General features: G+C 40.1%; 5 protein-coding genes across 10 annotated transcripts; 1 reads left to right on the forward strand and 4 right to left on the reverse strand.

The window, feature by feature from the left end:
- Positions 1-8,926: 8,926 nt before the first annotated feature.
- Positions 8,927-13,547, forward strand: nme2a (NME/NM23 nucleoside diphosphate kinase 2a). Of its 2 annotated transcripts, XM_029527292.1 has the most exons (5): positions 8,927-9,024; positions 10,441-10,573; positions 12,592-12,693; positions 12,832-12,944; positions 13,082-13,547. In XM_029527292.1, the coding sequence occupies exons 2-5, from the start codon at positions 10,445-10,447 to the stop codon at positions 13,194-13,196; spliced, it is 459 nt and encodes a 152-aa protein (XP_029383152.1). In that variant the 5' UTR covers positions 8,927-9,024; positions 10,441-10,444; the 3' UTR covers positions 13,197-13,547. The 2 variants fall into 2 exon arrangements, with proteins under 2 accessions (XP_029383152.1, XP_029383153.1); XM_029527293.1 differs by lacking the exon at positions 10,441-10,573 and having other exon boundaries at positions 8,978-9,024.
- A 4,930-nt stretch (positions 13,548-18,477) lies between these two features.
- On the reverse strand, positions 18,478-33,734 carry mbtd1 (mbt domain containing 1). 2 transcript variants are annotated; one of them, XM_029527706.1, is made up of 17 exons: positions 33,588-33,734; positions 32,355-32,559; positions 32,073-32,206; positions 31,806-31,920; positions 31,632-31,714; positions 31,433-31,550; positions 30,627-30,761; positions 30,447-30,535; positions 30,092-30,326; positions 28,613-28,668; positions 27,232-27,336; positions 26,948-27,095; positions 26,777-26,859; positions 26,428-26,662; positions 25,557-25,628; positions 23,731-23,886; positions 18,478-23,257 (listed from the first exon to the last, which is right to left on the reverse strand). In XM_029527706.1, the coding sequence occupies exons 1-17, from the start codon at positions 33,606-33,608 to the stop codon at positions 23,139-23,141; spliced, it is 2,109 nt and encodes a 702-aa protein (XP_029383566.1). In that variant the 5' UTR covers positions 33,609-33,734; the 3' UTR covers positions 18,478-23,138. The 2 variants fall into 2 exon arrangements, with proteins under 2 accessions (XP_029383566.1, XP_029383567.1); XM_029527707.1 differs by lacking the exon at positions 23,731-23,886.
- Positions 33,735-34,490: 756 nt separating this feature from the next.
- tdrkh (tudor and KH domain containing) lies at positions 34,491-45,116 on the reverse strand. 3 transcript variants are annotated; one of them, XM_029527732.1, is made up of 15 exons: positions 45,081-45,116; positions 43,937-44,081; positions 41,774-41,931; positions 41,590-41,681; positions 40,950-41,148; positions 39,623-39,762; positions 39,207-39,543; positions 38,949-39,115; positions 38,686-38,861; positions 37,144-37,208; positions 36,837-36,988; positions 36,635-36,745; positions 35,547-35,601; positions 35,085-35,166; positions 34,491-34,989 (listed from the first exon to the last, which is right to left on the reverse strand). In XM_029527732.1, the coding sequence occupies exons 2-14, from the start codon at positions 43,999-44,001 to the stop codon at positions 35,111-35,113; spliced, it is 1,773 nt and encodes a 590-aa protein (XP_029383592.1). In that variant the 5' UTR covers positions 44,002-44,081; positions 45,081-45,116; the 3' UTR covers positions 34,491-34,989; positions 35,085-35,110. The 3 variants fall into 3 exon arrangements, with proteins under 3 accessions (XP_029383592.1, XP_029383591.1, XP_029383593.1); XM_029527731.1 differs by having other exon boundaries at positions 41,771-41,931; positions 45,081-45,113; XM_029527733.1 differs by lacking the exon at positions 35,547-35,601 and having other exon boundaries at positions 41,771-41,931.
- Positions 45,117-49,847: 4,731 nt separating this feature from the next.
- tmem94 (transmembrane protein 94) lies at positions 49,848-76,356 on the reverse strand. 2 transcript variants are annotated; one of them, XM_029527571.1, is made up of 32 exons: positions 76,258-76,356; positions 74,851-75,121; positions 69,900-70,016; positions 69,204-69,331; positions 68,360-68,496; positions 67,475-67,680; positions 66,599-66,750; positions 65,792-65,894; positions 65,597-65,683; positions 65,395-65,511; positions 63,655-63,711; positions 62,054-62,158; positions 61,057-61,230; positions 60,746-60,967; positions 60,325-60,637; positions 59,953-60,126; positions 59,709-59,811; positions 57,174-57,382; positions 56,896-57,077; positions 56,160-56,292; positions 53,733-53,848; positions 53,422-53,521; positions 52,823-52,931; positions 52,021-52,210; positions 51,849-51,926; positions 51,631-51,716; positions 51,457-51,538; positions 51,129-51,292; positions 50,863-50,957; positions 50,672-50,765; positions 50,364-50,534; positions 49,848-50,096 (listed from the first exon to the last, which is right to left on the reverse strand). In XM_029527571.1, exons 2-32 carry the CDS (start codon positions 74,872-74,874, stop codon positions 50,024-50,026), a joined length of 4,101 nt encoding a protein of 1,366 aa, XP_029383431.1. In that variant the 5' UTR covers positions 74,875-75,121; positions 76,258-76,356; the 3' UTR covers positions 49,848-50,023. The 2 variants fall into 2 exon arrangements, with proteins under 2 accessions (XP_029383431.1, XP_029383432.1); XM_029527572.1 differs by lacking the exon at positions 63,655-63,711.
- Positions 76,357-82,883: 6,527 nt separating this feature from the next.
- myo15b (myosin XVB) lies at positions 82,884-121,682 on the reverse strand. The gene is made up of 66 exons (XM_029528153.1): positions 119,732-121,682; positions 119,440-119,616; positions 117,105-117,169; positions 116,956-117,019; positions 116,709-116,818; positions 116,472-116,546; positions 114,978-115,071; positions 114,769-114,872; positions 114,570-114,633; positions 112,893-113,006; positions 112,620-112,781; positions 112,388-112,501; positions 112,250-112,308; positions 111,704-111,827; positions 111,524-111,619; positions 110,753-110,884; positions 110,114-110,239; positions 109,958-110,035; positions 109,367-109,515; positions 108,938-108,983; positions 108,720-108,844; positions 108,062-108,176; positions 107,778-107,953; positions 104,258-104,351; positions 101,258-101,320; positions 101,086-101,143; positions 100,868-100,989; positions 100,074-100,169; positions 99,733-99,968; positions 99,141-99,310; positions 98,981-99,053; positions 98,698-98,880; positions 98,476-98,585; positions 97,789-97,856; positions 97,449-97,533; positions 96,769-96,801; positions 96,576-96,656; positions 96,328-96,431; positions 95,933-96,238; positions 94,509-94,587; positions 94,217-94,339; positions 93,913-94,060; positions 92,609-92,690; positions 92,146-92,407; positions 91,929-92,044; positions 91,399-91,458; positions 91,220-91,295; positions 91,009-91,127; positions 90,113-90,228; positions 89,308-89,449; positions 89,062-89,173; positions 88,462-88,774; positions 88,281-88,344; positions 87,748-87,820; positions 87,584-87,660; positions 87,413-87,489; positions 87,038-87,168; positions 86,845-86,939; positions 86,664-86,741; positions 86,471-86,567; positions 86,038-86,186; positions 85,827-85,957; positions 85,183-85,316; positions 84,945-85,078; positions 84,182-84,322; positions 82,884-83,830 (listed from the first exon to the last, which is right to left on the reverse strand). Exons 1-66 carry the CDS (start codon positions 121,307-121,309, stop codon positions 83,744-83,746), a joined length of 9,045 nt encoding a protein of 3,014 aa, XP_029384013.1. The 5' UTR covers positions 121,310-121,682; the 3' UTR covers positions 82,884-83,743.
- Between the last annotated feature and the right edge of the window lie 3,658 nt (positions 121,683-125,340).

Consider the following 125,340-nt stretch of genomic DNA (forward strand, 5'->3'; position numbering starts at 1 on the left):
GGTGTAGGGTGGTGGAGCAGTGGGTTAGAGCATTGTTGAATGTCTCGCAACAACGTTTCAAAGATGTTGCCAGGAAATTTGACACCCCAAACTAAGACACTGGAATCATTTATCCTGAACTTCCCCCACCCAACACCACCAGAGCTAATATCCCCCCACTGTTACTGTAACGGCATTTCAGCTGTAGCCAAAAACCCAACTGAACCACCTGAAGCCATCATAATTAGGTTGATCATGAGGGAATAGGCCCCCTGGGGGCAGCGCTGCAAAAGCCCCTCAACCTCCTACAGAGTCCTCCTACTGAAGACAAAATTACACCCTTTGTCATAATTTTTGTGTGTCTCTGTAGCCATATTACATCTCCCCTTCATCCTTTTATATCTTAGTTATTGTAAATTGTTTTGATGCTGTTTTGCTTCTCTCTTAAGTCATTTTCTTTTTTCTGTGAGGCCATTTTGTGTCTCTTTGCAGTCATCTTGAATCTCTTTATATTTCTTTTGTGTCTCGCTGGGGTTGTTGTTTGTTTTTTGGTTTTGTTTTTTTGTCTCTTTGTAATCATTTTATTGCCTTTCTTATCCTTTAGTACCTCTTTATGGTTATTTTTTGTGCCTTTATGGTAATTTTCCATGTTTTTCCTACTGTTTTTAATCACTTTATGGTTATTTTATTTCTCTTTCCAGCTTTAGACTTTCACATCATTTTGATCAGACAATCTTTGTCCTGAGGGACACCTGAATTCTTAGCCCAGAGAGCTCTGTCCAGTCCCTCATTCAGATGTCCTCCAATATCCAGAACACATACATATGCTCCTACATCGTCAATAATCTTTGCCTGAAAAAATTTGTCAAGGACAAAGCTGCAACAATAAATACATCTGTGAAGCTAAAACAGTGAGGCTGAGCTCTCAATTTGTGCCTCCTTATGGAGCTCATCTGTCATTTTCTTCTTCCTCCCAACACATGGCTATGTTTGGTACATCGCTGAAAATTACCCAAGGTAAGCATGTGAGATGTGAATGGGAGGAGGAAAAGGATATTTTTTTATTCATGCTATCTGGAACTGTTGCCAGAAATCCACCTGCAACAGCAGATCAGAAGCAGGCAGAGGAAAGCTATCATCCCGGCCCCACAACGCTTGGGCTGCAGCCTCTCTGAATGCCAATTCACTTTCAAAGGAAGTGCGACAAAAAATCATTTCAGGGTGGATCTGTCGCTGCAACAATTCATTAGCATAACACAAGCCAGTGAATGTGCTGAAAGATACTCACTGGTAGGGCTTTTTTTCCCTGACAAGGAGGTGAAGGAGTCTGGCTTAGGGGCTGTGTGTTGTACTGCCACACTGCCCCCCTGTGGCGGATGATTTGAAATAAAGCACAGTCTGATTTCTTTGAGTTGATATACCTCAGTACTGGTCATTGCAGTGTGAATCACTCACTCACTCATCTTCTATGGTGATTATATTGAATATTGAAATCACCCACTGTAATGATTTTTATCTGTGCTAATACTAGTACAAATACTGATAAAAACTCTGAACTCTGTAGAGACTCTGAGCAATGACCAGGCGGACGATATACTGTAACTAGCAGAACTGGTATTTCAGTTCTCCAGTTTGATTGAGGGAGACCGAGCGTTCTATAACCAGAGTTTAGTCCAGGCCAGTCCTGATTAATACACTGGATTTGATTATCATATCATACCATACATATCATATGTATGGTACAATAATTCAGAGAGATCAAGCAACCTGTCATGCATGTTTCTGGATGGTGGGAAGAACATGAAAACAAGGAACCCACACACAGATTTCAACCCAGAAACCTCTCTTGTAATGCCACAGTGCCGGCACCGCATTATCCATATTAAGCCTAAACTCTATCTTATCACACACACACACACACACACACATACATATATATATATATATATATATATATGTATGTGTATGTATGTATGCATATATATATATATATATATATATATATATATATATATGTGCAGCCCTGCATGAACGAGCAATATAGATACTAGATGGACCACTTGACACTGGGTAACCACATAGTGGTTAATGCTGTTGCCCCACAATAACAAGGCTGTGGGTTTGGTTGCCAGCCTGAGTGTGAATGCCTGTCGGTCTCCATGTGTTGGCCCTGCGATGGATGGATGAATGAATATACACATAAAAACTCCCCTCATGTGTTTTGGCTCCAAAGGGCACGTGAAGTGGCCTTTACTGGAGATAGTGAGGAGTGGTTACAAATTTTTTAATTTGTTCAGTAAAATGTAATGGCATAGGATACTCATTTATTTCCCCAACCTGTGGAATCTAGTGACTAACTTTATCTATGGTATTATGTCTCCATGTAGCTTAATTAAAGACAGATTTCATTGAAAAACATTTTAGTGTGTTAGACTGACAATAGGCATAACTGAAGGCCATTCCTGCAGTCACAACCCAATGAGTCATATTTACTATGTGAAATCTGTAAATGAGATCTGATTTAAGAAATTCACCACAATTGTGATGCAAAGATATTAATTACGGATCAATTAAACATCAATTAACCCTAATGGTTCCCAAAGTGGAGCCAGGGACCCTCAAAGGTCCTTGAGGATGTTCTTCAAGCGTCCAGACAAAAGAGGGGAATAATGATCTTTTTCTTTAATTCTACTATCATCTGGGATCCTGGGATATAATCTCTCAAAGAGGGCTCTGTGTTCAGGCCCTTGGTGTGAAAGAGTGAAACAGCGCCTCATATAACATGAACGAAATTTTTCAAATACAGAAACCATTTAGTGAAATGACAAACACAAGTTTGTGAGGGGATTTCAGAAGAAATCCTCTCATTTATAGTTTTGATGATGGAGACGGAGGGTGGGTGGGGCTATTGTCCTGACTGATAGTACAATCTGCACTTAGATGCTATTATATATGATTAAACTGTTTATATACAGCCCCTCCTTTTCACTGACCATCTCCATATGTATGAATCACATCTGCCTGATGCAGTTTGATAAAAAAAAAAAAAAAGATTCACAACTACTGACGCACAAATGATATTTCTTTCCGTCTGGAGTTAATTCTAGGATTATATGAAAATGGTCCCATAATCCTTGAGAGACATCATCCTGATCGTATAGGCAGTCAAAGTGCAAGTGGCGGTTGTGTGTTATCACCGACTCCCAATGATATGGTAACTGCTTCATTATGCAATAATATTGAACAGGTTTCATTAGAGCAGGGGTCAATTAGTCCTTTGTTAAATATGAATAAGTCTTTGGTGTCTACAGCCATGTTGAGTAGGCTAAATGCAAACATCTGAGGCTGATGGGAATGTCATTAATTTAGCTGGTTATTTGATAATAAAGGAAAGTATTAAAAAAAAAATAATAATAGTGACGCTAAAGATTTTTCAAGCCAACTTTGTTAATCCCACCAGGGGCAATTAGTTAAGAACAGCTTGCACAGACTATACAAATACAAACAGTACACAAGCACACACTATGGAGCCAAAATGTTAATGTTGTATATGAGGTAGAGAATATGCAAATACGCATATACACAATAAGTGAATACATGTTTAAATAAATATGATTATGCATTTAAAAGTCTTATTACGGAGGGGATAAAAGAATTGGAGTCGCACTTGTTCTAGAAGCAGGTACAACATAACAATGTCCCAATGTGCCCCAGAATGCCCCCAAGAGAGCATGTCTAGGTAATACAAAATGCTAAAAGATGGTGTATTTCACTCTCTCTGGACCATCAGTGCAACTCATTTCATAGTTTTTATCCCTATCTTTAAGTGACCTGAACAGCGTCTTATTGGACATAGAAGAAGCTTTTGTGAAAAAAGGAAATGGTACCCCAGTCTAACCTCAGTCTCCAAAACTCCCACTACAGCAGAGGTCTCCAATTCCGGAGGAGAGCTACTCTTCCTGCATGTTTTAGATGTTCCTGCTCCAACACACACCTGATTCAAATGATAAACTCATCATCAAGCTCTGCTGAGGGCTGATAAGGAGCCACTCATTTTAATGAGTGACTCCTTGCAGGACAGTAGCTCTCAAGGACCGGAGTTGGAGACCTCTACACTACAGTGTTTTACAGCAGCCTACACTGTTGCATTACTACCGTGATCTGGAGTTAGTTAACTACCACTACTACATTGTCCATTGCATCATATTCCTCCTATAACAGTCTAGTATGCCCTTTAATCCTGCCCTTCTTAGTGCTGCTCTTGTTATTCCCCCACAATGCCTTTCTGTTTCCATTATTAATTCCTAGTTATTAATTGGCACTTGGCCAAAACAAGTAACTGGAAGCCAATTGGACCCCACATGGTGAAACCAAGATGGGGGGTGGTGTATAGCACCAGCCAAAGGCAGTGGCTCATGTCCTGGACAAAAAAATCTAATCTGCTCACACATGCAAGCAGCAATTTCTCCAGGGGGATGAATAAAGCATTCGTCGATATATCCATCTTTTTAGTGTGGCCTTAAAGCAAGAGCTACACTGTGCAGTTTTGGACGTGCGTGATTGCATCTACTGTGTAGATACTGAAATACTTTAAAATTCAGAGCTTCTCGTTCTGAAAATGCACTCTGAAAATCAGATGTTCTACTCGAGGGCGACATCAAACACACATACACACACACACACACACACACACACACACACACACACACACACAGAATAAATTATTTATCTAGTATTTATAGCTTTGCATCTCCAGGAGCACCAGGTTGAAGCTTTGACTCATGAGTGCAGGTGTACGAAAAGTAATATAGTTCGTAAGCGTTCCAATAGCTCAACAGCTTCCTGTTTTTTGCTTAGGAGTTAACTAGGAGCTAGATGTTCATGAGTAATGAGTGTGTGATGGAGATGAGAAATAGTGTGCAACAAAAACTCTAACGCCTTTTTTTTTTTTCAGAGAGCATCCACAGAAAGAGATGATTCAGCTTTCTTTAAACAACTCATTTAATATGATATTATGATGTTTATGCCTTTTCTGATCATAAATCAGGTCGAGGTTCTATATTGTTCTATAGTTCTCAGTCCACAGAGAAATGCTCACAGTCTGTATTTAGAAACTGGGCCTTGAAACCAGCTGCCAGGACTGCAACTTTGTGATGTCATAGCAAGACAGTCACCGACTTGATCCACGCCTGAAGCTTTTCCTGCCCAGACCCACCATCCATCCTCAGAGGATTTGATTTCTCTAAATTGTTACCTGAAATCTTTCTATTCATTCTCTTAGAAAACAGACCACTATTTTGAAAAGTTTCAGAGGCTGTCCTCTGATATGCTAATGACCAATTTTCTGCTGGAGCGAGGATAAGTAATACCACACTGAGATAGTTTTTGGTTCTTAAAACCGCAAATGTATCCCCTAATGGATATCAACACTTCGCAAAAGCGTAAATGGTTGGCCCATTTAATGTGAGAAATCATAAAGCTGTTTTTCATGGGGGGGGTCTTTCCCTTTTAAATCAATGAGATCTGTACATGTACTAACAGGCAGAACCAATTGAGTGTGGCCACATGGGTTCACTGCAAGCATGAAATAGAGACCCAGCGCTTGTTTTATTGATGTGATGATTCTTGGCTGTGTCATCATTCTCTCTTGACTTTCAAGATCTACACCCTTCAAAAAAGTTAATCCAGCAGAATTCCAACAAAGAGAATTTTGGGGTAACTCTGCACCTCAAGTTGTGGGGTGGCTGATAAGGATGGCAGGTGTGTGACAATGTGTGTTTTGGTACTGCAGTCAAGTACACTCATGGATGTGTGCAACCTCATCCACGCACTCATTTTCAGGAAGAACATTGGCTTTTTGCCACAAAAAATAACCTTACCATATGAGACATGAAAACTCATTTGGCTGCTCATAGAGGCAATTTGAAGCCTGTGAGAAGTTTTTCTGGAGATAAATCTCCATTCTGTGCAATATGCCTCAACAGGCTGGGAAAGCTGCAACTAAAAGCAAAATAATGACCTTGTATTACAGTCCATTAGAGCGCAAACCACGTTGTGCTCCATATATTCTGTGGACAATCATGTGTCCCGCAGTCTGTGCAAAGATCGCATTACAAAAACATTGACACAATGCCAGTTGTGCGACATTCTTAGTGTGCCATGCTCATTCACTGCAGGGTGCCTACTGGTAAGACAGCAACAACAGTACAACACTGCTAAAACACACATGCACCTGGATAAAGAGCTTGTGGGCTGCTGCAGACAGTAGATAGTTGCATCCTGCCAAAGAGCACATTTAAAGGAAGGGAGTGAGTGAGAGAGAGTGAGAGAGAGCAAGAGAGAGCGAGATGGGCTAATCCTAGTTTTAAACCCTGGTAAAAATAGGACTGGGAGTAGAACATAGGGGATTAGTCCAAAAGGATTAACTCTATTTTTTTCCTGGGAGCATCCACTGCTGAGGGAGCAGGAAGGCAGACGTGGATGACTGGAGAGGAGAGAGAACAAGTGGAAACAGGAAGGAAAACACAGTAGTAGAAGCAAAAGATGATGGAAAGAAGAGAACAGGAGAGGAAATAGTGGAGGAGAAAGAGGAACAGCAAAGGACAAGAAGGAAGATATGGAAAGAAAATGAAAGGAAAAGAAACAGGAAAAGCAAAAGGCCAGCAGATGAGAGCAAAAGTACCAGTCTACTTGTACATAATAATTTTGAGTATTATATACTCTCTGTCACACACATCTTTGTGTGACAGAGATTCTCTTTCCCTTTAAATCCTGAATAAGAATATATTCAGGCATCTGTGAAACAGCTATAAACTACACGTTTTGATGGAATTTCACCTTTGAGTTTTTGTGTGTGTCAGAACAATGAAATTCACAATGAAATTTTTCATTCATCGTATTCCCAGATGTGCACCATATGGTAAATATTCTGCAGGTCTAACTTAGTAAACACTTTAGCCCCTTTGAGGATGTCAAAAACTGGTGAGATTAGAGGGAGGGGGTAACGGTTCTTTATGGTGATGTTATTAAGTGGGGATAGTCAATACATGGTTTCAGGGACTTGTCTTTCTTTTCAACAAAAAAGAATCCTGCCCCGACTGGGGAGGACTATAGTCAGATGTGGCCTCCCATCAGAGAGTCATTTATGTAGTCCTCCATCGCCTTTTTTTCGGTTGCAGACAGTGAGTACAACTGATCCTTAGGGATGGGTGCACCTGGAAGGAGATCAATAGCACTGTCATAGTCGCAATGGGGAGGTAGTGAACCTGCTCTGCTCTTGCTAAACACTTCTGAGATCGTTGTAGCATTCAGGGATACCGGTCAGGTCAGTCTCTTGCTTCTGTTTTCCTGGAGGGTTCAGTGCTTCTACTTCTTTCTTTTCATTCCTGTTTTTCTAAACAGGTTTGATGGAAGTCTTTCTTCCAGTCCAGTATCTGACGGGCGGTCCAGTTGAGATGTGGATTATGTCATGTGAGCCAAGGGAGCGCCAGGATCATAGTGAGCCTGTCTGAGTCGTATAAGTGGAACTGGAGCAAATCTGCATGGCTGTCGGGGAAACTGAGCCCGATGAGGGAGGTCTGGTTACGGTAGCCGTGAGCCTGCCATTAAGTGCAGTAGCGTGGTCAATGGTTCTTTTGTGGCACCTAGACTCTGGGCTAGGTGGAATTCCATGAGATTAGCGTCTGCTCCCATATCTATTATTGCTGATTCGTGCAGAAAGGAAGAGACAGAGGTCAGTTGTCTCAGGTTCTTAGGCAAAGGCACAAAACCAACAGGCAGAGACTCATAATCAAATAACAAACTGGGCAGACACAGGAATACTTAATGGCAATAACACTGGCCGCTGCTCTAAGAGAGAAAACAGCCTGGGAATGACACACAGGGGAGCACGGGCTATATACACACAGGAGGGAAAGGTTAATGGGATGCAGGTGAAACACATCATTAATGTCATTAATCTACACCGGGTCCAGTGAGTGAGGAAGTGAACCTGCTGCTTTAAATAAGAAATATTCTTCTCTATGGCCTCAATATCTGTATTGAGGCCATAGAGAAGCATTAGGAGTATTATCTGTATTAGGATTATTTCCATTAATGTTATGCAATGCCCAGTGACTTTATCACTAGTATCTAAAGTATAGCTCATGCCATAAAAGCCATAATCTGCAGATTTTCAGCTCTAATTCCTCTTGTCACTAGCCTGAAGATGTGGGATTCTGTAAAATGTTCACGTGTGCATGCATTAGTCGATGTAAACCATTCTTCTTTTAGTCTAGCCATGGTTTGAAGCTGAGAAAGCCCCTCAGAGCTTTTCAGATTTCTGGCCCTTTCATTTATGCTGATGCCCTTTCTTTTTTTTCTTTTTTTTATACTACAATGCTTCTTGAGGCAAAGCCTTATTTGTAACAGGTAAACACAACCTGCAGGTTAAGTTTCTTGAGGGTGAAAGGATACAATTTATGGATATCTGAGCTTATCTACAAAGAAATTGAGTTGGTGAGCCCAGATTTATGCCCCATGTGTGCAGTGATAATGTAGGAATCAAAGTGATACACATTCTGTAAGAATATTCATCTAAGTTAATATATATATATATATATATATATATATATATATATGCACTGTGCATACATCTGTAAATAACTTATTTCATTACAGCAATTCGTTGTAATAAAAAGAGAGAGAGAGAGAGAGAGAGAGAGAGAGAGAGAGAGACCCAAATTACACCAATCGAGTTTGACTCTATATAACCAGACCCGTTGAATATCAAACGATTTTTTTAAAGCACAAATGAAATAAGATGGAAAATAATGATAAAGAAAACGGTCTATAATAAATACGTAAGTGTTGGTTTGAGTCTCTCCGTCCGCATCTGAGCATCGGCTGTAGCAATATCACTTGTCCAAAACGCTCTCATTTATGTCCCTGCTGACTCGCCGTCGGCCAGTCCCCGCCCTCACGTATAAAACTCAACTACGGACGCTCCATAACTCTTCTTCCACGTTTGCTGGAGCAGTAGTGGTTCGACATCGCGGCCGGAGAAAGGTAAAGGAGCCGGGCCCTGCTTTATCTCCTCCTCTTCTGTCCGCTGGTGTTCAGAGGGAATTGGTTTGAAGTTAAATCGTCACTGCCGTTTCATCGTACGCGTTATTCGGTTTTGCCACGAGTTTCAAAGTGACTCGGGTGTTGCCGCCGGTATGCTTGAGCTTGTCGGTGTGGATTCCCGCCAGTGTTCGGACCCAGCGGGCGTTTTTGTCTCACGGAGCTGATGTGCGTGTGGTTTTCCGGGCCGCCGTCGCCGTCCTGACGCCTTCTATTGGAAGGAGCTTTTTTTTTCCGCCCTCCGCAGCGCCAGGAACAAAAGACCATGTGGCTGCCGGTGAAGGCCCGGGCCTGGCCCGATACTTCCCAGGATGCCCTGGCCTCTCCTGCGCTCAGCCGACGACTTTCTAACTATGAAGCGTTTTCTGTCAATGACGATCGCCAAGTAGACAGTCTGTGTGTATGTCCAACCTGGACTCCGGCCATTGGCTACAGCCGCCCCAAGCCCGAACGCCATTACCGTCAGTGAGCTGACAGCACTCCGTCTGGGTTTCCTTTCAGGAGGCTGCGGTTTTCCATGTGCACGTTTATTTTAATTGCGGAGTGCGGTTAAGAGAAACTGAGCAGACGCAGTGAGAGGTAAATGTTGGATTACTGCAGGCAGTGGTGATGTGAGCAGGAACACATCAATTTGTGGCTGATGCTGGTTTTGTTTGAAATGCATTTTCTTATGCATGACGTGTCTTCCTTTGAGGCCCACTGGATGGTTCAGGGCAATGACATTGTTGGTTTGCAGCAAAAGCCCCCTGCACTTGCTGCCACTTTGCTGCAGAAGCAGTAGGAAGGTGGCTAATTGGGTTTTTAATTGGAACTATTAAAGCCACAGGTGTGTAAAACTTAACTCTTATGTTTGTGGCTTTTTAGTCTGTTTCCCTTACACACAATCTTCATTTTCAGTGGCACCTGTCGGCAGGTTTGTCAGGTTGAAAAACAGGCAGTTATTTCAACTGTTGACTTTCTAAGTTATTTATAGACTATTCAGTCTGGACTGTGAAATCCTCAGACTGCTTCACGAATGCTGTGATTGACAGGAAAAGTGAACTAAAATGGTGTCAGCTGAGTGTTGGTGGCACGCTCTGCCAAGTCTGTGCTGGGATAAAGTTATCTACTGCGTGGGAGGGGCCAGTTAATGCACCAGCGGTATAGTGCATGTTACACTCTCAGCTCCACACTAACCTGGGACTGTGTAGTCTATGCATTTCTCTGTGCAATGGGGTCGGGGCCCTCGGCAGCCGGCCCCACCGCTGACTGTGCCAAATGCCAATCATTGGTGTGAGTGACTCAGGTTTTCTCTTCCAACAGATTTCTTTTTGGTTATTTTGTTTTTGGCCTTTAAGTAAATTTTTTTTTTATTTCCAGAGTCATGGCTGAGTTGAAGGAACGCACCTTTATTGCCATCAAGCCCGATGGTGTGCAGAGGGGCATCATTGGAGAGATCATCAAGAGGTTTGAGATGAAAGGCTTCAAGCTCGTCGGCATGAAGATGCTCCATGTTAGTAAACTGATTGTTTTGAAAGGAGATGCTTTCGTAATGGTCGTTTTATCTGGTGCAGTTGGTGTGGATCCTGTGAGTGTACAAAGTGACAGTTAAGACCTCCGGTGAGCTGATTAACATGCTTTTTCTATTCCTGACTGGACAAATCAGCACAGAGGATCCAGGTCTCTTGATCCGCTAACACCTGATCTTTGACAGCGAGACTGAGACCATGTGGTTCATTTGAGCCTATATTGTGTAAGAATTTCTGTACAACACATGTGCACGGTAACCCATTTCATGTAAAGCTTCACCCTAAAGTGAACAGCTGGTGTCACTGTAGCAAGAAGTGTCTGACTCAGTGTTCAGAGGAAGTGATTTACTGAGAGTCTCAAGCTATATTTTAACCCTTAGTGTTCTGAGCCCATTTGGCCATTTTTGAATACTTTTGACTCTGCACTTATATACCACAAAAATGTTTAACTTACCCGTGCTTGGTGTGTCTCCCTCCCCAGCACAACTTCATCTATTTGAGCGGATAATTATTTTTTTCACTGTAACACATTGCCGCTAGGTTGCACAGAAATCATCAGATCCTATTTGGAAAAGGGGTGATTTTTTTATTTTAATTATTACTATATTATTATTATTATTATCAGCAGGTTCAACCACTTCCCATTTTGTAAAATGAGGAATATACAAGGAAAAAATGCTGAACCCACTCATCGCACTGTTACTCTCAGATTAATATTTTCGTGCTATGAAATTAAAACAATGTGTCTCCGGTCATACATGGTCTATCAATGTGGAGAGATTTTCAAATCAGCACTTTCGGGTGAAGCTGGTCGTAGCGCTCTAGGGGACCTAGTTTTTTCGTGGCAGTGCTTTGAAGTAGGGCTGCGAGATATAACAATAATTATCGTGAAATTTCCTTTTAATAGAAATTATATAGTCTGTGGAATTTTTTTCCATCCATGTTTTGACAGACAACACGAACAGCCAATGACAATGAGAATAGCGCCGTGCCGAGCCAATCACACAACAGTAATAGTTACAGCCACGTCACGCTAGGATGACACGCACAGAGTAGGTGATGCAGCCGGCTTAAACGTAAACACGTGTGTTTTGGCCACCAGTACGTTAGGAGTGGGAGCGAAATACATAAAATGGCAGAAAATGTTAACCTGAACGACGGCGTCCCCGGAGAAGACACCCCAACAGACACAGCCCAAGGCTCAAAAGACGAGGGCATTGTTGAGAAGAAAGGTCCAAGGAATTCGGTAGTGTAGGATTTCCTATTTTATTTTTTTGCAATTGACCAAAGAATTTAGTTGTTGATTTGTTTGTTCTTCTGTAACACTTGAAGCTTCCAACTAATGAGAATTAAGGTTTTAGTGTATTATATTTTATTTATTTGAAATTGAACCGAAATTGACAGAAATAGTTGTTTTATATCGTGATATATTTAGCGACTGATGTGAAATATTGTGATTAGAATTTTGTTCCGTATCGCCCAGCCCTACTTTGAAGACTGCATTTGATCTGAGACCAGTGTGATCATAGATTCCAGATGGTTAACTTGATTCTGCTGAAACCTTTAAAAGGTAAACGACAGTTGTGGGTCACAATTAGTTCAGCATGAGACTCATTTCAGCTTCTCTCCCATCAGACCGGTCTGATGGGATGTATTCACTGCACATGGGTCTGCAGCTCAGTCAGTATAGATTTCCATTCATGAATACTGCTGAGGATTTTTCTGATTCAGTTTTTGTTCATCTGGTTGAAGGCTAAGCTGTGTAATGAGATCAGTATCTGCTCCAGACATGTGATTAGTGCATCATCAGGTAGCAGGTCAGAGATTGCTCTCGGTTCACTGATCCAGAAGATGCCTTCCATGATGCATGCTCTACAGCTGCTCTGTAAACATGTGGGCTGTTGGGACTTGATGCTTTTCTTTTCAATGAAAACACTGGCTGACATGTTGCTGTTGGGAGCTGGCTTTGATTTGATGTGATTTGATGTGTCTCCACACACAGGCCTCTGAGGACCTCCTCATGAAGCACTACATCGACCTGAAGGACAGGCCGTTCTTTCCTACCCTCATCAAATACATGAGCTCTGGTCCAGTGGTTGCCATGGTAAGAACAGACATTACATTGTCCAAAATTATAAAGTGCCTCTTAAGTCGCAATCTGGAACATGCTGCTTCCTTTCATACACCTGAAGCTTACAAAGGCTTGTTGGTTTTACCTCATGGTCATGTCTTGTGTCCACAGGTGTGGGAAGGCAAGGGTGTGGTGAAGACAGGCAGGGTGATGCTGGGTGAGACCAACCCTGCCGAGTCTAAGCCTGGAACCATTAGAGGAGACTTCTGCATTGACGTTAGCAAGTGAGTCCTGTAGTTGTTTGAGCCCTTCACTGTCTGGAAACATCAGTGACTCTGAACTTGTTTGTTCTGACTGGATTTTCTGATGTGTTGTGTTTTTTTTTTTTTTTTTTTTTTTTTTTTTTTTTCCCCCACCTCAGGAACATCATCCATGGCAGTGACTCAGTGGAGAGTGCCAACAAGGAGATCTCCCTGTGGTTCAATCAAGAAGAGCTGGTCAGCTACACTAGCTGTGCCTTCAGCTGGCTCTACTGAGCTGCCCCAGATTCTGCAGCAGTCCCCTCTCACTGGTTGGAGACCACTCAAACATTTGCCTCAGACTTCTTGTCTTCACCTGTAGCCTAGAGGGGAGAAGAACTGACATTGAGTTTTTTTTTATTCCCCATGGTTGTCACATTCCCTTACCCCCTTGCCCTCATGCTCATACTGTGCTGGGGTGTAGATCTCTTCAGAGGTCCACATTTAGGCTGTATTCATTCCTGGGCTGTTACCATTAGAAACATTCCCCTTAGTCCTTTCTGTACAGTTAATGACTAGAAACCTGTCTTTGACTGTCTTTGTTTAATGGTAATCTGCTTTCCAATAAAATGCACACAATACAGCTCATGCTTGAAGCCTCACTTCATTTATCAGTAAACAGTTGTTTAAATCACATTGCGTCTGGTGCTGCAGGGGAGGAACACTAAACATTGAAACCCCACAGATCTGTTGTATCTTAAAGCACACTGACTTCAAGAGAAATTAAGTTTCCTGTTTAGGCTGCTTTGTAGCAGTAGAAGGAAGACCTTGGGCAGCAACAATGCAGAGCAGATCCCAGGAGGGCATTAAGGTCCAAGGTCATGGCCTGCTTCCTTTTGACTGATATTTAAGCCTCAGTTGGACAAAGCTGTTGAACATATTTGTGTTCATGCCTTATGTCTCCATTGTTGCATCACGTCAGCATGAATGCTCAGCAACAGTCTGATTTAGCTCTTCTGTCAGGACTATGTATTAAACTGCAGCTTATTCTGTGGATTGGAAATTAATTTATGGATATGATGGAGACAAGACTTGTCATCACTCGATTTAGTTTTATGAACCACATTTGGACAAAGGCAGAGGCCAGGAAAACCATTTTGGAATATAATTACACAAGGTTTTAACACGAAAAGACATTATCAGTCATAGTCTGCCAGACCCTCAAGTCATGATTGTCCATTGAAACAGCAGAGTAAGGTGTCCTCAGAAATGACACCATCCTACATGAAGAGAAACAATATCCACAATAATACTGACATATCACACATGCAGTCTGTTCTGTGAACATGTTCTATGAAAATGAGAAATAAATCAGTTGTACATAGACATCACCATAAAACCATTTCTTAAAAACATTACCGAATGTTTCAGATCACATTGTCCGATCAACCTGGGGGATCAGTTTCTGTCGTTTTAATATTGCCATATATATCATTGTGTGGTTAAATATGGCAGACAATATTCATTAATATATTTAAATTCTCTGAAATACAAAATAAAACAGACAGCTGTAACATTACTATCAGTGTGATGTGGAGTGGGTGACACTGATTATCAGTTACCATGGATACTTGTCAGTGGGTGGGATACAGACAGAGCGCAACTCGCCATACTCCGAAAGCCACGCCAACCAGTACCGAAATAAATGGGTGGCACAGTTTAAAAAAACAATGTCCAGTCGTTTACAACTACTACTGAGCTTCTTAGGGGTCAAATTGAGAACATTTTTAAACGACCAGGACAGCTGCCTGGGCACAGGTGGATGTATGCCAAATGGAGAATCTGGTCGGCGGGTAAGAAAAACACGGATGTCCTTATAACAATTAAAAAAAAATCTTGCATAAGTTAGGCTACATCCACACTACTACAGCATCATTTTAAAATAGCTTTTTATAGCCCAAAATCTGCCACACTTTATGGGGTTAAAACGTAGTTGGGTGTATGTACATTACGTTAGCCTTGGTTAGCTTATGCTCCTACAGTTAGCCTTGCCAATTAAGCAACCTTAAGAGTTAAAAATAATTAATGTGCATAGCTATACTATCTTTTTAATAATTTTTATAAAATTTAACATTACATCCCTTCTATTACAAAATATTCAAATCAAAACTTGGCATGAGGGCTAATTGCAATAAACATTGTATTTTGGTATAAATTATATGTTACACTGATCAGGAAAAAGGCATTTGCCTCCACCTTTTAGAAAAAGTGCCTCCACGTTGTAGGAAAAAAAAAGACTTTATTTCATAGAAATAGTTCATAGGGCAACATGGGCGCAGAGAGAAGGACTGGCCGAACAGATCCCCTCAAACAAATCCGCTCCCCAGGCAAGCAGCTATCCCTGTCACTGCACACCGAACCATGACAGACAAACACACCACTGAAACTCCCAAGAGCATATAAACCAATCACACTCAGCTCAGTGCAACAAGAGGTGCACCAGATTTTACACCACTACAGGACCACTTGATAAACCCAAATTCACAGGTGTGTCATTTTCCCATACCTATCAGCTATAACTTCCTCCCAGCCTCCCAGAAGTCCCGCCCATATAGATAGCCTACTGCTGATGTCTAAAAACTATTAAAATGTCACACCTCAATAACCAAAATGCACAAGGACTACACAGAGCACAAATACTCTGTTGATTTAAAACAAAGGCTTAGTTCTCCGGTTTATTAAGACCCTCCCAGAGGTTCGAGGCTTGAGGCGCTGGTCAACAGTGAGAGCCCGAGGGGTAATGCCAGTCCAGCGCTGGAAACAGCTGGACACAACACAAACAAAGCTGGTAAGCAGTCGGCACTCCTAGGCTGATCAGTCAGTAATGACACACACACTCACACACACACACACACACCAAACCCCAAGTCCACTACATTATTGATCTTGTTAGGAATATACATATAAATATACAATATACATAAAAATGAGAAATTAGAGATCTTTGGATGCCCATAACTTTTTTTTTAAATGGATGGGTACAAGTTGTGTTCCACCATAAACCAGCCAACTCTGATGCGCCCTGTCTATCTGCTTACCCTAGACACCTGTCAGTGGGTGGGATCTTTCAGACAGCAGGTGAAAATTTAGTTCTGAAGTTGTTGTAGCAGGAAAATTTGTAGTGTGAGAGACTCTGACAAGAACCAAAGTGAGAGCATCTCCACCACTGCAGCTCTGTGGGATGATCCTGGTCTGCAGAGATCAGGGCCGACCAGTGGTGCTCCATGGAAGGAAAGCCACTGAACCAACTGCCTCTAATTGCTGTGATTGTAATCTGATTACTTCCCCAGTAATGCAGCGGTTTAATGTGTTATATTTTCCTAAAAGTAGTTAATAGTCCAGGTAACGACAAAATTTGTTAAAAAGTCAAGAGTTCTAATGCTCTCTGATGGAATATGTATTTCCCAGTAAAATGTCTTTAGTAGCTAAACAGGTTGTCAATTTTTTTAGCAGGAGCAGATGTCAGGAAAATGAATTAGCAGTTACTAATACTACAACTAATAATTTTTTTAACTCGAGTAATCAGTAATTTGATTAGTTTGTAATAAGTATGTAGCTGGATAAGAAACTCCTCAGATTGATCTAATGCTGTAACCCTAATAATCCTGCATAATTCTACAGTTATTCAGTCAGAGGGAACAGTTCACTGCAGTTCACTCTTTTTACTCCTACCACTGTCATTTTGCTTTAATGCAGCCCTGTAATACACTGTGCATGACTGAAAATTAGGGCATAAAAATCTGTTTTAAATTTGGTTGTGAAGACCAGACCAGGGCAGGACAGTTTGAGTACCAGCAGTGAGAAAATGTCAGACCAGAAAACAGGGCGTTTCCATTGTCAAGGCTTGATGAAACAAAGACATGGATGAGAATTTTAATGTAATGTTTAATGTAACGTAATGTAATGTTAAAGTGATGTTATGTTGATGAGAAGCAGATCTTGGCAAGATCTTTAATGTGCTGATGGAAGAGGGGTGGAGTCAAATGTGGCAGCCATATTAGTGGCTGTGACAGAGTTACTGTAATATGATCAAACTGGTCATAAAGTTAGTTGGGCCAATAAACATCAATTCAGAATACACTGTAGTTCACACTGTGATGAACTAATTCACTGGGTCGCCCAGTGTTTCAGTGTGTTCTTGCAAGAATCCGGAGCGAAAAGTGACGAAGCGATTCCACAGTGTGTTCCACAGAGTCGTAAGCCTTTTTATTCAGTGTAAAAGTGAAATCTTACAAAAATCACCAGATAAACTTTCACAGCCATGCGAAAACAGTTTGCAATGCTTGTAAACAAAGAAGCCATCCATTACAACCAGTATTATGATCCAAACATTTGGCTTTATTTACAAAGTCTATCAAAGCTTGATCACAGCACAAATTTACCATATGAAAGGAAACTAGTATACACTATCAAAAAGATGTACAAACTTTAAACTGCAATCTAATAATGTACCTCAAGGGTCAGTGTTAATATCAATAGATTTATAATTATTAACATAGATTTTTTTTTTTTTTTATTTGTATCCAAAATAAATTTTGCACCATAACCCTCTCAATTCACAAGTATTTTCAGACAATAGTAATTCCAATACATTAAGTCATTTTTATCAAATATATATATAGCACCACAATATAATGGTTTAATATAATTAGGGGGGGACTATCACATACAAAAGACCCGTGTTAGTATTTAAGGGAAAAATAAAAAATAAAAAAATAATAATATCTGACTCCAGCCATCACTGCTCACCTCCAGAATTGGATCAGGTTCAGGAAAAACTGTCCGGTATGAAAGCTCATCCCCACCAAAAAACACATGCACACAAGTAGTTAAAAGGTAATGCCAGAAAAATCAAATGACTCCTGAAAAATCAAAATTATGATAGTAAGAAAAAATTATCAGAAAACTGCAATCACTTGGGATTATTTAAATTATATACATGTTACATATATGATTAAACAACTTATTTTAAAATGGTAACATAAAAAATTTGCTTAATCAAAATGATTATCTTAAGTTGTGATGCAATCACATACTAAATGATAGAATTTTTTTTTATGAACTTTGTATCACATTGTATTATTTAAATTATCATTCATTGTCTTTTATTCTCTTGGTGGAGATGGACTTCCATTCCTTCCTGTTTACAGTGGAGGAGGAAAAAAAAAAAAAACACAAGACAGACTGAAGACCAACCAATGACATTACAGAGCAGGGGGGCGGGGGTAAAAGATTTTAAATTAGCACAGTCAGTACAATGGGTTATGTTGTACATGCATTCAGCTGATCAGTGCATCCCATCCCAACTCAAACAGATGCAAAAATCACTTCCATCTCCAGCTGCTGACAAGCAAACACTTCAAATACACAGGTACCCATTGAAAGAGGTCAAACGTGTTCCATTTAGAGATTTGGGGATCAATGTGACACAAAAAAGTTTTATATCTACAAGGAAAAGTGAGAAACAGAAGATCCAAAACAGTACTGATTGTGCATTTGATTATTTAAGGAGAATCTGGGGAAGGGTAGCAGCAGTTAGTCCTTAGAACAGTCTTTTTTTTTTTTTTTTTTTTTTTGTACTAAGCTATGAATGTAGTTTTGTACTTTTAAGAAGTACTTTTTTTTATGCTTCATTCTGTCCTCCAACCTTGATGGAAAATAACTCCTATGACAGATCCAAACTTGAAACTTGTCTGCTTCAAATGATTGTGAGACAATGTCTTTTATTGCTCATTTGGTCTTAGGAGCGCAGCTTTTCGGCCAAACTTTGTTTTCCATCTGATCAGGAGACAAATTAAAATGGAAACCGGTAGCGATAAATTTCACACCCCAGAAAGAAATCAAAAAGCAAACCGAACCAAAAAAATTCAACAAACATCCAATTAACTTTTGTATGTAAAGCGAAGAGTGAACCAAAACATGAAGAATAGCACAGGAAATAATTGAGAAAAATTGAGATAAGACCTTGGTTGTTAAATAATATAGAAGCAAAAGAGTACCATAATAATTACAAGTTTATAAACTAAAAATTATATTTTTAAACCACCCATCTGAACATGTATAATGGAAGCTTAAATGCCACTCGATTTATAGAACTAAAAATAACTTCTGCTGATAGGATGAAAAATGTATTCTGCCTTAAATATATAAAACAAGTATCCCTGATGATCAGATGAGAAATGTAACCCTTTGCATTTTGGAGTCTGAATTTCAACAAGCAAATTTCATAAACCTGACATTTAGATTATATTTGACTGGTTTATAAAGATCCCTCACACTGCTTTTTTTTTCTGGAGTAAAAGATATTAACTTGTGTGCACAAATAAAAATAAAAAAAGTGTCATTATAGCACATCTCACTTTTTTTATCTGACTACTAAAATATGTACAATAGAGAAATGTATTGATTAGGAAAATTTAATCATAAAAGAAATAGGACTTGTAAAGACAAATTCAGTGGTTTGCAAAATTCAACTTCAGTTGAATTTCACAAATGAATGAGCTCAGTTATTAAGGTACATTTTTGCTTCCATAGGACAGGCGCGCATAATGAAGACACTTTTTGAGCTTTTCAAATCCAGCTGAGTCAGACCTGTAGTTAAAACCCTTTACAACCAAAAAAGAAAAACAAACTTCCTGAGAATTGAACCATGAACCTTACTGGTAGGAAGAGAAATTATGGATCTTTGACCGTCACTGAGAAGTTTAAATCATTTCAATATCGCCTTTGGCCATACAGTGAGTTTTCTGTATATGAACCCTTTGCTCTGAAAAACCAGTTATACAATAGCTTTTTGTTAAATTATCATCTAAGTTCATTATATTAATGTACCGATCATAACATTTGCGGGTGCTATAAATTTTATTTAACATAGCAAAATAATATTGGATCTATTACTATTGCATATCATTCAAATTAGAAGACTACCTCATGTGCTGTGATAAAATTCTTCCATGTTTGGTGTCTAGTCTTCAAGTGGATTTTTTTTTTGTGTTAAGGTAATCATGTTCATTTGCATATGCTAACACACTGCCACAGTTTATTTCACACACTTATAGCTAAATGTGGCTAGCATCAGGAGGTAGTAGATAAACAGCTGCAAAGATCTAGCTCTTAGAAGAATGAACGAGAAGTCTTGTCATCTCCACGGCTGAGCGTGGACATCTGACTAGTCAGGATTTGTTGCCCCATACCATCATAGTCATGAATATATATTTATATATATGTACAGAATCTATGTATTTATGCCACTTTTAGATCCTGTCATCTTAAGTGAATGCTGCCCTTAGAGACTATTGAAAAAGCAGTGCATTGTTTATGTATCATTATTAATGACAAACCTGTTATTCTGTGGCTCAGGTGAATCATACACTAGCTTGCATACATATGGCTCTGACATGAGAACAACTAAAGCAATAATTAAAAAGAAAAAACAATCAAAAAACCTTGAAGTTTTGCATATTACCCTACTGAAATATTCAACATATTCTTCCTGCACATGTGGATAACAGAAATGTTTGATGCAGATGTTCCAGCTGTTCTCTCAACATGACGCCCATATCCATGTTTCAATTATACAAACCGAGTTTTGATGCTACAAATGCTGTATATGGAGTCTGATTGTGCCACATTTTCAGTGCTTTATCACACTGAATCCACTCATATTTTTATTAAATTGTTGAAATGTAAACTGAACCAAAAAACCCCAAAACATATAATTTTGAGTATTATTAATCTTGTTCTAACATTACAGTAATTAAATTGAAGTAACAAAGCGGTTGCCACACCCCTATTACATCAATGGGGGTTGGTCCAACAAAAACTAATCATTAATAATAATTTTAAATCCAGTTATTCAGAGTAAGTTCATTTTAACTGGCAAATTTATTTATTTAATTTTTTTTTAATCAAAGTATAAATCATGTAGTTTTTGTAAAATGAATGAATTGATTACGACTCTAAATAAATGTGTAATTCTGGTGGCACAACCAGACTCCATATGAAAGGAGTTCCAGGTAGAACTCTCTGCAGACCTGGTCGAAAACTCCAGAAGCACCTGAATCTGCATTATGAATCACTGCTGTAGTGCGACCTTCGACAAAGAGATGCATCTTCCAGCCCCCTGTCTATAAGCTGTACAGCGTGGCAGACACCAGGTCATTGTCAGCCAGTTGTGTTATCCGCCATATATAAGACTGCCAGCAGCTACATCCAAACTATAAAGGTCAAAGTACATAATGTAGGGTTGGACAGTGGGAATAGCCCCATCATACCAGTAAGGTTTCTCTTTTATGTTTTATACCCTGCTGCTCACATACAGTCAAACTGTAGAAAGTTGTTGGTATTCTTTAAAACAAGGTGTTTTTCTTTAAGTGGAATCATCTCCACAGCTCCATCATTTTTGTTGAACATCACAGCACAAAGATCTTAAAATGTCCAAAATGAAATTTTCTTTAAACTGCAGGAGACAACGGGGCTGCATTTACCAACGGGCATTTGGTGCTCTTGAGGGATTTTTGTTCCCCTTTCTGTTACTGTGACTGGTCCCTAAAACTCCAAAGCTGCCCAACATTAGATGGTTTGATTAAGCGTTCACTGGCTTGTGCACTCTATTGTAACCAACAGGAAAGGCAGCTGGACAAAGGTCACAGTTTTGAGGAGGGTGTTTTTAAACTCATAATTAAAAAAAAAAAAGAAGGTATAACCAGTTTCAACATAACTCCTGCTTCATGTAGCTCAAAGTCTGCAGACAGCACTTTTTAATGAAAGCCCAATGGAATGTGCAAGATTATTTATAAGGATGAGCATTTCTGCAACATCTGTGTAAAATGTTATTCTCTAAAGCCGTACCAACAAAATAAGAGTTAAAAACCTAGTTATCTTCCTTAATGTTCTAGGTGAATTTTTAAACACAGATTGATACCTGCAAAACACCAAGAGGGTCACCTCATCTAATAACTCAAATGTAAGCAGAAGACTGTGCTAAAGAGTTTGGTCTCGGGCTCTTGGGTATTTTTCATTGGTTTCTTTAGGATTCAAGATCAACAATCAATCACAAATAGCTGCACCAATATTGTAAAGTAATTTTAGTGACTTTGATGGGGTTCAACAATTTTTAACTTGAATTAAATCCTGGACCTTGAATTGGACCTTTGCTGTGCAATGTTTGAATGAGAAACAAATGTAGCTGTGGAAACCATATTGCCAATATTGGGAGTAGCACATTATCTGTAATGCTGAGCAGCACAGTACTAGGATCTCTCCTCATATCACAATCCTTGATCTATACTCTTAATTCTATTTGAATAGGTCTTCACATACTATATAAATATAATCACCTCTGTAAAACGATGCACATTATGTTTCCCACACAGCCACCGAAAATGTAAATGCAAAAATAAGCACATAAAAGACAAAAAAAAAGAGTCATTATTACAAAAAAAAAAAAAAGAAAGAAAAAACAAGAGAAAAATCTTCAAGTACTTTTGACAAAGTAAAAGTCCACCTGGCAATATGAAAATAAACAAAATATACAGAACTCTGCTCCTCTTCCTGCCAGCCTTTCTTATCTCCTCAGGCCATTCAGTGGGTGACTCTTGACAATTGAGTGTGAATGTGTAAGAATGTGTTTGTGTGTGCGTGTGTGTAAAAGACCTGGCTCAATAAATGGTTCTCACAGTTTCTACAGGTCTCTGTGCGTGGCCCAGATTGTGGCAAAGGCAGGACGGGCTTAGGTTAACCCCCAATTTCTGTGGAAAAAGGTTGTCTTCTCAAATCCATCTAAATTGATCTGGTCCAGCTTGATGCTTCAGACAGAGGAGGGAAAGCCGATGTTGCGTCCCCAAATTGGGTACGATAGAAAATGCCCAAATATTTTTGACCCAGGGGGTTTTCCAGCCTCTCACTTAGTTTGCATGGGTGATAACATGCCCACACAGCTACAAGGTTAGAACACTGTCCAGAGGAATGTTCCGTTCAGCATTTTCAGAAGCAAGAACCCAACCCCTGTTTCCTCTTCATCACCATCTCCTGTGCTGATTCCATCAAAGGCCCGTGGTGTTGGTCTGAGTGTGATTCAAGGCTAGTTTTGACTCCCCACCTTCCTAATCCTTGATGAGGTTTTCCAGAGGTTTGTCCAGTCCCGATTTTTTCCTGCTCTTTCTCCTCGACCCCGTGATCTCAGGGCTCCTGTTTGATGTAGTAGCTGCCCGAGCCATTGCTTTCCTGGTCAGAGGTGCCCTGTGAGAAGGTGAACTCGTCCACCTCTGCTGTCTCCTCCTTCATTCGCAGGAGAGACTCTACAGATGGGACAGAGACAGATAAGAGAGAGAACAGCAGCACAGATGAGCCACTTGTGTTCATGCACTGAGTGAAATAAAGAACCCTTTATCTTTGTTCCAGGCGTTAATTTCAACTCCACATGCATGACAGGCATCAGGAGGGGGGAAAACAAAAAAAAAACAAAAACACATCAAATGAAACAAACATGCCTTATGATTGTTCCAGGTGGATACTAGTAAGTGGAAAAATTTACTCCTGCAAATTAAATGAGCAGTATCGATCGAGCCCTTTACTAACAGGAGGAAATATTCATGTGAGAACAATGACGATGGGCATATACAAACAAAGGTGGTACTGACAGTAGAACATGCAGCATCAGCAGCATCCAGGTCCACAGTGAAGCTCTTCAGAGAACTGTCTCCTGTTAAAAACGCCCCGAGCCTCAGATGGCTTTGTGCTGTGCTGGTTTTGATCTTTAGTGCAATGTTACCTGATTTGTGAATTTGGTGGAGATGGGTTCGGGGCCGGGGCCGAGCGGGCCCCTGGGCAGGGTAAGGGGGCGGACTCTGCTCTTCGTCCCCAGAGAAGCTGCTCCTCCTCCTGCCTGCCTGACTGAAGGGTCGTCGACCAACCGGAATCTTCCTCTCTAAACACCAAGCCAGACTCAGGTAAGCTACCAGGGGCTTATCATACACAGGGGTTCAATTCATCTGAAGTGTGGTCTCAATGTTCAAATTGTGTATTAGAAAGGAAAGTCAAAAAGGTTAGAGCTTTAGTTGAAATGTTTTAATTTCACCTCAAACTGTAGACACTTGATATGCCCATCTGAATAAGCCCCTGGTAAGCTGTTCTCAAACTGCTAGACCCAAGTAAGCAGATGCACCATTAGCTACCCAAAGCAGAGTTCCACAAACTGCCTAGTGAGACTGGCTGTCAATATTTCAAATACATACATTTTCATCTGAGTAGACTTCATTACAAATTAAGAAACATCAATTTTATGAGGACAGATTTATAAACACTAGCGTGTGGCCTCAACTATTACAAATGCTAACAATGAATTTTCATATCTATATATGAAATAATATTGCAGTTAATGTTTTTTTTTACATTAAAGCAAAAGAAGGTGTCAATATACCTTGCTATTTCCTTCACTATATATATATATATATATATATTCCTGTTATTACTGTTGTTATAAAGTTGACTGTAGACTGTTGTACTGAAATAAAAAAAACTAAAGTCAATACACGTACAAAACCCAACTTTCTTCTAATTCTAATTCGTTCTAATGTTTTTCTAATTCGAATAGATAATCACAAATTATTGTTTTTAAGAATTTTCAGTCTACACTGCTGACAATATTACACTGCCATCACAATAATAATTAAAAACAAAACAAACAATGAATGGACTTTTCATTTTCAAACTTTCATTCATTCATCTTCTATCACTAGAGGGGGAGGGCTGGGAGCCAATCCCAGCTTACATTGGGTGAGGGCAGGGTACACCCTAGACAGGCCACCAGTCCATCACAGCGTCAACACACAGAGACTGAGACCAACAACCACTCACACCTACAGACAATTGAGAGTCACCAATTAACCTAAACACAATGTCTTTGGACAGTGGGAGGAAACCCATACAGGCACAGAGAGAAATTGCTAATCAGTGTATATCCTGGATATATTTCATAGCTTTTCTGTGTGCCATTGGCCCATGAACCGAACCCGCGACTTTATTGCTGTGAGGCAACAGCGCTAACCACTATGCCGCTGTGCTGCCTATTTCCAAACTTGTTAATTTGAATTTATGAAACTCCTGATTCGTGTAGATGGAATAAAACATGATTTGAACCTAGATTTTGTCCTACATGATATGCACATAAGGAAAATGAATGTGACTTTTTTTTTCTTTGTACATTGACATCAACTGACTTCCAGATAAAACTGCTTCAAAGGCATTCTGAAATAAACCATTACGATTTAGCATTTGCATCTTGTAATGATCTGAAACTCTGGCCCTGAACAGAAGTCCAACACCAGGCCTTTTGCTCTCAAAAACCTGAAGCATCTGAAACACTAAAACAACTTCCCAAGCACTTAGTCCCAGTGTGTAAATAGCCATTCCACTGAAAAGTAAGGCACTGTTTTCGTCAACCATCCAGCAACATGGCACAAGAGGTCCAATGAAAATACTTTTAAGCATCAACAGAGCAGCAGAATTACCACAAGTGTACCCAGAATCAGCAAGAAGAACAGGTGGAGGAGAAGGAGTGGAATGAAAGCAACCAACAGAGAAAGAAGGGTTACTCACTTTTCTTTTGGCCTTTGTACTGCTGGGCCTTCTTTTTCTGCTTCGGTAGAGATTGTGGCATGTCTCTGTTACCTGAAACAAAGACGTTTCAGATGAGGCACAAACAAACACAAAAAAAAAATGTCTGCTCTGGTATCATCATTAGAAGATTCAACAACGGCAAATGAAATTTAAAAAAATGGCGATGATGAAATACAGTACCATTGAAGTATTCTTAAAATATGCAACTTAACTTAAAAATAAATAAATAAATAAATAAGATACAGTATGTAATACACATCTACTACAATCAATTGTATCACAGCAGTGTTGCATGCATCTTCACACCACTGACAGCTGCCGTGGTAACCTGATCATCAATTATTTTAGTAGTCAATGGTCAGACTGCAGCCTACATCAACAAGGACAAATATCTGATCTGTTTGACTTTAGATGAGACCAATCCATTAAAATATGTCTTGATTGGCTCAAATACAGGCCCTCAGGGTACACAGGACTAATAAATATCGAAATTTGTTAGCAGCCAATGGATATGACAGTTTAGCGAATAATTTCATGCTAAAAAACCCAAATCTACCATAACATAATATTTATTGTCCATGGTGTCTTTGCTTTCACAACATATTTAAACCACACTAGAGTCTGATTGGCAGCAGACAAGAGAGACGTTTTTAGTGGCCTCAGTCAGGTTGTTTCACCTGAGATCCATTTAGCTTAGCCAAACAGGTTCAGTGTTAAAGCAACCGTTACTCAACCACAGACGCTTTCTGTCATTTAGAGGATGAAAGATCTTGTCTGTAAAGTAGAAATCTAACCTTCCTCAATCTAGATCACACAGCCAAGTGATTGTTGAGTTGAAATGGATTCTTACTCTGTGCAGCAGGAGGCTGAAGCTGGTAGCCTGTCAGCTGACACCAGCCCACAGGGTAGAGGTCAGGCGACTCACAGTCCACCCACTGGTCGTACTCATCCTCCCAGCCGTCAAAGTGGATCCTCAGTAGCCGGTGCACAATCCTAGTCACCGTGGCAACACACACCAGCCGCGGCTCCATCAGGTCAACAGCCTCTAGCTTCATGCCTTGTCGGAAACCATGATTGGGAACCTCCTAAAGATGTGAAGCGGAAGAGACGGCAATAAAAAGCATAAGAAACACCAAGAAATCCTGCATTCCACTGTACTTACATCACAGATATGTTGGATAAAACATTATAAAACCAACCTTGTTAAATAGCTTGACAGGAGCAGCTATTGATCCCATTTCTCTGAGGTAGTCAAACCATTTAAATGGTAGTTTTGTGTACCCTGAAGAACAAAGTCAGTCTTGAGTTTAGCATTGACTATAAAAGATAAATTATTTTCAACCGATAACATGTCCTAAAAATTGTCATACCCCTAGGGGGCGTGAGTTCAATGTTGTTGATTTCACAGAATCCGACAGGAAAGATGGAGGGGGAGGTGCCGTGGTAGCAGAACCAGTCTGATCCGTCCACTGCCTCTGAACCGTCAATTCCAATCATGAGGTACCCATCTGCCAACACCTGAGCAGCAGGGAAAAGCTGAGGTTAGTCTGGAGCAGCTGAGGAAATGCCTGTTTCAAATTAAAGATTGCAACTAATCCTTTCATTCATCACAAGCAGCCACTGACATTAATGTGAAGTGAAGACGCACACCAACCTTTCTTACAGTGGCTACACATATAGCTGAGAGGTTGAGGGGGTCAATGGCTTCTAACTTCATCCCATCCCTGAACCAGTCCCCACTCTGGTCCACGTCTTTCACCTGACAGACACATAGAGGCAAAAACTGAGGATCTTTTTCCTTTGCAATAAAAGCTCCATCAAGCAAAACCTTAAGGTCCACATCCCAGCAATAATATGTTCTTAGAAAACTGTTGTGTATGAGGCCACTGTGTACTTGTATAGCCCAAATTGCAATATTTGGTGGCCCTCGTTGGGGAATAGAACCCCAGTCTCTCGCATACCAAGTGAGAGCCTGCTTTCATGTCTGAATGCATTACTTAAATTATTACCATCAGATTGGACACATTCTCTACAGCAGCGGTCCCCAACCCCCGGGCCGCGGACCAGTACCGGTCCGTGGGTCTTTTGAACCGGGCCGCGCAGAAAGAATAAATAACATACATTATTTATGTTTTATTTATTATCTGAATCTGAGCTATGTTTTATTTTGAAAAATGACCGGATTCTCTCCATTACATCCGTCTATGACTCACTCTTGTGCTTGTCTCGGTCACGTGATACGTTACCGCTAAAATTAAACCCACAAGCTAGCGAAATGATTAAAAAAGGATAGTTTCTTTGTGAAGGGGAAAAGGCCCAGTGACAAGACAGAAGAAGAGCCTGTGACTTCCATGAAAAAGAAAGCTGCATTTAGGTTCGGGGTTAGGGGGCAGAGAGGATGTTACGATGACGCTGCAAATAAAGTTGCATACGAGTGCACAGTGGATTCATGTTTATTATGACATTTAGAAAATAGCACAGTTTTTATGCCGATCGTATCATTTTATTTTGTTGCATTTATACGCCACACCTTAAAGGCTGGTCCGCGGAAATATTGTCTGACATTAAACCGGTCCGTGGCACAAAAAAGGTTGGGGACCGCTGCTCTACAGGACTGCATTTTCACCCTAACACTCTTTGATGACCAAATGAAATGTTCTCATTATGTTTTCATGTGAACTCAAACCAGAGTAAAACATTTTGATTGAGATGAGAAAAAGAGAAAAAAGTTTTCACTTTTCAAGCTAACAAAAGGGTGAATATGGCAGAAACTAACATTTGATCTCAGGACTGCATAATTAATTTTAGAATAAATTCAACTGCATTTAAATTTCAACATCAATAATTCGAGTAATGATAAAAATTGGACCAATTTTTTTATCCGCTTTAATGATTATATGTCCTTTGTTTCCCTTGAATCATAACATGAACCTGAGGATGACAGAACAAGCAGTAGATCTACAATAAATGTAACTGTCCAAGTAAGGTCAAACCACAGCAGTAGGAAACAGACTGAGTACACAATCATGTATTACCTTCTGGAAGAGTTGAGCAGGAGCATCAACTTGCCCATCCATTTTCTTTGTTATATCTGAAAAATATATTGCAGATCAAATGAGTCGTTTCAGTAATTTACACAGCAAAAGGTTTCAGAGCAAGTACAGAACAAAGTAACATATCCTCGTGGCGCATATAGTTACTTTAATTCATAGATGCAGCAACATCTCATCTTGTTGCATGTAAGCTAATGTGATTTCAGTGTGTTTTAGAGCTGTTTTGGAGTTTAAAGCAGATTCTCTTGATTATCACTAATATCATGAGTTGCAATTATTTTGCCTCAGGATAATCTAGACATCACAATGTCATAAATTCTAATGTCCAATTTGTTACTTTTGAAGCCTTAACCACTACATTCATAACAAAATGACTGCACTGAACTTGTGTTGATAAAGATATATTTCTATACAAATGCAAATCTACTCAAGTGAAAACGGAGAATTGACATTTTAATTAGGGATGCAACGGTACTCGGTAAAATACTGAACCGTTCGGTTCGCCCTGCACGGAACAATATGCTCTTAGGATTTAAAAGCACTCAGCCAAAGTACTTTTAAATCAGGATTTTTCGGTACAACTCAGGTTGCATTAGCACTTACTGCTTTACACGTTACTGTGTGTGTGGGTGGGTGTGCCTGACTGTCCAGGCGAAAGCACTCCCCCGCAAGTTAATGTCCAATGTGCCTCCGCCCACTCACGGTGACAAACCTAACACACTCATCACTTCAGCGGTTGCCCCCCACCACCCCACCCAAAAAAAAAAACAAAACAAAAAACAAATAAACAAACAAACAAAAAAAAAACAACACCTTTGTGGCTCGAGGCTGGCTCTCTAAGAGCCAAGTTGGATGGCAGCTTCAACGAGTGGCTTCATTTCACACTTCATAACGCGCCACATTTATATGTCAGTAACAGTAACGACGTAACGATGAAAATAGTAGTTAGTTATAAAACCCGTTACTGAAAAAATAACAACATTATTTCCATCACTGCTACTATTGATATATACACAAGTAGTCATTGCTAAAGGGGCACTTTAACATTTGAAAGTGTTTTTGTTTACATTTTTGGGTGTTTACATTTTTTATACATGCTATGGTTTAAGTAGTAGTCAAGTCTACTACTGAGTGCTGTGTTTGTTAACCCACTGTTAACTTAAAGTGTTATTCAGTACCAGAATTGTTTGGCACTTGTTCTGACAAGCAAAATAAATAAATCATTTTGGGAGAAAAAAGTACAAAACGCATAACGAAACTGTGAACCAAAAACCGAGGTACGTACCGTACCATGAGCTACCTGCACTGTTGCACCCCCAATTTTAATGTAGGATCCATTAGATTTCAAAAGAGATGTGTTGATGCTCAGAACCTGAACCACAGAACATGTATTACTGTCCAAACACACATCGTCTGGACTTGAACATTCAAAACCTCAAATCTTTTTTGTGAGGTGCTTACCGGATCGTTTGAAGCGGTGTCCGATGCTTCGTGACCAGCCTATATTATGTATGAGAGGGCTGTACATATGGCACCAGAAGTCATCTGACCCATCCTGGCTCTCCTCATAGACCAGCCTGAGGCGACCTCCAATCACCTGCTCCACCAGTGCCACCCGTGTCCGGCACAGGTAGTTCTTATCCACCACCTCTACCCGCATGAGCTTCTTAAAGGGGAACTGCATGTTCTCATGTACCTACAGTGAAAAATTACACATAGATTATTGCTGTTGAATGGAGATCCGCAAAATAAAGCTAGATCTAATCAAGTCAAGCTTATCTATATTGCACCAATTTTTGGCAATGGAGTACTTCACCTTGGCATTAAAGTCAGGTGGCAGTGTTTTCGCTCCAGTGAGACGTTTTACAAGAAAGGCTTTCCAGTTAGAATATTTATGCTGTATGCCTGTAAGACAGCAGAAAAATAAACAAAAATTACCATAGAACTATCCACAAAAAGGGAAAAGAAAAGCCAAAGAATATGACATGAGGCTCACTTTTTGGAGGTACAAGGGGTTTGCCACTGGAAGCGCACCATCCCACTGGATGCACTTCAGGGATACAGAGATTACACCAAAAGTCCTTACTGGTGTCATTGTCAAAACCCTCATACCGCAGGAGAGCCTTGAACCCTGAAGGGACAATATGAGAAACAGCTAACTTTCACTTCCTGAAACTGGAAACACTGACCAGCCTTATCTAGACTTTCACAACACATCAAGTCCTGGAATTGTGAGCATCGTGTGAATGAACCTTTAGACTGACATGATCATAAAGCTTGCAACTCTAAACTATCTGGCAATATAATGGAGGGGTCAGTCCTCCAACAATGAGTCAGTCTTCTTTGCATTGTGCTTCTTATTTGATAGTGCAAAACAAAGCACCCACACATTGATACGCCCTAATATACACAGACCACTTAGTCATAGAAACAACAAAATAAGAGGAACTGAGAAAATGCCATCATGCATTTCATGAGTTTGAACTAAGGAAGCTCAAAAAGTTGAAAATCAAAAGATAAAGAGTTTCAGAGATTCTAATTTGGTATTAAAAACAAAATAAATAATGAAATGCAGAAAGAACAGAGATGGTTAAAAGAGTAATCCAGTAACATAAAGTTGGAGCAAATATGAATCATCAGTATTGTGATTTATATAGAATAAATAAACGTAATTCAAAAAAATGACAGACCAAAGGTTTTAAAAATCTAATTAATTTAAATCCATCATTCTGCTCATGGACTTTTAGAGTGATTATTAAGAAAACCTTTCACTGTTTTATTTTAAGAAGTGGAAAGTCTCACCCGCTAGCTTAATGATTTCTGCAATCCAGTACACCTTAGTGGAGAGGTTGGTATCAGAGTTGAGCACTTCAATCCTAACACCTTCTTCTATGTCTCCCCAACATGTCCCCATGGGGGCCTGAAAGTACAGAGTAGGCAGTGAAGTTACGAAAGCAACAATTTATTCATGCATCTCTGATATGCTTTAGCTTTTACTTACATGCTTGAAACAGCTGACAGGTGCTCCTACTGTGTTATTGCTACAGATATACCGACCCCAGTCGAAGCTCTCTGCAGGGACCACTGTCAGAAATAAGAGTGGAAAGCTAAAATGTGTATATCCTTGCAACATTGTTAGCCCATCAACTAGTCTGACTGCTCTTTTATACCATACCAGCTTTCGATTTTGCCTGGTTCTGTTGGCTTGCTTGGTACTGGGCGTAAGCTGCCAATTTTGCCATGAGAGGTTGTTTCTGTAAGACTTTAGCCTTTTTCGTTGGGGGCTTGCCCTTTCAAAATTAAAGCACAAATCAATATTGGCGAAATTATATATTTTTGTTTTTATTTAATTTTATATTTAAATGTATTATTGTATTTCAAATATATGTTACAATAACAATAACAATAATGATAATAACAACAACAACAATAATACATTTACCTGGAGTCTTGCCAAGATACTTGCTTTTTTGGAATTTGAAGAATAACTCCTAGAGCAGGACACACTGCAGAAGCGCTTGGTTTTTGAGTAAAAAGCATCTCGTACTCCAACCATCCCACACATTTCACAGGTGGCTATGAAGGAGAATCCACAAAACACACACAAGATCCACTAAAAACACTGGACTACACCCATCTGGTAAATTCCTTCACCTTTCACATACTATTACATTTATCAGAGCCACACAATCAATAAATTCTGAAGACATTTCCATGTACTGACCCATTCCAGCCTTGCCATCTGGGTAGGTGTAGACCTGACCATTGTTCTTGATGATGGGCAGGCTGGCAGGAATGGAGGGCACCACTTCATCCTCACTATCCTCTGAACTGGAGCTGCTGGTGGACTCCTCGCTGCAGCTGTCGTAGCCATCAAACATCCCGAACGAGTCTCTCCGCTTCCGCTCTGAACGTGGGGTGCGTTCAGCCTTCATTGATTACATGTTGGCAAAGGCAAAATTAATTAATTGGTTTTAATGGTGGAACTAACTAGTCATCTTCCTTGTTATCTGCTGTAATTATAATTTGCTGGTATCTTCCGAACAGGAGGAAATAGTGAAAATGCCCATTTCCTGAGATGCAAGATGACATCTTTAAATGTGGGGAAAAGAAAAAACGTTGGGAGTTCATGTATTTTTTTTTTTTTTTTGCTTGTTTGTTTATTTTAAATTGATGGGATTATCATCACTAGTTTTTGCTGCAGATTACCATACTGTACAACACCGTTTTGTTTTATCCAAGTGTACAACTCTATTAGCATTCCCTCTTACGGGGCATTATATTACTGGCTTTGTATATTGTCATGTGGTGATCTTTAAAATTTGACCTGGACATCTGCTGGTGGAAGCTAAACAAAATCGGAAATACTGCAGGAGAGGGATGAGGATTAAAGATGTGTGAACGATCGGATGGACAGCAGCACGAACAGTGCAGCAACACTGTGTGTTTTCACAGCCTGTTTACTTCCTCCTTTCAGCATCACAGGTGACATCCTACTGGCTGCGTTAACATTTATTATTTAGCAAGCACAAAAGCTACAAGGAAAAAAAACTACGTAGCAGCCAGCAAAAACAGACTTAAAGAACTTTTACATCTGCGAAATAGAAAAGCTAACTAATATACAGGCAAATATACGGGGCGGCCTTATTAGAAATAGCTCCCAATGCTAGTTAGCGTTAGCATGGCTAGCTAGCGGAAACCTGTTTTTCCAGTTCGTACTCACAAACGCGCTCCCCATTTCATATTTGCATTGCACGCTAATACGTGGCAACGTGTAGATAAAAATAAGACTGGAGAATTTTATTTGCAGCGATTTTTATAGATTCCTAATATTTAACGCTGGCTGCAACACTAGCCAGCTACGATAAACTGATAACAACAAAGGAGGAGCACTAGCCTCAGCAAATCCTCCGGATTCGTGAGGCTTGCGGCCCTAAAATTATCCAAATTAACTCACCAAATCCCTTGTGTCTTCCATCAGCCCCTCATATAGATGAGCGTCTAGTTCACTGTGCTACCAACGCGAATAAAGACCCATACGCTGAGGATAAATTTGGCTTTTGAAATACCAACGACTAAATGAATACTACCAAAGCTGGGTATCAACAAATTACTCTGCTGCTTGTGCGCATGTGCGATCGTAACCTACATTCATATGATTGGTCAATCTGGAATGGAGGTCACCCACCGATACAGAAACAAAACAGTGGACTCCGCTGTGGGGATGAATGAATGGCCTCTTGTTTCAAGTGTAAATGAGAAAATCGTTAAACTTTTATACATAACTTCCTGTGTCAAACTAATACTGAACTTAATATAAGTACAGACGTAGGGAATTTGCATCTTTTAAGTGGTTGCATGACACTGAAAGGAGGGTGAAATATGTCTTACTAAAATGCATGGATTTAGAGCAATTCAAATTCATGCAAAGGATTGATAATGTGGATTGAGGTGGTTGATTTTCACAAACACACACATTATCTTATTTTTAGTTTGAATCATACAGGTTTGGCAAACTAAAGGATAACCCACACAAACTGTCTCTAAATTGTGGGTAGAAAACACCTGAGCAGCTTCAATACACCTTGACATTAATGAGCAGTTTTAATCCAAAACCTACTTGCAGTGTTCATTTGTGTTGAGATCAAGGGGCTGCAGAGGTCATAGCTGTGATTCACATAGATTTTGTCATCTCATCACACCATCAGTGACCCTCTTGCCCCTGTTGTCATCCAGGTTCTCCACTCATTCTTATGGTTTCTCCATTAATATGTCCCATCTGGACATTTATATCACAAAACAGCTTCAAAGTAAGACACAGACAATTGTTGACATAAAATAAATCCTTTATCCTTCTGTCTTTACCTTTAAGTACAGTAGATGCCACATTTTTATTTTGAACACAATCTGAGAACCAATACTGTACAGTCTCATTTCCAAATATATTAACTCAAACTCTTCTCGGTCACGAAATCTTAATATGCATAAAAGTACAGAAAAAAAGTTGACAACACTGGCTGCAAATCAGCTACTCCCTGGTTCCCGTGACTCATATCACAGTGCTCTCCACTAATAATACTGTTATTATGTTAGTCCCTTTCTCCTTTACCTGAACACAACATATAGTAATGACACATTCAAAAGCAAAGTTGAACTCAATGCAGAACAGCAGAAAGGCAAAACAAGAATTCAATGTTTAGTAAAGTAACAACGATAAAGTGAATATGGCTAGAAAAACTGTTGCACAGTTGTCAGGTAGGTAAGGCTTCACAATGAGGAGTTATGTAGCCAAATTGGGTCAGGCAAGAAAACTTCCCTCTCCTCTCATTCTGTTGATGCTGAGGAATGGACGGTCAGGGCTGGAGGATTAAATAGGTTATAATTTTTAAAAACACACAGGGTCATAAAACCAGAATGTAAAAATGGATTCAATCATGACAATAATAAACAATACCTTGATATTTATGTACGTCTTTGGTCTTACAGCAGCTCGTCCTCTATTACATCATCAACGCTTCCTGAGATTGACGCAACTTCTACGGGACAAAAATTAAACTGGTTAAATTGCTGTTCCATCTTTTTTTAATTAACCACAGCGTAGAATCCTAATGTAATAACATAATAAACAGTAATATTACCAGTAAGAGTTATGAAATGGAACAAAAGTGAAAATTTAAAACCAAACAATAAGCTGGGGCCAGATGCAGAAATCTCTGTATAGATTACTGACTAAAACAAAAGAAAAACAAAGAAATATAAAACCTAATAACCCTGAATGTTATGTCTCATTGGTCTCTTCCAACACAATTTCTACTACCTTCCTGCATTGCTCCTCTTTGCTGCTGCAAGCACATATGACGGCAGTGATATGTTGCTGATTTCCAAATTATCTTGCAGTGACAGCTTCCTAACTCACCTGACAAGCTGATACAGGAGAGGCTGAGTTCTGATGATGCTCCAATCACATCATCCTATAAAATGAAAAGAGACAAAGCTTTCCAGATGTTTGTTTCAGCAACTCATAAACAACTCCTCTTCTCGCTTTTAGGACTGGCTCCCCTGAGGTCTGTGTGCTGAGCCTACTCTTGTTTACCCTGCTGACATTTGATTGCCCAGAACTCGAGCTGCCACATAGTGAATTTTGTAGCAGAATGCAACATCATCAACATAAAAACTTGAATTCTTGGAGACTGCAGAGAGCTTCTCAAACTGTTCGGTCAGTTATTGATCTGATGCCTGTGTCCTCTTCCTTCTGATTTATTTGATATGATGTTGTCAGCCACATAACTTTTTTCCAGTGCTTTCAATGTCCTCACCAGCAAAAAGAGGTTGTTCACATATTTCACTTATTGAGCTTGACTCAACGTCACAAGCATCAAATATGGCATCTGGTGTCTGTGTTGGAACCCAGAGAATTTGATCCGCCTTGGATCTGAGCTGCCCCATTTCTCCTCAGAGTGGTGAATTTTTTGTTGAATGGCGTTTTCCTGGCGTAAGCGTATTATTCTGTTAAGTCTGTTCCCACATAAACATGCCTTTTGAAATTAAATCTTGTTGCATTTCGGGTAAAGGGTTGTAGTGTAATTCTGATCTATTCAATATAAACCACCACCTTCACTCTGTTATAGCTGCCCAATGCCGCATCTGCAAGACGACCACCAGCTGTACCCAGGTTCAGAAAACCTGCATACCTCCACTAATGTCGGTGGAAAATTTTAGCTTTGGGTTCTCTCATAACACATCAATTCAATCTATAATGCTTAATTTTACTCACGGCATTTCTTAAAATTTTCTTCCCATTTTCCTTTTATGAATCAAGTCTCTAATTTTACTTTGTGTTGACTAACATTTCTGCAACCTTTGTACTGTTATATATACTAAAAATACTGTAACATTATAATATGTACTACAAAAAAAACTTTGTCCACACTCGTGTCATTCTACAAAACTGTTCAGTTAACCCTTTCATACACTTATAAGAGTTGAGCATGCTAGTTGACTCACCAACATCCTCTGCAGACAGCCAAGATTGTCACCCTCCACTTTTCCATTCACCGCTTCTTGGAAGCTGATGGCATGGCCCAGACGTATGAGCTCCTCACCAATGTCTACAGTCTGGGATGGGCCATGTTTGTTTTATATTTATGATGCAAGAAAACTTAACACTGGAGAAAAAAAAAAAAATTGTAATAAAAAGTTACCTGACCTTGGCCTCGTTGTTGACATAGAGCTTTACATTGGGCCAGGATGAAGCCTCAGAGTGGGAATAGCTACACAGTTTGGCCTGCAGGGGTCGCCAGGAAGCACAGAAAGTCAGCTGCTCGAACTCATCCAGGGCCGCCTCAGTCCATGCCTCCCCTGCAGAGCAGGAGCCAAAGTGTTCAAAAGATATTAAAAGATTAAAAAATGTAATTAAAAAAAAAAAACTAATATCAATTTAGAAATCAGATATAATTCAGCATTTTACTTGTCAGCTGCCTGTGTAATGAAGGCGTTTTAGATGTCATCTTTACCTTTTGGTCTCACTCCTGCTAAGCTGCATTCAATAGCTTGGAATGGTAAGCTGAGGAAGTCACTCCTGAAATGTTAATGCAGCAAAAGCAAAAGCCATTAGTAATTTAGCTCTGTAATATTTCAGTGATGCCATTATTGACCATATGCACTCTCTAGCTGCACCAGAGCCCTTTATTAAATACAAATAAACATGTAAAAAAAATTTCATCTCAGTATAGATGCACAGCTCACAACACAAAACATTGATATGATGTCATGCCATTGCACAAACTATACAGCTGGTCCCAGAAGCAATACTCTATTTTACTTGAAAAATCCCAAATTCTGTGAAAAAAACATGAAAGTAAACTATGTAATTTTTCACATTCAGACAGAAGAGCAGCAAAAAAGTGGATTAACTTTTATTCCACATAACTCAGACACAGTTTCCTAAAATAAAGCTCCTGCCGCATTCATGATATGATCAGTGGCTGTGAACCATTTCATGCTTCCTGCTTCGTGACAGCATATTCCATGTATGTGGTGAGCTCTCACTTGACAGTGCACCTCACTCATCGTCTAGTTTTTGTTAATAAGAAAACTTTGAGACAGCAAAGAATGACTCTGAGCTACCTGATGCAGAAGGCCATTCTGTCGGACTAATTCTTGATATATTTTGTATGGCACATGAAAGCTTTGGCAATAGATTTTCAGTCTAGAAGTACAGTGAGGTGGTTGTAGGAATTGAGTGTAAACGAAGACTTATCATACAAGGGTGAAAACAATGCATCCATCCAAGTTGCTCAAACTAAGCCAAACATTGAGTTCCATTTAAAAAAGAATCTAATTTTGTGTTGTGGGCACAACCACAGACTGTGTGTCAAATAAGACGCAGACTCATTGTCAAATAAGTGAAACCAGCGCTTAAGTTCTTTAAACCTGCATTTGTGACCATCAGGGACAACTGCACTGGTCACAAAAAGAAGTCACATTTTATTGAAGCCTATGAAGAGTCGTCCCTAGTTTTAATTTGATTCTTTCTGAGTTTATATCTCAGTGTCAGTCCCTAATTTCAAGTTTTCTACAAAATATAAGTGTTTGTACAATTTAGGGAAAATAGTGTTGCTACTGTGTGATTGACTGATTGTGCCACACAATAAGGATAGAGCACAGAGTACTGATCCGCCCTTCACTCCTCAGCTCCAACTTCTCCAAATATAGTTTCTTCTGCTTGAAAAGAAAAACAAGATGGTGACAGCAAAATTACCAAATGGTGGTTTTAAATGCCAGTTTATCACCCAATGGGTGACGGCACTGAGTTGACATGTGGGCCCAACCAAGGGAAATGGTGAGCTCAAAAATGGAAAATACTCTCAAAAGAAACAAATTGATTTAAATGAATTGATTTATTCATCTAATCCATCTTTTTGTATTTTGTATCCTTGCACAAAACAAGGATTCTGTCTTTGTCCTCCTTGCTCACATTGTAACCCTAACACTAACAAAGAATCACGAAAACATGTAATTTACTGCACTGACTCTATGATGATTTTTTCTCTTACCTCATTCTGCGAAGACTGTCTTTGGACAGTTCCCCATTGTCCCCAAAGTCAACATAATAAAGGTCAGCAAGTCCAGAGGCCAGAATTCCCAGCACCCTGGCTCTGTTCCATGTAGCATGGTCTCGGTACGGAGCAGCAACAATGTCCCCCACCACAATAGACTCTACCCTCTGTTCCTGGAGAGCAAAAAAAACAGACAGTTTCATTCTGGAGTCCAGGTGTTAGTTCTTAACACCTCTGGACATAGCAGGACATGTACTGACTGTGTGATCGCCACTGTTGTAGAAACGGTTCATCTCCTCTGTCAGTTTGTCCAGCTGGAGGGAGCGGACACCCAGGATCTGGATCCAGAAATGGTTTGGGTTCTCTGATGCAGAAACATAGACCTCTAGATGTTCATCAGGCTGGAAACTCAAATCTGGGCTGGGAACTGGACAGCACACAGACACAGTTGTGTTCAGGGACTAATCATACTGAGAATTTTTGATTTTGATTCAATTCAGTGAAGAGACTGAACTAACTTTCAAACTTGGAAACTTCAGAGAGTGAGTCTGTGGAGATACTCTCTTCCTCATCATCTTCTTCCTCTTCCTTGCTGTCTGTGTTGCTGACTTTTAGCTTCTCTATCTTGTCAAAAATAAGTTCTGGGTCTTTTGTGGACACAGATGAGTGAAGGAGTTTGTTCTTTAGTGTCTGAGCGTGGGGACCATTGTTATTTAAACCTACTGGTGACACAGTTCCTCCGTTCTCTGGCCTCTCATTTACAACTGCGTTGCCTCGTTTCTGGCGTAGAGCAGATGACTGTGATATCTTCATCCTCACCGTTGTGTCCTCTTTCACTTTTTCTAGAATCAGTTCCTGCAAAAAGAGCACAGCTTGTCTATTTACAATCACTCACCACATGGATGCGCATTCCAAATGATAAGATCCCACTGACCTTGGCCCGTTTCACCTCCTCTCTTGTCCCTGTGATTGTGACATTGCCCTTTGCCCCAGGACCCTGCGCCTTCTCTTTGGAACAAGCCACTTTGGCCCCCGTGGTCCTGGTGATTAGCTTCAAACTCCCTCCACCACGACCTGCAGCACGGGCACACACAATTGAGGTAGGCATAGAGCATATTAGGCAAAAACAGACCTGTATGAAAAAAATATGAAGACGAAACAATTTTATTCACTCTTCTATCTCTTATCCTTTTCTGGGTCACAGGCGAAGGCAGGGTACACCCTGGACAGGTCGCCAGTGGTAGGGTCAACATACATTGGTGAACAACAACTCACACTCAGACCTACAGGCAATGATGTCTTTGGACGGTGGGAGGAAATCTGAGTACCCGGAGGAAACCCAAGCAAGCACGGTGAGAATGTGAAAACTCGGCACAGAAAGGCCCCAGCCCCGAGAACCCATGGCCTTCTTGTTTCTGAGCAACAGCATTAACTACTATTTAATTAAATAATGAAAATCAGTTGACTTTGCTTTGTGAAAAAAAAAAAATAAAAAATTGGGTGTTGTGTGTGTACATATATATATATATATATATATATATATGTGTGTGTGTGTGTGTGTAACCAATTAGCAGAGCTATATTTTGTGTATTTTTTGTTTGCTGGTTATAGTGTTTATACATCTTGGGCTCCTTTTATTTTACGTGTGTTACTTGACTTATCCTCTAAATCCACAACCAGGATCCGACTTGCATCAAAAAAGTCAACTAAAATGTCCGTACCCTAAATTTTTCCATTTAAACAATGCAAGGATAGCAGGTCTGTGAGATTTGTAGGAGCTGGTAAATTTGATTAATCTAAACAGGGTGAAATGTCCTTCAGCCACTGAGCTATTAACTGCTGGAACCAGCTCCCATTAGATCAAATCAGCCAAAACTGTAAATAATCTTAAGAAAAACTGCCTTCATTTAATCTTTTAACCTTACACTCTAATTACATAATATCTGTTTTTAAGTTATATGTAGATTCCGAGTTGAGAACTGAACAACACACAGAGGCAGTTGTGTTTACATTCCTGCATTGCCATGAACACGCACACTGAGGTTTACTTTCACTTCCACGTATGCATTATCCTGTTGCCTGCAGTATTCAACAGAATTATTCTGCCACTAAAAACAGGCCCTAATGCACTATTTCTGTCTTTACTCTATACTGTTAATGGGATTTGTTGACAATAAGAAAAATGTGGAATAATCCTCTAAGGTTTTTAGGCCAAAGACATTTTAGTTTATTTGTTGAGTCAAAGTTTTTTCAGTGGTTACCTATTATCCTTCCGAAAGCCGTCTGAGGAACCTCCAAGGTTGCTGTGACTGGTTCACAGTCTGTGACCAGGTTCTCCAGAAAACAACGGGCCAGCAAGATCTGCTGCCTAGAGCCCTGCAGCAGGAAGCACACAGCCTTAGATCCAGGTTCCCCTGAATCTGACAAGACCCGCACATGGGCTCCAGACTTCTGGGTCGCCTGAAACACAGAGAGAGCTGAGTGAAAAAACAAAAAAAAAAAACAATTGAGATAAATTAATATGTAGAAATTCTCAAAAAATTAAGAATGAAACAATTATTTGTGTACAGAGTTCTCAACAATATTAGCTTCATTTGGTAACCTTGGATGAACTTTGATAAGTAATAAATCTATCTCACTATCTAGCATAACAAAAGGGTTAGTTTCTATAACTGGTGCCAACTGGCTAGTTTGAGGAGCAGTAGCTGGTCTTTCCAGCATGTAATGAGCTAAATATCTAATAAAATGTTCTTAGTGCCAGAAAACATTTTTGGTACATTTTTTCTTATCTTTATTTATAATTATATATTTATTATATATTAAATTATAAACACTTTGAGCCTCCGCAATTCTTCAGATAAAGTGACGATTAATTATATAAGGCAGCACTTAAAAACTCACAACATCCAAGAACTTGGCCTGGTATCTGGACATGTTCCTGTAAACCTCGATAGGCAGCATCATCTTTGACACCTCAATGTCAGGCCCCTGACCTGTTAACACATTCAGGAATAAAGTCATCAGAGAATTACCACAAAAGGTGAACTAATTTAATGTACTTCAACAAAATAAGCAGTCTTACTGCTGCTGGTGCTGCTGATGTGACGATAGACAATGTAGCCCACCGTGGCCCCAACAGAGAGTCCTGCAGCCAGAGCCACCATTTTACCCGAGCTTAGGGTGCTCTTGTGACTCTCCTTCACCGCATCCATGACACGCTGTGCACCCAGTGGGATGCTCCACCTAAACACAGAATTGACATGAGTCTTCTTCCATTGGTGGTATTGGGGCTGTGATTGTGCCAAACATTTTATTTCGGTGTCTAGTTGCATTTATTTACTCCTGTCTACAAAGAAGGCAGCTATCTGTTATCATTTTAGAAAGAAAGGACATGACATGATCGACATGATCGATCTAGTGGTGTTTCTTTTGTGTATTTTGTTGGTTTGCTCTGCAGCTGTACAATCATGCAGCACAGATGTTTGAAGCGTTAGCAAGCCTGAATGAAAAACTGTGGATCAGGCGTTCTCATAGAGTTTCATGTTACAGGCTACTCATCAATCAGGTTCCTTTACAGAGCCTCTGTCTCACTGATTTAAAGTAGTATGGGAAAGTTTGGGCACCATTTTTTTAAATGTTGTAATATATTTCTTCAAATGTTAGTACAAAGTATTTTTTTTCATTTTATGCACTTAAAAATAGTAGAAAATAGTCAATTCCTTGCGCAGTATGCAGGAATAAAGCCATCTGGCTGAGTCTGCATGAATCCCATCTTCATTCATTTTTTAGAGCTAAAATTCAATTTATCCTTGAATTTGAAATTTGTTGCTCGGTTTGCAAAGCAGTGACATGACAAAACCAACTGTAACATCTGAAACATAAAGCAAAATAATTATATAATCTTTAAAACACCTGTGAACAGAGGTCCCAAAGTGAAGTAACATTTTTTGAAAGATGTATTTGTAATTCTAATTTTGGCCACAAGAGGCCACAAGAGGGTGAGACATCACTCCCCAAATTAAATGTTTCTTTTACATAGTTTGTTTTTTTTTTCTCCACGTATTTGAATGGAGTTTGGAATTACTGAAAATATCATATATCTAATATAGTTTCCAGTTGGAGTGCCTGGTGAGATTAGCCTTTGAGCTGCCTTTTTGCTTTACAGCGTTTCAGGTCTTGTCTCGCCCACAGGAGCCTGTGGCTGGTTAGCGTCACCACAAGATTTCAACATTTGAATTTCCTTCATACAATTTTTACCAGATGCAAGGAGTCAGTTCAATCCCAACAAGTAGTAAGAATTTAGAGTATTCCCCCATGAGTGTCTCATTTTCAAAAATATAATCAAGTGAACAAAATGAAAGAAAGCACTGCATTAACATAAGACATTCTTTGAATATACATTTATTTTACATCTCCTGAAGTTGTTGTGTTTACTTCTTTTCATTTGAAAAATCAATAGATTAATTTCTTCTGAGGAGCCCAAACTTTAGCATGAATTGCATATGAAAGTAGATTGTTACTTATTTGCCGAAATCATGCAACCGCTTAAGGTTAAAAAAAAAAGAAAAAGAAAATCACATAAGTGATACAGAACTTCATTATTGAGTTTGGTAATTTTTGGGGGGTTGGTTTTTGTTTTGTTTTTCTAAGTATTTGACTCATTGGTCCACTTAAGAGCTGGCCAGATGCATTGGACCATTACACTAATAAACTTTAGAGTAGATAGTAAATGGACCTAGTAGCGAATTCTAAGTGCTCCTCATATTTGTTTGTGACCGATGGAGGTCAATGGAGGACCCCATACTGAGAACGACTGTGGCGGATTCTTACCATGTAGTAGTTGTACCATCTTAGCAGTTGCTAAACTGTTGAGCGTGAACTCCAAAAACGTGCAGAAGCAGTCACATACATACAACAGAGCCCCTAAATGCTTGAACATTTAGTGAATACGGTACATACACAGCACTGTGGCAAACTGCAGCTGCCTTGACCCTGACAGCAGGACACAATGCACGGAAAGCAGCTGCTGATCATAATGAATACTATGTACTGTATTTGGGTGACCTCCAGCCATTCGATTGACCACTGAATAGTTGCATCAAATTCTTTCTTGGGCTTTTGACAGCACACTGCTAAAACTGGGACTCACAAAGAACAGAATGAACTGGAGGTAAGCCAACAGCAAAAGGTATTGGGAGCACGCAGCACCGGAGAACACACAGCACCACCATGCAGATGTGTGTCTCACTGGGAGAAGAGGGCTCTGGGACTGTAGTTGAGAAACACATGGGACTTGGACACTCCAACGTCCATCTTAGAAGAATCGTGACAGTAAGACACAAGTCTTCTCCAATCCTGGCTCTGTTTTTTGTGTACATCCAAGTTCAAGACTACTGTCAGACAGGTAGAAGGGGGAGAAAGTTCAGCAGTTCAAGTCACAACATGACATCAGCTGGTCAGTCAAATTGCACTCTGACGCACATTTCATTAGAAATCATCACAGACTCACTCACAGTCCTTCACTGTGTTGGCCTCCCGTAAAAAAGACAAAACAAAACACAGTGACAGATCACTTTCTTTGATTCTTCAGAACTGCATCTTCAGCATACTGCATGTTGGGAGGACTTGATTTACTTTTTTTTTTAAGCTGGCATCTACTTTTTCCCTCTGATTAAAAAAATCCCAAAACATATCTATGGACTCGACGTGTGTTTGCTAAAAGGTAAAGGAAATTTCGGGATTCATTTGATCCGCCAAGCACCACGTTGTTTGCAGAAAATAGTGCAAATGTCATCAGTGGTATCGTTGTTTGTCATCATCATTCACCACGCTGTATGGCTAACTGGATGGAGTGGGGGATCAGCTGGTGGAGTTTTGAACAAAAGCTGAACCGAATGGCCGAGTTCACCTACGGATTCATAAAAGGACATACATGTTTTCAGCCACTTTATATGTGGCAGCTTTAGTTTATCAGAAGCAAAGCAGCTATAATCATTAAGATTTTTCCATGAGGCGTGGCGTGACGTCTCCAGACACCAAACACACATCACCGACGCGATAACCTTGGCTTTTTCTACACCCCGAAGGACGTAATTGTGAAGCAGTTATTTTGTCAAGACAAATCCATGAGTCTGTACACGCTCCACCTCAAACCTCCATAATTCTTCCGATGGGCTGTCAAGACGACCGCAAAAACACTTTCTCCTCTAAGCAAGCCAGGCTAACGTTAGCTAGCTGCTAACTGATGCATGCAAGCAAGTCAAAACATTCAGGAGAGGGGACCAAACCGAACTAGTATGGGCTTTTACTCATACAATACACCCGTCGTATGTTTTCACAATCTACTGTAGTTGAAAACGAACAACAAACACGTTTTTGTGAATGGCACTTACAGAGAAATCTTCGCTCCCTTTCCAGTTCGACTCTGTCTGTGAGAGCTGTCACGCTCGCCGGCGGAAACACCTAGCACACCGGAAACAGTATTTACATGAAAAACTATTGTAACCAGTAGTAGCAGTAGTAGTAGTGGTGGTAATAATAATTTTTTTAAGACAGCTCGGAGGTCCATATAAAATGGAAATAAAAAAAAGGAAAAACAGACAGAACAGACATGTCTACATAAATATATTAATCAATCGATCATTAAACATATATAAGCTGACTCGCCAATAGTTCCATAGTCTGGATGTGTATCTTATCATACTCAGTGCAGGGTTGGATAGGCCAGAAACTGATATTTTCAGATTCATGCAACCTAAACATACAACTGACGACCAGTGACGATGGGAAACCGCAATGCAGCTCCTGCTGCTGGACAGACACAATCTTTAATATCCATACTTTACATTTAAGAAAACTGAACTAAGACTCATAAATGGCATTTATTTTGAAGTAGTTTTCACAATTGCGTGTCTTTGATAGTCGCAATGATTCTGCTATGGAAAAACCACTGCTTTGATGGGCTTCCCATTAAATCAAGTATTTATTTTTTTTTTTTAATCTCTATTATTATTTTAATTTGAAATCATTTCAATAATAGACAGTATCCTATTCTTTCCTTCCCTAAAACTGAATTTGACAAAAAAAAAAAAAAAGCAGTTCACCCTAGAGATGGTGTAATGCATGTTGTCCTTCTAGGACTTAGATTAAATATCAAATATTAAATGCAAAAAGGTCTACTCAAACATGTTTGTTTGCTCATTAGTATGTGAGCCTTTTTTCAATTATGTAGTTTTGAGAACATGCAAGTCAGTTGTTTTACTGGGGATGTGTACTTGAATATTGGCCTTATAAGAAATATATTTAATGCATCCATCTTTTTGTTACTGCATTCATTCATCCAACTTCTACCACTTATCAGTTTCCGGGTTACAGGGATGCTGGAGCCAATCCCAGCTCACATTGGGTTTGGGCAGGTTACACCCTGGACAGTTCACCAGTCCATCACAGGGCCAACATACAGAGACTGACAGAGACAAACAGAGGCAATTTAGAGTCACCAGTTAAGCCAAACATATATGTCTTTGGACTGTGGGAGTAAATTGGAGAACAAGCACAGAGAGATCATGCAAACGCCACACGGAAAGGCCCCAGGCACAGAAATTGAACACAGGACCTTCTTGCTGTGAGGCAACAGCGCTAAACACAATGCCTTCGTGCTGTCCTTCTACTGCATTATGGTGGGGAAAAAAATACTTGAGCACAGCAATCTTATAAATAAAAGAACATATTTATTAACATGACATAATCAATACACAAACAAATTTGTCAAAAGTCCTGAACATAGACGCTTTAAAAAAATACAAAATATACATTTATGTATCTTGTGAACAACTATGCCATAGTCCATTTGCCAATACCCAACCCTACAAAGCATCTGATTGAAGGATCAGTTCCTAGCCTACGTGTGGTTATGTTATCAAATGTAAGCATCAATTCCGTAAATTGTACCAGAGGCCAAGTAACATACAATGTGAAGTCCATGCGGTGGTGTTAACAAAACAATAGAACAGATAACATGTACACTTGTTTAGACAGAGCATTCATGAGGATCTTATTCATGCAGCATAGTCCATATGTATGTCATGATATAAACTGATGTACTATAAAAAGAGGGAAAAATAATCAGAAATGTTTTCTTACATTGAAATGTCTTGCCTTTAAGCCATCATCAGTGGTTTCATGCCAGATCATGAGTATGTCACTGTTGTAAAACCAGAAAATCAGCTTGTGCTTTTGCATATCTTCACTTGTACCTATTCCAATTATTTTGCTATTGCTAATGTTGGAATTAACACCTGCCAATGTAGAAGATATGATTCAACTTAATTTCCTTACACATCAAGAGCTATGGTGGAAAGCAAAAACAGTGCTAATTCATGTTTTGCTTTTATTTTATATCACTTCTTTCACTGAAGTAAACATGCTAACTAGCTGACCTGAGCCCAGCCAGTCACAGCCTGCCCTGAAGAAGTACCTCAAAGGACTTATTATAACCTCTTGAATTTTACACCAGTTAACAGAAACCAGTTGTTTCAATTTAGTCAGAAAACGTCCACACTAGCAGAAATGCAATTCACCTGGGGATATGTTAAATTTATTTCAATCTATTCCTTGCTTGCTTGAAAATATATTATATAGATATTATAACAGGTAGTTTTTAATTGTGAAGTCATTCAAGTCTTGTTACACCCTTCTGATTTGCAACAACAATGATACACCAGGTGCTAAGTTATCTCAATGGTAAATACATCCCTAATGCTTAACCCGTTTTTATGAGTGATGTCATTATGAGATAAAGCTGCACTTGAAATTGTCAGCAATCCAATCTGCACAGGCCTCAAAATTCAACTAAAGACCCAGGTTCACTGTGTTGATCAGTTAAGTATTGATTGATTAGAAAAAGAGGAGAAAGATATGCAGAAATTATGCTGTGAATTATTCCTTTTAGGGGAAAATATCTTAAAAACTGAGGTAAACCTGTGACATGTAATATATGTAAATGTCACTTGATTCCAGCATATTTTTTTAAGAAATAATACATAACTTCATACCACTATATTGCTCTTCTATGTCAGCATATAATCAAATTAGTTTGAAATAAATTAAGAAACCTCGATAAACTTGATAAGGCTGATTTCTGAGCCAAGGTTAATCTGGCATTGAGAAAAATTACTTTCATTGTTCCATATGTGTAAAAATGGCTGGTATTTAGCGATGAATTACCAATAAATACCACCAACCCACTTGTGTACAGTAGCAATATTAAAATCACGTCCATCTGACATCACAAAATCATCTGAAATCACAACAGCACCACACAGACGGCCGGTCTGATTGAAAAATACAGACAGTGATACAGACGTCTGCTTCTGAGAGTTAACTGTTAATCAATCAGTGGGGGAAGAAACAAGCACACTGCTTCACGTTCATGGTGAAACTTGAAACAACCATGAAAGATAAATGAATCTCTGGAGTTCGCTGGTTGGCAAATGAAATATTAAATCTGGGGAAATAAATCTGTTTGGGTGAGAGACAGGTAGACGGGCTGAGAAGGAAGGCAATCAAATAATATGAAGCACCTTTCAGAAAAATCTGGTCAAGACACCAGAATAAACATTGCTAAATATGGAGTAAACTCATCACTTGGGAAAGGACTTGCTAAGATCAGTGCACAGCCAGCTGTGTGCATTCTAAGTAGCATGCCGGCAGAGTTTACAGTTAGACAGTCTAAAGAAACAGATGTGTGTATTTGTGTGTGTATGTAAAACATGACTGATCCAATTCAGCCCATCCTTATTGTATCACAGCAGGCCTGACATCATGTTAACTCAGAAACTCGGCAACAACAAAATTTAAAAGACAATTATACCTTAAGGAACATTGTACTGCATTTAACCGGAGTGAAGATTAAAATGTGGCTCAAGGGCTGAAATGCAATCCAGAAAATAATAAATCTTTAATATCCAAATTATATCCTCAATACTTAATTCCTAAAACATACTAAAAAGTAAATAATCACATGAATCAACAATTGGTGAAATCATTTGACAAATTGTTAAAACTCATTTAATTACTGTTATTTTATTGTTATTGTGGCAATAATAAATTTTATTGGATTTGATTTTTTTACAAAATTTTTCCTGTGACACTATAATTTCAAATAAAGCTGTTGTTGTTCTGTTTTTGTTTATTGTTTTTTAAAACATTTAGCCAATGTGTGTAATTGTACTCAAGTGAAGCAACCTAGCAGCTTTCCACAGACATAGGAACCAAACCTAAATACCTTACAAAGTGTTCTCCTACTAGAATATGTTTTTTCGAGCTTGGATCATTACTCTGTGTGAAAGAATTCTGTCTCTGTTGTAGCCAAAAGGAGCCAAGAGTGCTAACAGAATCTCCCATTTTCCCTTTGACTAGTTAGCCAGCTAGGTGTGTGCATCCACTGTTTATTAATAGCAGCATTTACAATGTTAGCATCGTCAGTCCTCGAGCTAACAGGCTCCATCTGACAGCAGTTGCATTTGCAACACCAATGTCATGAAATAAATAGCACTGAGGTGAATAACATGAAGAAATTTTAGAGCTGAAAGTGATGATATAGAACAAAAGCCTGTAATAAAACTATATCTATTATTACCAGGTCTTTGATAACAATGAGTTTTAATAATTTCTTAAAATGTTGTTTCTTGTATATAAATTTCACAAATTACTGGTGATTATTTATTTCATAATAATTAAAATAATAAAATTTAAACTCTTTCATTGTGGCCAGCTTTTCTCTTCAACCCTATGTGTTTGACTCTTAAACAAAGACACAAATTTTAAATTACAGTGAACTAAGACTGGACTAGTCTGATGATATGACAGTTCAAATTGTATGAGGCTAAAATAAACTTCACAAGAAAATCATTTCAAAGTGAAGAAGTTTTCAGTGGGTTGTGAGGAACCTGGGAACATGAGAGCAATAATAGACAGCTCTGTCAGTGACAGAAGTGAAAGTGAGAATGTAAGAACTTCATCAGAAAACATTCCGCGTGCCTTTAAAATGAACTAAAACCAGACAACAAATCTATTTTGAATGCTTTGGAATTTTCTTGTCCCTGCCCTTCAGTTAACTGACAGGAGCTTGTATTGTGAAGCTCCCTCTGTATAATTTGGTTGATATCTACATCTGCAGTGCTGTTGGGCTCAAGTTGTTTGTTTGTTTGTTTGTTTTTTTTTTAAATAATGGAGGGCACTGCAGTGTTCACAACCTGGCCATCCTTGGTCTCCAGAACGGACCAACTGGGTTTCAGTAATGCACACTGGATTCCTCAGAGTGGGGAGGGGGGCATCAAAATGGAGAGTTCATTCCCAGCTTGGTTTCAAACTGCAGCTTCTGTCTCTTCTGGTAACGAACTCGCACCCTGGCATGGACAGAGGGGACAAAACAGAGCTCAAGGACAAAATCTGCTTAATGTTTCGAGCTTCACACAATACTTTCCTGTTCTGAATAAGATCAGGCTGATCCTGATCACAAGATAATCCACAATAATCCCACACATCTTTAAAGTTTTTGTGCAATGCTGTGATATGAGCTCTCCTTCTCTCCTCACGTGCCACCTCATAACAGTTATGCCACCATGTGCTATGCTGTTTGTGCCTCAGCTCCTCCTCTGCACTTTGCTTTGTACCTGATTTCATGCAGCTTCAACACTTCGTTGACCACCACCACAAGCAGTGGGGACAGAGAGACAAGCACCCAAGAATGAAGTGGTATGTTGCTCAGGTTGAAGGTCAGGACACTGCCCTGGTCGCGCCACAGCTGGTAATCCACCAAGGCCTGGACAATCTGGCTGAACAGACTACGGGAACGAGGGGAGTAAGAGGATTAAAAGTTTGGTGTCTGAATTACACAGATCAGGCTCTACCACAACCTGCAGGAGGTACAACAGTTGTATTATTATAAATTAAAGCAAATACAAATGATATGATGACTTACACCACAGGTACAGTGAGACACCACCACGTGTTGCTGAACGGACTCTTTCTCCACAAAGGCTGAGAGCGATGGACGTAGCTGAGGGAGATCACCACTGGGAAAGAAGGGACAAGCAATGACAGAGAAGGAAAAAAGGATGAGTGAGATTCGAAATAGCTTATGCAGCACACAGTGTGATGCAGAGCCCAAACCTGTGTGTAAGACGAGAAACCCAGCCATGACCTTCTGAGTCAGCAACAGTCCATTCGACAGATCAGTGAACCAATGTGGAGCTTCATCAGAAGAGCTTCGGGGGGGGGGGGGATTATCAAAAAAGTTGACTTTTCTTCTCCATTTTTTTTTCACTTTTCAGCGAACAATTAGGCCATCATGCACAACAGTTAAATTATCTGAAAATTGGATGCTATATACTTTCAGCCAGTGAGCTTCCAACATGTAATGATGATGCTTCCCTTACCTGGCTGTGAGTATGTTAAGGCAGGTAATGCTGGTGTTGTCAGCAAAGGTCATGTTGACACTACTCTGGCATACTTCTTGCAAGGTAAAGCCAAAGGCCAACAGATAGGCACACACTGTCAGACCAAACTTCAACAGGAAACAGCCAAGGAAGTAGTTCTGGGTCTGTTCAAAGAGGTTAATTTTTATTTTGAAACATAATGTAGAAAAGCTTCTCTCAGTAGTGGAGCAACTGGTTGTTTTACAGTGTTAATAGTACAAGTATATGCTCATCAGTAATAATTTGGGATTTTTAGATCTAGTAGATTTGAAAAAAGGTGGCATCAAACCTTTCTTGGAATGGCATCTAGGTTCTTCCCTGTGGCAACTGCCATGACTGAATTTTCTGGAGGCTTCCCCAGCAATGACACACTATTAACAAAAAGCAGGACAGTAGGGTTATTAGAAGACATTCTACAGCTAAACAAGACAGGGTAAATAGTTAATATTGTGTGTGTGTGTACCTTAGAAGAGGGCAGCTGAAGCAGGACAGCCAAAGGATATCAGTTGTGTTAATTGGAGGAGGAAGCTGAGCCAGACATGCTAAGAACTGCAAACGTCAAAGGCCCAAAATTTATTCATCATTATATATCATCGTATATATATACATATATATAAGAGTAGTTGTCGAACCACAAACATTAGTGGCTGACTGATGCAGGAAGTATATGATGTCCCTCACCTGGATGATGACCAGACTGAGCTGGCACTGTAGCAGGAACAGGAAGCATTTGCGGATGCCGTGGGTCGTATGACGTGCCTGGAACACATTCACACACAGACACATGAATGCAACATATTTATCTTACTAATCTGGTGTGTGTGTGTGTGTGTGTGTGTATGGGTCTACTGACCTGCTCTATGAGTTTGACTATGCTGACGCTCTCTCCCTGGTGGAAGGTGACAGAGCAGCCCAGACTGTTGAGCTGTCCAGAGAGTCTCAGAGGAGACAGGCCCTCTGTGCCTCCAGTGAACCCACCTCCGGTGGCATAACCGAATGTCTCCCATGAACACTGAGATGGGTATAGAGGGTCCAGAGCAATGCTGTGGACACAGGAAAATAATAAGTAACAGGACTATAGTGAAAATGTGTAAATTGCATAATTACAGTGCAATCAATCAAAATTATGAGTTGTCCAGCACCTATTCAAGGGCCAAAAATATTTCTACATTTAGCTTTAGCTCTTTCATTTTCATGCCATGCAAATGGAGGTGAAGGAAATTTAATTTGTACAGAAAATTCAAAGTTTGAGATGATATAATATGTATGAAATTATATAAACCAGTGCTGGTAATGTAATAGGTGAGATGAGCTTGAATAAGACCGGGGAACTGAATGAACTTGTTCTTTTTCACCTCATAAACAGCTAGATCACAACAAATAAGACAATGATTAAATCATTGCGATAGTAGAAATTTTTTCTAAAAGTTTAGGTGACTGTAATATAAGTTAGTTTTAAACCTATTATAATTTTTTTATAGCATAAACAATATAATAACAATAAAAATAGCAAACATTTAGTGGCCCTTATTTTTGGAAAAAAAAAAAAGGGGGCATTAAAAACCAAAATACATAAATCTCCTCATAATATCACTGATCTTTATTATCTATAATTTAGAAGACACAAAGGTTGTGCAGTGTTAACATGTGCATACCTAAGGTTGCTCTGTAGGAACAGGCGGGTGTTGCGAAAATTGGCAGAACTTCCAAGGCAGCATGTCACCTCCCTGTTCTCCTGCATTATCTTCATCATCTCACACATGGCTGTGAAGAAAACTCCATAGTGAAGAGCTATCCACACAGTGAACTACAGGTGGTCTTTTAATATATTTTGTGTCTCCTACTCTGTTCAGGGTTTCTCTACTTTGACATATATGCTTCCTGCACTCTGTTAAGCCACTTCTCTTATCCAAAATGTGGACATCATTGTCCTTAAAAGAGTGTCCCTTGTCTTTTAGATGTAGGAAAACTGCTGATTGTATTCCTGATGAGTTGGCTCTCGTGTTGATCCATGCCTTTGTTTAGTGGCCGTTTGGCTTCAATAATGTAAAGGAAAGTAAAAGGTGTGAGGAGTGTGGTCTTTGGGGTGTAACATGTTCCCACTAAGGCTTGATGTACATCACCTAACCCAGACTGTGACACAGATAATTTATTCTGTCATTGAAATAAACTTAACTCGTTATTAATAATCCCTTTTTCTGAAGAGAGGCTAGGAGAGAAAGTTGAGACAAGAAGATAAGTAAAGAACACTCACTGTCAGGGGTGCAGTCAGTGAAGAGTGGCACCAAGAGAGGCACATTATCAATGTTCTTCAGATGAGGACGGACCTGGTGGATACCACGAGGTAGCTTGGCCTGACAGGAAAAACAGAAATGGGAAAAAAAAAAAAACCCACATAAAAAAAATGCTAACTATTAAGTTTGAACCATGCATGCAACTGATTCAAAGACCAAGTAACTGAGCAACCAGACAAAAAAAAACCACTTGAAATTAAGAGGTATCACAGTGCTGTGGAAGCATTATGCAACAAGTAGCTCCACTGGTTTTAATAAAAGGTTCAATTACCCTGTTGCAGTCCTCCAAGAAGCTGGGTACATCACTATCTGTGGGCTGGAAGCTGGCTAAGTCAGAGTGGGCCTCCTCCTCTGGCAACAATGGACCTTCAGCTTCATCCCGAGAGTCTGTGTGGCATACAGAGTCTACCTAGTAATCTTCGATTTTCTGTGGGCTCAGTTTCCCTTGATTTGATGACCAGTCAAAGGTTTAACTCAGATTCCTTATTGATGTAAGAGAAGTAAAACATAAGTAGAAAAATATTTCCATCATGTTGAAGTCCGGCCTTGAAAGCCATAAAAAGTACTCACTTTCACAGTATGAATCATTATGATCATATATTATTAATAATATGTACTTGATCAATTAAAAATATTAGAACCAATCATTTATCTTGTGTGTTTCTATTGTTTTATACTGAGACTTTGAGTCTTTGAGTGTTGCCGCCCCTCTCAAAAAGAAAGTATACAAACTGAGGAGGCTGGCTCCCTGGTATAATTCCCAAATCCGTGCCTTAAAGCAGACATAAAGGACATCAACTTCCACTGCTATGCAGACAATACTCAGCTCAGTACCTATCAATGAAGCCAAATGAAGTCAGTCAGATAGTCAGACTGCAGGCATGTCTTGAAGACATAAAAGTCTGGATGACTGAAAATTTTTTACTTCTCAACTCTGACAAAACAGAAGTTATTGTACTCGGCCCTAAGAACCTCAGAAAAATACTATCTAATCATCTCATCAGTCTGGACGGCATCACTTTGGCTTCCAGCTCCACTGTAAGAAACCTTGGAGTAATTTTTGACCAGGACATGTCCTTTGTCCCTCACATAAAACAAGTTAGTCGGGCAGCTTTTTATTTCCACCTGAGAAACATTAGGAAAATCAGAAACATCCTTTCTCAGGATGATGTAGAAAAACTGCTCCATGCATTTGTATAGAGTAGAATTCAAAATCCTTCTTTTAACATATAAAGCACTTAATGGCAAAGCTCCATCATATCTCAGAGAGCTCATAGTTCCTTACTGTCCTAGAAGGCCACTCCGCTCTCTAGATGGAGGTTTACTTATGGTTCCTAGAGTCTCCAAGAGTAAATCTGGAGGCAGATCTTTCAGTTATCAGACTCCTCTTCTATGGAACCAATTTCCAGTATTAGTCCGGGGGCCGGACTCTAGCAATTTTCAAGACCAGGCTTAAAACTTTCCTGTATGACAGAGCTTATAGTTGAAAAATTAAACTCCTCTCCTCTTCAGCTATGCTGCTGTACGCCTAAGCTACTGGGGGAAGGACTGAGTTTCTCTCTTGCTCTTTCTCTCTCTCTCTCTGTCTGTCTGTCTCCCCGTCTCCCCCTGTCACCCTCTCTCCCCCTCTCCCTCCCTCTCGCTCGCTCTCCCTTCCTCCCCTCCTTGCATGCGTTGATAAGTACCATCCTTCTTAAAAAACACAGTTTCACAGAGTTCTATGCATTTATACTGCATTTACTAACCTTGTTCTGCCAAAGTCTCTGTCTCTCCCAGTTCCTCTCCTCTCTCTCCCTGTCCTCATCCTGCAAGTGGTGACTCATCGCCATGCCATGTTCCTGCAACACCTGCTGGTCCCATATCTTCATGAATTCTGCACTACAGCTCAACTCCATGAACTCCCCTCCCCCATGCCTATCTCACTCACTCTCAACCCAACCGGTCAAGGCAGATGGCCGCCCCTCCGAGCCTGGTTCTGCTCGAGGCTTAAAGGAAGTTTTTCCTTGCCACTGTCGCCAAGTGCTTGCTCATAGGGGGATCTGTTGGGTCTCTAAACTATTTTATAAAGAGTTTGGTCTAGACCTGCTCTATATGTAAAGTGCCTTGATGTAACTTTGTTATGATTTGGCGCTATACAAATAAATCTGATTTGATTTGATTTGATTTTGATTTGTTAAAAGCACTCTATAAATAAAATGCATTATTATAATCATTATCAATATTCATCACACATTTATTTCTGTAACTTAACCAGCACAAAAATTTGTGTATATTCATGAAATCTGATTCTGAATGTGTAGGTCATATGAACTGTTCCCTGGGATAAGAAAAAGGTCACTGGTGGGTGATGGTCTGCCAGCTAGGCAGACCTGACCAGTTCGGCAGGTGCGTAAAATCTTGCAGATATCCAAGAGCATTCACTCTGCTGGACATTGCAGGACTGTGCTGGCTTTGCAATGTTTGCATTAAGCTCCTTGTTTTGTTTGTTTCATTCATTCTTGATTTGCACCGGTCATGGTTGTTTGTAAATGTAATGTAATGTAAATGTAATTTATATTAAGAATCATATTCTTTGCACCATAAAGGAACCATATTTAAATATTTATGCCTTGAGGTGGCACTTAATGAGGGTCAAAGCCAACCTTCAGACATTCTGACAGTTAATGTGGTAATGTTAATATAACCCTGAGTTTGCTACCTTGGTTCAAGTCTTCATGAAGGGAACCATGACCTGGGCTGGATGGAGCTCCATCGCAGGGACTGTCTCCATTTGGAGTCAGAGATATATGGCAGTTCCAGCCTGTTTCCAGGCCCATCTTCTCTGCAAACACCTGCACAGACACAAAAGCGATTACATAAACCCACGCTGCCAATTACATTAGACGCTGCTGTTAATATCATACATTCATATGCATCATAATGCATCTATATTCATTTAAATTGTCTTTACACATTATGCTTTTATGTTAATGGCCCTGATACACACATCACTGACCATTAATTTAGTATTAGGTGATTTTTTTTTGTTCTTGTTGTAGAACTGGAGCCTGTTATGAGACATCAGTTTTTAGACTGCATCTGGGGAGTTGCATTAGTTTTATCAAAGCAGTGGCATGTCATTGTTCAGGCATGGAAACATTTTGACTTGAATACATATTTCTTAAGTTATTGTAGGTTTAGTTTTTAATCAATATGTCTCTGCTGTGTTATCTAAGATGTATCTCAGTATCTCATCTTTCATTTGAAGACTGACACAGTGGGTGAGACCAGGACATCCCAAATTAATGGCTCTTCCATACATGGCCAACAAATGTCTGCCTTACCCTGGATAACAATGCAATGGGTGGATCCTTCATGGCTTAATCTATCCCACACCTGGCTTATTTTAGACTACCTTAAAATGTTTAGGTGTGTGTGTATGCACATATGTTGACCTTGCTGCGGAGCTCATCCTCCATAGAAAAGTAAACAAAGCGGATGCAAGCTGTGACCAAGGCATCAATGAGTCGGACTGTGTCAAGCCTCGCCTGGAACTGAGACGACACCATCCCCATGAAGATCTGCCCACTCAGGGCCTGAACACAGTCCTCACGTTCCACTCCCTCACCTATCCCCTCTGAAAGACATGATCGGGGAAAAAAAAAAAAAAAAATCAAAAAGAAAATGATGAAACAGTACACCAGCATTCACACATTCTGTGACTAATTCATACCATCTGAGCTCCAGCTGTTCCTACAGGAGTTATATTTGATGGGCATGGTGGAGGGCAGCTCTACTCCAGAGAAGAGGCAGGGGCCAGGGGCCAGTTCCACACACTTTCCATTCAGTTGATCTGACAGTGACACCTGCATGGGTTTGTAGGCGAAGGCTGAGCAATAACCTGACAGACAGGCCCGCTGGTAGAAGTCCAGAACCTTCTTTCTGTAACACAGGTGGGGAAATTAAAAATAACTTAAATGGAAAAAAAAAAAAATGATTAGATTATTTTCAGCAGTATTAATAAAAATCAGCTCCAACATCTCTAAACTTTAAAGACTTGTAATAAACTTAGATCACCATCAACTTATTCTGAGATATATATACATACAGTTGTGGTCAGAAGTTTACATACAGTACATATTCCTACACAAAATCTCATGCTAAGTTCAATTTACACACTTGAATCATGAATAAACTAGCATCCAGGAAGCCCTAGGATTAATGTTTTAGGAAATACAAAGAAAAGGCAAAAATTCCTCATAATTTGAGATTTATTGATATTTCTTTGCAACACTGCTTTTTTACTGGGTCTGGTAGCATTTCCATTAACTTTTATAACTTCAGAAAGTCGCTTCGGATAGCCATCAATGAGCTTCTCACACTAAACCTTTGGAATTTTTGGCCACTCTTCCTGGCACATTTGGTACAACTTGGTCAGATTTGTCTGTCTTCTCGTACGGACTCGTTTCTTCAGTTCGCTCCCTCCTTCTCACTTGCTCTCCTTTCCTCCCCCCTTGCATGCGTTGATAAGAACCATCCTTCTTAAAAAACACAGTTTCACCCAGTTCTAAGCATTTATACTGCATTTACTAACCATGTTCTGCCAAAGTATCTGTCTCCCCCAGTTCCTCTGGGGCAGGTGGTGACTCATCGCCATCCCATGTTCCTGCAACACCTGCTGGTCCCATATTTCATGAATTCTGTATTACAGCTCAACTCCATGAACTTTATGCAGAAACATGTTCCTGCCTACACCCCTCCCTCTCTCTTTAAATAAGTTAAATGAGTTAATGAGTTTGGTCTAGACCTGGTCTATATGTAAAGTGCCTTGATGTAACTTTGTTATGATTTGGCGCTATACAAATAAATCTTATTTGATATTTATTTGATTTGACTCCATCTATTCTCAATAGGATAGAGGTCAGGTCTTTGTGAAGGCCATGCCAGTACTTTCACCTTATTATGCTGAAACCATTTTGAAACTGGTTCACCGTTTCGCCGGAAAATGTATTTGCTGGTCATTAACAGTTAAATTTTCTTCTCGTCCAACCACATGACATTCTTCAAGAAGCATTCTATCCTAGCATATCCTTATCCTGGTGCTCTTTCGTAAACTTCAGCCAAACTTTTCTGTGTCTCTCTTTAAGTAAAGGCTTCTTTCTGGCCTGGTACCCTCTTACCCCATGTGGAAAGATGGAAAACTCTCTTGACCATTGACACAGACATTTGTTCCTGAGGCAGCCAATTCATTATAGATGGCTTTCTTGGTGGCCTTGGGGTTAATTTTTACCTTTCTGACCAAAAGCTTTTCATCTCTGGATGTTTCCATTTCCTTCCAAGGTGCTTATATTTGTGGACAATTGTTTGAACAGATGCCCTTGGTACATCAAGCTGCCTTGAAATGGTCCCAAGAGACATGCCTGACTTATGCAAGGCAAGAATTCGCTCCCTGATGTCATGGCTGTATTCTTTTGACTTTCCCATTGCAAGTCTCAAGTCGAAATGCAGTGTATGTAAAGTCAAGCTGATTTTATACATAATTTTATACATAATTCTAAATTTAATTTATACATAATTTCTACACCTTGGCCTTTACACAACATGAATGAACACCAGACTAATGAGATGATTCCATGAATGTTTGCACAACCTGATTTGAACTAATTTACTGTTAAATAGGCCCGACAAGTGGGTGTATGTAAACTTATGAACCACATAAATCTGAGGTCATTTGGGGAAATCAACTAAATGTCTATCTGAGGTCAAAAATTCTGATCTGCCCCATTGGCAGAATAATGAAGACACTATTATTGAATAACCACATATTCATTCAATGGGTTAAAGCTGTCTTGAATAGTTTTTACTTCAGTGTATGTGAACTTCTGACCACGGCTGTATTATATGATTGTTCCCAGAGACTTTGGCGATACAAGCAGCTGACAGCTGGGCCTCTGAATAAGACACACTTACTGGCTGTGACATCACCCATTGGACCCAAAAGGAATGACTGATGTAGAACATCATTAGTAAAGACAATGTATTCTTGATAAATTCAAAGAAGCAGTGAAAAGGTCAGAGTGATCAAAATTTGTTCATGAGTTTTCTTGATTGCATTGTTTAAGGAGAAAAAAATGACATCTTAAAAATCAAATCATCAGAGCAATAACACTCACAGTCTTTGGAAGTGTATACTCTTTTGTGGATTTAAAGGGATTAAGTCCTACTTATGATTTACAGCCATAAGCGTGTGTGATGAGCGACACTGCACCTGTCTGAGCCTGACAAAGGGTAAATATCAGTCCCATCCCAAAAGTCAGTGCAGGCCTCCAGGATGAGGTCAGCCGAGCCATGTGACAGCATCTGGATGTTGTCTAGGTCAGAGGTTATTAGAGACAGTGTGAACGATAATTACTCAGGAAAATGCACATCCTTTATACAGTGGTGGGAATCACTTTTCCATTCAGTTAGATACAGTAGACAGACACTTGGCAGAATGAGCAGCTCGGACTCACTAGAGGAAGAGTCTCGTACAAACAGTGAGATCAGGTGCGACATGGGAGGCTGGCGTTTGGTGAAGTAATGAAGGTGGTGGGAGGTGAACTCCTTGGTCTTCTCTCCAGATGGCAGCTGGTACAGAGCCAAGTGGTTCTCCTGTTTAAATAGCTCTCTTGCACCAGGAGTGAACCCTAACACGTAAACACAGACAGTAGAGTAAGGTAATTTAAAGGCATTATTCAATCTGATGCTGGAAAATGTCTTACTTTCATAAAAACAATTCAATTCAACAATTGACAATTTCAATTGATGCTGATAATGATTTTAAATGTTTCACAACAACCAGGAGCCTTGCTTGATTTAAGTTCATCAGTTCATCATAAACTCACCTATGAGCCTAGAGAGCTCACAGAGCCCCCAGGGGACATAGACAGGCAGCACAGTGCCATGGCTCTCCTGCAGGGCCAAGTTGGAGAGGTGGTCAGAGAAGCGGCAGAGCTGCTGGGTGATGCTAGCATTGCAGAGGTTCAACATGATGTTGAGGCCCAGCGGCTTGAGGGATGGCAGGTGGCACTGCCAGGAGAGGTCATCAAACTGAATACTGGCTGGGTTCTGTTGGTCCTGCGACAAGCTTAGCATCTCCAGGTGATAGTCACACACAAAGTCCTCTGCCTCTGCCTCCGGACAGCCCATTGCAAAGTCCTGTAGATGAAAACAAGTGACATCAGAACTAAGACCATCACTTCACAGCTACTAACAGAGATTAAAGTGGAGGTTGTTTGTTTTTTTTTTTTGTTTTTTTTTTTTTACCTGGGCATGGTCTTCCTCTCCTCCCTCTGTGTCATGGCTAAAGCTCACATTGGATCCTGAGGGATGTTTGGTGCGGCTGTGCGTTGGTTGACAGGGGCGTCGAAGTCCCAGAGTGTCAGACGAACGAACAGTGTCATGTGAGGTTTCACTGAGCTCGGGCCCCTCCACTAGTTCTGTGGAGGACTCTGTTGGTAGACAGAGCAGAGCCTTCCCTTCCTGGGCCTGCACAGCAGTCAAAACCAGTCATGAGTGGCTACAACTCTGAGCATTATTACTCAGTAAGTTTCATTTTAACAATATAGCAACACTACCTCATCTCTGTCATCATCAGTCTCCATGCGGCAGTATGAGTTGACCGACAAGTCGTCTCTGAGATCATCTTGGCTGTTGTGAGGTGGTTCGACCCGTCCACTGAAGAAGAGCACAGTCTCTGGACTAGGGTTAGGCCATGACAGGATACCCTGTTTGTCTACACAACACAGCACCTACACATACACAAGAAAGATTTGCAACCTAGATAGACACTGAACCCTCACTCATGAATACAGTTAGAGTACGTGTACAGTACATGAGCAAAATGGGGGTTTGTTGCCTAGAGCACTATAAAGAGTATCTGGAAACGCATATGACAACAAAAAAAGTCAAAACCATCAAATCATACATACTGGCATGTTCCACATATCTGTATTGTAGATATTTGTGTCCAAAACCCAACTCACTAAAACCCTTTTCAGCCCTGGTACTAGCATCAGTCTCCCTACCTAAGACACATTGGTGTCTGGTGGGTTTTACATCTGACCACCCAGACTCACATCTGGAGGTGGGCTGTACATTTACCACATACTCCTTCATCCTGTCTCACTTACATACACTTATTCACAAGCACAAGACAACACACCCCTCTGTTAGATAAAAAGCAAGTCCACATACCTGTGTGTCTACATACAGACCGGAGAGACGAGATCCAATGACATGTGGTGACTCATATCAAAGTCAGATGTGAACTGACTGCTTAAAGCTGACTACTTGTGATCAGATCACTGAACACCCATGTTAAGGTCCAAATGGACCCTCAGTTATCTTAAACTCACTGACACACCCTTAGGGGGGCTTTAGTCTACATCCTCGGAATAACCTCATCTTTTTCAAAATGTATTGAGTAATGTGGTTAAAATGTCCCAAGTTAAGATGGCAAGGACACAAAAATATATTCAATTAATCATTGGGATATGTAATATCACAGTGACATTCAAATTGTAATATTGGTCAATAAACTCACTCCACATCATTCAGCTCTATAATACTCACAGTGACGGAGCCCAAATTGTGTAAGAGGCTGGATGTGTAGCAGAGTGTCTGAGACTCTCCCTTCAAGACACCAACCAGGTGTCTCCACACACAGCGCAGCATCTCCTGTAGAAATAAGCATGCACACACAAGAACACACATACACACCGATAAATTAAGATAGAAAACTGCTTTGATGGTACTTGAAATGATCGATTAAAAAAAAAAAAATTCATCTTAATCCAGGAAGATGTGAACTGACTTTACAGCTCAGTCTAAAATAAACCACACCACACCAAGTCTTAATTAGCCTCATTATTTGGTAAAATTATACAGGCAGAAAAATGACAAAACTTCTAAACTACAGTGGAACAAGGTGAGCAGATTAAGCCAAGAGCAAGCTTCAGCAGTCATCCCAAACACACCCATGCAGATTTTGCATCTGACAAATCAATCTGACAATCAATGACAACTGTACAGCTGGGAACAAACAACCACAGCCTGCTCAGGGAAAGTTTCCTGAATAAGGTGAGTCTTCTTCTTTTTCCAAAATAATGGACAATACTGAATGAACTTCTGGTGATTGGTGATAGTTGAGCTATATATAATGCTCTATAGAAAAATCTAATGTTCATATTCATAGGCCTATTTTTGTTTCAATGTGAAATGAAAATATGCTGTGTATCTTTATTATATTGGTAAAGCTAATGCCCTCTTATCCCTGATCTGGGCCATGTACATGAAGTTCATGCAGGACAGTCTTGTGACAGATCTGATTATTAGGTTTGGAAAAGCTACATAATTAATATCACAAAAGGCCAACAGCAATATCCAAATCAAATGATTTACTTTTTCTTTTTTTTTTTTATTTTCAAGACCCAACAAAAATAACATTGCACAAGAGAGATAGCAATAGAAAGGTGGAGCTATAGAGATATAAATATGACAACAGAAGCAATGTTTTAAACCATAAAGACCATGAAAACCCAAAGCACTCGACACACTTAGTGTATATCAAGAGAGGGAAAAAGGGAGGGGAAGCCCTAGAGGATTGCATCAGCAAATATCCAGACTGTGGATGATTTCCAGTCATGCAGAGCGAGCAGACAAGCAGAGGTGGAAGGTCAGGGACAGGTTCATGTAGAGGTTCCTGTCTTTAATAATGGCTATGTATTCATTTGGAGCAATGCCAAAGCCAGAGATGGTTTCAGAGTTGTGGTAATACAGTGCTTACTGCAGATTTTATTTAATTTCTTTTAGAACATCAGCTCAGCCATGATGGAGGGCAGTGTTTGGGTTTGGCCAGGAACTGTGAGAGGTGCTTTGTACCCATAAGCCAAGAATATGATCACAATGAGGCAGTGCTGACTATTGAGGTGAGACAGAAAGTAAAGTGCTCAAATCAAAGCCAAAAAAAATAAATAAATAAATAAAGCATGGAGAATCAAAGCAGTACTCTGAATCAGCAGATGTCCATGAAGATTTCTATGGTGAAGAAATCAAAGATGTAAGGATTAAGGGTAAGAGTTCCGCAGTGCGTGAAGACAGGTGGGTTTATGTGGAGGTGGGAGCCAAGCACGTGGAGGAGGGGAGGGAAGGGATGAGATAGTGAGAGGTTATACCTGGGAGGAAACCACTTCGGTGTAGCTGCTTAGAGTGTCCTCAGAGAACTTAGCAAGCTGGGGCAAGAGAAGAGTCTAGTTAAAACACAGAGGGAGGCCCATGCTGTGTCTCCTCTGTGTCTCCTCCATATGTCCATGTGTCCTTGTGTGTGTGTGTGTGTGTGTGTGTGTGAGAACTAGACTGATGTGGTTCTGACGGTACCAGTAGCCAACATGGAAAAACAGGGGATACATGTTCTCTGAATCTGTGGGTAAAAAGGAATAACACACATGCTGATGCAGTTTGTAAGCATTCAGACAGTGACTTGTATTTTGACTTAACACATATGAAAAGGAGGCAGTGCACTATAAACCAGGACCAGTAGATGGGTCCCACAACCTGTGGCGTTTATGTTTTTGACCTCATGAATACTGCCATTTTTTCCTTGTGATCTTTCAACCTCTAGTTAATGTGGCTGGTTATAATGAAAAATAAGATAAATACCTCTGTCCTGTTAAGTTCGCATAGCACAAAATATTTATGAGGAGGTCAAGTGACCTTCTGACTACATACCTATCACAGATCAGAATATAAAGACCAATGTGAAAACAAAGGCGTGTTTGTTGTTAATTAGTTTGAGTTAGCTGCGGTGTCTTAAGTTTTTTGTGTTACAGCCGTAGCTTAATGTTTGTGTGGTGAACTTATCAGTGCAATTACATGTTATCAGGCTATTGGTCATCTGTGATCCTTAAAAGAGATTCTTTATAAACTTAAATTGTTTAACTTTTCACACAACTGTGTTGAATATATTTTTATAATACATCTTAATAATCTCATTCACAGCAGAGTAGCTTAATAGAACATTCAAAATTCTAAATAATTAGCATTTCAATTTTAATTTGCTTCATCACGCATGTATATCACTTTATATATGTAAGGACCAGTCAGTCAAAGACTGCTATATAATTTTACTATTGTTATTTAGATCCAACACTGAAGCAAAATCTCTTATTTTTTTCTCAGTGAATGCAAAGCAGCTTATATCTACCTACCTACTAACTTTCCAATTCCAATTCCAATTTCTATGTGGATAGGATCACAAACTTCAAAGATGATTCAAATAACTAAATTTTTTAGGTTAACCTATGATGAGCACTGCACCATTTGTGCAAATGGTTGTAATACCTCCTATGGCTCTTCATGTGAAATGGATCTAGGCGATTCGGCTTAGATATAACCCATCATGACATGTTGGCAAGTATGGAGGCATTAAGTGTCTGCATTACGGGAGCTAAAAGATCCAGTACTTGATTTATAGTAAAGACTAAAAGGAGTCTAAGTATCTGCCTCTCTCATTTTTATATTTTATACCTCCAATCCTAAAATCTAAGGGAAATTGAATAGTTGCTAAGAATATGATCATATCATATCATATCACAGCAGCATTAACTCAGAGTGTGCCAATATATATCATATAAGTGTTCTCCTGAATACAACTTGTTTGGTCACTTAAATGGCAGCCATCTGTGATCACTTGAATGGCATTTATAATGCCTTTTGAAACAACACTGGTGTTGGACTAGACCTATGTATGTAGTATCAAACCAAAGTATCAGTCAAGCCCAACAGCCCCAAGCCCCAGGTGTATTAGCTCAGACACAGAACTCAAACCTCTGTGTTGGTAACTGAAGCTCTGCTACCACATTTAAAGCTCTTTCATCACTAACTCTGTGACTCTGAGTTGTTGTTTCATCACTCACCAGACCAGCGGGAGACACACGACTGAACTCAGCAAGGACCCTGGCTGCTCCAAAGGCATTCACCAGCACCCACATGACAGGGAACAGCAGCGGCAAAATGGGCAAAACACCCATCACCTGTATATATGATGTCACACATTTAACATTTCTATCTTCTGTTGCAATGCACGCCAGGGGTAGCAACATTTCTGAATGCTTGTACCTGAAGTTGAAAGAAATTGTAGCAGGGAGGGGTGAGGCTGGGGGCGTCACAAAAATAGCGGATTGTGTTCACAAGCAGGAACGCCACCTAGAGACAAAGGCCATAAGCACACCACTGAGGACATGGTGGCACCTATGACATCAGGTGATCATAAGTGTACTGCAAAAAAGTGGTTCAGAAACAGTAACTGCTCACCAGCACCACGGGACAGACTAGCTTAGTGATGACTGATTGCACTGTAAACCTCTCATTATCTAGCACTGTGATTGGCCGAGAGAGTGCCATCTCCAAGCTGTTTCTGTTTAAAAGATCAAGACAAAGCAAAGGAAGATTAAAAGATTATAACGCTCTAAGTATTTTTTCTCTTCTACTTAAAGAGTTCATAACATTTATGTGTGCAGTATTTTTATTTGTTTGCATACCTAAAGTCCATGTACATGTTATTGTGTTACCTTTATAAACTCTGTTGTACAACAAACTAAAGCTGGTATGAAAAAGGCAAACAATCAAAAAAAAAAAAAAAAAACAGGCTAAATGATTAAAATCATAATTGATTAATAAAATTACAAGACTGGTCTTTTGATGTCTTTGAAGGTTTTCTGTGGATTTGACAGTTAGTCTTATGTGACCTGCTCGAGCAGTGAAATTTGGTCATGTCACATGACATGACAGGTAGACATGGTAGACATGGCACAGGTCTAAATGCAGACATGTGGTTGCATCACAAATGTGCAAGAAGAAGTGTTGAAACTGTTGGTTATGTTAAAAATGCAAAGCACATTATTATAACCATTTCTGGGAGAATTGTTTTATTTAAAAATGTTGCACAATTCGTAATCTAAATATTTCTATTTTTGATAATTCAGCAGGTTAGAGGAATATTTTACAGACAGATGTAATCTCATCTGTGTTCAGTCTGAATTGTGTAAGTATGTGGAAACATCCAGTCCTGCAACTAACCTTCCGATGTTTAGCACCTCCATTGCTGAGGGGCAATATTACCTGACTGTTTCCAGTACTGGAGTCCGGACCACTCTGAAGAGACGGTGTTGCTGAGGGTTTTGAGGTCCTCTCTTCTCATTGGCCCGCGGGGAAGGAGGAGGGGAGAATGGGGGGAATAAATCTCCAGGCTCCAAAACAATGTGTTCATCATCCTGAGTAGGAAAAAAATATTTGAACTTGTCATGCAATTTAGTTTTTCACTTTCTTACCAAGAATTACATAAGAATAACATATGTCATCTTAGTTAAAAGTCTGAGGGATGGGCTATCCTGGTTCTGTCTAAAGGTAAAATCAACCATCAAATAGCTCTTAAATTTATTAATTGAAAACACTATATCTCCTTTGTTAAAAAAAAAAAATAAAAAAAAAACATGCAAAAACCATTAGGGGGCTCCAAAAAGTCATTACTTAATAAATACAGTTACAGCATACACTTACAACAAAAACTAAACAACACAAAAGTGAAGTTTTAATCAATTAAATACAGGCCCTTTTCACAGTTTTCAATACGATCTGACTTTTTACAGCCAGTGGAGTCTCCCCAAAATGATCATTATACAGAATACAGGTTTAAGGCTCCTCAGCAGTGGGTTCATTTTTATTTCCAATTTATGTCTTTGCCTCATTGAGTCTGAGGAACAATTTTATAAATTGTTGCAGTGAATTTGTAATAACAAAACTGAATTAGCTTTTGAACAAATATGTTCAACATAACTGGAATTATATTGGTCTTTTAAATTGTGCCAGAAGAGGGAGTTATGAGTTTGGAAAACTGATTTACCTTACCTACTCGTACCAGCTGTGACTTTTCATCACAGGTAAATCAAAGAAAATGTGCACAGATGTCATGTGCTATGTTACTACATGCAGACTCACTTTAATGCCTCTGAGTGACACAAATGCCTCCTGGCCAGGTCTCAGAGCAATGACATCTCCTTCCACCAGCAAACTAACGGGCAGATTAACCAGCTGGGAGTCGCGGTATGTCCAGTGGAGGGACCAGGATGGGGATGAGGGCGTGTACAGGTCAGGGTACAGTGACTGAGACCACCGTACATCATCCACGCACCATGACAGATAGTCTGGAACACAAGAACAGAAAGTGAGGATGCAGTTACCATGCATTAATACGCCAAGGCAAACTATGTAACTGTGCATCAAGAGTTACAGCTGGGATCATATTTATCACAGTGATACCAGACAATCAAAATGTCTGGATCACACCACTTTCGAACTGACTTTCATCACTTTCGTTAAATTGAATTTCACAGTTGTCCTTTTGTCCATACAACCCTTTCTGTTAGTGTAGTGATTCCATCTGAAGCCTAGTCCTGAGCCATGTTTGGTTAAAATCTGTATTTTAATGTTCTTCTATTACCAGTGAAAAAATGAAGAATGAAGAATGAGCACAGTGGACATGGTATAATCCTGTCATATTTTAGTCAGGTCAGCAACAATGGCTGTTTCACTGAAAATTTCCCAGAAATGGAGAGGTAAAAAGTTTTATACCAATTCAAAAAGAAATTCATTATGCAACATCATCTGCAACAGGATCAGAATAGTCAGTTTCCTTGCATACTATTGCTACTCATTACTTGAAGATCTTCTGTTCAAGGTAGATCTGTGATGCTTAAATGCCAACAACAGACATTAGCCTGTGTTCCCACAACCTTCCATTGCCAAAAATGAGAAATGAACAGCTGAGTAAGGACATGAAGTATATTTTCTATTACAGGAAGTAAAACAGTCAGCTTGACCCACCACTGAGCTGTGTTATAATGCCTTTCAGGCGCCGGACCATCTCGCTCCTCTTGAGCCTCTCCTGACGTCCGACCAGCAGAAAGTTCAGAAGGAGGAGGAGGAGGAGGGCTGCAGCGTTCACCAGCTCAACACCAGAACTGCAGAGGAGAAAAGTAATAACAAATTTACAGGTCCCATACAGTATCAAAATAGATGTTCATGTGTTCTTTGGTTATAAGCAGGTTTAGTTTCTATATTAATACTGTAAGTACTGCTCTGACAACAGAGAAATGGTCCCAGCCTGAATTCAGAAAATGGATTGAACTGTAAGGACTTTTGGAATGTTCTGATATCACACTAACTAAGTCCCTGCCAGTTACGTCCAGAGTCCTGACCAACTGGACCCATTGCCTCTGAATAAAATCCAATTACATCTTCTACAGTCTAAGCATATTAGCCCAATCATCAGTGAGTGTTTTAATTAGACAGTCACTAGTGGTCAGAGTTTGTCTTTAACTACATATGTTAAAGGGAAAGGAGAACAGTTAATAAAAGTGTAAAATTGCTTTGGCAAGCAGCGACAACAGCTGACATTTGTGCAGCTGCTGATTAATTACTATTTATCACTTATGCTCATGTTGAACATGTTGACTATTTTACCAGAAAATAATGCAGTTGAGTGGACAAGCAGATGAGAAACACAGAAACATGAAAACCTTGTTTTAATTTTAGTTGTTGTGATTTGTGGAAGTTAAAATAATAAGAACTGACAATACAAGAATCCGCAACTTCTTTGTTGATGTGGCAAATGCAATACTATGCACTTTTCCAGACCCATTGCTCCTGTCAAAATGAGATTGCCTACCTGCCCTTTGGCTGGCTGCCATGGCAACATAAGAGTCCCAGCACCACGAGAAGAGTGAGGGCAGCTCCTGGCCAATGGAGGCAGGAGTGACGGTTGCCATGGTAAAGGAAGCTATTCACCCACTGTTCCTACGAGGATATGATTATGAACAACACAGCAGAAGCAAAATTATATGCAGCATCTCCCAAAATACATTTAACAGGACAGTTATATAAAGGGTGATGTCAGCTAATGGAATTAAGGCCATAGAGACAAAACACTGTAGCTTTGTGTATGTATGTGTTTCTCTCCTTAAGGGACAAATCTCAGAAGACCACCATTACAGTTATATTTGCTGTTTGTTATGATTAATAAGTAGGGTACAGAGAAAAATTTGCCAAGGGACGCATTTAAGTGGTAGAGAGCATGTTTGGCATGCAAAGGCCCCAGGTTCAAACCAAAGCCACAATTCAAACCAGTGGTAGGCTTATGTCGGTCCCAAGCCCAGGTAAATAAGGAGGGTTGCTGAAGGAAGAGCATCCAGCATAAAAACTGTAGCCAAATCAATCATGCAAGTCACAGAGCTGTCTTGCCAGAGCTTGACCTCAGCAAATCAGCTTTGGCGACCCCAAATAGGAAAAAGCCAAAAGAAGGATGGACATTTATGAACATGTATTATCTACATGTGAATGTGTGTGTGTGTGTGTGTATCTCTACCTGTGTGGAGGTTCGCCTGTGAGCTGCCCTCTGGTGCTGCTCCAGCAGGTCCTGGAGCTGGTCCCGGAGTTTCACCAGGGCCTGGCCAGTCGACAGGCCCAGGGTCACAGCATCCTCCTGTAGCAAAACATACGAGCATACTGTCATGTTTTGGTTGATGCTTTAACAATTCAAGAGGACCTTGTCTAACTATTTATTTCATTGATTTATTGATTGATTGAAGTATTATTATTATAAACTGCTGTATTAGCTGGGTCCTGACATAAGCCTTTCTCCTACAACTGTATTTGCATCAAGCTTTTCCATAGCAGATATTTTGGCCTCTCAGAGAAGGAGCAGCATAGGTAGAATGAAAACTTAAAAGTGACAGCATTATATTTAGGTGCTGTGGATCCATAGTCCTGATATTGTATATGCTGACTCAGTCTCAGGGTTACTGTGTTATTGTCTGTACTAAGTTAAGTATGTTCACTGCGGCGGTTTTGGCTCCACCAAATCTGTGTGTTCAAGGACAATGATTCAAAGTGCACCCAACGAGTGTTAGTCTTGTGCTTTTCTTCAGAAACCAAGACCTTTTTAGTCAAAAGTGAAATAACAGTGAGATACCACCCCTCCAGAGGTCATGGTGACTGGACAGAGGACTCCTCCCTCTCGAAAATTGGTGCCCCTTTTGATCATGTTACATAAAGTAGAAATGTTATGATGAACGTCAAAACAATGAAATTAAATCTTGACTAGAAAAATCTGATTTTGATGATTAGTCCTCAAGCTGAAAGAATATAGTCAAAATTAGGGTTGAAACTTAGAAGATGTGGATGATGCAGTTTTTGATACTGAAAAAAAATGTGCTGTTCTCCTCATTGTTGTAATTGTCATCATCATGATTTATAATAATAATGATTATTATTACTATAATCATTATTATTATTATTATATATTTTCCTTAACCTATGTGTTAGTTATGTAAATGTTCACAAAAAGAAACTGTAATAAAAACTTAAATGATCCCCTCCCCCAAAAATAAGACTGCACAATATGAAAAAAAGAATCAAACTGCAATTTCGAACAAAAGATGTAATGCCAACTGGAATGCTGATCAAAAGAAATGACGTAGCATTTTTTGGGGTCCTGTACCAAATAAACATGCTCCCATCTGCAGAACCACAACGCTTATAATGCTAGCAATGCACAACAATGACAACAATTTTATCAGAAAAAATGGCAGCTTCTTTGATTTTTATATTTCATTTGACATTGCAATTTCACTATGTTTTAATTAATTATGATGCCCTAGTGAAGATATAGGTTTCATTTTTTTAATATGTCCGATCACTTCCTGTACATTTCCATCCTTCCTTTAGCTACACCCCATTATACTTGAGGGTTTTTGGGGGGGATGTTACCCAACACATTAATCATACATATTTAGTTCAAACATAAACCACACGTAAACTGGGTAGCCACGTGAAGAGGAAATGAATCTCTTTATAAAAGAAAGAGAAAGGAGGAAACAAAGTCATATCTCATGTTAATGGGAAAGCAACCTTTTCCCACACTCCCTGTCTCTCTGAGGATGTGTGCGCGCACATGCGCACGTACACACACACAAAATTGTGCTTTCAAAGCTGTACATCCCACACAGCTAAGCTATAAATATCTCCCCATTTCCCCAGAGTAACAATGCCTGAACAAAAACCCTCCAGACAGACATAAGCAAGCAGAGACGCATGGAACCAGAACGGCCTCAGTCGAACACAGCAGAGTGGGCCCACGACCTGGGGAGGTTTTAGATTAGCCCTGGAAGCTTCCCAACAAAGCTCCAGCACCACAAATCCCTTGCATTACTTACAGAATACCTTGCAGTCCTGCTAAATTTGTTCAGCCATATACCGCCCTAAAAAGCAAACAAGAAACAACTTACACTGCTCTTCCTCCAGAGGTAAATACCCTCTCTCATCTTCAGCACCATGGCAGTTCTGCTCTGCTCCTCTTCTCTAAGATATCTGAATCTCCTGCTACAAGGAAAATGTTTAACAGCCGCTGTGCTACATGATGAGAGCCGTAATGTCTCAGAGACAAGTTGCTAAGATGTGAATGAACAAAGTGGAGCGGCTGTCTGCTCACAGAGGTGGTGATGCTGCAAAACCTCACCCAAATTTCCCTCGTCACTGTAATGCAGACAACAAAGCCCAGCATCGGTGTGCACTGCCAGCTGGACTTTAATTCAAAAACACAGTGTCTGGGTGTCTCTCTGGCTCACACTGGGTCTCAATCACATCATTCTTATTCAGGGTTGAATGAGGGGGAGGGGGGCAGGAGCTGTGTGGATGTGATGCCAACCAGGCCTGTTTAATCCTGCTGAACAGTTTTAATTCTTGGCAGTTTAGCATATATGTGACAGTGATTTACCTGACCCATATATGTATGCCCTTTGTGTGTGTAAGAGTTTAAAGGCCCCAGACAGTTAAAAAGTTTACTCTGATCAGATTAGCTGACAGATCTGTTGTTAACAAAGCTCCAAAAGAATCTCAACACAGAAAAGGCATAAATAAATTACACTGAACTACAAGCTAAACAGAGAAGGTTTCTAGTTCCTAAAACTAAATTATCATTGCATGGATATCAACAAGAGAGAAGTTAAAATATGTAGCTTTAATACATATCACTAAGAGTGCCCTACATATAATCCAAACAGTGTAGTGAAGAAGTCAGGTACCTAAATGGGGATTATAATGAAGAGAGAGGGAAAAGCCTCCAGCATTTGTTCTGGTTTGGAATGTTATTGGTGCTATAATCTGATCAGTTGGTATAAGTGTGAGTGAGTAATAAAATTTGTTTGTTCATGGTCATTGCTTCACTTCACTTCCAGCTGTAATGTCTATGCACTTCAGACAATGATCATCCTATGTTGTGTAAAAAACTGAACAGCGGTTCTCGTGCCCTGTTCTCTGTTGTGTGTTATGTAACTATCATAATATAAAAACAAATATGAATTCCTCCTGTGCTTAAATGATCACTGAGACACTTTTTTCACGTATTTTAAAGATGTAAAGTAAGTGTAATTTGTCTCTGGGGCTTCCAAGACATGAAAGTCCCCTTGAGAAGGAGGGCTGCTTCATGTTTCCACAGTTGATAATTATATAACAATACAGCACATAGGTGCCAAGATATAAGAAAAGGCAGGTTTAAGCCATTTCAGTCCTTTGAGCAACAGGTTGATGGCAAGTTGGTTGTTAAATACCTCTTTCACACACCTACCTTTAACTGAGCAGGATTGATCTTTTGACCCTTAACTGAAAAGACCAGAAATGGCCAGGGACAGAGCAAGTTCATGTATCAAGACAGAATGTACAATGATGTTGTAGTTTAGGGTTAGGGTTAACCCTTCCTTTCTTTATTCGTGTCGTAGATTTTGCAGTAGGTTTAATTACAGCATATTTATGGTTTTTTACACCTTTCCATCTTGTAGTTCTGGCCAGTGACCTATCAGCTGAGGTATCCCCACTTACTAAAGATAATCAAATAGGTTTTGTAGATGAAGTGAAAGTTCCTAGACTGCACATTATAAGCTATCATAGTGTAATCATATATTTCAGATGTCAGATCGAATAAAATTCCTTTTCTTGAAGTGGAATCAATGTGTGTCTTTGTGTGTGCACACTTGAGGGCTACACCATAAAAACAAAAAAAAAAAAGGAGTGACTGTTTCCACAGCCTTAATGATCTATCGGTTTTTTGGTGTAAACTAGGTGCAAACAATCCAAATATTATCGAAAATCAAAAATTGGTCAACTACAATATTATCCACACAGGAGCAGAACCAGCATTTTTTTTTAAATACAAGTAGAAATGTATCACAACAGACTATAAGTGAAGTGTTGTGGTGTTACGGAAACCCGAGCATTTAAATTATTTTCTCCAGATGTTAGGGACCATGCTTCTTTGGAAAAACCATAAAATGCAAAAACGACTAATCAAAGTGACTCATATCTCAATTCCAAAATGTGCCAGATTAACCACCACATTTTCTTTAAATATCTTTTAGCCCAATCATTGACTTTAAGATAACCTATACCATTTCACACGTTTAAACAACATGAACAGCTGAGACATGAGGAAACAGAGGGATCAGTCAAACAGAAATATTACAATACGTGATATTATCATTGAGGTTGATATTATATTTATCAACCTTTCCATTATCTTTACAATTTATATGTCAGGGTCACAGGGGGCTGGAGCCAATCCCAGGCGATATTGGTCGATTAGTCGATACCAACATCTGGAGACTCGTGCTCACACTCATACCCAAGAATCACAATTAACCTAATGCACAGTACATGTCTTTGAACTTCTGGAGGAAGCTGGAGTACTCAGAGGTAACTTCATTATATTTAACTTTGACCAAAATAGAATCAGATCATCTTGTGGATAAGTGAAAATTTATGCCATATTAGAGGAAGTTAACTCAAGGCTTTACTGGGATGGAAAGGCTTTCATTTCCTCAAGGTGTTCCTTCATGAGAATGAAAATTCAACACAGGACAAACTAAAGACACAGCACCTCAAGACACCACAGCAGCACAGCACAGACATACAAAAATGTAGCAAAAGCTTTTTAATCGTGTAGAGCTTATAATAATGTTCCATAAGATTATGCACTCAACTACAACAGTCTTGCTTGTCTAAAACTCAGTTAAAACGCTCTTAACATTTACAGAACCACTAAAATAGTGATGAAAATTATGTTTTCCTTAGCTTAACCTAAGAAAGACTGAGGTTAACTGAAATTAACGTAGATTTTTGATGTCAGGACTGAAAGTAAATGTAAACAGCAGACAAAATTAGAGACAGTTTAAATCCCAGGGGACCTATGTGTGTCGTAAACAACTCTCCACCTCAGAGACATTAATGTAGCTTAGGTACATGCTGAACTAAGCAACTTAACTCACCTGCTTCTTATCCTTCGGCTCCATGGCGACCACAACCACTCAACATGCTCTGTTCCTCAACCAGCCAACACCACCCGGCAGGGCCCTGTCTGATGCCACACGCTCCTGGCCAGATCCTTCCCGCCCCACCACCTGTGGAAGCTGCAGCTCAAGTACTTCGGATTTGAGAAGAGTAAGATTGAGAACGCAGGTAGGTGCAGCCGTGGTCTCCCACCTGGCAACACCTCCTGCCCCACCTCTTCTGCCAGTGTGACAGGAGGCACAGCCACACCTAAAGGGAACAGCAGAGAGAATCAGGGAAGTCGCCAATGTGGAGTCGTCGTTTGTAGGGTTAGTGGTTGCTGATGTAAGTTAGCTTTCATGTGAGGGTCTGTAGATAAATCACAGTAAACTAATGCATAAATTGAACTTGACTTACAACTACACTGACTTAGATTGCAGTGCCTGATTGGCCAGATTTAATTTAAAAACAGGACAGTGAATAAAATCGTGTTGGCAGGTTTTATTAGCACCAAACCAATAAAAACTGCTTTGTTTGAGTTAGCTTTACTTCTGTCATGTAGAAGCTCAAAAAGCTCAATTGAAAAGCAGAGCCAAGGCTCTTAATCTACTGACATCAGGCCCGCTCACTCTGACCTCTGCCCAGAACTCCAGAGTCAGCAGTCTCAATTGGCAAAGAGTTGACAGAGCTCAGCCAAACAGAGAGGAAATGAGCCAGGCAGGCTGGAGGGTGAGCGGGTCCACTGACTGCAATGTAAACCAATCCGTGAACGATCAAACCCCAAACACAGTCCGTGGTAATGTCACCCAATGGTGCTACATTCAGTGTTTGTTTTAATCATGGAAACTAGTCTATTTTCACAGCCTTTTGATTAAAAGGTAGCACAGATGTTGCCGACAACGCAAACCACAGTTCGTTCACAGTGAGACAGGACGGTGTTACAATGAACCGGCGCGACATCGGGATATTGAAAATGGAATAGCTAAATGTAATTCGGCCACAATGCATCGTGTCTTCTGCGACAGGAAGACTGTCAATTTCACTGATGTAATAATTGGTGAGCCATAACTTCGTACAGTGTGGTTGTCACTCACAAATCCCCTGGACTCGAACCTGTCATTACCGGTGTTTATGAGTCAGGCTTAACTATAGCACGAATGGCACCACTAAATCAAGGTTTCAGTGTGGTTTATTACACCCCCCCCCCCCCCCAACAAGGAGACAGTTTCCTCCGTCCTACAGTGGATGGAGTGACAGGCTCCGCGGCTAAACGACCCCTGCCCTTCATGTCAAATGCAGGTGCTAACACAAACACAGGCTTCCGACCTAACAACATTTACGCTGCTTATAATGCCGAATGCAGCTAAATGAGCCGTCGTTGTATTATAATGGATCGGCGCACTCACCTTGTGATAGTTCCAGTACGCCGCCGATATCCTTTGGAAATGTACGCTTGTGGGCCTGTGGGCCTTTGCTATACCGCGGCAGCCATGTTGGGAGCGTTCTGCCTCGTTAGAGTGCGTTGCGATTGGCCAGCGGTAGAGGTCCCTGGTCTCTGATTGGCCGAGAGGAGAGTGGCCAAAACTGTGCTGCAACGCCGTGTGATTGTTTATGGTTCTGTTTTGAAATAGGAAACCTCAGCTTCCCATTTCAAAACCTTTGCTGATTTACCGATTCACGACGTTCTGGGATATTTCGATTTTAACAGCCACTAAGATACTTACCGTACATTATCACCATGGTAATAATATGAGAGTTACAACCGGGACAACATATTAGGTAATAAGCTGTCTCACGCCGTGAATTATGGGCTGTTTTATACTTTCCATAGTCTGTCACTCAACATGCATTTTCTATGTAATCAAACTTTCTACATCATACATAATTTCGTATTGATAAACAGACATGACGAGTGGTTTGATGTGATTTAATCTAGATTTCGCAAATGAATGCTGGTGATTTGTCGTGTAGTTCCGGTTTTACCTGTATGATGATACTATTGTCCAATTTCACTTGAACAGTGCACGGTAAGGGAAGGGAAAACGTGATAAATACCACCGATCGTTGCATATGAAAGGTCAGTATTTTTTTCCAAAGAAATTGACGAATTGTTTAATCTCGTTTTTTTCGGCACAGGGACATTGCTCAGTGGTGGTGCACATGCTTTCCACGCAAAGGCCTCAGGTTCACACCCCAGCCAAAGTGCAAACCAGTGCGAGGTATATGCTGGTCCCAAGAAAATTCTTTACTTTTTCATGGGTATGGTTAATTTTTTTCATTCCAAACGCGTAACCTGTAAATTAAACTATCATTAATCTAACAAGCCCCTGTGACCCAGAAACGGATAAGCGGTTGAAGATGAATGAGTGAATGAATAATTTAATTTAACTAAAACGTAATTAGATTTTGTGTTAAAGTACCAATTGTATGGGTATTTTTAATAATAGGTATACCCCATTCATGCAGAAATAACAGATCCAGCATCTTCCACCAATGTTTATTTATCATAATACCAAACTCACAGGAAGAACAGCCAGAAGCCATATGTTAATGTGTGCTAGAATATCAAAACCTATCACCCAGCTGTAAGAGCAGGTTAAAAAGTGTTTGAGTAGACTATAACTTTAGTGTGTGTTAGAGAGTGAGAGAGAGAGAGAAAGAAAGAGAGGGATGGACGATTTTCTGTGACACAGATATAGAGCGCTTTAACTTTTAACTCTTCTATAGTTTGCTTGACATAAACACAAATACTTTAAACTGAGCATTTGTCCCCAAAACATATTCATTTAACATTGTGTATTTTAGTGCCTTTGGATGTTTGATCTGAGTCACTTGGTTTGTACAGAAACAGGCTTCTTAGTTCCAGTAAGGAGAAATGGGAAGGTCCTGTTCATAAAGCCAGTTTTCCTTCTTTGATATGAAAGAAGTCAACGGGTCTACACAGAGTCTAATCTCCGTGTCCTCATACTTTACCCATGATACTTTGAAGGAATAGCTCAACATCCTTGGTAATTAAACATATTGATAGTCAAATGTTCATTTGTAAGTCACCCTGTGAGGACTGAGTGGAGCAGGAAGGAGCTGGTCAGGGAGTGTCCAGAGTTCAAAACACCACCATTTTGAGGATTCATTTGCAGAAATATTTCCTGATGGTCTGCACCTGCAGCTTAGTTGGCCTGATGCTGTTGGTGAACAGAGTTTAATCCCTGTTGATCAATCCTGCAGCATCTCACCCTTATTCCTAAAGTTCCCCCCTCTCTTGTGTTCCCTAATTGTCCTCTGGACATTACCTCCAGTTCCTCCTGCTGATTCACTTGTTGCTTATCAATTCACCACGTGACTTATTGACTTTGTCATGCTGAAAGTGAGAACTCTTAGCTTTTACTTATAACTTTATTCAAAAATTTCCAAGTGGTTTATTTCAGATTTTATTCATGATAAGATATTTTATTAATGACTTATGTACATGTGCAATATGAAAATAAGTTGCCAATTTCTATGTGAATGTACAAAATGTGCAGAGCAGTCCTGGACATGTATGAGTAGAATGTGTAGTGCCAAGGCTTTGTGCTTTCTGAAGGCTGAAGGCACAAAGGAACATCTCGACTGGTTTGACAGAGTACTGCCCCATTCATCTCATCACTGACTTTTTACAAACACATCTTCACTCTAGAGCCATTTAATCTCATGGCCTTCTTCATCAGTTGTATTTTACCCAGATATGACAATAGCTCACATAAACTGAGCAGAGTGAAAAATAAACTTGTTTTTAAAGAAATCAACCACAGGTCGCTTGGTGTGGTTTTTTCTTTCTTTCAAGATGACATTCTCCAAACCATCAGATCAGATATCAGTGCAATTATCTCATCTCTTCATATTTGTAGCAACATATAAGGCTCAGTGACTGTTGACCCAAGGAACTGCTTTCCTCTGCACTTCAGCTTGTGTTCCTGCAGACAGTCCTGACTCAGTAGACAGGGCTCATGTTTCCTCCACAGTGTAATTTCACAGGGTTTAGAAATCAATCCCTGTCTGCTCTGACTGGATCTGGTGTACACCTCTCCAGAGATGACGGATTCTTAAGCAAACATTAATATGAGTCATCAGGTGCCACATCCTTAGTTGTGTGCTGTGACCCAAAGGATGGATTGATCATGACACATATCACACATTATTCTTTACATCCACACAAATTACTGCATTTAAAAAAAAAAAAAATCAAGGACCGATCAGATCAGATCTAAAAAAGATCAACTCCACTTGACTATATGTTGAATTTCATTTCCAACAAGGGCTCTTTCTTCCACTCAAGTTCCACAATGGGAGCCTAGTCATCCATACACCTTTCTTTTTTGCCCTTCCTAGCTGACATTAAGTGAGGGTTGGGTACACTCTGGACAATTAAGTGGCCATTTCAGCACATAGTTTGAACTGTGGGAGGAAGCTGGAGTACCTGGAGAGCACAGAGAGAATATGTCTTCAAACTGAAAGACCCCAGGTTCAGCATGCAGAAGCTTTTGTCAGGCCGGGACTCAGATAGGACTCAGGAGCAGAGGCTTTGTAAGTCACAGACTTTATTGTTGGCAGCAATGATCTCAGAATCAAGTGAATAAAGAAAACAGGGCTATGAAACATTAACTTAAAGGGAAGTCACAAGGAAAAAAAAAAAAAGAGGGACAACAAAAAAAAAAAAAAAACGCTCCATAGGGAGGAAAAACCTGACTACTAAAACAAGAGAAACTCACTCACGCTACTAAGCGGAGGATTAAGGTAATTCTATGAAAACGTTATGAAAACTCAAAATCACTCTCAACGAGGAAAACACAAAAGCTATGAACATTAATCTATCCAACAGAATTTACAAACAAAAAGTCACTCATGTAGAGGAAAGAACAAAAAGGCTATGGGGAAAAAGAGCTAACTCTGTATAGAAATTACAAACAAAAATTCACTCAGTCAAGGACCAAAAGCTTACACAAAGAAACAAGGACTGTGGCATGGACGTAGCACTGGTGTGGGACATGAATCGACAACACACTGGCACAAGACAAGGGGAAGACAGACTATTTGAACTGTGGGGAAAATGGGGAACAGGTGGAGACAATTGGTAATCAGGAGGACACACAGGAAACATGAGGAAGGGCAAGTGTTCTGAAACGAGAGGAGAGTTAGGCATTTCAAAATAAAACAGGAAATGACGAGATACAGTAAGCCCAGACAAGACAACCTCACCACGGTGTGACAGCTTTGTGGCTGTGACAAAACAAAGCTAAACAAAAAAAGAAAAAAGAAAGAAACACCAAACACATTGTTTTTAGAAGTGCTCACCATGAGGCCTGCATGGGAACTCCATAGACATTATGTGATGTTGTAATATTTATAATGCTTTCTCCAGACCTGAGGGAGCAATTTGAAGCCTTTGGTATCGTTATGTTAAATAATCATTCAAGAGAAGATGCACCTGAAATAAAGACGAATTATCATTCTGACCCAAACATCACTGATTAGATTTCTAGTAAAAGGCACACGAAAAAATAAGAACAGAAAAACTATCTATTGCAGTAAAAAGAGAATCAAATGAAAAATATTAATAAAAACAATAATTGTAAATATTTTCGCAGTACCTATCGGGCCTAGAGTGAATCCAAATCTCTATAAAAATACACACAGCTCACATCAGCATAGTGCTACCCATTGTCATCTCAATCAGGTTCATGTCAACAATGCTGCCAGAGGGACTTCTGGGTATGATCAATTTCAGCTATTTGGCTTCTACTCCTTCTTGGCCACTGGGTTCCTCCATCAAACTTGGTCTGGCACCACCAAATAAACAAGATAATCTCAGTTCAAGGTCTGTCAGAGGAGGCATATCCCTCTCTACCTTCAACAATACATTGAAACTAATCGTTTCCAAGGGCCCCCCTCCACTATTTAACCCTGAAGTGTCTTCTTGATCTTTTACTTCCTACATCTACTTAATGTAGGACTTAATACTACTTCCTACTGCACTGAAGCTTCACTGATGTCCCTCATTGTATGCCACTTTGGATAAAACCATCTGCCAAATGAGTAAATGGAAATGGAAATGCAAATCCTATTGGATTCTATTGTAGTCAAAATAGTAGCAAATGCACAAGTGTCTGATGGTGGGGACATTCAAGGGGCCCTGAAACCCTTTCACTTCATCAACAGACTGAAAAAACACCAGCCTGAAAGAACTGGTTTGACTATGCAGACAGCTCTCTGCTGCACACCCTGTGCATCATTCACAGACAGACACAGACAGATAGATAGAGGGTTTCAGAGTTGTACATTAATAAACAGTTGAAGAAACACTTAGGGCAAACTCCACACAGCCTTTCTGTGTCGAGTATGAATGCTCTCCCTGTGCTTCCATTGGGTTTCCTCCAGGTATTCTAGTTTCCTCCCACCATCCAAACACATGCATGTTTAAGTTGATTGGTGACTCATATCCCAATAGGTCTGAATGTGAGTGGTGTTTCATCTCTGTCTGTATCTGTATGTGTTGGCCCTGCAAGGGAATGGCAACCTGTCCAGGGTGTATCCCACCCTTGCCCAGTGTGATTGGACCCACTGTATTTTTAGGTTTGAAACAAAACAATCTATTTTATATTAACATACTCAGATGTTTACTTCATCCCCATTACAAGCAATATGGACACCGTATATGGTTCATATTTGTAATTTTTACAATTTTTCTGAGATCACATTTATGAATTAAAGTGCTAAATTTTAATCAAGATGAGTGAAAAAAATCAACAACAAATTTTTACATAAAGCAATTGAACCTCAGTCATGAACCTCATAAGAAATATTTAACCCATTCAGGTTGGTCTACACAACTCAAGCAGAATATATACCATGTAAGTCTAGACAAGACAGACCTTTATACCTTATTTTGCAGGTTTAGATGGTATATACTGCATAAAGGGCAGTACCCCCTAAACGGCATCAGTGGCTCATCAGTGCTGACATGAGGCCCGGAGTTAATAAACAGGGGGGAAGTGGTGAACCCACTTAACCCACACTGTCCTGAGAGCAGCTAGTTTGTTTCTCTGCTCTTGAGCTAGTGTGTTTTTGCTCATAGAAGGGGATAATCCTGGGAATTTTCTGGAAGTTTCCCAAAGACATTGTTGTACAGAGAAGTTGTCAGACAGTTTCAGCATCCCACAGTGATTCTGTGGATTCCCCCTTGGACTGAAAACTCCAGCAAGGAAAAGAACCACTAAATAGGCATGTTCCATCTACTTCCACTTTTCTCCAAAAACACACCTTCTAAATTAGTGCTATCCAGAATAATTTTCTGGAGGGAATTTGAGATGAAAAGGTCAAAAGAAGACTGCACGTGAGTCATGACCATTTGTTTTGGCCCTGGGTGTATCTTTATCAGATTGGCAGCCATGCAGGGTGGCTCATTTCTTAAAGAAAACAATTTAATTAAACTATTTTTTGACATCCATATTACTTCACTTGGTAGCTGCTGATGGGTTTGTTCTGGTCCTGGAGCTAGCAGCTGACAGGCTGGTCGTGTAGCTCCTTTTTGTTTTGGAACTAGCTGATGCTCAATTTCATTCTCCTTCAAAATCACTGTCAGACTGAATTTTCAGAAATGTGATCCTCACATTCTGAAACTTTCTCCTCTACATCATCTAAAGCTTTTCTCACTTCCAAAATCAATTGCAAGGCCCCCTAATAGAGCATCTTTATGCCATTTTGAGCACTTGTGATTAGAAACCACACTGGCAAAGCTATATTTATTGTGTCCCGCCCCCAACTTGCATCATTAGAATATGAAGTAAAATGTGCAAGAATGTGAGAACAGCCAGTGTTGGTATTTGGTAATTTTACAGCAATGTTGCCACCTCATGCAGGAATGGCAGGGCCAGAAAGTCAAAACTCACGCTGACACACGCACGCGCGCGCACACACACGCACACACGCTCTCTAACAGCTGGCCCAAATAGGAGGACAGACTGAAAGTATGCAATGTTATTAATTTTATTAGGATCCAAATAGCACGTATGCAGTACAAATGTGTAGGTGGGTGTAGTTTGTGGTCTGAAAATGTTCCCAGAAAATGAGCAAAGGACAATGAATCTGAGTTTGAAAAAAATAATAATAATCGTATATAATTTTTATAAATTTTCTAAAGTTGGGTCCTACAGATGCGAACACACTATAAGGGTCAAATGCACTGTAGAAGTAAAAAAAAAAAACAACATCCTTATAGTTCCATCAGTGAGGCCAACTTTTGATCTTCAAAATCCAGGTAAACTTTTTTTCATTTAAACACAGTCTGTTTTTTACATCACTGATGTGTACAATTCACTTTTTTTGCAAGTCAAGCAGCAGAACACAGGGTCCATTGTTTACAGGGTTTGTTTCCCTAAAGCTGGAAAAGAAAGTTCAGACATTTGTTGTACCCTCATTAAAGACGACTTAAAAAAAAAAAAAAAAAAACATGTAAGATGAACAAAATCAACATATAGCTTTAATAGTTATAAATTATTCTCTTATATCACAACATAGGATTACAATAAGTCCAATGATGATTATTAAACTTTACAAAGACAGGAGTAATTGTAAGGCATTGATATTCATACAGCAGCTGGTGATTCAGCCCAATCCCTCATGCTGTTATCAGTATTACATAATTTCCTATCAGACAACACTGAGGAGAAGGTCAGCTTCACGGCTGTGGCCACTGTTCACTTCAGTGATACAGGAGGTGATACAATTAACACAGTTACATAAAGTGAACGTAAAGTGATTGACAAACCTCTAACAATGTGTTTAAGTGTGTGTGGAAAGAGAGAGTCTCCATTACATCATCATGATGAAATGAAAATATATATGTGTGTGTGTATGAGTCTACATATGACTTGACAAAGAGCTACGGGATGAGGGCCTGATCAGCTCTTCGATCATCAGAGCGAGGATGTGGGTCAGCTCTTTCACCTGAAACACAGAACAGATTCAGTTTGATTCGGGGGCAGACCCTTCCAGCATAATTCAACCTGACTGGTGCATTTCAGATTTCGTCTTAAACCCAAACTCATACTATCTTCACAAACTAATAATTTGTAGTCATTTACTTTAATTTGGGAACCCAAAGCTTTCACATATGTTTTTTGTGAAAATGGTGGAAAACATTGGAAGAATATATACATGACGGAGAGAAGAAGAATCCCAGTTTTTAGCTGTAGTGAAGCTAAAAGAAAAACTAAACATTAAAATCTATTTTTCATTAGCATTACTTCTGTGTGCAAATGATGGATGGAAAGATGAATTATGAGTGTAAATCCTTACCTGGTTGAGATAAACTGTGACTTTTGAGTAATGAGCTGAATTGCCATAATTGATCTCGACTGATGGCACTTTGGCATTTTTCTTAGGTCGGATGGTTTGCATGGACTGCACATCTGAGAGAGGAATCAGAAACACTTGCTCCTGCAGGGGAAAGAATAATCATCACATGGTTGATGCTGACTGTTGGGTATTTTTATTCAGTTATCCACCGGATCTTCAACAGTTGGTGTCTGGGTGGAGAAATTTTCAGCCATTTGGTGCTTTAGATTTAAGCTTTGTATTTGTCTGTTGTTTCTGATTGATAAATGGCAAAATAAAATTATGGAAAAATTGTTTAGTAAAACAAATTAGGAGAAAATCAGAGGCCGTCAGGCTAATGTTTCTGGCCTCCAGGAGAAAGGCCTGCCGTGGCCTCTCACATTGGCCCATCTGACAATGACACGTATTAATTCCCTTAAATTTAGCATAAAACACCATACCCCTCACATACCGTACTGCCTGTGATTATTTGTGCTGTGGCTACTGTCTACCCACAGTGAGGTATTTTGGGGACAAATTGAGCTCTATGTCACAGGCCCACCAGAGTCTAGGCTAACCACTTGAAAAACTGTGCAAAATAATCTGGCAATTTAAGTTTTAACAGTTCACAGTTCAGCCCAAGGACTTATCAAAAATAAAAATTGAACCTGAAAAGGTTTAACTATTATGAAGAAACATTTTGTAAGCATTTGTTAGCAGTGAGAAACCAGAGTGTAGCTGTTACCTGTGTTTTAGGGTGTACAAACAGTATCCCCCCTGGGCCAATGCAGACAACAACAGGTGAAGGAGTGCTACGCAGGCTGAGCTTCTGGGCCAGGAAAGTGTTGAAGCCAAATAAAGGCAGTGTGGTCATGTGTTCTGAAAGATTGAGACAAATACAGTCATCATCTGTTAACCAAAGGATGAGAGAGGAGGAGGAAAAGAGGAGGTAGGACGATGCAAAGTGACAAAGAACTACCAACCAATGAACCGTATTTTGGCGTTCTGAGGGCTGAGGGACTGCATGTTTGATATCTGACGCAAACACAGTGCATGGATTTCCTCTGCCTCGGTGCTGAGCTTGTCCTGGGGCGGCAAATACGTCTTTATCTCTTGCCTGAGAGACAAATATGAATATTAGGTGTCGATGTGCAAAATACAAATATTAACATTATGGTGAGTGATCAGAGGTAGGACGCATAATGGAAAATAGCATAAGGAACAGTGGCTGGAAGAAATTGGGAGCCTGGCTCTGCTCTTTTTTTTTTTCCCCCCCAAATATTAATTTTACCTCAGTTTAATCTATACCCAAGTCTGTGTATATTCTCATTCATTCTGGTCATAGTCAAATCTAGCCAACAAATTGAATCAAAAGCAACTGGACTTGGATTTGTCTAAGCTGTTCCACCCCTTGACACGAAACATCCAGTTTCTTAAGATTCAATTTGTTGGCCGGATATAATCTAAGAGATAAATGCACACACTTCAGTTTGGGAGGATGGTGAGTGTTCCTTTTTCTGCCAGACTTTGTGACAGTGAACCAGTCCCCCAAAATTTGACAACCTTGTAGTCAGTAGTGTAGTGGTAGATTATTAAGTATTAATTTAGATCAGTGTGCGTGACTCACACTGTGGGCGGGTTCCCTCGTCCATGAGCCAGATGCTGGAGAGCTGACAGCTCCGCTAAGTGCTGGACTGGCGGTGAACCCCCTGGAACAAGGGGAAGCATCAGCCGCCAACTAAGGTAGTCTCCCAAGAGCTACACACAGAAAGATAACAGACAACAGTGAGGTGGGAAGTGGACCAGTGCTTAGATAAGCTGCTGTGAACTCTTGTTACCTGCTGGTAGTGGAAATCCACATAGAGGTCACACACGAAGGACAGGGGACTCGTCCACATCACCCTCTTCATGGACAAGCGGATGGCATTATCATCCAGCAAGAAGTCAAACACATACTCCTCAGGATGGAGGGGTCGCACTATCTTTTCTAAAAGAGGAGGAACAGAGCAGTCAATACACCTATCTATTATTATTTTGGTATAGCACCTATACAGATGATTTAGTTATGCACCTGAGGTACACCCAGACTATTTTAGGATTTGATGCTGCAGAGACATGGAATATGCTAATGAGCTTTTTAGAAATGGCTGGTTTCATCGGTTTATAACAACATTGTAATAAAAAATGAGCTGAAAAAGTCCAAAGTGTGATTCCCTTTTCTGTGAGTCTAACTCTACTACATCACTTAGAAAGGGTATCAGTCTTATTTACCTTTGACTTTAATTGCAAAGATGAAGAACTCTTTGATTTCACTGAGATCTGAAATTCCCATGTTTTGACAGAAGTCTTTTATCACATCTCCTACCAGCTAGAGGAAGATAAGAAATAAACCCATGGGTATGTCAATCATAAGCACCAAGATTGCACCTTCTTTCAAAGATCAGCAGGTTTAAATCAACCTTACACTAAAGCTGCGGATCTTGATAGGGAATTCAACACTTCCAGGCAACTGGAGGGGTACACGGCGTGAGGTTTTGCCAGACTGCAAAGGAACAAAGATGCACTCATCAACATGTAGATGATGAAATACATCATGAGAGATAAGCTGTTATGTGCATTACAGTATACGTGTATTGTAAATTTACCAGAATGGCCTTCATCTCGATGTCCGATGGGAGACTACGGCGTCCGCCAGTTATGAGGGTTTGCTTAAGGTTTTTCTGACATACATCTGCCAGCTCTAAAGATAAATAGAGATTATCTTTGTAAGTGTGTGTGTGTGTGTATATACATATTTCCAACTCAGTGTGTGTAATTTCTGTCTTGTCTGCATCATACCTTGGTATGCGTGCTCGTAGTCCTGAGAGATGTTTTGTAGGTGATGTGTGACATAGGGCTGCAGAGTACTGGAGTAGGGAAAGAATCCGGTCACCAGGCTGAGCAGCCGCCATCCCAAGGTACAGCTGGTTCTTTGGAGATGACACACAATGATCAGAGAATAATGAGTTTGAGACATCATGAGAAAATGTTCCAGGCGGTTGCTGTTACTCTTTTCACAGTCACTCAGAAATGGAATTGTAATCAGTTTACATAATTAAGTAAGTATTAATATATCAGTATTAACAAGTTAGAGAATTTGTTGAATTATCTTATTTCCTGTGCTTATGTTGAGGCAAAATGCAGTTGGGAATTCATCACATGCCACAGACTTACTTGTTTGGGTTGTTGGTGGTCTGTTTGATGACCTGGCAGTAGATTTCATCTCTCAACGTCTCCTTTTCCTTCCCTAACTGAAGAGAACAAGGAAACTCTTCTTTAAAATCCACAGACAAGGCCTCAGAGTTTTGTCCATCTTGCAGATACACTATGTAAACAAGCACTGACCAGTAAGATGTAGCTCAGGCAGTTTGCCTGGCTGTTATTCTTCTTCATTGGTATATCTCCCATGTATTGCATCAAGTCTGGTGGAGCACATGGGTGGGAGAATGAGAATACACAAAACAAAGCAGTCGGCTCAGCGAATATTAGTATGGTGTGGATGAACTCACTCATGAAGCACTGGACTGATAAATCATTCATTTCAGGATCATGGTAGAGAATGAGGGACTCATGAATGGGGGCCTGGAAAGAAATAAAACAAAGTGCAGTTGTTTAAGTTTAATTTATTCAAGGATTCTTGCTGGCAGCAATGCAGGTATCTTGGTCCCCTCCTGGATGTCAGTCATCTTTGAACCTCTCTGCATGGATGGAGTGGCATCAGGTGTGAGAGCCCACTATCATAGCTGGATATCCATGCACAGTGGGATTCTTATGAAGTTCATGTACAAGTAGAGATAATAGTAATGCAACTTTACAAACACTTACAAGCTTTACTTTACAAACACTTTACAAAGGTACTCGTGGTACGTGGAGGTTTATGTGTGGTGTAGAATATCCTTATTTCGTTTACTGCATGCAACAACTAACAGCCACTGTTAAACAGTTATCAGTGGATTTATTTCACAGTCACAGTCAGAGGACAGTATATAATGGCTACAGTAGCAACAACTAAAGTTATGTCAGAGGGACTGTACTTCCTTACCTGTGTGTGTTGAACCAATTCCTCAAAGTTCCTTCCACTGGCCTGCAAACCTGTAGCACCCATTCTGGCAGAGTGAGTCAGTTCAGTATTTGTTCAGTGCCACAGAACTAACCATGCTGTGTTATATGAACCCGCATTACCTCAGCAAATCAACAGTATAATCAGCTTTTTTCTATCTTACCTAAAGTACTTCATGGAAAATGTAGCCATGATTGACAGGACATCAGTGATTGAGCCTGAATCTGATCCGAGTTGTGGGACCTGGGGCGAGTCCTCTCTCCTGGGTTGTGCTGAATCAGCATCAATGCGTCTGCTGCTGAGACTTGGAGACAAGTGGCCCTTAGAGGAACTAGAACTTGTAGAGCCCCTCATGCTTTTCCTCCTATTATCTCTTCGGTCAATGTTCAGACAGCGGTAGTCCGGGGCTGCAGATGGCTGAGTGACTTCGTCTGGAAAAAGACCAGAGCGCCCTCCTGTGGAACCGAAACGCCAGCCTAGTGGGGGAGAGAAAAAACGTTTTGTGATACATATTTTGTGAAAATGCTGTTGAGTCCCACCATCCCAAAAAATTTGCCATTTGGAAAATTGTTTAGGTCCCCATAATTTCACCTTTTACTTCACATCAAGTAACATGTAGAAAAGGAATTTCGGAAATTTTCTAAAGAGCCACTAATCTCAAAAACTAAAATAGTAAATACCTCACTCTGCCAGCAATACATTATGGAATTCCGGAGTTGATGGGATGAGCAATTGCAAAGAAAGGTAAGTTAGTTGACCTCACCTGTCTGTAGTCCTTCCATGGGCAGCAGTTTGATAATGTCACCCCTGCTGAAACTGAGCAAACTCTTGTCATCTGTCAGAAAACTTTTCACGGCAACAACATGGCCTGAGTCCTAGATCAGAGAGAAAGACATCCAGGGGGTTTAGACAGCCACTAAATATTAATGCTTGGACACAAGCACCTGGGACACATGGCCAAAATAGCATCAACAGCTAATTTGAAACATGACGATCAAGAAAGAACTACCTTGATGAGCTCCTGAAGGAACAATTGGATCATGGCGGCGATCTGAGGAGCTCTGGTGGACTGCAGCACCAGGTTTTCACTTGTCAATTCCAGCTCTACTCTGTCAGTACCATGGAGTTTGACTGACAGCAACTCTGCAAAGCTACATTAATGCAAGCTTGAGTTACAATTCATTACAATTCACAGCATAGTGCTTAGCACTGTCGCTACGGAGTTCATGCTTGTGTCTGTTGGCAGTCCTTACAGTATGAAGACGGCTACTTCCTGTTCAAACAAGACTTTGCACCTGCTCATAGAGAATCTAGAGTGAATGGGTGGTTTGGTGGACTGTGTCCTGGCAACTAGCCTTAACTGATCCCCATAGAGAATCTATTGTATCGGAGGAAGGAGATGAGAAACAGTGGATCCAACAAAATAGAAAAGCTAAAGGCCAGCGCAAAAGCCACCTGGGGTTCAATAACACCTCAGCAGAACGAAAAACTGATCTTCTTAGGAGTAGTCTATAGTACAAATTGTAGTACAAACAAAACATGGCTTGAAATATTTCAGTCACACATTAATCTAGAATATCTTGAACAATATATAAAGGTTTTATTCTAATAATTAAATGACAAATATAGAATACAAAAATTTTCTGGCACCTTGAGACTGGAGCTTTTGGAGTCCAGTTGGTAATCCAGCATTTTGTCTTAAAATTCCATTTAAGATGTCACTTAAATGAGAAGGTATTCATTTCTTGCTTTAAGGATGAGGGAATTTTGTTTATAGTTTAGTTTATGTAGTGTTGTGGCAGCTGCCTGTTTACCTGTAGTTAATAAGCTGATGAAGGTATTCAGAGTTGATGCCTGATGCTTTGATGATCTTCAGGAGATGAACACCACGATGAGATACACCTAACACCTGAGCATCTCCATGATCAGACTGTAGAGAAGAAACACTTTATATTGCCACTGCTCCAAGAGACAAAAGAAGTGTACTCATTACATTTATTGTTAAAATTTACACTAGCATACAGTAAGTCATTGGGAGATTTTAAGGTGATGTTGCTTATGGATAAGCCTAATTAGAGATATTCTGTTGGCAGAATGTTGGAGTCTGTTGTGTGGGTCTGGTTGCATTGAGATGAAGATAATGGTTTGTTAGTGACAGGATTTCCTTTGTTGCATTTGCAAAGTTACAAAGTGTTTATGTGAAAACAATCTTTTACAACAATTTTTACAACAATTATTACATATCACAAATTGTAAAACACATATTACACCAGTATTTCTACTTTGCTTTCTTTTATTTTGAAAATGCAGTGGAAACTAAATTGTGTGCATCACAAGAGAAAAACCAATCACAGCCCCCTCCTCTTTCATTTTTGATTCTGTGGTGACTCAGGTAAATCTAGTCTAGGTACTGTATCAGTTGTGTTTAGTTTAGTTGTGTTAATTATTACTCCTGAAGGGATCAGAACATATTTCACTTGTAGTGGAGTTGTATTTGACCAGGAGCATCTGCAGTCTGACTTAAGTAATGAAGCATTTGACTTAATCAATAATTGTATTTCATTCACTGTATTCTTTATTTTTTTTTAATCTGGTTTACACTTTTTGCAGTTTTAAAATGAATTAATGAAAAAAAAAATGATATTTTTTTTTCTGTGTTTGAAATGTGTTCTATCAATAAAATGGTAGTATCATAAGGCCTTATGCTCACCTTCAAAGGGAACAGTCGACTGAAGTAGTTTTCCCAGTTATCTCGAGCAGCCATGACAATCCTCTTCTTCATGATGTCGTTCTGGATGGTGCTTATGGTTGTTCCCACATTGAAATTTGCTGTGCGGAGGGGTAAACATTAAGAAAGAGCTGAAGGAAAGAAACATATTCAGAATGAAATTCGTGTTTATTAGCATATAGCAGAGCTTCACCGAGCAAATCTTTCATCTTCCTCCTCTCCTCTCTGCTGATCCTCACACAGCTGTCAGAGTATGTGTCCCTCATGATCTGGAAAATGTTACACATCAAAGTTTGAATCAGAGTGGAAGGGAAGTGAGGGTTTCTCTTTGCTCAGTACAATAGTACATCAGACAGCTCTAAGTTGTCTGACCTGTTCACAAAGCAGGTTGAGGATGTAGGGATGGTTGAACATCTCTCTGGGGTAGAACACCTGAAAACAAATCATACGTTTAAATTTTGTAGTTCCTTTGTTGTTATCTTTGCTGGTGTAAAAAGTTGCCATCAAACTTTTTATCTGGTAATTGGTATCTTGGTAATTTTGCTTGCTGAGCTGGTGCTTGTCTTGGCAGCATTCCATTCCACCTCATTGCAATCCCAACTCTAGTTTTGGATGCAATGCAGACTGGCCTGCGATGAAGGCGTGGATCGAGGCATGCTGACTCTTTTTAGGCAAAATCCATATGAATGCAATATGTATTTGTATTCACTAATGACATTCTGTTTTGTATACATGATCAAATTTTCAGCTAAGACGGAGGTTGGTTGGAGTCAATGTGTCCATGTCCAAAATCACAATGATAAATTGGAAGGATGTAAGGTTCTAATCAGCAGTCAGCTTTTGTGGACAAATCACTGACCTTGTAAACATCCCTTGTGTACATTTATGCACTTATTTCTTACTTCTTTTCGCATGAACAGTTTTCCTGGTGGTTTGGTGTGGGAGAAGAAAACACTAGCAGAGAAGCGATGGAGCTTGGACTGAATGTCGTCGTCATCTGGCATCAGAGCCTCAGTTACTAAACAGTGCATGAAGAATCAAGAAGGGTGCATAAATATGTTTTCTGGTTAGTGGTATTTGTTAACTTAAAAATTAACACAACAGGAAAAGGGGACCCACTGAGCGACGGGGGAGCCATGGATGGTGGTTCTGGGATCTCCTGCAGGTTTGGTGGCATCTCTGGAGGAGGAGGTGGGGAATCAGGGGGAGCAGGTGGAGGGTGCTGGCTGCGCTGGGAGCCAAAAATGTCCTGCAGGGAGCGCTGCTTCTGCTTCATGTTGCTGGAAATGACACGTGGACCCTTGGTGGATGGAGGTGAAGATGAAGGGGTCGTGAGAGCAGATTCATCCCTTTTAGGTGGTGGAGGAGGCACCCACATTTTCTGTGTATAGAGAGGAGGAACAGGAAATTGTGAACGAAACAAAATGAAAGATACATAGGCTTCAAAAAGTGTTGATTCTGCTTCACTTTTTGCTCTTTGTTGTGTTTGGATTTAAAGGAAAACTTCCTTCCTTAAGTTTAAACTCTTTACAGATCCAGAGTGACAAAGTCAAGCTTAATACAGATTTTTAAGAATGCTGACCTTTTGTGGTGATTTGTCTTTGAGTTTAGCCAGAGCTTCCTCTTTGGGATCGGTCTTCTTTACAAACTGCCTTGCAGGATGTCTGAAAAGTAAATAAAAAACAGTATTACACAGAAGACTTTACAAGGTGTCTGTAAGGTGCTAGCATGGCCCCCCGCTCACATTTTTCAAGTATTCAAAGTCAAAACCAACTACTTCTTCAGAGCCTATTCTGAACCACGACTGAGGAGATACTCAACTGCTTGTGAAAAGGATTTAGATTGTATTTAAGTCTATGACAAAACAGCTGGATTTATTACCTATAAATGAAGCTGTGTTCATGGCCTTAGTCTCTTAATATTATATTATAATCTTAATCTTAATATTATAATTTATCATATATAATTTATATATCATTTATATATATTTTATAAAGATAATTTTTAGATTTAATTTTTCATTTTTGAATATAACCCCATTTAGAGGAAAATAAGCCATAAGGCATGTTATGCATAAGGCTGTGGGTCCTGTGTGATTGGCAGACGATACCACAGGTGAGAAACAGAATACAGAATACAGAGTACAGAGAGGCTCAGCTCAACCCCCCAACTATGGACTCAAAGATCGAGAACAGCAACAGGTGACATCACATTCTGATAAATTCATCAGGATTTCATTGGTACTCAAATCTGTCATACAAGAAAAATACACAGGGTTTTCACATGTATTCCCACGACCTATTATCATCATAATTATTATTGTTGCTGTTATTTTATTTTTTTATTTAATATTTTTTACTTGAATATTACTTTGCTTTCTATCTTTCCCTGCAAGGCAACCTTGAGAGTCTCAAAAAAGAAACCACATATAAATAAAATGTATTATTATTATTATGAACATTTCAATCAAGCCTGGTACTCATGGATTCAGTCATTATAACGCTGTATTTCTCTGCATTCTATTCTATTGAATTCATTTTGTTTCAGTTGTAGTGTTCCTGGGGCACACTGGGAACTTTGCTCTGCTGTTTTGATACTTTTCTTGATTTCTCCCTTTTTCTTTGAGGGCTATGTTTGTATGTGATGCCACATCATTTCAGTTGGTTAAAAACATGTGACTTTTTTGCAGGGATTATTTTCTATCTTTGTCAGGTGTGTTGAGGAATTCAAATTTTTAAGCTTAGAACTATTTCAATTTTCATATTTATGTACATGTGTTCCTTTCTCCCTCTGCAGACGGATGTTGGGTGAGTGAGGGAATTAAATTTAATGCTGGACGTTTTTCCAAGACACTTTCTTAATTCCCATTTATAAGGTTTAACTGACCTGACAGGTTCAAAAGGTTTGGGCTCCTGTTGGGGTCGACTGTTGTACTGTTTGATGATTTCTCGGATGTTGGAGGTGGGCTCGATGTGAGGCTCACTAGGTTTCACTTTCGGATGATCTTGTTCCCTTTTAGTTTTAGCAGCCTTCTCTGTAGAAGAGAAACAGGAAGTATATCCAAAATTCTTCATGCAGTTTATTTGAGGGAGTCTTTTCAAACTGAATAAAAGCATAATGACTTAGCTCTCTTTGAATAGTGAGCAAGCTAGCGTCACCAAATGTCCTTGAATTTATTCTAGTTTCTTACTTTCAGGTTTAGGTGCTGTAGGTGGGGGTGGTGAAGGAGCTAATGGCACAGACTGCTGCTGTTGTCTGGAGGGATCCGGTCGCTGAGCCTTTGGGGTTTTGGATTCAGTGTGGGGGTATACACCTTAAAGAGTGTAGAGGAGGGAAATGGTGAGGAATGAAAACCAAGATTTAAAATGGAAAATGCCTACAGGCATAATGATTTTAATTGTTGTATGTAGCATTTCTATGTCAGTCAGCCAAACTTTACTATTCATAATATTATTGGTGGTTGTTTTTTCAGATCAACCCACCAATCCTTTGGAAGAATTCTCTCTTCTCACGAAAAGAATGCAGGTCATCTGGATCTGGTAAATCCATCATTTCCTCTGGCTGTAGAAGAAATTGGCACACACATAAACACACCCAGGGGCATCACTGCATCATCTTAAGGGAAATAAGGGATATTATTGTCTGATGAATACATCAATATTTTTCAATCAATCCCAAGTCCAGGCTGAACCAAAAATGAGTGTACATCTAACATGTACAGTTAAATATATGGACTGAACAAAATGTAACAATCCACAATGGCCATTGTGTCATTGCAGCAATAAATATGAAGTAGAGATATCATCAGTTAAGTCAGAGAGGAAATTAATCCAAAAAATAAAGGGAGGGGTTTGTGGGGAGAAAAAAAAAAAAAAAAAAAAAAAGAAAACTGAAACAAATATTACCTTTATTATCACTTTTAAACTGTGCAACTCAATGGTAAAGCAAACTGAAATCTTTTACGAGAGAAAAAAATAAAAAAGAAATACTATAGTGACATATGTTTAACTCATACCTGCCATCTTTTAAAGTGACTGCTTAATTGCAAAGCAATTTTCAGCTGTTAAAGGTGGATTTTTCTGACATCTTCTTAGTTGTATCTTATAGCAGAGCTTCTAAAGCATTGAAAGGTGTTAGTCAGCAGATGGGTTCAAAAGAATTTCCAAGGCGTTAGATATACCATGGAGCACAATGATGACAGTCATCATCAAGTGGACAAAATATCCCATAGCAGTGGCAAGAACTGGACGTGCTTCCAAAATAGATGACAAGACTGGAAGACAACTGGTCAGGGAGGCTGCAATATCAAAGTACCTGCAGGAATTTCTGCTAAGTACTGCACGTGTGCAACACGCAACAACAATCTCCTGATTGGGCCAGGATGGTGACAACACTGAGACCTTTTCTTTCAAAGAAAACATCCAGGCCTGGCTAAAATTAGCAAAAACATAAATGTTGACATCATACCAAAGAAAAAAAGCATTAGCATCCTGCTTTGGGGCTTTTATTTCACCTATTAAGGGGGCCTCATCCCAGGTGGAGGGAATTATGAAAAAAACCTTCAAGCTTCTGCTAAAAAGCCTTGAATTTTCCTTTGGCATTAATAAAGTATCTATCTAGCCATCTATCAATCTATCTATCTATCTGAAAGGCTAAACACAAAAATGACCCAAACGACTGGCTTCACGAGAGAGAGGTGAAAGATTTGCAACGGGCCTGATGACCTGAAGAGGGCTGTGCCAAGGAGATGCTTTTGTTTTTTGCTTTTCCCCATAAAAAGATTTCTGTTTGCTTTCCAAAAGTTATGAAATTGTTTATCTGTGTTTTGTCCTTTAGAAAAACCTGGAATTTTAGCAGGGGTGTGTAGAATATTCATTCACACTTTTTTTGTATGTAAGGTATATACCTCTGGCTCAGGCAGCCTGTTGGAGGAGTTGACTTTAGTTACTGGTGTTTTGGGTTTAACAAGTTGGGGTGAATGAGCTCGAGGGGAGGGTGTTCGCGGGGAGGGTGTTCGCGGGGGTGAGTGAGGGCGTTCTGTAGTGCGACGATCAGACTGTCGTCTCTGCTGCCTCCTGCCCTCATCCTGCTGCTTTCTCTCCTGCTCTTTCTTTCTCTGCTCTTCTTTCTTAAGATACTCCTCCTCTTTCTTCTTCTGCTCCTGAATCTGCTGCTGGGACAAAGTCATAGCCTGCAACGTCATTTGCTGCGCCTGAGAAGAGTAAAGCGGAATGACAAGGAAGGAGTTAGGGCAGGTGGATGAGAGCAGACACAATATTGAATTTGCACTCATCTACTCACCATTAGTAATGCCTGCTGGTTGATGAGGCTCTGTTGTGTTGCTGATGCCTGCATGGGGTCAGGGGCAGAAGGAACAGCCACAGGAACCTGACTCATCATCATGCCTGAGTCAGAACACAATATATCAGCTGGTATACATATGTGCAAATATTGGAGGCTCGGGGGAGAAAAAAAAAACCAAAACATCTGCATATTATTTGTGCCTATTTAATTAATTTTCTGGATTAAAAGTTAACATATGCGATTACCTGGCATGGTTTGCATGGGTGCCATATTTGGCATCATGGGAACAGAACCATAGCTGGGCATTGCTGGATTAACTGGGATTCCTAGGAGAAACAACAGAGAGTACAAAAATGACCAGTCAGCTCTCCCTGCTCCCTCTGAAGAGGGACAAGACATGTTTGATTCTTGATTTTGACAGATGAACCTTCTACTAACCCATAGGGTAGCTTGGCATCGTCATTGGCATACCTGAAAAACATTTTTATAGGAAATACATTTCATTTTGAAAATGCTAAGTTAATTTGTAAATCTACTACATTCAGCATAGAGAAGCTGTGGTCTGTTGTTATTCTGCTACTTGCCATATAATGTCTCTGTCATTGCTGTTTTCCCACTGTAACGCTAATTTGTAGTTCTTGGTTACGTACTGCTGTCCTGTTTTGTTTTTTTTCTTCAAGCAATGTTCAAGTTTTTCACTACCACAAAAAAACTGTTTATCATAAATTTCATTACAATACTGGCCTAGACATGGGAGTACAACAGAAAACCAGGGATAATATGACCACTATCAAGAATGATAGTGGTAAATATAATAATAGAATTAATATGTGTGTATATATTTAGCACTAATCAAAACCAGAAGATAAAACAAAAAAAACAACAAACCCATGTTGATAAGTTGCTGATCACAGTTTTTAGAAGCTCTAAGAAAGCATTGTTCGTCACAAAAACTTTATTTTCTAAATATAATCAAAGTAATGTTTTTTTCATGTATGGAAATGTTCAGGTTGAAATCATGGTTTTTAAGAATGTTGACATGACTACAGGACACTAAGTGACTATGATACACGTAGGGTGGAAAGTGTTGTGTATATGAGACGATTCAATTTTCCTACCAGCTCCATACATGCCAGGATGCATGGGTCCAATCCCTCCTCCTCCTCTCATCCGGCGGGTCAGCATGGCTACTCTTTCATCGTCCTGCACTCACACAGGTATAAGTACACAAACATCAATGGGTGATTGCATTACATTGTGAGAGTGTGGTTACTGCAAAGACAGCGGGGAAACACAACCCAGTGATGCCACACACTCAGAAATAAGATACAACTGGAGTTACACAATGACCAGAGCAACACAGTGTATTCAAGGTCTTTGCAAATAGGGAAACACAACCTTCACACTCGTCATAGGTTAAAGTTCACACAATGGAACAAATCAGATGATGTCACTCACCGGAGGTCCTTGGTCAAATACTGGATCAAACAAGTCATCAACATAGGCATCCATCTGTCGACCACGTCCTTTGAACAGATGGAACACAGATGAAAGAAATGTGGAATGTGTGTGTGTGTGTATATATATATATATATATATATATATATAAAGCTCATGAGCCCCCACCATCATCGCTGGTATATAAATAAATAAAACAGATGCAAATATAGAATGTATGCACAGTAAGACTTCTATTTTATATTATATCAAAACAAGAATCTTTGTATCAGGCAGCTGTTAAGAAAAGCACCTGCTTGTATCCCACTCACTGTTACTCAGCATCAAACAAGAACTGAAGTTAAAAACTAGCTCAGTCTTGGACTACACAGAACCTGATCTCAGGCATACCCTGAATAACAGGACTGGTAAAAACTTTATGTTGCAGTAATGCAGCAGCCCACTGGGATTTTACAAAGAGGTCCTTATGATCAGCCTGACTTGATGAACCAGAAGTGACTGTCATACAAGCTCCATCACTGCAGGAAGAGGCTTGCTGTAAGTATGAAGTACTGCATGTAGTGTACGGAACTAGGAACAATTCACAGTATATACATTAAAAAAACTATTTTCTGGTATGTTTGCAGTGCAGAGTCAACTCACAGGGCTTTGCACTTGCAGATACAATGGACTGGTTTTAAAACCTACCCTCCTGTGGATAATCTGTTCTCCAGGAACTTCCTTCAAAAGGAGGCAGCCCAGGAGCTTGGACTGGAGGAGCAGGCGGGATGAAATCTTCCATATTGGTTGAGGGCATCCTGGATGGAAAGAGACATGGAGATGCTCACTGAGGCCTGTCTGGATCAGTGCCCCCCCCCCCCAAAAAAAAAAAAAAAAAAAAAAAAAAACACTTGCTCTACAGTGCGCTACCTGTCTCCGTGGCTGCTGAACAGGTAGTCAGAGTTTATCGAAGAAGGTGTGCCTGATGGTGACAACACTTCAGCTTCTGCTCCAGCCAACAGATCCATGACAAAGTCTGAGCCAGCCAGATCAGACCAGCCTTCATCAGTCAGAAGAGACACAGACCAGCCCTGCACTGTGTCCGGAACACCTCTGTGACACAACAACAGTGCATGGGACAAAGTTTTTGAAAACTTTAACAAGTACAGCGAGGTACAAGACATAGATTGTATGAGTGAAACTAGACAAGCACCTGGAATGGAGTAGCCATGAGGCGAGCTGCTCCCCAGTGGTCCATGACTCCACCTCAGTTGTAATTGTCTCATCTGAGAAAAAATTCACAGGATTGATTAAGAAACCGGATACTTTGACAATGGATATATTCTTTTTACTTTAGAGCAAGTCAGTGTCACCATTGAAGGTGTTTACGTCCAGCACCATGGTACCCTTCCTCTGGCTGGCAGTCCACTCCAGCTGAGTGGGTGGGTAGATGCGGGCAGTGGGAGCTGGCAGCTGCAGAGATGTCAGCAATTTGTGTTGGCATAGTGAGCGGTATGTCCCAGGACCGTGGTCAGACACATACCTGGAAGAGAAATTAGTTATGTTGAGACAGATGAAGGGGCTTTTCAACATGTTAATCACATTGTAGGATTGTGGTGGATGTGACTGTTCTTGGACTACTGAAATTCCACATTGATTTATATAATGTCCTCACTTTATCATTTAATTCTATTTGACATTTGTGTTAAATCCTGTCCAAATCAGCAAATGGAGATTGGAAGATTGATTATTGTAGCTTTAAAGTGAGTCTTTTTAACCCGTGGCATCATCATAGTATAACACAGAGACTCACGCAAACACTAAACAGACGAGCAGCTGTAGTTTGCTGGGTTTTAAAATCTACTTAATTTCATGTTCTTGTCTGGACGTTGCATAGCACATGTGTAAATGAAGTTTTATTCCTGCAACCAGCAGTGGTAGTGATAAGGTGAGGATAGCACCTACTTGAGCAGCGGTTTATCCAGTGTTGGTGAGGGGGTGAAGGCGCTGAGGCAGCAGGCCAGCAGCAGCCAGGCCCTCAGACTGCCCTGCTCCTCCTGCAGACCCCATATGTGGTAAACAAGCTGGACCAGGATCTCGTCCCTCAGAGCAGGATGGCTCTGGCCTTTTTCTATAATGTAGTTACCCAACGTCTGTTCAGTCCAGCTGCTGAGGTTTAAATCTCCTGTAAACCTCATGATCTGAGGGGAAAAAAAAGCACAAAAAAAACCCCACAGAAAATCATTAAGCAGAAGGTAAGATGCTATTTCAACATAATACAACAGGACATAATCCTTTCCATATACCAATTTATAAATGTCCAGGGCAGTTCTGGCATCTTCAGGATCCAGAGACGTGAGTGTTTTTAGGAGGGGGTATCCCTGAGGCTGACACCATGTATCCTGTGAACACAAGAAAAAAAATCCACCTTAAATCTTTTCAGAAGTGTGTCTGTTGGACCTCTTTGTGATGTAAAAGAATAACACTTCATTTTAAGCTAAGATTCAGTCTTCTATTCAAGCATCACTGAGGGAAAAACATGTTGGTACATGATGACAGGGATCATCTTAAAATAAAACAATACAATAGATGAGCTAGGCACAACAAGCCCTTAAACCATAACTAAAGAAGTAACCTCTGTGGTCTTACTGCAGTTCTTCTTACGGCTAGGGTCTGGCTCCAAAAGGGATTCAGCCTTCATGTTAAAATCTCCAACTTTGCATCAGGAACATGTTTGTAGCCTGGTACAATGGAACCATGGTGGGAGAATAATAACCAGCCACAAAAGGTAATTTGTGTTGCTTTACGAGCGCCTTCATTATTATTTTATGCAAATTTTGTCACAATTACTCCTCAATCATGTTCTCATTTATGACACACTACCTGCCTGTTTCTTTCAGCAAGGTATTTACTGATACACATTTGAATGAGATGATGAGTTACTGATCAAGAATGGAGAACAATGTTTTGTCATCATACAATAAACTGCAACTCTGTGGGAAAATTATTCAAATATAACGCTGGATCTACAGCAGAATTTAGAGAGGAAACACAGGATTAGATGGTGAGCATGTGCATGTGTGCAATCAGCTGTACTCACATGTAATACAGACTTAGCATAGCGAGAGAAGCAGTATTTGTCTATATCCAGAGGCAGTATAAGATTGTGCTCTGCCTTCACCAGTGGAGCAGCTGCCTCTGTGACCTCTGAGGAGTGCCACCCTGGTGAGGAGGGACGGAAACGGTGAGGAAGCATGAAAACATTGTGTGCAAACTATCGTCTTATCAAATCAGTTCCAGCTGTTAATGGAGCGATACCTCCTGCAGCACGGAGTCTTGCTGACAGCTCAGCAGGGATCTCCAACAGCCCCACATCCTGGCAGGAAAACCATGCCAAGAAAATGTTATAGGTATCAGAGAAGACACTGAATGGATTGTGGCAGCAGAATGCCTAAGACACGGCACTAGAACAGTGTCTTTTTTGCCTTACCATTTCTTGAGAGACAGACTTCACCTTTGTCACTGGTTTTAGTTTGATCCTTTCGTGAAATTCCTGAAATTGAAATAGAAAAAAGTCCAGTCAGTCACATTGCTCATCATGCAGCATTCATCGCAGTTCCTCTTTTGTAATCCCAAAGGAGTTGTTAGGACTTGATTAAGCACCTGCACCACAAGTCCACTCTGCAGGTGAGTTAACGTCCTTGTTATTCAGGTAGCCTTCAACACTCCCTCGACGTTCCTTCCCTCAGACCTATTCTTAGATACATGTCCTGTTATATACTGCTTCATTGTTGCCCCACCCCAAATACCAGGCCATGCAGTTCCAAAAGTCCAGAGGGTTTGATTGTTATCAGGAAGTTTACAGCTTGCAGGAGGGAGTCACCTCAGTAAAGAACAGTAGTATCACTTAGATATGATTAAGGTTTCCAACAGACCCATCCCATCGTTCTAGTGTAAATATTTCTGTTCCACACATGTTTATCCTGCTGGTGTGGTTGAATAAAGACATTGGATAAAATATGATGATTAAATAGGGTGTGCACAGCAAACACTCTTCTTTTGTTGGGGACTTACATCAAGAATCAAAGTTATTAAATAACTCAGAGAATATATGAGCGGACCAACCCTGCTCCAACTCCTGGAGAGGGTTTAATTTGATGGACGTTTCCAAATATCTATCACAAATCTTAATAGATCAACACACACCCTTTGGCTAATTGCATCATCAGTTCCATGTCATTATATTACACTTTACAACCAACATGAGTTCATTTCCACTAAATAATTTTACTCAAAGAACTCTGATTTGGTATCAGAGACATTATTCTGAGACTCATTCCAAGGATGGCGGTATTGGTTAGTGCACCTCAGATTACAATTCTTTTATTATATTGTATGGGCTGCCATGGATTCATAATCCTTGATGATATATCCTTGTGACTTTGTATCACACTTTCAACGTTTCCCCTTTCTCCAGACAAATATCCTCAAATCTATGCTACTGGTTTAGATCATGCCCTGACTGTGGGTGGAAGGCAGCCCACCAGTGCGCAGAGACTACAGGTGTCTCTTGTCACTCTTCGTGTGCCAGCAAACACAAACAAATGCCCAAAAGCTGCTGTAGCATTTGTCACACAATACAAAGTCAATGGAGAGCTGTTGGTTGTTTTCCCCTCTGATGTGAGTGGGGCTTAAATGTACTGTCTCTGTGGAGGAAAGACATGACGACAACAAAAGCGATTCTGAAGAAAAATGTTGATTGTCTGAAAAAGGAAAGCAATTGTTCATTATCAAGTGAAATGTCTTATTTTCTCATGTATATTTATAATTGCTCTTTAACTAGACAAAAAATACGTTTTATCCGATTACTCGATTAATCGATGGACTTTTCAGTAGAATCATCGATAAAATTTTCGATAGCAACGGTCCTACTTTGATCTTTTCATAGTTGATGGGCTCGAGACAGATTAAATGGTTTCAAACTTCAGGAAATTGTCAGAAACTCTCAAGCCCGTGGAATACACATCCCCAAAAGGCCGCTTTATGTTTGTACCGGTTTAGAAAAAAGACAATGTCTGTCAAAGTCCAGGTGGCTGGTTTGTAAATGCAGGCTCTCTGATTATAAATAAATAAATAAAAAACAGAGCTAAGATCACTTTGGTGACATCACATGTGTGTTACTGCGCTTCATATTTATAATATCTATGAAACAAAAACAACACAGAAAAACATGTGGCATGTCTGCATGTTCAACTGACTTGTTATATCCTGTATTAGAGAATTCATTTAATTGTGTTTAAGTAACTGTTAAGGTTAAAAAGTTTTTTGTTTTTTTTTTACATAAACCTTTGTATGGGAACCTTTCTAAGATATTAGACATCCATATGAGTCGTCATTAGGACAAAAAAAAAAAAAAAAAGGACACAAAATTAAACCTCAAATGCTAGGAGAATCAAACCAAAGCAATGATTCAGGTGCAGATAAGTGAAAAGGACTCAGGTGAGTTCCATAAATATACAAATCAGAAGTGATGTTGCTGGCTTTCTGTTCTAAACTCTAATATAAAGCTTAGGTGTTTAGTCAACACTCATTACTCTAAAGCTCCTGTGCTCAGGCTTGAAAAGCTGGAAAAGGCAGCCCGAGAGTAGATGGCTGATGGTTCCTCTGTTCAGAGTCCACACCTCATAAAACAATAATACCCAATGGACTGATAATGAGAGAAGCGAAACAAAGGAACTAACAAATAAAAAAGAAAACTGCAAGTTTAGCTCAGTTAAAAGTAAGATGAAAGATGAGCTGAAAGAAGCATATATAGATTGTTTCATCTGGATTATATCTGCAGTCAAAGCTAAAAAAAAAAAAAAAAAAAAAGAAAATTTTTTTGTTTTTGCGTCAGCTTTGAAGCAGAAGGCAGAAGAAAGAGAAGCAGCCTACCTGAGCTGTGGAGCTGGAAGAATGGGGGACAGGTTACAAGAGAGGAGCTAGAGATGCAGCACTGCTTCAAATTTCACTGAGAGGGGTTGAAGTCCAGGTTGCTTAAGTGGAAGCAGGGTGTGTGTGTGTGTGCGCGCGCACGCCCAGGTGACATATGCAAGATAAGAAGCCCAGTAAAGGAAGGGAATGGCATAAAGTGATGTAATATTTCAAAATCTTAATGGCAATTTTGATCAAATCAAAACTATCATGAACCATTATTATTATTTTTTAGCTGAGACATCCACTAACTAATAGCAGTGCAATAATAAACCTGTCAACACTGTGTCTGGCAACACAGTGTAACATGCTAATTTAAGGAACTGAAAACATAGACCAAAGAATGAACCTTTGAATCCAACCATGTAGAGTCAGGGTGTCTCCTCCTGTTAATCTGTTGGTATTGGTATTGTATATGAGACAGATGATGCAAAGATTTACAGCACAATAAAAAAAAATGATGCAGAAACAAAACCCATCCAAAGATTTAGCTGGGATCTTTGTCTCTCGTATCTACCTTCTTCCAGTGGCGCTTCTTGATGGTGTCTCTAGTGACCAGCATCAATGCCCAAAACTGTGTGAAAGACTGCTTCAGGCGCTTGTAGTACTTCCTGGAAGAAAGGGGGGCAGCACACATAAAAACAGCATCCAGTGATAGTAAGTCACTCTGATCTCAAGTTAGGCTCCCACTGATATTTAAACCCGACCAAGATTTAGATTTTGAGGATCTCTACTGTTTTCATAAAAGCAGTTATTTAGGACTCAGCTCAATCTCATATGTCCTATCTCGTCTAGTTTAATTCAGGTTCTACTTCATTTCAGTCTTTTACAAATGAAATTCATCTTTGTATTTCTACTTGCATGCCTTTTTTTTTTTTTACGTCTTCTTAATGTTTACGTTGTTATAACGGGATCAGGTAACGCATACTAGCAGAAACAGGAAGACAGAGAAGGTAGCAGAATCAGCTGATTCAAGTGCAGACCTGAAGGCTGCAGTTTCAGGACTTTGAAGAAGCATTTCTAGAATCCAGGTCTGCCATGACACTGCAGCTGCATATATATAAAAAAAAAACAATTATTTGCTCTAGTTATGTGGCTGTCCTGGTTCACTTCAGTGTTTCATAAAGAGTAGGACACACAGTACTGAAATGGTGACGTTTTCGTGCTGATAATCTTTTTTACCTTCCTTTTTATGATACATTTTTTTTATATTGAATATCTGATGAAATTAAAAAAATAGATACAGGCCTCTATGATAGCATTATGTTTTACTGACTTACTAGAAGCCAAAGTGGAAACTCATTTACCATATTAATTAATCTCCAGTTATTCATTCATCCACGTCTGTTTACTGGACATTGCTCTGTCTTGTTCCATCATGCTGATCTCAACATAAAAAAGACTGACACTTTAAGATTATTAAGTAGCCAACAATGCTACGTAAGTAATAATTAACTAAAAAAAATCCTTCCTAATTTGACTTACTAAGGGCATAATTACAATATGCAGGGGGTTGTTATATCTGACACTGTGAATTGTATTATTTCAGCCTTGACCAAACCTGAACTGAGCTCAATCAGTTCATGTATCGGTGACTAGGTATGCATGACAGAACAACACGACAGCACAAAATGAGCTCTTCCGCTGTAAATTTCATGCTATGAGTTAGTTTGAAGCTTGATTAAAGCAAGATTAAAAGCTTATTGGTTGTTAACTATGTGAAGTTTGATAATATTTATAATGCACCACATAATTCACTCATATCTTGGATTTAATATGTCCAACATACAAAAAGTGCTGATTAAGGCAGTTTGTGTGTGTGTGTGCGCTTGATTTATAACTGGGTAGAATTTGAATGTTTTTTTTTTTTTTCTGTTTACTTTGCTTGATGTTTCAACACTATGTTTCAATGGGCTCTGCAGACAAATGTTAGCCACTACGAACCGCCGCATCAGATAGCAACGGGTTTAATATTGTAGTATTGTAATATTATACTGACTCCACTAAAATAGAACCATCTGCTGGAATAGAACACTCAGGAATCGATGCAATGTGACATCATTAGAGCTTCTGTATACAAGTAGTCTGCAGTCTCTTGTGCAACACAGTTGAAAGTAGTAGAAAGTAGTAGAAAGTACTTTCCCAGGGACCCTGAGGAGTATGATCCCCGCATAGGTGGGCGCCATTCTTAAAAAGGGGAAACCACCATCCCAGTATGCCACTCTAGCGGCATTATAATCGATATCTTTGCAATGTTGCTGAAGTATGCTACAAAAGGCAGTGAGGCATGAAACAAAAGTTTTAAAGATTTCAAGATTTCAAGAGAAATGGTATTTGGATTTTCCATGGCTCCATGATGGTCCATCACTGAAAAGAGTGTTTCTACTGCAGCGAAAGAATTCCACACCAGCCCTCTTTTAGATGAAGAACATAGCTTTATGAAGACTGGTAGATTTGTGCAGCATGTGGCAAAAGAACTAGTCTCAAAAGCCCTTGGTGATGAAACTGATAATCTATATATCACTATATCTATATTCAGTCATGGGTGATGTTTCTGTCCATGCCAGGAAAGTGTCAGTCTACGTGGACCATGACCATGGTGTTGCACCATTAGCAGCCTGTTACAGCTGCTCTTGCTCACTCTGGAGCTTTTTTTTTTCCTTTTCTTATGCGTTAATTCTATTCATTTTCATGTTTTCCTACATGTTTCTGATGCTTTCTGACCACAGCCTAAAGTGCAGAAGAGATTAAGCTAATCAGGATGATGAAGTATGGAAAAGCAATCAAGGTATCTGCAATAAACCGCCAGTCTACTACAAAACAAAAGCCAAATGACAACATGGTAATGTGACTACATTCAGAGAAAAACTAAATGAAAATAAATAAATAAATAAATAAATAAATAAAATAATAACAATAAAAAATAAAAATAAAAAGGGTCATGCCACCAACGAGCGGGGAAGACTGGTTCACCAATGTCGGGTAGAATCCCTCCCTGCAGAACAACAACTTAAGACAGGCACAAGAACTTTGCAAGGACTCAGATGTGATATTCAGATATTATAAACCCCCTTGAATTCATCAGCCATCACCCTTCTGCCTCTGCAAGCCCATAAATTCAAGCTCCTCTGCAGAATGTACTCATGCTTCATTCTGTCTAAAAATATCAAGTCCATCTGAAACACTGAAATTGATACAGTAAATTCAGGCAAATTCAAGATAATGGTGAATTAATTATGGTTGTTGTGGTTTCCAGGCGTTCAAATGACCTTAGTTTAAAAACAAAATAAATAAATAAAATAATAATAATAATAACAACAGCAGATTAATCAAAACCTAATTGATTTGAGTAATACAAAATGGGTTTAAAATCAGGATTGGACCAGAGGCCACTGAGTCTATTCAAAGCTTTGACAGTGGCCATATTAGCCAAGAGTGACTACAGTTCCTCTGATAGCCACTAGAATCCAATTACATCACTTCGTCATTATCATTGACTCAATAAAAAAAAAAAAAAAAAAACAACCAAAAACTTATTTGCAACTGGGTCCAAAAACAGATAAAAGCTAAAAGCCTGGGGCCCAACAATACACTAATCTGCACCCTCCAGTACAGCTGAAAGATATTGTTGTCTCCCACAGACAGGAGCTGACTAAGACTAATAAACAGATACGAGCAGCTACTGTGACGCTTCAGTAACCTTGAACAAGGTTTGCTTTTAAGCTACTTTTTAATGGCAATCTTTGTTTTAAGTTCTTTTTTATTTTACTTTTCCATCATCAGCCTTTATATTGTTTCACCGTGCATTTGTCTCCCTTTCCTTTATCTTCCTTCTGCATTCGTTCCTATCTGTCTTTTCTTTATTCTCTCTCCTTTTTAGTTGACTTTTCTGTTTGATTTCTTTCACTCTGTCAAACACTCATTTTGGTTTCTTTGTTCTTTTTTCATCTAAAATTGAAAGCTTTCATGATTCTTACTCAGGAGAAAAAAAAAACTTTTTTTTTTGTTACATAAATTCTGATCTTTCATCTGCGTACCTGGCCTGGTGTCCTCGGATGTGGCTCTGGATGATGATGGCTTTCTGTTTAAAAAACCTGAAATTCCTCCTACACAGGAAGCCCCGGATGTTCCTCTGGATGGTGATGGCAGCCCAAGTCTGCGTACTGCTCCACTTATCCTCCAGCTGCTGGTATAGAAGTTCCTTGAGGAACACCTAGAGCAAAGTACACATGCGCGCACACACAGAACACACACATCTCACTGTGTTGATATGTGAAGTATAAACTTGCCATCAGTGTGATGAATGGGTCAGGTGAGGTACCTTGGTGAGGCCCAGCCGGTAGTGTCCCTCCTCAGCACCAAGCATGTTCAGCAGAGCTACAGTCTGCTCTCTGTCTGCCATCTCGCTCAGCCTCTGGGTCAGCAGAACCCCATACCTGTGGAGAAGAACACAAGGCAAGCTGTTTAATCCAAAACCAAACTGCTTGACTCATGCAAATGATTTGGTGCTCCATGCATCATGATATGATTCATTCATTTGTTGAGGCACTCCATTAAGGTGTGAGGTATAAAGTTACAGCTCAACTGTGGAACACACGGCACTGTTTCTTTACAATTGTTGAACTGAATCATTTTACATGTCCTGATTTGACAGAAGTTTTAATCCACTGTGACTGTCAAATGAGGGACATACAAATTCTGTCCAGTGAGAGACCTTAACATACAGTATGTAGGATGTAGGGCGTGCAAAGAGATCAAGTAAGGAAGTGCCTCATACAAGTGAGGAATGTTAGATTTTTAGAGGTATTGGGGCAGGAGCTGCTTTTGGAAGCGACAGTGATGCAATTAAAATGCAGCAGATTTTGTGTAGTATTATTATAGAAATTAGACTTGCTGTATATCAAAGAAGATATGGACATTTCCTTTTATAGAATATGGGAACATTTAAGTACTGGTATTGCTTTACAGATTTGCAATACCTCTCAATGAAGTAGGAGTATTGAATCCGTATGGGAAAACCCTCTTTCCTGATGTGGATGGTCTGCATCGTCCCAGCATGCCTCAGCTGTGCTGTCACATAGTCCACATCAAATAACCCAGGAAGCTGCCAGAAGACATGAGAGATGCAGTGTGTGGTCGTGGAAATGAGTGCGACATCTGACAAATTTAAGATGGTGGACACTTAAATAGAAATAACCTTGACATAGTTTGGCTTCAGACAGTGGATAAATGTCGTTTTGCATCTGGGGAAAAAGAAAAAAAAAAATACAGGGATACATTTTACTTATCAGGAAATAGATTCAACTGGCAGCTCGAGAAATACTGAACCGTATGTCAGTTTAACAGAATGATCAAGGAACTGGTTTGCACCAGTCCCCCACACAAGCTTCAGTTATACATGATGTGTCTTATCTTGGTTCTCATAGTCTGTCTCAGCGATGGCACATCAAATCAAAACATTGTGGAGAAGCACTGTCATTCTCCTCGTATTCTATTTCCATTACATTCACTAAACAAATGATGCTGTCTGATTTTAAACACATGCAGTGAAAAAGTATCCCAGTATCCAGTCTAAGCCAAACATCTGGGAATATTTTTGTTACAGGCAGTCTCGGGACATTGGTACCTCTCCAGGCGGGTGGTGAGTTCGCTCAGAGACTGAAGGAAGTGTGAAGCAGCGGTGGAAGGCTGCTGACGGAGGCCCTTCCCTCTCCAGCCCAGCTCCCTCTGCTGAATATAACCATCCTGAACCCTCCTGAATAGTTCAGACACCATCTGCTCAATACGGGGGACACGTCGATTTGTGTTTGAAAGCACTCCATACGTGTTTTTGGAGACACTGATACACTGTATATCATGGTCATCTTTTCAGTGTTTACCTCAATATTTTACTCTCATCATTAGACTATTAACTATTAACTAGTAATTCAGTATTCACGAAAACAAATAACTACTACTAATAATAATAATAATATATCTCTCTATGAGCTATGAAGTTAAAGTCGGTGTCTCATAAGTGCATGAAATTATATTATTAACTTTCTTTGCTTAACTGTTTTTTAATCATGTGTTCTTCCACTTTGAGAGTTCTTTTCTTCTTTTTTAATGGCTGATTCAAAATCTGTGTAGTGCGTTATTGTGTCTTTGTTAGAAATAACTCAGGCAGAGGACAAACAGGCTGTTGTCAACAGCTTGTTGGTGTTTTCAGCTGTTTCACCTTTAAGCGACTCCTTGCAAAGAGCTCCACCACTTCTGTCCTGAACTGGTCATGGTTCTTATTGAGGAAATTATGGACCTGGGAAAATAAGTTTAGTTTCAAACAGAGCATCTTAGATGTGTCATCTGCTGTTTGGCAGAGTTTCTGCGATGATACCTGATAGGTAACAGCCCCAGCATAGTGATAAATAGTGAAGACTGGAAGTGGGTTCTTTGGCTTGGCATAGTAGGGGCTGTTTCCATGGTGGTAGTGGCACTTCTGGAGGAAAGTGTGATCTGTGGCCTAAAATTAACACACAGCAAATTGAAAATTGACTAATGAAAATCAGACATTGCTTTTGAATTGTGGTTCAACAGAATTATACATTAAAAAAAAAAAAAAACTAATGGGGCCGGCCTGGACAAAATTGATGGTACCCTTAACTTAAGAGTTTGTTTTGCACAACTTTTTGAGGTAATCCCTGCAATTGTCGGTTTCAAGTAATTTCAGGGACCATTGTGGATTTTTCTACCAACAATTTTTTCCATGTGTGTATATAAGCAAACAAGTATTTCCTGTAGTTATCAACAATATTATACTGTCTTCTGTGATCATCACACCATTTAAAGTAGCAGGAGTTGTTACAGTATGCTGGCAACAAATTATCATAAGTTAGTATTTATTTCCAGTCCAAAAATGTTGCCTGAAAACCAGAAATCCACTGTAACTATGGAGTTTTGGAGTTAAGGGGTTACATAGATGGTGTACTGATACACAAACACAAAGGTGTGTTTGTTTATATGTGTGTGTGTTCACCTGGGGAAGGCAGGTTTGATCATCCAGTATGCGGAGGATGCCATGTGGCCTGGAGGAGATCAACTCCAGGCAGGAGTGGAAGTTCTTGAGTGGTATCGAATGCCACTGGATCTGTTCAGCACTGTACTCCTCCTGTAGAACAGGAACAAATGCAGACTATACTCAGTTAAAGCGTGAGAGCATCTTCTTCACTTGAAAGAATACTAGGCTGTGGTTTTAATGCGCAAGCGATGAGAACACTAATACCAAAACCAATAGCTTCAAAATAGCAAAAATTTTAACTGACATTAAGGGCATGACCATCCTGATTGCAATCAAGCATTAAAATGTATGCTGCATTGTGTGTTGTAGGCCAAGGGTTATTATGTTAGAGGTGGTTTTTAATCAGTCATGATTCAGTTCTTATTATGTTGCTTGACATGCCTTTGAACTTATTTCACACTGTGATTGTGTTGATTTGTAAGAAATACAAATTTCTCAGTAGTTAAACCATTTTCAATGCTTTATAGATAAAAATCACTTAATAAGGACAACTTTGTAGTTACCAGTTTGAAGAATCATTCTGCTTGTAAAAGTGATCAAAGTCAGCCTTGACATCTGTGTGTTATCATTGTGCTGGACTAAGGATGTGATCTTTAGGAAGGAAGAATTAATGCTGAGGGGTCTGCCAAAAAGGCAATCTGCAATCTGGCAACAAAAAACTATTAATGGATTGACTGCTCCGTAGACCGTTGGTAAATGACTCATGGATCTCTCCTCCTGCCCACTTACCTGCTCCTGAGAGATCACTGCCTTGTTGACAAAGTGCTGCAACTGCTCATTGGCAAAGTTGATACACAGCTGCTCGAAGCTGTTCACTCCCAGGTCCTGCAGAGGAACAGTGGACCTGTGATGTAATGTCAAACCTTAAAAAACAGTCCAGAGCATCAGCTCTCAGTCCAGGATACTGACCTCAAACCCATAGATGTCCACTATCCCCACTGTGCTGTCCATCTCGGTGGGACTCAGCCAATCATTGATCTGCTCCAACAACCAGTCAAACAACACTGAGTACAACGCTTTGGCTATGGCATCTCTACAGCAGAGGGAAAGGAGGACAGGGGGCACATTTACCAGTTAAGTGCAACATGTGTTCTACATTGCACTTGATGTGATGCATTTCACAATATCTATACTTCATGCAGCTAAATCAAACCCTCATTTCACTGCTTGCTTACTGTACACTGTATGGGACAAGTAAATGCTGAGTTGTTTGGTGGCGGCATGAAACATAAAATCTTATTAAAAAAAATACAAAATTGTTGAGCTAGTTCAAGCAAGTTCTGAATGAGGCACCTCCTGAGCTTCTCCTAATCAAGGTACATCCAGATGGATGGAGAATGGAGCAGACCTAGAACACCACTTAGCTTGCCAAAACTGTGGGGTGCGCACTGGTGGAGTTATGGAACATGGTTTGGGGGAAACAAGCTCAGAATAACCAGCCTGGCATTGTGCTACCTGGATTCTATGGCACTTTCCACAGACAGAGGGCAGTAGATCCTGTCATATGTGGTCTCCTGTGAATGAGAGTGCTGGTCAGTTTAGCTATTGCAGAATGAACAATAAGGCATGACTGGTGCATGAGAGGCTACTGACTGTGACTCTGTGAGTGATGACGGTCTGCAAGGCCTCAGAGGAAATCTGTAGCAAGGAGCCAACCCTCCTGGCCTCAGCTTCGCTAAAGATGCGGGATCCCTCAAAAGACTCACTCTGAAACAGGACCAGCTGACATTTAATATCAGCTTTTGATTTGACTTACTCTTGTCGTCCCTCTCAACACACACACACACACACACACACACACACACACACACACACACACACCTACCTCATAGGAGCTGAAGCAGATGTTGCCAAGCTGCAAAATGGAGGACAGGATGGCCCAGACAGTGGAAACCTGGTCAGCATGGAGGCCAATAGTGTCAAAGCAGTGAAGCAAAATTTGGAAGTCCTCTTTGTCTTGCTTCCCATTCAGCTCACAGGCACCACCCTGCAGGAGGAGGGGGAAAAAAATAAATGTGTTACACGTATGATGAGTGAAAGAGAAAATATGAGAAAAAACAGAAATGAAAACAGGTCTGTGCTAACTGATGTGATGTACTTGATTCAAGTAGTAATAGGTCTCGGCTCCCTGCAGGTACAGTTCCTGTTTGTCCCAGTCGTTCATACCTGCCAGCAGTTCGTAAAACACATGGTAGTTCCTCTCCTCGTTGGCCTACAAGGCAAATGAAAGAGCAGGACAATGGTGCCCAATGGAACAAACTTAACTTGTGGAATTATCTGAAAATATAGGCAAAGAAAAAGAAAAGACAGGTGGAGTCTACAGTCCTATTTCTCTTTAACTGGGGAATAGATGGATGAATGGAGAGATAGATAGCAGGAAATTTAAGGCAGAGGAGCTTTGAATCAAATGCTAACATGCTAAAATGCTAACAATATTTGATGTTAACATATAATTTAGCATTAGCAGTAACATTGCCAGTTTTCTTTACTACGTCATCACTTAGCAGATGTCAGCAGGCGGAACGCAATGTGTAGCCTAATTGAGGCTGTTGGGAGGCTAATCCCATTTCGTAGGTAATGAACCAAAGTAAGGAGGAAGTTCTGAGGCTGGCCTGAAGATCTTCATCAAAGTTATCATAACTACTCTGATGAGAAACTAGCTTGTGCCAACTGTCATGGCAATAATTTAAAATACTTGTCAGCACCAAGTTAAAGACATATTTTATAACATCTACATTTAATAGCATATTTTGATCCGTTAGTGGTACAAGGCTCAAAAAAGCGTTTATTCTCCAGGGAGTTTGAACATTTGCAGTGAACTTGATCACTAAAGCATCACTGTTCCACCACAGGATGACGTGAATGTGTGTTACAAACTTTCAGAGCAATCAATGTAACATTTTCCAAGATATTTTCCAACGTCAAAGCCTCCCTAAAGCAATGCCGGTGGCATGCTGAAGAAAAACCGATGAATGAAAAGCCATTTGATCAGTTTTATCAATTGTGTCTTTTATCAAGCTGAGAAAGCTGAGCCTTTATTTACCAGCAAGCAAAGGCAATCAACCAAAGGAGGAACTTAAAACATTGTCTTACAAGGCAACTTAAGCCGTCCTGTGTTGCGTTGGATAACAACTTGATCACACAGCTACCTTATGCTGGCAAATTCCCCATCAGTCCTATTCACAGTGTGGACAACAGCGAAGGACAATGTGATGCTTTTTTTCCCCCCCACACGTTTTTAATAATAATTCTGAATCTGTGTGTGAGTTTGGAAAATCTTCTATTTCTGTTCTCTTCTGTTAATTAGCAATTTGGTTAGCCTGTATTAGATCATTATTTTTAGATTGTGTAAAGTGAAATGTACTTTTAGAGAGGTGATTTAGTGTCTGGGGGGCCCTTCACAGTGTAATGGTAGGATCCAGAAGATATAGATAAGATGCAGATATGAAGGTGGCAGGGTGGTGGTCAGGCAAAGGAGTCAGACTAGGAACCTCTGCTGGGATCGTCTCCTACAATCTCTTGTCCTGCATTCTGCCAACTGTTGGTGAGATAGTGAATCCTTCACATATTCATTAGCATAATTAAAGAAAAGAGAAGAAAACTGAGCTCTGCTGTTTTTTTCTCCACCACACTCCACCTATCGATAAATCTGGCTCTCATCCTGTTTGTAGAGGTTCACCAAAAAAAAACCTGTATAATGAAATGTGATAACCAGTCAGTGTGACGTGTGGACTACTATTTTGAACACACAGCACTCTTCAGTCAGTGTTCTCACCTGAAATACAACCCTGGACTTCTCAAGGAGATACCGAGACAATGAGGTCCCTACCACGACCCCACTGTCAACCAAGATAAGACACAATCAGCAAATAACAGCAACAGTATCACAACTGTGACCAAACCAAACTCAGGGGAAGCAACTGGGGAACAGGCTGTTACACATCAAGAGATATTTACACACTGGGTGGACTCACTGGAGAATGTGGATGTGGAGGTACTTGCCAAAGCGACTGGAGTTGTTGTTGAGGATCGTTTTGGCATTCCCAAAACTCTCCAAGATGGGAAAGACCTCCATGGGCTGGTCAAGGAACAGAGACAGAGGTGAAAGAAGCGTACACCTACTAACACCTTGCAGTGTTGTGGTGGGTAAAACTGTGAATGAATAAGGTAATAAGTGAATTACCTGTTGCAGATTATTGTTTCTGCCCTGATATGTGAAGCTGAGGTAGTGAATCATTAGCTTGGTAGCTTCAGTCTTTCCTGAACCGCTCTGGCCACTGTACAGGAAATATATAAAATGCTTCGTAAAAAAGAAAGCCTTTTGGACATTTTATGGCTTCATCATGATGTTTATGACCAAGCAAGAGACATGATTTGCAACAATCCAGCTAATGTCCATTTGGCACCCACAATGGGCTCCAAAGGGATCCATTGTGGGCTCACAGAATAGCAGTGCGACCACACTGAGCCTAAAGCAGGCTCTCTGTTCCCGGTGCTCCAGGTGAAGTATATGATTATGTGTCCACATGGCCAGTGACCCTACTGGTGCAGCTATCTACCTGACAAATAAAATTAGTTTGGTCCTACTTTGTGTTGACTGTATACCACATTACTTGCACAACTAAAGGTCATGTATCTTGAACATGAGAAGATTATATATATATATTTTTTTATTGAGTTTAAAATGATCCTTTAAAGTTATTTGCAATCATATTGTCAGTGAAGCCAGTGTCACCTGTTGATCATCCATAAAGGGCAAGATAAGAAAAATTCAATTTGATTAATGGAGTATTTTTAGCTTTCTGTTTGTTTCAGTGTTTAGTGTTTACTCTACCATATAATTCATTAAAATTTCTATTTTAACTGATGGTTAGGCAAACAATTTTATATTTTATTTATATATTGTATATTGCAATTTCTGCTTTGACCTGAAGAAATCCTTAAAATTCCTAAAAAAAATAAAATAATAATAATTATAATTTCAAATTTTTTGGGCAGGGTATCCAGTGAGAAGACTATCGCAGCTAGTAGGACAGTGTGTGTGGGATCAAAATAAATAGTGTGTGTTCAGATTGATGATGGAACATGCAACAGTGCAGCTCACAGAAGTTACTAGATTTCTACTGGTTTCTGGTTACTGGGCTCTTTGGGTTCGAGAAAAAATAAAGAAACTAAATACATTCACAATCCACACTCATCCACCAACCTTACTGTGGTGGAGGGGTTTGTGTACAAGAATGATCCTAGGAGCTATATTGTAAGGGGCTTGCCCCTGGTAGGGTCTCTCAAGGCTAACGGGTCCTAGGTGACAGGTCTGACTAAAAGTGGTTCCAAACCCCCTTATGAAAACTATACAGCAAAGACAGCTACATCACCCAGACTGGCAATACCGGGGCCCCACCCTGGAGCCAGGAAAGGGGATGGGGCTCATATGCAAGCGCCTGGTGGCTTGCCAACGGGACATGGAAGGTCACCTCGCTGGGAGCCTGAGATAGTGCAATTTCACTCTGGTTGCAGGATTTATTGTCAATAAATAAATCAACATTGTAATTTATCCTTTCAAATAAGCACATGTGCATAAGATATGAGGTCGTTTGGTTAAAAATCCAAAATCACACATGACAGATGAAAGTCAATGAAAGTATAAAATCGATAAAGTTGGTGGTCCTGTCAGTACCTTATAATGATGCACTGCTCCTGTGTGGAGGCCTGAGACTGGTTGAAAGCAGCATCAGCTATGGCATACACATGGCTGAAGCAGAGAACAACAGGAAGTCAAAGAAATTGTGGAAATATATGGGAGAAAGACATTTTGAAGGGTCGGAAATATCTGATGAGACACATTGCTGTCAAGAGTGACATAAATGAAGAGATCGGAGTGTACTATGCAGCGCTCCAAGGAGTTTTTGCTCACGGCATGTTTCTGTGCTGCTCCTTGCCCTGGTATTTCTGCCTTAGCTCCTTGGTATAGATGTTCAGCGGCTTGAATGGGTTAATGGACAGCAGCATGTTTCCAATGTACGTCTAGGAGGGAAGTGACACACACAGTGTAATTTCAGAGAACAAATTTACACTAAAACAAATCACTTTTGGCCTGTACTGTAAATTGACACATGAATGAATACCTCATATTACTGTGTGAGGGTAGTAATGAAACTTACATAAATACAGTCACGGTGGAACCTCTTCTTTAGACTCAGAAGCACAGAGCTCTCACACACTTCTCTGAGAATATAATAGGCAAACAAGGTCATTCTCGTATGTGTGCAGGTCTGTGTGTGTGTGTGTGTGTGTGTGTGTCTGAACTCACTCCAGCTGGGACAGATCTTCCACTTCATCCACCTCCACCACTCTTTTGCTGCCTGGCATCAACACCTAAAAGATGTCAACCGTATGAGAAGATCCAAGGAGACCAGTCCAAATGAGAAGTCCACCAACACCACCTCCCTCAGGATCCAGACCTTCATACAGCCCAGTCATCAGCATTGCTACAAGGACATTCTCTGTCCACAAACTTTCCACAGCAGGTAACTAATCCACTTGCAATGATGCAGCAGTGTGGAAGCCGATATACTGCAATCTCACAGCAGCAGGCAGCGGCATGTTGTAGCTTCTATTGTATCTGCACAGACTGGGAGATGAATAAACCAGCAGGAAGTCTTTCATGGCCCATTGTTTTCTGTGCACAGTAGCAGTAAGTGATGAAGTAGAACCGACTCCACACAACCACAGATCCACAGTTCTGAGGTTAATGGATATAGCTATTTGGGATTTGGGATAAAGCTAATTGTTTTCAATCACTCAGAGACAATTCTGGTAAACTCTGGAAAAATATTCAGCACATTGTATAATGAAGTTTTATACTAAACTTAGTTTAATCATCCTATCCTACATATCATCAAATTCTTCTCCATAATCAGCTGATCATTGGGATTATTTGTAAACTGATCATATTTTTCCATTCATGTTTAATGTTAAATCTCCCTCTTCTTATCAAGGTGTTGATACAATGTGAAAATACAACTACAGCTACAATCATATTACCATAGTATCTTTACTAATTGATATAACTAATACTTAAAAGGATCCACCATTGTCCTTCCACTCAGGCTTTTCCACTTATTTAATCTCACAAACTTTGGAAGTCTCTGTGTACAAACATTTCCACAATATTAGAGTAGTTTAAACTTTTATCATTTAGAAATTATGCATATCCAAAATCCATTGGTATATAAAATATCCCTCAGCACAGGTCAGAGAAACATCTTAAAGGGGTCAGGGATGATTAAAATCTCTGTCACCACCTATGGTTAAAAAAAAAAAAAAAAAAAAAAAAGAGGACAACAAAACCCCAACAGCCAACTACAGTGGGTGAACTGGGTGAACTACAGAGGACGTGTCATGACTGAGGGGATGTAGTGTATCTGGGCCTGTACAGGTCCACTTCATCAAGGAGAGGCTGAGTGATACTGCAGGACCATTTGAAAGAAAGGAGATTTGCTTGTTTAGTATTTTCACCAGCACTGTGAATGCTTGATGGCTAGCAAAAACCCAAAATATTTTCATTGTTTGTGTGTTATTAGCTTAGATGTTCACACATCACATTTTAGGACTACTTAATGTACAAAGGCAGGTCACACCAATAGATTTTAGTTTGGATTTCTAAGAAGTTTGTTTTCATGGTCCCCAGATGTGGACACAAAGATCATTCATTCATCTTGTACTGCTTATCCCTTTCCAGGTCACGGAGGTTACTGGAGCAAGGGCCAGATACACCTTGGACAGGTTGCCAGTCCATCACAGGGCAGACAGACAGACAGACAGACAGACAGACAGAGACCAACAACCACTCACACTCAGACAATTTAGAGTCACCAATTAAGCCAAACATGTCGTCTTTGGACAGTGGGAAGAAACCTGAGTACCTGGAGGAAACCCACGCAGGCACAGGGAGAACATGGAAACTCCAAACAGACTGAACTGAGCCCTTCTTATTGTGGGGCAACAGCGCTAACCACTGTGCCACCGTGCTGCTCGGACACAATGATATTCATCCATTTTCTTACCGCTCATAAGAGTGGTGGTGGGCTGGACCTAATTTTTAATTGGGCGAGATGTCTATTGCTGGGCTTGTGACATATAGAGACTAACTACCATTCAGGCTTACACTCACATGTACCTAAACTAGAACCCTGTTGCTGTGAGGCAACAGTGTTTCTTTACAATTTTACACCCCTGTGCCGCCATAGCAGGTGGAAAGGATTAATTCCAGAGGGGCAGCCTTGAAGGGGTGCAACTTCATGCAAACTGGAGTTGATATTAATATGTGTATGTGTGTGTTAATATGTGTGAAATTTTGTTGCTAGGAAGGTGATCACTGAGTCTGGTCCATTTTTTGTCGCACAAGTTTCTTGTGTTTCTCTAAATGTAAATTTTGTCCAGGTGTGTTACATAAATGTGTCAATTTAAATTATAGATTTGCCAATAATTAAGCGCTTTAAGCCTCCAATTCATGAATACTGACGTGTGAAAGAGGCCACAGTTAAAAGTAAAAGGACACAGAGGTAATTAAAGTGCCAGAATTCCCAGTCTGCTGTCTCTAGGCCCAAGGAGCTACCAGGACCTTCATGATGCAGTAACAGTACCTGTGTGCTGACCAGTCGACTCTCCAACATCTCCTGGGTGGGGTCCTCTGATTCCCAGGGACCCCTTCCATTGTTGGTAGAAACACTCTGGACTTGGCCCCCGTTGGCATAGACTGTCCATTTGTTTAGCTTTTCTACTGTCTGGTGAGGCAACAAGTTCTCAGCACGCAGCCAGTCCTAAATCAGACATATCAAAGACAGATGATTGGCCTTAAAAGACAGAATAACATTTTATACTGTGTTGTAGTGTTTTTTTTAATGAAGTATCTATCAACAGAAAGGTATCACCAACCTGAGGGTCTCCACTCATCTGCTGGTTCCCGGCCCAGTGCACTCCTGGTGGGGTGGTAGTATATATGCCACCCACACCCATTAGCTGAGCGACTTCCCTGTCAGCCTCTTCTTCATACAAGGACCAGACACCTGACACCACTGGATTTACATCATGTGGAAAGGACTGAGTGGTTGACCCAGGTACTCCAACTGTGGACTCAGTTTCAGGCTCTGGACCTTTAGCCTGAATCAGTCCACCACCTTTCTTCCCCCTTGACAAAGACATCTTGGTCAACTTGATCTGGGAGGGGTCTAGTTCTCCTCTTGCAGCCTTAAGCACACTGACTCCATTTGGATTTTCAATAGTTGTCTTATCCCCGTCCTCACGGTTTGATAATCCTTCCGGAGTTCCAGTGGACCCAGGGACCCTCTCCGCCACATCCCCATCTGATGCTAACCCTCCTAACAAGGGCTTCTTGATGGACTTCAGAAGGCTGAGATCTGGTCTGACAGGAAGTACAAGCCTGGCACCTGGTTTTGGGGGTTTGGGCTCTGAGGGAGTGGGCTCTCTTGGTGGTCCATCAGTGGTACTCAATGGAGTAGAAGTTGTATGAGCTGCTGGGGATGCTGTGACTGTCTTTGCCTTGCCCAATTTGCTCATCCTAGGGAGTACCACAGCATATCTGGCCTCTGCCTCTTTCTCCCCAGGTGGACCAGCATCTTCCTCTCCCTCCATTGCCTTTGCCTGCAGGCTGCCTTTCTCTGTAGCTGTCGTATCCTCAGGGAAACTTGCTTTTTTCCTACTGGCCAGGCTGGCTTTATTGGCAACCCCCATGACCATCCTGTGTTTGAGAATATTTCCTTTGGGTGTTCTAGTGCCTTGTTTACATTTTATTGCCCTAAGGGAGAGCCAGCGTGAGACTCCGATGGCTTTTGTCCAAGCAGAAAGCTTCCTCTTTAAGTTTACCCCTCTTGGTTTTTTCTTCTGCATCCAACCAGACACTCTGTGAAGTGTTCCAATACATTTTCTTTGTGCTCCTTCTTTCAGTTGGCTGGATCCCCCATCAGTGGCCTCACCAGTTGAAGTTTCCTGGTCAGGCTTTGTCAACTTTTTATTTGCTTTGTCGTGTAGTGATGCCACCTTGATCTTTCTCAAAAGTAAACTTTGCGGCTGACCTTTCACGATACTTTGAGAATATTGCTGCTCTGTAGTCTCCATCGTTGCTGCTTTGAGGTCTTTATTTTTGGCTTTGAGAAGCATAATTCGACTTTGGCCTTTGATGGCTTTGGACAACGTTGGTTCAGCATCTTCCTTTCCCTCAACTGGATCAATTTCCATAGAAGCATCTTTCTTGTTGATACTTTTGAATTTGTTTGCAAACTGGGCTGTGTCTTTTTCTGTGTCAGCCTTGTTAGGAGAAAGCTCTTTTGTTGATGGTTTATTTGTTGTTGTTCTTACTTTCTTCTGCTTCTTTTTGTTCCTTTTTTCTTCCCTGGCCCTTTGTTTGGCTTCTTTTTCCAATCGTTTCTTTTCTGCTTTCTCTCTCTGTTTTTCTGCCTTCTCAGCCTGCTTATCTGCCTTTGTTTTTTTAAACATCTTGTATTTTGAACCCTGTGCAGGCTTTGCAGTAGCTGGACTTAGTCTGTGTCTTCTGCAGGCTTTATCAGCTGTTTGCTTTTCAGACGTATCCTCCTGGATTAGCACATTGTCTTCTCCCCCTTCACTGATCGCGGCCTCAGATTCTTCAACTTCCTTATCACATTCCTCTCCTTCTGCAAAGGATGCAACTAGTCCGACCTTGGAGTCACCTCTGGATTTGGCTTCCTCTGTGGACTCTTTGTCTGATTCCTGTTGTGTATCTCTTTGAATAGCCAGTGCCTCAGCTTCCTCCTCGCTACTCTCCGTACTCTCCTGTGTCGAAGCGGTGTCTTCATAGCTGCCCCGGTCCACGTCCTTCTCATTGTTACCGCTTTCCTCCTCAGTTGCATCCTCTGAGCCTCCTGCAGAGCTCTCTGATTCCTCCTCCTCCTCCTCCTCCTCCTCCTCACTATCTTCCTCATTTCTCTTTTCAGGCTTGGAGAGAAGCTTGCTGTTGGCTCTACTTGGATTTATTGGTGGGTATTTGAGTTTGGTGGTCTTGTTTAATCCCCCTTTATTATGTGATATACCGCTTACGTCATTGTTTTTAATGTTCTTCATGTCACCTCTTCCTCTCTGTTTCCCATTGGGCACTTCAGAGGGAGGCTGAGATGCCTTGGAACCAGTCCACCTCACATTTTTCTGCTGACTGCTGTTTTTGACTGCCACTGACTTTGGCTTTGTGGCATTGGTTTTACCTTGAGATTTGACTGGTGACATGACATTCAGTTCCTCATTAGTTAAATAGCCTAAAGAAAAACAAAACCGTATAAATGATTATGTCGTCACTTCAATCACAGAAAATGAAAAAATGCCATACTGATTTTAAATATCACATCAGAAAATATTAATTGCTCAACAACGCAGTTAGCCACCTAGTATAATTAACATTTAAGGGCTGTAGGTTGGTTGACTCATGTCAAACTCATTGAAACCAGGCACTCAGCCCAATCTATCAGCATTGGACCAGGTTTCACTCCAAATCCCTGATTTCAGACCCAGCTGAGACACAAAAGCCACAATCAATCACAATAAACTACAAAACAAGAAATTATCAGGTAGGCATATTGCCAGTCATTTTTTTTTTCCAAAATGACCCTCCTTTTCTTTTTGCAACAATAAACAGCAGCTTTTGTCCACCTGCAGTGAAAGTCTATCTTTAGGTCTGCGTAAATGTCTAGCCTGTCGCCCTGGGGGGAAAGCATCAAGAGCTCATTTCAGTGTAATATACCTTACCAGGCCTCTCAGGTGAACTCAGGCATGGCTGGGGGGCTGCAAAGTTCTCCAAGCTTGTCCTCGAGAGCTGGTGTCACTGATACAAACACATACACAAACAAATCTGAGGGGCAATTACACACCAGCAACCCACCCACTACCTTCATGCAGGAAACCACAAGTGCCACACATGCCCACAACAAAAGTTTTGCATTTGGTTTATGTGTACACACAATGAACCAATGACAAGGATGAGATGGCCTCCACCAGCACAAACACACACACAAAGCTCAAACAAAAGTGGCATGTTAATAATTCAGGCTTAGCTCTGCTGCTGTTCATATGGACAGCTAGTGAACGCCTGGGAGGAAAGGTGAGAGGAGCCAGCTGGAATGAATATCGTTAGGTGCTGATGGAGGAGAGGGAGAGAAAGAGGAGACTCATTCTGTCAGAAGCTGCTGGAATGGTGGTCTTGTCCCAAAACTGCCAGTTTCTCAGAACAGGCTCTCACACACACACACACACACACACACACACAATCTATGAGTTGGAAGTGGTGTCTTCCAGCTTTACTTATTAACATCCTTCAGATCAACAGTGTAGGATTCATGTCCCTTTGTAAATGCACCTCTCTGTTCCAGAAGACCAAATGTAAACATATTCAACAACATCCAAGTGTGTAAATGAGCCAAACCATGAGATCCAACATTGTGATGTGTCTAGTGTCCAGGACATAAATACTTAAAAACTTACTTAAAAGTGACTGTGAGACAGATCAGACAACAGCAGGTGCTCAGTCCATTGGTTGGGCAGTTTCATACCCTACATCTAAATATTTCAACATAGTCAAAAGTAAATTCACATTACAGTAGAATTTAGCCTAAATGTCTTATGTCCTAGTTTCCATAAAATTTGTTTATGTTAAGTGCATAAACTGCCAATGCAATATGTCTTTAAAGTGGAAAAATCTTAACCTACAAAATCAATAAAGTGAAAAAAATGTCTGAAATAAATATGGCATTAAAAATTACAGTTTTCAACTATCAATGTAAATATGGAAAACACAATAACTCTATTGTGGAGAAATGCACTTTACAGCAGCACCATTACACTTTTTGTGTAAATGCAAAATTCATTGAATCATCTTCTACCGCTTATCTGTTTCCAGCTCACAATGGGCGAGGGCAGGTTCCACCCTGGACAGGTCACCAGTCCATCACAGTGGTGAATGTAACAGTCACATTCAAACATAAGTCAGCACTTTAACCTCACTCATTAATACTTTCTGCTTGCCCAGTCTCATTTTATGATCTATTTAGAAAACTTTCCAGATCTGCAACCCAGATGGGCCACTATCAGCTATCAATGGATTATCAGTAGAACAAATTCAGACTGAATGTATCAAATTGGAGCAAATTTCTACCCAAGTTCAACCTTCTGAACTACAGCTACTGAGCTGCAACCCAAGATAAAAATGATCCCCAGAGCTCCTGAAAACAACAGAGTTAAGCAAGGATTTTGCAGCTCATTGAACATCTTCAAGTTGCAAATGACGATAACTCATTTTGCTTGGGCATTCTCAGAGAGCACTGCTTCTGTTTACTGGGACAGCCTTTGCCAGGCCCTTACAAGGGTCAGGTTGCAGTGAAGCCACCCCCATGGCTACAGGTGATTAGTGGACAAAGCACCTAGTTTCATAATAGATGATCAAAACTCTTGGCTGTACATGTATGACAACTGATCCCTCCTTCACCACTTCAGAAGAGACCTGGCTGCTGCAGCTCATTAAGAGTAAGATAATGAGTCAGTTTATGGGGAAAGAAAAACCTGAAACAGAAAACGTTTTGGAATATAATCAAGTCAGGCCAAAATGGTGTGAATATAAATATGAAGGGTTTCTTCAGGTTTCAGTGAAGCACACAGAGATTCAAACATGCATACACCCTTCCGACTGGAGTGATTTTAGTGTAGGCGTAAAGATGTGTGACTGTGCTGACAAAATGAAAAAAACAAACATTCAATTTTGTGAAAAAAAAAATAATTGTAATAATTATCCACAAGAAATTGTAGTGTGACGTTACAGAAAAAAAAGGATTCTTAATCAAGTCACTACAAAAATATACATCTAGGTTGATGCTAAAATACCCAGCATTCTGAAACAGTACCAAAATATTTCCTTGAATGGTCTAAATAGCAGCCAACCCCAGTTACAGAAGGTCCACAGGTGCTGTGGATACATATATACGGTATATATTAAAAAGATTTCACTAGCTTACAATTACATTCCTAAATTACATTATTCATTGCTGGCATAACAAAAGGGCTTACATAATTATTGAAAAAGACCCCCTCAAACGCCCTAAAAAAAAACAAAAAACAAAAAAAAAAAAAAAAAAAACAACAAACAAACAAGTCCAGCATAGTGAACGCCGCTGTAGTGAAGTACCTATGGCAAGTTAATTTATCATAGAATAAGAGTGGATGGGAGGGGAGAGGCCTGTTTACAGTGGTGCAATACAATAATGCTATTACTCATTTAGGAAATTAGGACTGCAAAACAAAAAATTACAAACAAATAACAGTGTGATTTAACAAACATAAAATATCCCCGCTCCTGGGATGTCATTAAAAACAGCTTCCCTTGACAGTTTATCTGAAAAACTGGAGAAGGTAAATTATGGCAAAAAAAGAAAAAGTCAGAACGTCAGAAATGTGTTGTTGAGGTTTTGATTTACTAAACTGAGATTATTCACCTTAATTGACTCAAGTTATAA

The sequence above is a fragment of the Echeneis naucrates genome, chromosome 19, assembly GCF_900963305.1.
Source record: "Echeneis naucrates chromosome 19, fEcheNa1.1, whole genome shotgun sequence".
NCBI lineage: Eukaryota > Metazoa > Chordata > Actinopteri > Carangiformes > Echeneidae > Echeneis > Echeneis naucrates.

What these genes read in the sequence shown, in the direction of transcription:
- nme2a (XM_029527292.1), top strand. Translation starts at nt 10,445, where the DNA reads ATGGCTGAGTTGAAGGAACGCACCTTTATTGCCATCAAGCCCGATGGT. An exon ending in TCGGCATGAAGATGCTCCAT is followed by an intron (nt 10,574 to 12,591) that starts GTTAGTAAACTG and finishes CTCCACACACAG; the next exon opens with GCCTCTGAGGACCTCCTCAT. An exon ending in CTGGTCCAGTGGTTGCCATG is followed by an intron (nt 12,694 to 12,831) that starts GTAAGAACAGAC and finishes TTGTGTCCACAG; the next exon opens with GTGTGGGAAGGCAAGGGTGT.
- mbtd1 (XM_029527706.1), bottom strand. Translation starts at nt 33,608, where the DNA reads ATGGAAGACACAAGGGATTTG. An exon ending in CTGTCAGCTGTTTCAAGCAT is followed by an intron (nt 31,551 to 31,631) that starts GTAAGTAAAAGC and finishes CTGTACTTTCAG; the next exon opens with GCCCCCATGGGGACATGTTG. An exon ending in CACCTGACTTTAATGCCAAG is followed by an intron (nt 30,327 to 30,446) that starts GTGAAGTACTCC and finishes TTTTCACTGTAG; the next exon opens with GTACATGAGAACATGCAGTT.
- tdrkh (XM_029527731.1), bottom strand. Translation starts at nt 44,001, where the DNA reads ATGGACGTTGGAGTGTCCAAGTCCCATGTGTTTCTCAACTACAGTCCC. An exon ending in CCCAGAGCCCTCTTCTCCCA is followed by an intron (nt 41,932 to 43,936) that starts GTGAGACACACA and finishes TTCTGTGTTTAG; the next exon opens with GTGGAGCATCCCACTGGGTG. An exon ending in ATGTCAACAACGAGGCCAAG is followed by an intron (nt 36,746 to 36,836) that starts GTCAGGTAACTT and finishes GGCCCATCCCAG; the next exon opens with ACTGTAGACATTGGTGAGGA.
- tmem94 (XM_029527571.1), bottom strand. Translation starts at nt 74,874, where the DNA reads ATGGAGCCGAAGGATAAGAAGCAG. An exon ending in TAGTCTGTCCCGTGGTGCTG is followed by an intron (nt 65,684 to 65,791) that starts GTGAGCAGTTAC and finishes CTTTGTCTCTAG; the next exon opens with GTGGCGTTCCTGCTTGTGAA. An exon ending in TCAGTCTGGTCATCATCCAG is followed by an intron (nt 51,717 to 51,848) that starts GTGAGGGACATC and finishes TGACGTTTGCAG; the next exon opens with TTCTTAGCATGTCTGGCTCA.
- myo15b (XM_029528153.1), bottom strand. Translation starts at nt 121,309, where the DNA reads ATGTTTAAAAAAACAAAGGCAGATAAGCAGGCTGAGAAGGCAGAAAAA. An exon ending in TCAACCTGCTTTGTGAACAG is followed by an intron (nt 91,296 to 91,398) that starts GTCAGACAACTT and finishes AACATTTTCCAG; the next exon opens with ATCATGAGGGACACATACTC. An exon ending in GAAGATGAAAGATTTGCTCG is followed by an intron (nt 91,128 to 91,219) that starts GTGAAGCTCTGC and finishes CCCTCCGCACAG; the next exon opens with CAAATTTCAATGTGGGAACA.